This window comes from Balearica regulorum, chromosome 1, assembly GCF_011004875.1.
Source record: "Balearica regulorum gibbericeps isolate bBalReg1 chromosome 1, bBalReg1.pri, whole genome shotgun sequence".
NCBI lineage: Eukaryota > Metazoa > Chordata > Aves > Gruiformes > Gruidae > Balearica > Balearica regulorum.
In genome coordinates, this window is record NC_046184.1 from 120126757 (window position 1) to 120269093 (window position 142337).

The following is a 142337-nucleotide window of genomic DNA, read 5'->3' on the forward strand; positions in this document are numbered from 1 at the left end:
CGCAACACATCCCTTAGCTGTCGGGGCTGACTCTAGCTCCATTAGGGATGTAGTAAACCTAAGGAAAGAGAGGCTTCCTCACCCTGCTCAGCAGAGCGTAAGAAACTGCTTGTTTATGCATCTATCACTATAACAGTCATTTTCTAGTGCTGCTGAAACGAAGGGATTTCCCACAGCGGAATTTGCATTTAGAGATTTACAAGGTAAGGTGTTGTTTCACTTACATATAATTTAGCCATAAAACATCAGTGAAACATAGATACATCAGTCAGAGATCACGTTGTTCCTTATAAAAAGGCTATTTCTGAAGTACTTGAGCATTTGTAAAACACAACAGATGCAATTCTGACCTGCAACTGGCCCTGCAGATTTCCTTATGCTGTTGTCCCTGTGTTTATTCCCAAGATGTGGTGAAAGCATTCTCCTCCTTTCCCAGTCCACTGCTTGGTGTCCGCACCTCTGTTTGTTTTGCCTGAGTGAAGCTCAGACAGCTTGAGCTACAGAAATATTTCATAACAAAGAGACAGCATTGATTTAGTTCATAACCTGTTTTGCTAGTATGCCACAGAAGGGGAAATTCAAATTGTAACTGCCCAGCAATGGTCATTCATGACCAAAGAATGATCTGGCACGGAGAGCAAGAAGGGGTTACCCTGGCTGGAAGCAGGGATGCCAGAGACAGGACTGCTCCCTGCACGGGAGTGAAGTCTCGCTGGGTGGTAAGAAATGCCGCAGCACTGCCTTGTAGCAGTGGTACAATGGGAGCGCTCAGGGGCCACCCGTGGGGAGCAGAGCGGGTGCTGGCGGACAGACCGCGGGGCTGAGGGGTCCGTGCCGACGCTCACACGATGCGTATAGGTGCAAGTGTGTATAAGGAATCAGCCCGTGCCACATCTTTGCATAGTCCTTGTAGAACCACTGCCCAATACGTTGTTCATTAAATCTTTCTGTATTTAAGCACAAACGTGTGTTTAATTCACCTCAAGGGGTATGATAAAAATTTCCCAACCTATTCTGTCAGATTCTCTGCTACCATTTAATTTCCTGTTGAAAGTGCTAATTTATAACAATTTAGGGGTTCATCTCAGTAATTTTTAATGTAACAAGATTAAAGGAACAGAAGCAGAGTAAGCACATGCAAAGCTAGTTCCACCTAAACAGTTCATGAGCAATCATATACGTGACATGCAGTATTTTAGGCTTCAGCCTCCTCCCCAGCCCCCCCATGCCCAAATTGTAACACTAAAGTGCTAAACAGCTGCGAGGAACTGACTTTATTTGCTTTATCTGTAACAGACAATGCTTTGTCAACGCCTTTTATGCTTCTCTCACCGGCGGGATGGCTGGGGGTGCACAAGGAGTTGGGAGGGGACACAGCCGGGACAGCTGACCCCAGCTGACCAAAGGGATATTCCGTACCATGTGGCGTCATGCTCAGCTTATACAGCTGGGGGGAAAAGAAGGAAGCGGGGGGAGGGGAACACGTTCCGAGTGATGGCGTTTGTCTTCCCAAGTCACTGTTACGTGTGACAGAGCCCTGCTTTCCTGGGGATGGCTGAACACCTGCCTGCCCATGGGAAGTGGGGAATGAATTCCTTGTTTTGCTTTGCTTGCGTGTGCAGCTTTTGCTTTACCTATTGAACTGTCTGTATCTCAACCCACGAGTTTTCTCACTTTCACTCTTCTGATTCTCTCCACCATCCCTGGTGTGGACTGAGCGAGCGGCTGCGTGGGGCTCAGCTGCCGGCTGGGGTTAAACCACAACAAGCACACATCTGTGCTGTGATGCAGTCACCCTTGCCGTGGATGCACGGCCAACTCATCTGCAACTACCAGAGCTCTGCTCTTGCAGCAGCAGAATGCAGGCAGCTACGGAGTTTTAAAGGAGCTACTGAGTGGGTTTGTGGGATGAAAGTGCTCACTTTCCTACTAGCTGTGTCCTAACTGAAATTAGGTCCCAATCAACTTTTCGTTTTCATATAAAAATACCATTGCTACTTGCTCCATCCAGCTCCTGCATGGTTGGAGCTCAAGAGACAGCAGAAGAAGAGAGACTTGAAATGAGCGCCCTTCCCTTGCCAATTTATGTTTAACTTCCGAAGTCAAGCAATTTTTAAGCAGTTTAAGGATTTGATTTTTTTTTTTGTTTTACACCAGTTTGGATATTTTTCTTTATTTTTCCTTTCCCCCCCTTTTTTTTTTTTTTTGTAATTTCTATTTGTTGGGGTTATTTCTTTTATTTTGGCAGGATATTTTGTTGTGTGTGTTTTTTTTTTTTTTGGGGGGGGGGAATGTTCTTTTTCCTAGTAGTTGTTTGTAGGATTTATTGCTTTACTGCTGGTTTTGGTTTTGTTCTGGCTTGTTTGTGGGACTTATTTATTTATTTATTTAGGCAGGGATTGCTTTTGTAGGGATTTTTGGCTTGATTTTTTGGCAGTGTTTTTCTTAACAGCTTCGGCCAGACTCTTTTCAGTGGTGCCCAGTGACAGGACAAGGGGCAAAGGGCACAAACTGGAACACAGGAAGTTCCATCTCAATATGAGGAAAAACTTCTTCACTGTGAGGGTGACCGAGCACTGGGACAGGCTGCCCAGAGAGGTTGTGGAGTCTCCTTCTCTGGAGAGATTCAAAACCCTCCTGGACGTGATCCTGTGCAGCCTGCTCTAGGTGATGCTGCTCTAGCAGGGGGGTTGGGCTAGATGATCTCCAGAGGTCCCTTCCAACCCCTACTGTTCTGGGATTCTGGGAACAGCTGTCTGAGGATGTTAACTTACTTGGGTTTTTTTTGAAGGTCCACTCAGCAAGGACAGATGCAAAATCCTGCTCCTGTGACAGAATAAACCCCTGCAGTGCCATGAACTGGCTGGCTGGGCAGGCATCTCTTCTGCAAAGGACCCTGGAGGTCATGGTGGACATTAGGCTAAACATGAGCCAGCGGCGTGTCCTGGCAGCAATGAACGCTGGCAGCACCCTGCGCCATGCAGACAGGAGCAGGCAGGAGATGGAGGGATGTGACCGTCCCCCTCTGCCTGGCACTTGTTAGACCTCATCTGGATATGGCCTCCTTTTGAGGGGTTCCCGTATGGGAAAGACACGGACAGAACGGCGAGTTTGAGGGAGGTCAGGGCAGGAGCAGGCCCCGAGGCTTGCTCAGCGCCGGGAAGGGGAGGCTGTACAGGTGGGCTTGTAGCAGCCCCCAGCACTTACGTCTGAGAGGATGGAGCTGGGCTCTTTGCTGAGATGCACGGTGGGGCACGGTGGGGAGTGAGAGACAGGGGGCATAAACTGCTGGATACGAAGAAGCAAAAAAAATCACTCTAGGTTATTTAATCATTTCAAGGAATTCCACAGTGAGGCTGTGGAATCTCCATCCTTGGGGACTTTCAAGACTCGATGGGATAAAGCCCAAGAGAACACAGACTGAACCACTTTGAGTTAAAAGGGTTGACTAGATGATAGTCTGGTCCTACTGGAATAATTTTATGATTCAGGATTTTGCCTAATGGTTTATGACACATAAAAATCCTGCCAACTAGTGCATTTACATTACATTTTTATATTCCATTTTTAAAGCATAATGCGAATTTGCTTTGACAAATGCTTGGTTTTTCATCTTTTGCATCATGTCCCACTTTTCTGTTCATTAAAATCATTTCAAAACATACTCTACACTTCTGAGATTTGAATGAAATTCTGCTTAATCTATTTTTAAACATGCTTTATTGTGTTATCTTAATCTGTAGAACGGTATTGCCAGCAAAACATGCTGTTACAAATCAATACATAAACATGAAACCTGTTTTCAGCGCATTACTCTAAAACATTTCCCAGTAATGAGGTAAAGATTTTATTTTGCTGATTCAGGAGAAAGGAGAACCCCTATTTCTCCCTTCACCGCAAGATGATACTGCCCAGAGCTCCTCTTTTTCTTTGAAACATAGTCCTGTGATTAAGCAAAACCCCAAAACCCAAAACCACATAAGAAAGGCACCTCCAACAATTAATAAGCTAATCGGTAGTGTGACTTAGAAGCCCATTCCCACACGGGTAGGTCTCCTATACACTTGAGTGCAAGAAGAGGGACGGTGGAGGGGGCCAGGAGAGCTTGCAGCTGGAGTGCCCTGCCACCGCCCACACCGAGCCGCGGTGCATCGCGGGCTCTGCGTCACTCCCTGCCGCGTACCTCCAGCCAGAGCTCAGAAATAAGCCCCTCGGCATCACTGCTAGGCGAAGAAGTAGGAAAAAGGGCCAACTAATGAACGCTGTGACTGCTGCTTGGTCAGAGTAAGGCTGAGTAAGCCAGTTTGAAACCCAGCAGAACTGCCGGGAACTGAGAGCAGCTGATGGAGGCAACAGTGAAAACCAGAGGGAGTGAGAACTAAGGGCTGATCTTGCATCAGACTTGCAACCCCCCTGACTGGAACCAGCAAGTTGATTTTGCTTAACAGCTTAGAGCCTATAAAAACACCAAAAAGTGAGAGCAGGAGAGCAAAAACAGCAGAAGAGGGAGCATCCTGACCCAGTAACATCGAGACAAACCGCTCAAGGACCTCAGAAACGGCTCAAGACCTCAATTGCCCTGAAGCAGCATGTAACACTGATAAATCACACAGTGTGTCACTTCACTTGCTTGTTGCCCATGTTCAGCAACCTCAGCCATGCCCTGCAGCCTCCGACAGCAAAGGCGCAGCCCGGGTGAGCGGTGGCATGGCTTGCCACCCTGGGTGGGCTGCAAAGTCTTGCCGTGAGGTGGAAAAAATACTCCCTCTCCTGTGGAGGGGGCCCTCAGCCACTTGCTTTTTGAAGGGATGGGGAGGCTGAGAGGGTTCCCCGGATGGCAAGGGGCCAGCATCCCCAGCGGGCAGCCCCGGTGGGAGCGGGGCACAGCAGTTGCCTGGTCTCCTCTGGACCCCAGTGGTTTCACCCCACATGCGAGCGAGCTGGCTCAGCGAGCTGGCTTTTTTGGGGGGGGGGGGGGGAAGAAAGGGTGGGGGGGTTGTTGCTCGTGGGCAATCTTTCCAAGTAGCTCTGCCATTTGCCCCTGTCACCCCACTGCGCAGTACAGCCAGGCAGGGAGGGGGTCAGCTGTGCTTGTGAGGAGTTTCATTTCTGCCTCCTGCTAAACAACAGGAGGAAAGTTGGCTGGCATATAAGGAAATGAAAGGGAAAAAAAAAAAAGAAAAAAGTATTGCATTATTGTTTTCAGAGCTATCATGAAGCAAGCTCCACTTCATGTCAAAATTGGTTTCATTTCTCCTGATCCTTGTCATAGTGTGTAGGTGGAGCCTGTAAATAAAAAGGCACCAGAAGTTGAAAAGACTTTACTGCTTCTCCTTGCTGCGGGACACTACACAGGTAGAAGTTTCTCTTTTCCTTCTTCCAAAAATAATCATGCAATTTTTGACTGTTATCTTCATTCCTTGTAATAGTGGCATGTGAGAAAGCTGCATGTATCTAAAGTAAGTGTGGTCAAACAGGGTTGCCAGGAGTAGGATTTGTTTTCTGGGTGAGGAAAAAGACAAGACATTAGTATAGTGTTTAAAGTACGTACTGTGGGGGGGCAGTGTTCAGCAACACAGTCTAGCTGGCAGCATTCATCATAAGCTTTGCTTTGCTTCATTTTGTTTCTGAGAAGACGGCTAGAATTAATAAACGTAAAACCCAGAGACTGTGTAGTTTACCCAAATACGCTGAAGTCACAGGATATGTCAGGCAGAAGTCCGTGCACTCCCTTGGCTGGACACAGAGTGAATAAATACAAGAGCTGAGTGGGTTCAGCACCGCAGCTTTGTGCTTTGAGTTTGACAGCAGATTTTGTCATTACTCCTCGAGATGCAAAGCCAGGCTCATTAGAGGAAAATGAGGCGACCAGCTTCAGGACCATCAGCAGGATGGTGCTTCACGCAGATGGGGTTGTGTAGTGCGGTGCTCCGTGCTGCGCCAGGGGAGGTTGCCGACGCTCAGGCAGGCAAACGTCTAAAGATAAGGTTTTAGGAAACCAGTATTGTCACGATGATGGAGGCAGGGGCAGCTCTGGTGAGGGGGCTGTTATCAGACTTTCAGTATCAGCACATCATCCAGGTGTCACGTTTCTCATGCGGATTCTGGCCAGTTTTAGAAAGGCACTTAAAAATTGCAGGTCTTTTCTTCCTTTCCTCCTCTCTCTCTTTCATCCAATGTTGTCAAGGCTCAGGACACAAAGAAATCGCTATGCCTGCACAGCACAGTGAAGGGTTGCACCGACCAAACCTTTTTTGGTTCCAGGTGGAGAACAGCTGGGCAGCCGCAGAAATCCATACATGCTGATTTACTTATTGTAGGTATCTTTGTTAGCCTATGTATCTACATTATTTTTGCATTTCATCCTATTCATTATAAGGACAGCCAAAGCTTGCTGTATAACCTCTTGCTGAAGGACATAGATCCATGCCTAAGAGGCCATATGCTAAAACCAGTACATAAGTAACTCTGAACACAGGTCAAGGAATATAAATAACAACATAAAAGGGACAGAAAATTGTTCTTGGGCAATATTGATGTTAAATTGAAAATTTATAGGAAGTGTTCATTCCACTAAATTGAAAGGCAGGTAGACAATGCGAGAGGCAATAGAAGGGATTACTGTTAGAAACATTGTTATCAGTAAATTATTTCCTGTAACAATAGAAAATCACAAAAGAATCTGGTGGCCAGTGAATGGGGAATGCAGGTTTGTTGCAGATAAAGCGCTGAGTCCTCATTTAAGGAAGAAAAATCTTATAATTCATTAATAGAAAGAGAAAAAAGTTCATACTGAAATATTAAAGAAAGGGGACATTTGGAGAAAGATGAGGGAACTGTAAAATAGGTATCTATAAATAAATTGAAGTAGTTCAGTCATCTTTTATTGCTGGTCAAAATTGACAAGTTTCCCTATAGTAACTTTTTTTTTTTTTTTTTTTTTTTTTTTGAGGAGAGAGGAATAGCTATTAAAAAAAATTGTACTGCTTTTTTTAAAAGACTGAATAGCAAGTGTGGAATAAATCTTTTTTTTTCTAAACTTCTTTTACACATTGGAAGTATAACTTCAATGCTCAGTATACTGAGCTTCTAAAATAGGTGTAAGACTTGCCTCTGACAGGTGTTTCTACTGCAAGAGAGGCGAGTGGGCTGCATAGCAGACCGTGGCTTGGTGTGTCCTACTCTCACTGCCGGTGGCCCACCCATGGAGGCCCTTGTCATGGTTCAGCCCCAGCCAGCAGCTGAGCACCACATGGCTGCTCGCTCACCCCTTCTCCCCACAGCGGGATGGGGAGCAGAATCAGAAGCAAAAAGGTAAAACTTGAGGGTTGGGAAAAGGACAGCTTATTGAGACAGCAAAGGGAGAGGGAAATAAGAAGAGTACTTAGAATATACAAAGTGGGTGATGCGCAATGCAATTTACTGAGCCGACAACCACACCCTCAGCCAGTGAAGCCTCTGCTCCTCCCCAGCTAGCCCCCTTTTTATGCTGAGCCTGACATTGTGTGGTATGGAATACCACTTTGGCTGGTTTGGGTCACCTATCCTGGCTGTGTCCCCTCCCCGCCTCCTGTGAAAATTAACTCTATCCTAGCTGAAAACCAGGGCATTATCCACCCCTTACTCTATGCCATCTTGTCCTGGTTCTGGCGAGGATAGAGTTAATTTCACAAGGAACCAGGACAGGTGACTCAAGCTGGCTGGGGGGCCATTCCATACCATGTGACGTCATGCTCACCATAAAAGGGGGCTAACTCGGGAGGGGCAGGTTCGGCATGGCTCCGGGACAGGCTGAGCATCCAGTTGGTCAGTTGGTCCTCAGATGGGTAAATTGCTTTCTGTTATCACCCACTGTGAATATCTGTTATCAGCACTGTTGTTGATTGCTTCCTTCTCCCTTGCCATCCCAGTAAACTGTCCTTATCCCAACCCACGAGGCTTTGCTTTTGTTTTTCCCATTCTCCTCTCCATCCTGCCAGGGGAGGGGTGAGCAAGCAACATGTGGCGCTCCGCTGCCGGCTGGGGCTAAACCACATCACATCTACATCATGCCCAGATCCTACACTTTCCAGTTAATCACCACCACTTTTCCTGTCTTTGATAATACACACACACACACAGAGACAGAGATATCATTCCCTTAGTCTATAGGCCATCCCTCTAAAATGTCCATTGAGTTCAGTTAGTCCATGACTTTGGGCTCCATCTGTCACAACAGGCTCTCAGGGCAGGAGAGATGGTGTGTGCTGTTGGATTGTTGCATGCTGCATCCAGAGCTCGTGGCTGGTGTATCTGGTGTGGCCCATGCTCACGGTTTGCAGGTTGAAGATGTCGATTTCAGGGAAGTTGCTGGCCACCAGTGGCTGAAGTCAGTTCTAGTTCCATCATCACTGCACTTTGCTCAGTTTCATCAAAATTCATCCTTCATTAATTTGAGTGATTCTCACTGTAATACCATTGATACAGCATATAGCAATAGTAGTAGCGATGACATGCAATGGCAGGGTTATTTAGCAGTTAACATCACGCAATTTAATTTATTGGCTATTCTCACCCAAAATCAAATCCCCTTGAGGTGCACATCAGACTTCCCCATCCCTCTGTATCATCCACCAAGTACACTGAGGTCCTTGAGCAAAAGCAATCCCATAGTCTACTGTCAGTCTCCACTCTCTTTTAGACTTTTGCACTGGCCACATGGGACTGTTAAAGGGTGAGCAGGTTCTGCTGATCACTCCTTGGCTCTCCAGGTGATGGATCAGCTTATGGGTGGGAATCAGGGAGTCTCAGCTGGTGTGGTATTGTCACTAGTGCACCGTTGTGGTAGCAGTTGGCACCTGCTGTTCTTCGACCCTCAACAACCCCACAACAGAAGGGTCCTCTGAGAGACTGGGCAAAGTAGACAGCCGTTTAATTTCCTCTGACTCCAAGGCAGCTATGTCAAAAGCTCCTTAATACCCTTCTGGGTCCTTGAAATACCCTCTCCTGAGGCAGTCTATGCCAAGGATGCATGGCGCCTCTGGGCCAGTCACAATGGGGTGCTCTTGCCACCCATTCCCAGTTAGACTCATTTTGGCCTCCAGTGCAGTTAGCTGTTGGGACCCCTCTGTCACACCAGAAATAGAGATGGGTTCCACCCCTTCATAGCTTCATGGCATTAGGGTACACTGTGCACCGGTGCCACTACAGCCTTATACTCCTGTGGATCTGACGTGCCAAGCCATCAGAGCCACACAGTCCAACAAACCCGGCTGTCCCTTTCCTCCACCTGTCTGGAGGCAGGGCCCCTCTAGTCCTGCTCATCGTATTCATTACTCACTTCTTGTAAAAATGACTTAGAAGCCCCTTTAAGAGCATCGTAAGTACAATTAGGCCTCCCACTCGGTCTGGGGAACTGCCCGCTGGAAACCGAAGCGGCATTTTTCCTGGAAGAATCCCCTTTTGTGATTGTTTTTCCTTGCAACTCACATACCCATGCCTCCAGGGTCAAAGTAGGTTTTCCATCCCATTACCTCATGTCTGCTCCACAGTCATGCAGGTAAAACCACACAGTGCCTCGTGGTGTGTACCCTCTGTATCTTCTCTCTTGAGCAGAGGAACACTCGCTCCTAAGAGCTGAGATGATATTGGTCCGTACAGGTGGGGAATAGGACATACCCTCTTTGAGTTGCTGGACCTTCCAGGATAGTTTCTCCACAGCCGAGATGAGGGAGAAAGAGGGACTTTCTTTGTATTGCCAGAGTCAGCCAGCCACTTCATCCACTGTTGGTGCCTCTTCGCCTTTCCAGTCCATCACTGTCCATGAGTTGGCGTATGTCCATGAGTTGGCAATGATGGTGCACCCCTTACAAACTTCCGCCACATGGGTCAGGTGCATTGGACTTCATTTGGATCTGTGGGTAACTGCGGGTTGTCCACACAGCCAATTCCCTCAGGTACTGGATACCTCTCTCCATGGTGGTCCACTTGCCTGGATGACATACATCATCTTCACTGAAGAGATACCTTTCCCTCACACCTGACAGAAGTCGCCTCCAGAGGCTGAGGGCTTGTGTCTTTTTTCCAATTGCTTTGTCAATGACCCCTTCCCTAGACAGGGATCCCAGCTGCCTGGCTTCCCTACCCTCTAATTCCAGACTACTGGCCCCATTATCCCAGCATTGGAACAGCCAAGTAATGATGTACTTGTCTGGATGGTGGCTGAAACCTTTTCACATATCTCGCAGCTCACTCAGGGACAGGGATTGGGTGATTAGCTCTGCCTCTTCCTCCTGTTCTCATGATCATCCTGGTTCATTGTCATCTCTTACTAAGTGAACTGATGCTTTTGTGTATTTCTTCTTCTGTATAGGGGCAATTGATAGTAGCAGACTTTGGTTTTTTGGTTCAGCCCCAGTGCCTGCCACAGGGGTTTGAGTAGCCACAGTGCCTGCTGCCAGGGTTGGGGTAGCCCCAGTGCCTGTCGGTCTGTTTTCCCTCTCTTCCCCCTGATGGCGCTGCCTGATATCAAGTAGTGTTTGGTAGATACTGGCCAGGGCCCAGCACAGTGCGGTAAGTGTGCCTCCTTGGAACAGCCACAGCATTTTCCTCTCAAATTTCTATCACTTCATCAGGCTCCTGTAGTTGTTCAGGAGTGAAGCTCCAAACCATTGGAGGTGAGAAGCTCTCTAGATACCTGTCCATATTCTCCCACATGCCATGCCACCCATGACTATCCAGCCGTGGGGCAGATCTCTGGGTGGTATTCTTAAAACAATTTTTTGTAACCCTAAACATGACTTGAAACACACTCAGGAGACATAGTAATAGGAGCATGCTTGCTTGAACATCCCAAGGGTATCCAAAAATTCTCAAAAGCTGTTGTAACCTGCCTGAAGGAAAAAGGGGAGGTGAAAGAGTGGGAGAAAGTATCCCCCCTCTCTTCCCCATAGATTAGCAGTGATTATTAATCAATTCCAAGAGATGTTGTCCAAGGTACAGGCATGACAACAATGCCACATACAAATACCAGCTTAACCTCATAACCAGTGCTGTTATCATATGAGTCGATATTACACCACAGCTCAGCAAAATGAGAATCCTGACCCCTCTCCCAGAGGCAATAAACAGCACCACAGGGAATACTACAGCAAGTAAGTATTTACACAACACAACCATGTGAACAAACAAAACACCATTGTGACCAGCAACTGTTTATCTAATATGACAACTGCGAATATTTAACTAATATACTAAATGTTTATAACAACTGTGCTTTAACATGCTCTGGTCAGATCTGTTGTTATCTCAACCACGTTGGGCACCAAAAAGGACTGTCGTGATTCAGCCCCAGCTGGCCGCTGAGCACCATGCAGCCGCTCACTCACCTCTTCTGCCCCCGGTGGGATAGGGAGCAGAATTGGAAGGAAAAGAGGGTTGGGATAAGGACAGTTTACTGGGGCAGCAAAGGGAGAGGGAAATAACAACAGTACTTTTAGAATATACAAAGTGGGTGATATACACAATGCAATTTACTGAGCTGACAGCCACACCCTCAGCTGATCCTGGAGCCTCTGCTCCTCCAGGGCTAGCACGACATTTTTGTGCTGAGCGTGACATCATATGGTATGGAATACCCCTTTGGCTAATTTGGGTCACCTATCCTGGCTGTGTCCCCTCCCCACTCCTTCTGAAAATTAACTCTATCCTAGCCAAAAACCAGGACACCCTTCCTTGTGCTGACACACAGACTTCTGGCACTGGGTGACCCAAGTTAAGCATTTGCACACTCTCTCCAGCCATGCCCAGCAGCTGCCATACTGACTGAGCTTCTCAAAACACCGTTCAGCAAAATATTTTGTTAAGGGAAACTGGCTTTTTGCAAAAACTGGTGTAACTTTTTTTTTTTTTAATATATTCTTGTTTACTCTGTGGCAACTTCTTTTTTTTTGAAAACACAAAGAAAGCATCAGAGAGGAAGGGAGAAGTGTTTCAAGTCTATCCTCTGGAGAGCAATTTGAGTGATTTGAAAAGAGCTGTGGCACTTGATATCTACTGAAGGTTTGAATCAGTAAATAAAAGTGGTGTTTTATTTTTCTCTTCTATGATCACTGTTGCAAGCTGGAGTCACTCAGTGCCCCATGTTTGATTTCAGAAGCTGTACGAAAGAGTGGTTGGACCAGAAGGTAATCACTATTTAGTGAAGCACTTATGGACAGTCTACATGATAAGCCAAAAAAACAGCAGGCCATGGATAAAAACAGTGCAGCATTGAAGCAACCTTCTGAAAGAAACAAATCTACTGTGAAGAAAGGTATTTTTCCATCACCTTCCTTACAACCATCTTTAGAAGCTTTTGCAGTACCTCTCCCATCAGAAGATGAAGATTTTCTGATGTCAGAGAACATGACTGAGAGACAGCCTAACTATGAGCAGCAGTTGAAGAAGCAGAATTATGAAGAACAGGACAAGGTAAGGCAGATACCAGAAGAGGGCATAGATCCTCCCCCACTCTTACTTTGTGTCCCCAAATGAATTCCCTTGTCTCTTTGAGCAATCTGCACTTGTTAGGTCTAAGCAGAGGAGTACTTTTGGGATCAGGGCCAAGCAATCACTTGTGTAACTAAGAAGATGATAGGTACCTGCAATTAATCTGCAGGCATAAAAAAATGCAGGTGTAAAAAAAAGGATGGCAGCACTCTTGCAGCTAATTTCCTGTGCAACGTGTATCTATTTCATTGGTAACAGCAAATGTTGAACAGAAATCCTAAAATCTGAGATATTTTTTTTACTTGAGGCTCTGCTACCTTCAACAGAAATATGAAGAAAGGTTAATAATAACCTGTGTTGAATGTCTGACATCATTGTTTTTAAGTTTGTGTCATAGTTAATGAGGTTCCTTGAGAATGGTTAGGATTTACTAGCTAGTAAACATTGTAGTGAAGATAGTGGGGAGGGGTTACCAATAAGGCTTTAAAATGCCTGCCATCAGTAATGTGTGCTTTCTCATCTTGAAATAAAAATCTGCTCTGTTTGATTACATCTGATTGATAGACATATTTTCAGAGGTGGCTTTCTTAGACAAAGGTGATGGTGGGAAACTTCAAATTTTCTTTTCAAAAAATCAGGTATGAATGTGCCTGGCCTGTTAAGGTCTATAAAATATTGGTGTTTTCAAAATTGCATTTCTAAATGCAGCAGTCAGACCGGAACGTGGAGAGATGAACTGGGAGAAAAGACCAAGCTGATCTTTACACACTTTAGCTGGGTATATTTAACATCAGGTGGGCCAGTTTTCTAAAGGGCTAGAAATTATTCAGTTTGTTTTCATGAAAATGAAAAACCTGTGATAATATCTGTCACATGTATCAAAACCAAAAAATGACAATAATCAGTCATTTAAAACAAATCACTCATATTCATCCCTTACCCAAGCCTAAAATGAGGCAAAGAAAGAAGAGCCACGATGATCTAAAAGATTTTAGCCACCTGTTAAGGACACTATGGCAGAATGCTTTTGGTGCCTACACACAAACTAGATCTTCAAACTTCAAAACAAAGACTTAATAAGCTATTCTGTACTGAATTCTCTTATTACTGGGACTAGTCTTCACTTGCATGCACATACTTCAGTACATCTGTAGATGAGTGGAAGAAAACGGTAGTTACTAAAAAAAATAAATTAACAAAGCACATCTAGTAATGACGTCTCCTTTTACTCTTTACCTTCTCAGGATAACTTACAAAGTTTAGTATTTTTACTAAGAATGGTCATTGAGTCAACCTCGACTGATTTTGTTGTATTTACAGACACCTGTATACAACATGGAGGTGCAAGAATGCACAGTGATATGAATACAGCTTGATGCCAGTGTATAAGCTTTACTAGAGAACGATGAACTGAAAAAGATGCCTAAAAGTGGTGGGTTTTTGTGGAAACAACTTATTTTAAAAATATGGAAAATTCATTGTAAGTTTAATTCTAGCAGGCAGCAGAACATACCTTGTACAAACAATATGAGGAAAAGATCCGCCCCTGCATTGATCTTGTCGACAGTCTGAGAGCTCTTGGCATAGAAAAAGACCTGGCTTTGCCCGCGATCACAGTGATCGGAGACCAGAGCTCTGGGAAAAGCTCTGTCCTAGAAGCCCTGTCTGGTATTGCTCTTCCTAGGGGCAACGGTAAGAATTCACCTTCTCAAGTTTTCACTTGAATTTCATTTTGATGAGGTGGAAGGCTTTTTCTTTTTTTTTTTTTTTGTATAGGAGTGGATAACTCCATGACTGAGACTATATCTAAATTGTTAGACTCCAGAGACCTTCTCATCTCTGGTTTCCAGTAGAAGAAATGGATGTACAGGTGGGGCACTGCAGGGTAACTCCAACAAGGCACACGTTCTGGGTGGTCAAGAGACCACGAGTAAGAATAGTCCAGTGTATCATACTTGCCCCAAACTGTGGACAGATTGCAAGGTCTGACTGTGTATTTCCGAGCAAAGAGTAGTGCAGCAGAGTTATCTGTTTCACATGGAAGACTAGTTTTTAAATTTGCTTGTTTGTTGTTGGGGGGGTTTTTTATCAAGATTTTCTTACAGATAGATACCTTTTTTTGGCAAAAAATGTGCAAAGATCTTTACAACAAACGTGTGCCTTTGGAAGACTTTGCAGCTCAAGAAGATTCACTTTCCAGCTCTGTGTGTCTGCGTGTGTGTACACACACACATAAGTTCTGCAAGTTCTGTGTGAGCTGACAATACCATCTAGTCTTTCAGGCTGGACCTGAGGAAAAGATTTTCATAGGATGTAAGTGCAGCACTGGACCAAGTCACCCAGAGAGGTGTGAATCTCCATCCTGGGAGGTTTGCAAGACAAGACATGGCTGGACAAAGCCATGACTGACCTCACCTCATGCCGGTGGCAGTCCCACTCTGAGAGGAAAGTCAGATGAGAGCACTTTGGCAATGTCTCTTGAAACATTTGTGTGTCTCTGGGTGAAGTATAAAGTATCCCTGTGTACACTACACAGTCTCTGTATCATGCATAACAAGTGCTAAGAGACTTACCTCTGTCTTTGGAACTGCTGCAGGTATAGTTACACGGTGTCCCTTGGAACTTAAACTGAAAAGAATACCTGCTACCCAGGCATGGAAAGGGAAAATTTGTTACCGCAACACCAGCACAGAGCTCAAGAGTGCCTCTGAGGTGGAGAAAGCAATAAGAGAAGGTGAGTTTGTAACATATTCCCATCCAATTTGGCTTGTTCGGTCTCCTTTGAATCCTTTCTCCCCTTTTCTTAGGCTGCACAGCAGTCCCCAGACTTAACACAGTGAATGTAGCCACAAGTAACACCAAGAGCTTAATTCAGAGCAGAAGAAGGTGGGGTAGCATAATATAGCTCTCTCAAGAGAGTTGTACTACTTATTACTTCAGTGGTGAAGATGGTCCATGATGTCCAATAAAAGCTCAGGCCATGTCCTCATCTGGATGCTGTCTGTCTGGTTTGGGGAGGTTGTCTGTCAAGTTGTAGACTTGGAAAGTCCTAAGTAATTCCTGTCATCAGTTCAAAAGCTCAGAGAATGCTTGAAGTGTCTGTAGCTTGAAATCTTATTATTTTGGAGAAAATTACAAGAAGGTAGCGTGATCTTAAAGGTCTTTTCCAACCTAAACAATTCTATGATTCTATGGAGACCATATAGAGCTTCTGCCAGGTAATGTGACTGCAGCCTCAAGCGTTACCCTTCCCATGTCACAGCTTTACTTTTATGGTATTTCATGCAGTGCAAGAAAACATTTTTCTTACCCAAAAGGTAGTAAGCACTTGCCGTAAATGGGAAAGTTGGACTGTCCTTATTTCCTTGACTAGCACAGCTCTACAACATTGTTATACGTCCTAGTGCTTTTTCATTAGCTTTTCAGTCTATTATTTGGATATTTTCAATATATCCTTCCAAAACTGGCAAGGCAAGTGGTATGAATGGATTAAACTAATTACAGAGCTGAAAATCTCTCATGAGAACAACTATGGGGTTTCCTTACTCCTTTGTGCTGTTCACAGTTCTAACATTACTGTCTTATAAGATCTGAGATTAATTACTTGATATCTCAACCTCATTATCAAAGTGGGAAGAAAATAGAGTAACAGCTATTTATATTTCAAGGCAGCAAATTAATGCCTAAACAGTGTCTTGATGTTGAAGAAGCATTTCTGCAACTGACCTGTATCTTATTCAATCACTTCCATTGTGTTTTATTTACATGTATTCTGTCTGCATATGTGAGAGTTCGTTGATATACGCTCTGTAAAATAGTACTGTTCACATTCCAGAAGGACTCCACGTATCCACATATAGCATAACAATTTCCTTAGATTTTTGCATAAATGGGTTTAGGTGCGTGACTGGATCTGAAAAAAGCCAAGCCTAAAAGAACCTTAGGTGGTAGTAGATACTTTTCAAAGTCACTGTGTTCAGCTTTTCTTGGATGCATTGTTTGAAGCTTGTATTCATTGCCCTGCTCTTTTCTCCTTGTAGCCCAGGATGTCGTGGCTGGTACTAGAGGTGCCATTAGTGATGAACTAATTTCCCTAGAAATTCGGTCACCAGATGTCCCAGATCTGACACTAATTGATCTTCCTGGAATTGCCAGAGTGGCTGTGGGGGATCAGCCAAAAGACATTGGGGAACAGGTAAAACTCAGTCTCATATGCTAGTCTGTGCTCCGGGTCACTTCTGTAAGCTGCCTCATATGCGAGCCTTTGCTGTAGGATGCTGGAGTTGTTACGCTGGGCTTCTGAGCCAGCAATAGACCTATGCTAACAAACAGGCCTATTTTTCAGGCAAGGAATTCCTGATAGGAACAGTGAGGTCCAGGATCCCCTGTCTGCCCTCTCCCTCCATGCAGGAGGGAGATGCCCACACTAGCTGTGAAGGAGCCACCTCATGTGCCTTGACACAGCTTACCCATGGCAGCACGGAATAACCAGGCTGTACGGACCCTGAACACAGTGCTGTCCCTTGGCTAGACTGCAGTCTGGAAGATAAGATATGTCACAAAATGAGTTTTATCTTACCAACTCCATGGATATATTTGGCAAAGATAGATAGATGTGAGTTCTTGTAAGCTCTTCCAGAGCAAGGTAGCAAATTTGCCCACTTATAGGTTCATTGCTCTGTCATCCCTTACTTACAGAGCACATCAGAATCAGACCCATCCTGGTTTTTCTCATCCCTTAAGGGATGCCAGCAGACACCCTTCTGAAGTAAACAGCATATGCTTTAAACTGAAGGGGATCTCTACTCTTAACTCTGGCTGCTTTTAGAAGAAATGCTGGGGAATGCAAATAAAATTATAGTTGGACAAGGCCAGCTGTGAGGGTGATTTGCAGGAGCTGGGTGTATTTTTTCTCCTAAAATACCTTTAAATAGGAACTTAGAATAAGAGTAGCACAAACTGAACTAGACATATCAACGAAAATGAGACAAGATTGGATTGACTGGGCTTTACTCTCTGGGAGAAGAATAATTTCATTTCACAGTTAGATAGTAATCTTTCTATTGTATTCACAGATTCACAGATTGGTAGGGGTTCGAAGGGACCTCTAGAGAGGTCTACTCCAACCCCCCTGCTACAGCAGGATCACTTAGAGCAGGTTGCACAGGATGGTGTCCAGGAGGGTTTTGAATATCTCCAGAGAGGGAGACTCCACAGCCTCTCTGGGCAGCCTGTTCCAGGGTGAGCATCCATTCCAGGTGGTGAGCAATTGTGCTGTGCATCACTTGTTTTGTATATTCTTTTATCATCATCGTCATCGTCATCATCATTGTTATTATTATTTTCTGCCTTATTAAACTGCTGGCTTAAACCACAACAGTCCTTGTTGGATCTGTATGCGTAGCACGGCTAGCTCAGTCAGTAGAGCATGAGACTCTTCATGTCAGGCTCATGGGTTGGAGCCCCATGCTGGGCACCAAAAGAACTCATTTAACTGGCAGGCAGCTAAAACAACCACACAGCTGTTTGCTCACTCCGCACCCCCAACAGTGGGATGGCAGAGAGAACTGAAAAGAAAAAAGTAAAACTCATAGGTTGAGGTAAAGACAGTTTAATAGAGAATAATAATAATTAATTAAAAAAATAAGGGAGAATAATAATAATGATAACATACAAAACAAGTGATGCACAGCACAACTGCTCACCTCCCAGAGCTGATGCTCAGGTAGTACCTGAGCCACCTGCCTCCTGGCCAACTCCCCCAGTTATATACGGAGCATGACCTCATATGGTATGGAATATCCCTTTGGCAGTTTGGGACAGCTGCCCTGGCTGTGTCCCCTCCCAGCTTCTTGGATGCCCCCACCTTCTTGTTGGCGGGGCAGTATGAGAAGCTGAAAAGTCCTTGACTGTTTGGCAACAACTAAAACATCAGTGTGTTATCAACATTATTCTCCTCCTAAATCCAAAACACAGCATTATACCTGCTGCTAGGAAGAAAATTAACTCTATCCCTGCCGCAACCAGGACTCTGGGCATCAGAACTTGTTTTTCTTACATGTGATTACTTATGAAATATCTTTAATATTTCCATAATGACAGATTACATGCATGAGAGGTTACATTTTACATATCTTTCAGGGCAGGCATAACAACAGTCTGGTCTCATTCACGCTAGATGTTTCAATTAATCTTGACATAGAAAAAGAGGTTGCATTCTTCTGCTGACCCATGTCCATCCCATCCTTTAGCATGTAATACTGTCCTCAGTATATGTCACCAGACAGTGGCTCATATTGCTAGAAATGGTTGCATCCTACATACAAACATCTGATTTCACTGAACTTCATTACTGCTGTATTGCATTGCAGATCAAAATGCTACTTAAAAAAAATATTGGCTTCAAAGAGACACTCAATTTGGTAGTGGTGCCATGTAATGTGGATATTGCAACAACAGAAGCACTGAAAATGGCTCAAGAGGTGGACCCCAGTGGAGAAAGGACACTAGGTAAGGCATTTTTTAAGCTACAAGTTGAAGAGAAGTGCAAATCTTCTTTTCCATGAAGGCCTGATGTTCTGTATTCCATGCCAGATCTGGTAATTAGCTACTAGAAGGAAAAAAAAAACCCAACCCCAAAAAACCCCCAAAACCAGCGTAAATAAACTATTTACAAAACTTGAGATGATCCAGTAGATCTAACAATCCCTCAAGTTTGAGTCTTACTGGCATTCATGTTATGAATAATTGGAAATTGAAAATCTCAGAGTCAATGGCAGGAAAGCTTTGCTCCTGCCTTTTAAAAAAAGATTTGCAAGGCAAAAACCGTAGTGGGAGGCCAACTGTAGAGCAGATTTTACAGTGCAAAGCCCAGGAGCTAAGAGCTTTCTAGAAGAGAGAAAAAGAAAACAAAGAGAACTTGCTTTATAAAACACGGTACAGGACGTTCCTGCTGTGGTGGCAGGGTGTCCTACTACACCTCTCCCACCTTTAACTTCTGATCTCAACTAACTTTCTCTCTGGGTAACTTCACAGGGATCCTCACAAAACCCGACCTGGTAGACAGAGGAACAGAAGAGTCTATCATTAACGTAATACGAAACCTGGTCATCCCCCTCAAAAAAGGTTACATGATCGTGAAGTGCCGTGGGCAGGAGGACATCCACAACAAATTGTCTTTGGCCACTGCAATCCAGCAGGAGAGAAAATTCTTCGAGACTCACAAACATTTCAGGTACTTCTCACAGAAAGGACCTAATCAAAAACATATTAAAGTCACTTCAAAACTTCCTTCACTTGCTAAGATTTAAATTAGGGTTACAAACAGGTATTAATTATACTTGCTATTTCTCATTGCCCATGTAGTGTTGCATTCCAGTAAGCAAGAAGAATTTTACATGTCAAATAAACTTTTAAAATGTATTTTGGATGCAAGTTTGGTATATATCTCTCCTTAACCCTGGGAGAAGTGCAGTAAAATTCAGAAGTTCGGGATAGTCCCAAAGAATTCAAGTTAAGCATCTGAGCACTTCAAGTCAAGCACTGAAATATTTCTACTCACTGGAAAACGTGATGAAACTCAGCATAAGAAAGGATAATGCCCATGCTGAGGGCACAGATTTCCCCAAAAGACGACTCAGCAGAAAATCAGTCATAACGTAGAGAATGGCAGGTGAAAAGGGTGTTGAATCAGTGTACTTCACACATGCAGAAATAATACAGCAGCACATTAATCCGCTGTTAGAAATTGCTATTTTCAGATTCTCCTGTTTCCCTTTGCTTAGCCAGTAGCAGTAGCTGTCAAACAACTCTTGCAAAAAGGCCATGGTGCCTGGAGGGACCTGGGCTGCTGTCACATCTCTACGAGCACTCCCCAGACAGCCCTTTCTTTACTCAATTTGTGTAGTGGAACTAGTGACAACAGAGGAAAGCATCAGTGCTGCCTCCTTGCCATGCACACGTGGTCCATCCAAACCCACTTTTTCCTCTTCTTTGCAGTGTTCTTCTGGAAGAAGGAAAGGCTACTATCCCTAATCTGGCAGAGAAGCTCACCAGTGAACTTGTGAAACATATTGTTGTAAGTATCAGAGATGCCGTACTAAGCTGTTTGTATCAGTTACTGTCTAAAAATAAGTTCAGCCCTTCAACTTTGGATTGCAATGCTTTGCAATTGATTGCAACTGGACTGCATCTTTATATGCATAGTTAGTACTTAAGTATCCTTCAATCTGGCAACCTGAGAACAAATTGAACTGAGACTTAGAGGTAAAGAAACCCATGCTCTGTCCTCAGATTTGTCTTTAAGCTGAAGACTGACAATGGGCAAATCATTTCATCTACTTGTGACTCCTAACTCCTGCTTTTTCAATGGCAGATGTGATTTTTTTTTTTTTTTGTGAAGAGTGTTGATTGGCTGGGTGATAAGTTACTGCTATCAGTTTACGAAAACACAATAATTTCTATTTAACTGAAAATGTCTTCAAAATCTCAAGTAAAACCTAATTATTTTATTATATTACTATACTAATAGAGGTATATTGGGGTTTTAATTTTATATACCTGTATCTGTAAGTAATACATCTTATTCCATTAAGGGAAAATGCTAAAATACAGGGAACCTCTAAATTCAGGCCTGAAGGAGGAAAAAAATTTATATATTTATGTAACCTTACATAAAATAAGCAACTAAACAGCTGTGTTCAATCACGTATTTATCAGGAATGGAGGGGTCAGTACACTCCCCACATCACTACTTCCATGGCGCAACCTCTAAGGACATAGTTTTTGACTCACTGCAGGTGAAATGTTGTCCTAGACTGCAGCTACTCTGCCCGCCTGGCAGTGAGGTCCAGCCTGATTTCTCAGGGAGGTCCTAGCCCCCTGCCTTCTCTCAATGAAGGCCATATTTGCACTTCCATGCTATCCCACTATCACACATGGGATGCAAGAAGAGCAAGCTCTTGGACTCATAAGAGCAGCAAAGATCATGTGCATGTATAGGTCACTCTTAGAGGGATTTTGCTTTATTTCCAAAACCAGACATGTTCAACCTACCTAAATGTCCTTCTTTACTGCCTACACCACAGAAAATTTTGCCAACACTAGAGAGCCAAATACGTGAGATGCTTCAAAAAACGTTACAGGATCTACAAAAGTATAGAAGAGGCACACCCAGAACACAGTCTGAGAAGCTGTTTTTCCTCACAGATGTAAGTATCAATATTGGTTTGGTCACAGAACAGAGTTAAGAGGTAAATGTGGGAGAAAAAGAAACTCCTAAAGTTAGCAAACCATTGGCATGGATCACCAGGAAGCTTGTAGTATCTAGTACTGAAGTGTTTTCAGAGTAACATAGACAAACCTCTGGTAGGAATACATCATACCTACCTGCAAAAATTATGGACCACAGGAGCTCATGGGCCTTTCTAGAATTTTTTTGTGATTATGTGACAAGAAAACTGAACAACAACTCGGCTGGTCAAAATCAAGCATCTCAAAGAGGGAAAACAACATTTCTGCCTGCCCAACATTTTTAAGGGTTTCCATTGTTTACAGAATTCATAAGATCAAATACATTCCTGATATCAAAATATGGTTTGCAAGGCCATCTAAGTGTCTCATCTTGGGGAGCTAATCCCTGACAGTAAGCTTTCGGTAGGCCAGCAGAGGTGCTTATGAAGGCTCATCAGCCTTCAAAGACTTCATGCAAGTCTAGTCAATTAGAATTTAGTAAATGGTTCTAAGAGTCCACAGGAAAACAAAACAAAACAAAACAAAACATATGACGTTTGTTCTCTAGCTATGCTGATTTTGCAGGGAAAAAAAAACCAAACAAAAAACCCCCCAGGAGCTAGGAGCATAAAAGATGTAAGGAAGGGACGTTTTCCATTAACCATGTCCCTGCTTTATCATCAAATGACCGCAGATTTACTTAACATATACAAGTTAGTCTGGAGAAATAAAACTTTACTACATTACTTGCTTGTTCTTTAATTCATTACAGTTGATTAAACTCTTTAATGAAGACATCTCTCAGACAACACGTGGGGAGGAACAGCTGTTTGGAAATGAGATCAGACTGTTTACAAAAATCCGCAGAGAGTTTCAAACATGGGGAGTGATTCTCCTAGAGTGTACTACAAAGGGTAAGCACAGAAAATCATCACTTGCAGCTGACCTGAGAGTCCATGCCCTTGCTTTTAAATCAAGACACAGCATCATCAATGCATTGTTTTCACAAAAGTGAAAAACAAGAAGCTAGGAGCTTCATCTGTTGTCGTGTTAAGCAAGTTACGCTTTGGTCCTTGGGGAAAAAGACCGAGCTTATGTTAAATGCTCTCACTATGGAGAGATCAGTGGATGTCTCTCTTCTTCCAGCAAAGCAATAAAATCAAGACTGTGGACCCTGACACAAAATTGTTTGGTGATTTTCTGATCTATTCTTCTAAATAACAGCAACAAAACCAACACCAACACTAAATAATAATAATGATGATGATGATAATAATAATTTGTTATAATTCTAATAGTATTGTTGATGTTATTAATAATAACGTTTTGGAATTTGGGTCTTTTTTGTTCTACTGTAGCTCTGGTTTAAGGTGTGGAGAAAGCAATTCTGAGTCTGAAATAACCACAGGGTTGTAAAGAGTACCCTTTCTGTGCATCACCCACCTTGCTAATTGCTTAACTGAACTCAGTTCTAAACTGAGGCATAGGGTGATATACACAGACTGAACTCTGCTCTACACTCAACATCTTTGCATGCCACATGATTCTGTTTAACTTCAGCTTTCTTATCATGAATGAACGTATTAAAAATAGCAAATACTTTGGATACTTGAAGCCTTGAACTTTCTGTTGAAAAGCTGACAGATATTCTTGTGACCACGTTACCAGTTTGTACTACCTTAACTGTACAGTCATGTTTTCAGACTCTGAACCAGATACTCCATATCTACTTCTGTCTTTTCTTTGCTGTTGTTGTTGTTGTTATCCAGCCATAGACTCATATATCTGAATTTTAGAATTGAATGCATTCATGGCTTGATTTCTACTTTCACATGTGCACTTATCATGATTCGCAAATTTGACCTTGAAACAGGGCAATATCAAAACTTTTCAAACCACTTAGAAACCTGAATATGTAAACCAATTCAAAGGGATATACCTCATTTAAGATGGCAAATTTGTATAATGTCCACAAAGAAATGTTGATTGCGATATCTTAAATAAAAATAGTTAGTCAAAAGTAGATTCCCTGGAATAAGACTGTTTAGCAAGTTTGGGGTTTTGTTTTGTTCTGGGTTTTTTAAAACTAAGAAGTGACTGGTAAAGGCCACTTCTGTGACAGTAGCAATTCCAAGAAAAACCAGCATTTTTGAGCCCCATCATAATTTCCAGATTGCTTTCTGTCAATTAGATGCTTGTCCAGTGTGTGAGATGGCTCATTCACTGAGTCATAACGTGTGTTAGCTGCATTCTGTAGTAAGAGTATTGGTTGAAAGATCGTCTCAGTAGTTGTTCTTCTCAGGAGCATTTCAAAGAGGAGAAATAGACTTCCTTCTTAAATCTGAAATTTATAAACTGATTCAGTAGTAAAGCAATGTTATTTTAATATTACAGTTAAAAAAAATGTACCCAGTGAAGTGTGGAAATATGAAGAGCAGAATCGTGGACGGGAGTTCCCAGGCTTTATCAATTACAGGACCTTTGAAGACATTATAAAAGAGCAAATCATAGCACTGGAAGAGCCGGCCATTGAGATACTGAACAACGTGATCGGTACGTGTCTCAGGCCACATGAGGCTGTCACATAGGAGACACTGGTGTGCCTAACCATTTTTTTTCCAGAATAAGCCAACATTCTCACTGCTGGAACAAGAGCTCCAGCCAAGATACTTCAGAGTGGGAAAGTGAATCTGATTCAACCTGGGAGCTTGCTTCTTCTCTAGGACCTCCAATTTCTACACGTGGTCTCCAGCATTTGTTAATACTTTTCCCATTGGCTGGTGAAAGGGAGTTAGAAAATAACTATAACACAGTAAAGAAATAGTATAGTAGAAGTACCTGGTGCCAGCCAAGCAGCTTGGTATTCCCAAGCCCGGGGAGTGGCATTCACAAACCTGAACTGGGAACCAGGCTTCTTTGCCAATTCTTTGCATGACATCATACGTCCTACACAGTGACTGCTGGGGCTAGGGGAAAGGGTACATAGTTCATCCAGTAAAAAGCACCCAAGGAAAAAAGCATGTCGTGATCCTCTCTCTCCTATGTTTGCGTTAGAAGGTAGCTACAGCGTCTGTGCCAGACTCAGTGCTCTGTACAGTATGTGCTAGCCCCTCTTCCTGGGGAGGCCACTCAGGGGGTGAGATGGGCTTACGTCGCTAAGTGATGGCGTATCTGGTCAGACACAGCTGTAAGCACATAAATTCTTCATCAAAGAAATCTCAGTGATATTCAATGTCTCAGGTGTTAAGTGGTTACAGGAGGTCTTTAATGGCTTACACTTTTGGACCTAGAAATGTAAATTCCTACTTGTTTGTATTGGTTATAAAGGCATAGTGCATCAGTACAGCTGCTCAGCTACTTCTGGATACAGAAAATGAGTTTTCCCAAGTCCTATATTAACAACAGCTTAAAAATCTCACTTGCTTACCTGACTTTATTTTGTCTGTCTGTTCTTCTCTTAGGACTGGTTGAAGAGAAATTTCTGGAACTCACTAAAAGACATTTTGCTAATTTTCACAATCTAAACAGAGCTGTTAAGGTGAGACACTACCTATAACCTGAGATAAGACAATAGCAAGACAAAATGGCATTTGTAAATACAGCTATCCTTCAGTACCTATCCCATTGCATTACCCTTATGCAAGCGTGGAATTTCTCGGAGGCCTACAGTTTTTATAAAATAAGGAAGAGCTTGAAAATGATAGCGTGTTTATAATGGCAGTAATGAAAGTGCATTTTGTCTTTCGGTACAACTTTAACAAGATCTAAAATACACATTCCTCGTTCATTCTGGTCACATTCTTGATGCATTCAACACAGTGCAAAGAAAACCGGTAATGGCTGCTTTGAAGAGCTTATAATTAATTTCAAATTTAAGTTCTGCAATGATTTGTAAGTGTTTGGATAGCCTCAGAGCGCTAAAGAGTGCTTTTCCCTCCCTGAAAGGCAAGCCAGGGTGTTAGCTAGTGCAGGAATCTCATCTTTGATGAAAGGAAGCAGCAGCAGACAAGCCAAAAATCATTCAACTATAAGAAAGTTAGAAGATGACTGTTCACACTTTGGGGGGTTGCATGTTTTGGGGTGGAGTTAAATGATAGGGATATCATTGAAGGTCTCTTCCCAGAAAGAGCTTTGAGGAAGTGATGAGAAGCAATGCTGGACAGCTGGGAAGCAGAGTCCACTCACAGGGTACTACTTAAAAGGAAACTCAAAGGCAAATGTGAGCGACATAGATGGTTTGGTATTTGACTTGCGTGGCCAAACCCTAGTGAGTTTCCAGGCCAACCAGACAGCAAGAAAATAAGTTATTTCAGCCAAACACAGAGGTGTTTAGGGAGGATCTTTAGTCATAACATGGTGAGAAGGATAAAGAGGCAGGAAGTTCTGGTAGACATTGAAGATGAGAAAAAAGATGGGATGCTGTCTTAGGGATGCTAGGAAAGCATTTCAAGGGAATTCGAGGATGACTGAGGGAACTTTGCTGCCCCCACAGACTTTTATGTGGAAGTATCAAAAAGGCCAGAAAGCATCAGATTACTACAATAAAAGCGGCAGACAGAGAGGGGTTAGACAGGGTTGGTTTGCTAACAACAGGTAGGAGGCTGCAGTTTCTGAGAAGGGCAGGAGGGGCAATGGAGTCCACACCAGTGCCTGCTGTCACTGCCTACTGCGAGAAGGAGACGCAAACAGAGGCATGCAAAAACCGAGGACAGGCTGCAGGCTGAACACACGCCTGGCCATTGCTGCTTATTCCCATCAACCCTGAGTCCAAGCACCAGGTTTTGACTGATCCCACTTGTGTTTAAGGAGGGGACAAAACTGCCACATTTTCCTGCCTTTTCACAACAGAGGAACCAGAATCTATAAAGCATTACTCCATGTTCCCAAGAGCCAGTCTGGGATTAGACAGTGCTGCAACAGGGACTGTTGAATACTGTGTCCACTGTGCCATTCCCTAGGGACACTGCTAAGCACCCGCACCTTTGCAAAGGAAGCAAATGTCTGAGAACTTGTTGTTCTTTTCTTTCCTAGACCAGAATTGAAGACATTAGAGAGAAACAAGCAGCAGATGCTGAAAGACACATCCGGACCCAGTTTAAAATGGAGAGAATCGTATACTGCCAGGATGACCTTTACATTAATGATTTAAACTCTGTTAATTTAGAAAAGACTACAAAAGCTGACAAGGGGAAAGAATTGCAGATTGCATCTGTTTTCAGCCAAGAGCTCTCCTCCGTCCGGGAAATGGTTTCTCACACGAAGGCCTATCTGAATGTGAGTTTACAGACTATGATACAGCAGTTCTGCTGCACCCTGAATGGTATAGCATATACCCCTCATGCAGATCTCGCTGTAGTCAATATGAGTCTTTCATGCAATACTACTACTATGCAGGCATTAGTAGCCAGAGGGTATAAGTGTCTTGCCCAGGTACACACACAGCTTCTATACAGATTAGTCAGAGCGTCTGACTAGTGCTGAAAAAGCCAGGACAAAGCTGGTCTGACGGGCTGTGTCAGCACAGCCACTGTGGAGAAGCAGTTGCACGCTGCAAGATCTGGTGATTAGAAAAGCCTGCAGGCTGCTAAAATGACAGCTGCCTCCTAAACCACTTGTTAGCTACCCCCAGCCTGGTATGGCTCCCTGCTGCGGCTGCCCCTCGCTCAGGGAACACACCATTGGCAAGTAAGTCCTCTTCTCACCCTCCTCCAGCTTTCATGGAGAAGAGGGTGACTCCCGCTGCCTGTACAGCCCCACGCCAGTACAGCGCTCTCGTGCTCGATTTCCTATGGGGACAAGTGCCAGGGGGAGGAAAGGACAGTCACTTACCAGCATGGAGGAGGGATAGGATGGGGAAGAGCCCTTGGCCCTGTAATTAGAAGTTTTTGATATTCAGCTGATGGCAAGCCCCCCTCTCCAGCAAAGGAAGCAACAGTCCTAGGATTGCTTTCCCCACAGCAAGTTTGTCTCACGGTTTTCAAACAGCACTAGTTTCCACAAGCTTAACAACGTTACGTACAGCACTTCTGCGTTTGGCACAGCATCTGAGAGCTCAGGTCAGCCCCAAGCCCCTCTGCATACTCCTGCTGGCAGCAGAAAGTGGGGTCAGTGGCTTGCAGTCAGATCCTAAACTAATGTGGCAGGAGGAGCAATAAATAAAGCGTTACGTTACAATGGATTCAGCTATCTATAGAGATCAGAGTGCATATGCTGTATTGCAGATAGCCCCATGGAAGTTAAGTCTCTGAAGACAAACGGGATGTTTTAACAAAGGATCACATTAAAGACAGCAAAGAGAATACGCAGTATCAGGATTTGCTTTTTACCTTTGTTTTGTAAAACTCCCTCAGAAACCAGCAAATTCAATATTAATAATGCAGTAAGGTAGGTAGCAGCTCACCTTGAATTTCAATAGCAAGGTTTTGAAAAATTCCTGCACTTAGATGTTCAGACTGCTCAGGCTGATGGAGAGAAATCAGAGACCAGGAGACAAAGGCAGAAATGCATAAGCTCCTCCCTCCCATCTCATTCTACTGCCTGATATAACACAAATGTCTTAGATGCTAAATTATACATTTTTGTAAACGCCCTAAGTGCCATGTTCAGCAATAAGAAACACCAGGGCATCATATACCCAAGTCTCCACAGGACTTGAATGAGATGGAAGCTCTTAAGCGTCCATGGCCCTTGAAAATGGCATGCATGAATCCGTGCCACCCATGGCAGAACTGTCAGGATTCTGGGTAGAGTTTGGCTCCAGAAAAGCACCCATATTTAAAGCACCTAAGCTCCCTCCCGCCACACTCAGTAGTGCCTACAGAACAAGCAGGCTCAGTAAGTGCTTGAGCTGACTCAGCCGAATTGCTTCCTATTGACTAGATCTCTGCAAACCAGAAAGAAAAACTAAACATCTAGTCTTAGGTATTTTTCACCTTGACCTCTTGTACTTTAACAATTTGCTACCACTGAGCTCCAGAGGTACTAAAGCCACTAATGCCTTAAGACTTCTCTGGAAATGGGCTGCTTAAACCCTATAGGTCCCACAAATCAAATGTGCCTCTAGCTGGTCTCCCCACTGCCATTTTCAAGTCGGGTGCCACAAAAACAAAGGAAGACAGCACCTCTCAACTGCAGCCAGCCTCTCAGGCATAAGTGCTCACCTGGCACCAGGAGTGCTGGAGGCAGCTCCCTCCCAGCATTGGGGAGGTTTCGAACCTCCTGTCACCAAAGAGCACCAGCTAAGCCCCTAAGCCTTGCAGATATCTCCAGGGAAAGGGCCCCAACAAGCTCTTCTAGGTCATTCTGTTTCAGTTTGCACAGATAACTAAGACCAGATAGTTAGGTTAAGGAGAAAATTCTCTCACTGAGATATCAATAGATGTAATGTAGGCACAGCCTAGTGTCACTATTGCTGAAGGCATTCTCCCTTAAGCTTACTCCAAAGCTGTCTTACACTTGAAGTGACAATCACATTGTTAGATTACCATCTAAATACAGGAATTTACCACCTTTGGGAAAAATCAGGGTTTGATTTCCTGTACCGTAACAGATTCGTAGTGTTCAGAGAAGGCAAGTTAGACACCAGAAATTGTTCGTAAGTACCATTCATCAGGTTTGTCCTTGCATAACTCTTACCAATGATAGCTGGCAGAGCTAAGCAGGGAATAGCCTGCCTTGGGCTTAGTTCGCTGGTGGGAAAAAAGCTGACACTCCCATTACTCTTAATTTTTAGACCTTTAGGCACAAAGGAGACTATTGGCAAACATTTTTTAGTTCCTAGAAGCACTCACTTCTTGAACAGTAACTCAATACATTTTAAAAATATTCTGTCACTTCTTACCAGATTACTTATAGCCCCTTCCTTTTTTAGTTCTTTTGGGGAAATAAGTCTTCTGCCTTTTTTTCCTCTTCTTGCAGGGAGCAAGCAAACGCCTCTCCAATCAGATACCTCTGATCATCCTGTCTTATGCTCTTCATGACTTTGGGGATAACTTGCAGACCACAATGTTGCATCTTTTGCAAGAAAAAGACAAGTTAAGCCATCTCCTTCAGGAGGACAGTGAAGCTGCTAAACATAGGAGCTGCCTCACTCAAAGAGTTAATCGTCTCACCAAAGCCTGCCAATACCTGAGAGATTTCACCTCACAGTAGATTTCTTCATTTTTCAGAAGTATTCTTCTACTCGTTTTCTTGCATCATTGAAGAACTTTGTAAAATCCCCAAAAAATGTAATGTCAGCACAGACCTTTAATACTCATTGCTAGCGTTCAGTTCTGCTTTATTTTCCATAACCAGTTGTATACAAATACCTGCCTTATTGTAAAGTGCTCCACTCGGGTAGTAGTGATTCAATAAGCGTTATCCCATTTTTAATCATTTGCTTTATGAAGTCCGCACAATCATTGAAATAATCATTAAAAAGCTAGAGCTCTGAGGGTGGTGTTTTGTGGGTGTGTTGTTGGGTTTTTTTTAAATTAGGATGGAAGCTTTCAGCTGTATAACCCACAAATGGTAGAAATCAAATTATCTGACTGAAGCTTACTGCACAACCCTAGCAATCACCCCCTTCCCTTTGTGTTTTTGCCTTTTTTGTCATCTTTCCTGCCATTGCCTGAAAGATGACTGTGCAAGGTGTCACCGCTGTGAAGTCCCATCCCAGTAGGTAGAGAGGGTGCACACGGAGGGCATGAAACAGTTCCAGGCTAAAGGGAAAAGAAACTTAACTTCATCTGATCAGTACATCCACAGGATGCCATTGGGTCTTTTTCTCCTTTTTCAGTTCTCTGGTTTGTAGAGAAAGCCTAAAAGGCTCTTTCTTTGGGATTCCTGGAGCATCGCCTGCAATTTTGAGGCTGACTGGCCACTCACTAGATGGCAGGATTTGGGTGTCCAAAAGGGATTAAATCACCCAGGATATTAAACATTAGAAGGGAGCCTCAGCATGTGGCTTGCTGCCTTTCTCCTTCCCCTCCCCAGGGCAAGGAGAACCTTTCCAAAAGCTCTTTCATTTCATGGAAGCCAGTGCAAAATATAATACTGCACGCTGTATTCATGACATCTTTCATATGGAGGATTTATTTTAACAGGCAAAGCTGTGCTTTGTGTAGCAAGAGTAATGTCTGCATTCAGCAAAAAAAAAAAAAAAAAAAAAAAAGTGTTTGTATCAGTGTGACACATAGTAATTTCCAAGATGCTTACAAGAGAAGCCTTCCCTTCAGGCTAGAAATGATAGGAGGTGTTTGACCCTCTGACATGAAACTGCAGCAGCAGATATTGGACTTCTGTGGCACAGCGCTCGCCCCAGTATGGCATACAGCTTGCTTAACCCTGTTTAGTGCTACAGCCAGTTTTCCATGTTTCAGTATGCTGTTCTGCTACTATTGACTTACAGCGCTGCAGGTCAGAAGACATAAAAAATACCTGATACCATAACAACTTAATTTATTTAATTTCTATTTTGAAAGTACTTTAAGCTTGTTGACTATTTCATAGTGTCCTCCAAGGCACACTTGATGCTCATGTGCTATTGAAAACACGCTGTCTCACACCTAGAGAAGAGGCGCAGGTACACATTGCTTCAGGCAGCATGAGATGTAATAACAAAATAAGGTGCAACTCCCTCCACCCACTGCCTTTAGACTAAACTTCTTTATTTATTTCAATTTCACAAGTCAGTCTGATTTCATCGGACCCAGCCACTGAAGACATCCAACAGTCCTGAACACCCAGCCTTCTTTCCCTGGGTTTGTTCAAGGACCTGAAATACTGGAATTAACACAATCTCTTGGATCACCCTCCTGTGTTGTTTTTCTTTTGACTTTTTTTTCTTTTAAATTAGATTCTCAAAGCACTTCAGACACTGAATCCAGCAACTGCTTCCAAAAAATCCAAGCAAACAGACATAAACCACTACTAAGGAAAACTATTTGTAAAAAAAAAAAAAAAAAAAAATTTATTTGGTGCAGTGTTTACATGCAAGATACTTGCATTTCAGTACCAAAGGAAAAAACAAGTCTAGTAGAATCATTTAATTCAAAAGATTTATCCTTCTTAACAAAAGTGACTTGGTATGGCTTTTTGATCCTCTGTACTACGATTATAAATTATTCTCAAAATCCTAGTTGAGGTGGCACTCTGATATTAATTACATTTTGCTAAAAACATACATCCAGATACACAAAGGAGAGCTCTAAAAGGAACTAAAAGCCAAATTTAATAAATGAGGTAGTTCATCTGGTTACACAGAAACGCAGATTTGTGTTTCTTTGTATAAAACATCCAGCCTCGGTACATCTGTCTGCAATCAGAGGTCTATCGCTTGCAACACAGCCTTACTGAAAAACTTTGCGCTTCGCCTTTCATAGCAGGGAGGGTTCAAGAGTCAACCTGGATGTGCGCAGCCAGGGACCTCGCCATCAGGACACGTAACTCACCACTTCCTGCTATAGCTCCAGAGCATCCCTCTCCATAGCCGACATCAAGAGTGATGGCAGGTCTTGTCCTTTTTGGGTTCAGAGCAGCTTAAGGCAGAACAGCACTTTTAATTACTGAGATTGTCAGAATGGTCTCACTTCGAACAATCTGACTTGGATGACTACTGTGTCACGATCCTGAGGATTTTTTAACTACCTGAATATACAGTCATTTTTTTCTGTGCCTCTACTGTAGTGCATGAAAACTTCCCTTCACATATACCCAAAAACATTCATTTCTTTTTAAATTGCCAACCAGCAGCTCAGAGATTCAACGTTCACATTACTTAACATTTAATTTAAAACACTACCAAACCAGCTGTCTCAGCATCCTGCTACGAAAATCTTAAATCAAATTTTGATTAAAATTGCCATTATAAGCATGTACCTGATTATCAAGTGAAAGTTACTCAACTAAAGAGAGACATGTCAGCAAGCAGTTGACAGAATGACTTTCTGCCAGGCACCACAACAAGAAGAAAGGTGCTCATTGTGATAATCCTTCACTGATTAAGATCAGTCACTGTAGCCAGCACAGAACCGAGTGTGCAATCCTTCATGTTATTTTTAAAAAGAAAATTCAAAAAGAAAAAAACAAATAATTTGCAAAGTGAATAAATATCCCAGGCACCCATGGCTTCATTTATTCTTGTTCTCAGAAACATTGATCAGCAGTGGCAGACAGTGTTGTCATCTGTACGCCTGTTTAAAAAAAAAAAAAAACAAAACCAAAAACCAGAGGTTCAAGTTCTGCTGACAGGCTGACAGACTATCTTATCAATTACTTGGACACTTCTAGACAGAATGGCTTCATTATCAGAGAAGCCACATTTATTTATTTTTGTAAATAAAATCAAGTTTCAGGATTTGGGACATTTAAAATTATTAAAACACCCCCAAGTGTTTTACCTGCATATTTTTATAAATCCAGTCTGTAAACACGGTCATATTCCCATACACTCCAGGTCTATTGGGACTAGCACAGCCAGTTCCCCAGCTGGTATCTCCAACCAGCCACCACACAGAGCTTTTGTTAGTTACTAGAGGACCTCCACTGTCACCCTGCACAAGAGACAAGCATATTATTAGCAACCTGACCACCAGGAAAGACACAACCCATTTCACTTCAGGAATACAGGTTAGGTTTCAAAAAAGCTAACCACCATTTTAAGGCAGTCACTAAAACAACATGCGATGGCAATTACAGTATTAAATGATGACTGCTTGCAATAGGATTGAAAATTGTTTGCCTAAAGCACTAAATGAGATAGACATCATTAGAATCATAGGATATCCTGAGTTGGAAGGGACCCACAAGGATCATCGAGTCCAACTCCTGGCTCCACACAGGACCGGCCGAATCAGAGCATATGACTGAGAGCGTTATCCAGACACTTCTTGAACTCAGTCAAGCTCGGTGCTGTGACCGCTTCCCTGGGGAGCCTGTTCCAGTACATGACCACCTTCTCCTGATATCCAACCTAAACCTCCCCCGACACAGCTTCATGCCATTCCCTTGGGTTCTACCGCTGGTCACCAGAGGGAGGAGATCAGCACCTGCCCCCTCGCTCCCCCTCGAGAGGAAGCTGTAGGCCATGATGAGGTCTCCCCTCAGTCTCCTCTTCTCTAGGCTGAACAAACCAAGGGACTTCAGCCTCTCCTCATATGTCTTCCCCTCTAGACCCTTCACCATCTTTGTTGCCCTCCTTTGGACACTCTCCAATAGTTTTATGTCCTTTTTGTACTTTTGACTTTCTTGTTCACAAGCATTACGCTAGGGTATCGCCATGATTATGAAGAGCATTTGTTCACTTTCAAGTACCAGATAACAAAACATCCTCCAAGCATTAAAAAGAACTGCCTCACCCTCTTTGGGTATTTAGCGACAACTCAGCACTGACAGCCATTCAGAAGATGAAATAAAAGCTCTGCCTTTTAAAGTGATGCACCACAACAGGAACTAGAAGCCCAACTGAAATATTACTCATTTAATTTTTACAATTTTTTTTGCACATAAGATCTGTTTGTAATTAATAGATGATTTAAAAAAACCCTACTACTAAGATGATAAAAATAATCAGATCATTATAGGTGTTAATTAGGAATAATTACCTGACAGGAATCAAATCCTCCTCCTAGATATCCGGCACAGATCATTGTAGGCAAAATCATGCCATTATAGATATAGATAGAATTACACCTGGACTGTTCTATTAAGGGCACCATAACATAATTCAAGTTATTTGATGTTTTACCTAAAATTGAAACGTACACAAAACCACACATACAAAGACAAAATTAGAACAAGCATCATATGTTGCTAGCACAAATCCCAGCAGCTAGCACTGTTCAAGATGAAATAAACTTATAGAAACATCAGGATGGACACTTAAGATGTACGGTCCATCGCACAGAGACAACTGTGACATTAAAATTCCCTTCCAAGAGGTCAGTGAGTTACCCTGCATTGCTGTCAGTGGACTGTAAAGCAAGAGAACATGGCACCTTCCTGCCTACTCCAGCCCCAAATCAACAGTGTCATCTACAGGGCTATTAAAAGCACACGAAGTCTGCAAGAGGCGAAGAGGACCTCCCCATGATTTCATGGTCCAGCACAAGCAGTCAGCAATTCCCATACTCAGGGTTCAGCTTCCCCGACACCCCCCTCCCCACTCAGTACCTTCTCATACTGAAAAAAACCCTTCCCTCCCTTTCCTTCTCACTTCTTACAAAAATTTTCTTGCATCATCATCTTTTACCTTGAGGGGGTGGAAAGGACAGGCTCCTGCCCATTCCCATGTCCACAGAGGACTGTCTTGGCATGCGGCTACCCTTGGTACAGGACATGGGTATATGGGCACTGAAATGGCCCTGCTAGCTGCAGGACAGAATTGTCTCCTCTGTGAATATTTCTGGCCCCCAGTACTGATTAGAGGCTACTTTGCAGTCTGCTGAATTCAACACATTACAACTTGCTTTGAGACAGAATGCCCTGTTATATATTAGGGGCTGTAAAATGGGTGAAAAAATAGCATATCAACAGATATGGCTCAAACTGCCCAATCAGCCCATGTAACGGTTATTTGAAAATTGAAGAGGATCAGTTTTGCAGAAGACCAAAATATTCAAGAGCCTCTCTTACCTCCTTGGTACTCTGCTCCCCATCCAGATATCCAGCACTGCTGATTAGGCTGGAACATCATTCCTGGATTGGGCAGACAAACTGGCCGTACAGTACCTACAAAACAAACACAGTAACATCTGTAATCCCAGATGCCCAGACATAACACAAAATAAATGCATATGAAATATCTCAGCATGATCACCACTTAAATACATACACACCATGTATTTTCGCTGTATTATACCTTCCTTGCAGATAAGCAATACTGTGCAATACAGGCAGCAGGAGAAAGCTTAGCAGCTGCCCTTTCCCAGATGGCTAGTCTTGACCACAGAGTGAGGAACAAGCACAGTTAACGGTTCTAGCTCTATTCATTAGGCTAACTAGAACAATTAAGACCAGCTCTTCTGATCAGTGAAGGAGGGCAAAGAAGAAAAAAACTTCCAACTGCCCCTCTGCATTAATAATCACAATGCAAGCAGGATTCAATGCCTGTATACAAGTACGAAACACAAAACCAGACAACCTCCCTGCTCTCAGCGGCAGAAAAGCCCCTCCAGATTACTTCTAGTAGCTTTAAGCTGATGCACTGGAATAGAAAGGACCTGTACACATAAAGCACTTCAAGTTTAAATAATGCTTTGTCTGCTAGTTTTTACCGTCTGCTTACAAAACAATCTACATCTACTTTTAAGAAAGGAACTGCTTGTAACACTTAGGTTTGGGTTGGGGTTTTTTTCCAATTGTTATCTGACATAACTTGGTTTAGGGTTTAGTTAGTTGCTCCACCACTACATCCTGAGTCTGCACATACAGGAGTGGCAATACTTAAGCACCATACAGCATTCTGAAGTAAATGTACATTATTGAGATAAGCCCAAACTCCCTTACCATATGCTAGTTTTAAATAAATCCTACTTAGAAAATCAGAGGGTGTACTCTTTATCTCTACCTCTACCCTGTCTCTAAGGTGTCTCTACTCACATTTTGTGTTCTTTCCTTAAGTATCTAGAAGGATTTCTTGATGAAGTTTGGAAGTTTTAAAAAATGTGCTTATTGCCATTGGATTTTTGCCTTAAGAAGGGCAGAATACATACCAGTAAAACTCAGCGGTGTCTCTAACTTCATAAGGGCAACATCATTGTCTTTAGAATCTGCATCATAATCCGGATGGGAAATTATCTGTTGCACTCTGTACCCATTTCGTAAAAGCATCTCATTCTGGTTCAGAATCCCAGCATAAACCCTCCAGCTGTATGGATCAGAAAATCGTCTACAGAAAAAAGAAAGTTTAGAAGGTTTGCTTCTCTCGTAATGAGTCAACAATTATCACCTTCAAAAAACTGTCTTCAGAAATGGTAGTCAAATGCATGTGTGATCAAGAACGCACATGCATTTGATTACCACTTCTGAATAACAAGGTAAACAAATTGCAAGACATCTAACTTTGGGAAAGCTTGACTCTAATTTATAAATTTATCCCAAAAAATCTTTGAAATGGGTTAAGTATCCCCTTAGTCACTCAGCACAGCAAATTATAGTCTGAGACTGTAACACTGAAGTCTATTGATTTCCACAGCTGAGGGATCAAGCAGTTATTTCTGAGGTCTCACATGTCAGTGGTATCATTCACATGTACTAACCAAAGCACGCAAGGGCAGCAGTAGGCAGAATTAGTAAAAAAAATGATCTAGTGAAGGAATTTCACTATCTTGAAAATGCCAGGGTTTTTTTTTTTGTTTGGTTGGTTTTAGTGGGCTTTTTTAAAATGTTAAGCATGTTCGCTAGATGTAATTTAAGTAGTCTCTTGTGCTCCAGCACAGTTTACAAATGCTCAATAGAAAACTTCCCACAAGTGTTAAAACTCTCTCCATGAGAATTGCCAAGGCAGTAGCACTTACAAGTTGTTCCCCTTCCAAAAAAAAGACACACAAAAAAAAAAAAGACTGAAAACCAGTTTTGTACCAGCTACAGTTTGGTTGCCATTCCTAAAGCTTTTGCATACTACAGAGCTCAAATCAGAAAACAAAGGAGAGATAAGATCATCACATAAAAATAAACATTTGCATTCCTTTCTCAAGGTTAAGGACAAAGTTATTTTTCCTTAGCTTAGCCTCAGACTGTGACCGAGCAAACCAACAATTAAAATGTTTTTGCTTAGTGGGTTTTCCCCTCCAACAGAAGCAGCCACCTTCTAAACATATTCTGCCACTAAACACAAGGTACCACGACATCCTCAACTGTCCTTCCTTCATAGGTTAAAAATGGACAAAGTACCAGCTATTTTTCTTGTCGATGCCTACATAAAGTGTTCCTTGGATAGGTATAAATCTACACTTAATACTGACTTGGGCTTTACTGCCCTGTGGCATGAAGTTACGAGGAAATAAATGGTACAGGCATCTTTAAATTTATAATTTCTACAGTTGTGTGATACCTGAAGGTTTGGGATTTATTTTTTGTTTTTTCTCAAAATGTAATTCAAGATCTTCATGATCCCATTGTACTGTCTGGCATAAGTTTGATGCATTGAATTTACCTCTTAAGTTGGGTGCATATCTGTGCCCACCACCACTGTCCAACTTAATTTCCACCTTTAACAAGTAAAGTAAGATTTTCTTCCTGTAGAAAGCAGACAGATGACCTGGCTTCCTCCAGAACAAATTTTCCCTTAATACTTGAAAACCATACTGCTACATAGCCAGAATACTGTACCTAGCACTTCCATTCGAGGTGGTAGGGGGAACAGTATTTAATTCAGTTTTAAAGTAGAAAGTCAAGAGACTTAAGTAAATTTGTGCATTTCAGCCTGAAGCAAGAAAAATCACCATTTGAGAGATGAACGAGTGAGCCAGTCGCTCTGGCGCCCACGTGGGCGAAACTCACCCTTCCACGCAGTGTGCCGCCGTCACTATCCACTGGCGGGTGATGATGGAGCCCCCGCAGACGTGGATGCCCTGCACGTGGAGGCTGACCTGCCATGGCCACTGCCCCGGCACCGCCCCGCTGCCGCCCACGATTCTGCTCATAATGTTCACGCTTTTAGCGGACGTGCCGCACTCTAAGGAGTCAGTTACACACACAGAAGTGTTAGTTAAAGAGCGAGCTGGCCTGGAAGGTGGCTCCTACAGCTCGGGCTTCGTTAGCAGAGGGGCGCGCGGACCATGTCCGACCTCCGTGCTGCGGTCGTTCGATGTGCCACAGCTCAGGCCCCTGCCCTGGACACCGAGATCCCAAGTCTCCCATAGACTGGGCCACCTTCGCATCGCAAACATCAAGATGAGTATTTGGTAGCTGCTGCTGGTTTATCACAAACCATAAACCAGTGGTTCATTACACCTTTGAGTATGGGATTCGAGCACCTCTGGCAAGCCACACAGACACACGCCTTTGCATTGTGCAACAAAACAGACAACTGCCAGGAGTCGCCTCGCGACAGCCATCACCGTCAGGAGCGCACTGCCTACCCGATGGCCGCGTGTTGGAGAGCAGATGCGCCACAGACGTCCCACCACAGCTGCCAGGTGAGGGCTACAGGGCTTCACTGCAGGCAAGTCATTTAAAGTAACTGGCAGCAAAGACAAGAGCAACTGGGGATCCAACATCCTCCTCCTCTCCTCTCCCACCCTGCTCCTTAAACTGCACCGTTTGAAACTTGGGAACCATGGTTAAATCATCCGCCCATCAAAAGATGGCAATTATTTATGCAGATTCAAAAGGATTTCCCACCCAGAGCACTTCAAAGCATGAAGTAGCAGATGTTTGAGAAACACAGTCACCTACCTATGCAGCGCAGAGAAACTACGTTTCCTGATGCACAGGAATCACTGCAATAGAAACAGAGAAAAAAAAAACAAACAGGATTTGAGGCACACAGTAGAGCAAATGGTGGGCAAAGTTCGCCCTCAAGCTGCTGCCCACCCTTCCCAGCTACGTGCCCTGCCTTCACCCTCCTCTTCCTGCTGAGGGTTCCCTCCTTTCTTCACTCTCTCCAGCTGCCCTACCAGCACCTGTCTGGCCTCCACCATTTCTTGCATTCACGAAAATTGTCACGTGGAAGACTGCAGCCACCAGTACAGAAGGTTTGTAAGCCTACTGAGGAGCAAGATGAAGAATAGCATGAGAAAAAAGTGGAGCTGATTTTGAAGTAGTTGTAGAAGAACCTAAACAAGGGAGCCATGGGAACTTTGCAGGTACAGCAGTCTGCCAGTTTAGAAACTAGACAATTCAGAATTGTTTAATGAGAATAAAAAAAAAAAAAAAAAATTACTTTCCACAGTGAAAGATCCATTTTGCATGCTGTGTGTTTGTGTGACTGAAAAAAAGAGTTGTACCAGCTCCTGTGAATGTGTTACAGCTGGTAGCTGTTGTCACCATACAGAAACTCCTGTTGATGGTCAAAGAGCCTTAGAAAAGTACCTTTGACATGGCAACCTTCTAGACAGCATGGAGCCAACGGGATAGGACATCTTCTCTTTTATAAAAGGAGAGGAAGGATGGAAAAGTGACAGCTGTGTTTTTAAACAGAAGGGAGAGCAGTTGCTGCGATGACATTAAAATCAAAATCTCTTTCCCTCTAACAATCCCCATCAAAAGATGTGCTTGCATTATGCTATGGGCAGAAGCTACACATCTCACAACAGATAAAAAGACCCCTGATAAAAGAAAAAGTTTGTATTAAACAAAGATACCTGCTATACAGCTTTTTGTACAAGTCTATATTCCCAGCACTTGTGTTCAGCTTCATGTAGTTTTTAAAGCCAACTTCAGTTGCTACTCCTTGACTGTAGTAATACGTATCTCTGCAAAACAGAAAGTCTATTATGAAACCAGTAGTTTCAGTTTTCAGACAAGCAATAAACTGTGCCAAGCTAGAGCTTCTGACATGAACAACACTAAAGATATGAGTGTTTTTTTTTTTTTTAATTAAATGCCAGTTCTGCCAGGCTTTCTAGATGAGGACCAGCTCTGTGTAGTTGCTGCTGGGCTGTCTTGCTGGAGCTGGAACTACTGGGGTCACTGCTGGCTCAGAGACCATAATTCCGAGCGCCACAATGCAGCGTGGACACATGCAAGTTCTGCCTGCCCAGGCAATAAATTCACTCGGTTACTCCATGCACGGGAGAAGACAGCATTTGCCAACTGCATCAAAGAGAGGCAACATCAAGTACTTCAACCGCAGAATTTAGGCTACTGTGTTCTGCAGGGAGAATGTGGGCAGTGCTCTGGGCCGTGAACGTTAATGGTGATGTCCACACGAGCACCAATTGCTTGCTGTTTCAGGTACGCATTCTTAAAAACGGCAAGAGGGAAATTTTAGCCTTACCGTGTACGTGCAAAGTCTGACGAACGTTAGACTTACACACTGTAGCCCATGTCTTTACATGCAGTCTTCCCATAATCGTCATTCCAGCCATCTTGACAAACAGGATACCAGGATTTGCTGATAGGTGAATAAACTTCCAGCATAAAGTTTGGTCCGAAAAGTCTAACTGCCAGAAAAGGAAGAAGGCAAAAAAAAAAAAAAAAGGAACCAAGGAACCACACGCTATATTACTGCTCATTCTCTACTTAAAGGTATTGTTACTCACAATATTTTCTTGTATGTACAAACTGGTGTTAATTTAATGATGCCTTCTACTCAAATTCTGAGTAGATATCAAGTAGACAGAAATATCACAATGACTTAATTCTTTTGTGTAAGACAATTTAAAAGTATCACCATTTTAAAATGCAAGATAGTGTTCATCTTTTCATTTCAGCTTTTATGCTCAAAATTGTCTTTCACATTCTACCACTGAGGAAAATTGCAACAGCCAATCTTTTCTTATCTTTTATCTACGTAACTGTATGTTCCTTAATACATCATATATTGTGTATAAATAAAATATAAACTATTCTACTATTTTGAATTACTATATCTTAATGTACCAAATTTCTTCAGACAAGTGCTTGTAGAGCAAGAATGTAGTAAGGAGCAATTACTTCTGACATTCCACGCCCCATTACGTATCTATTTGCAGAAGAATTTAATATAAAATGGTTCAAGCAAAAGAACAGATTGAACAAGCTTCTCCAAAAACCTATTATTCAACCAAATGGAGAGGAACAGTTTTAGAGCATATGCCAGTAAATGCTAACACTGCATGAGGAATGTGCAGAATAAAAGTTCCCAAAGAGAGAATAAGAGCACAGCAGGAGTTTTCCAGAGTAGCACTGGCACAACACAGGTGTTAGAAACAAAGATGCCACATTTTTGGAATGGACAAATCGATGATGTTTCCACCTTCCACCATCAGCTCTGCACTAAATCTTCCCTTGGCATCTTCTCAGCTAGAAGCACTGATCAGATCAGGCTTTCTTGCACAAAGGAGTTATGAAATAGTTGAAAATAAGTATTGGGAGAAAAAAGAATGTGAAATATGTGGAAAAAGACAAATCTGATTAAAAGACCACCAGATCTATGTTATCACCTGAAGTTCTACTAAGAAGTCAATGACAACTGTTCATTCCACAAGCAACGTTACATTCAGTTTTGCACAAACCCCATTCAAATTAAAAGGTAATATTTTAATAACTGATTCAAAGTTAGGTCAGCTGAAATCCCTGAGTCAGTCATTTTGTTTCAGCTTTTCTATCAGATTAGAAACAGACCGAATAGCTGGATATAGGCTTCAAAGCACTCAAAACATCCTAAACCATTTTAAAGCTATAACTTAGGCAAGCTTTGGACAAGGCAATTTGCCCAAAACCTCTTGCAGTTGGCTGAAGGTCCCCCGCCTTGACTGCTGGCACTCACCACACCGGGTTTCATCCTCCCCATTGGGGCAGTGGCTTACTCCATCACACCACTGCGAGGGCGATATGCACGCTCCTGAAGATCCACACTCTATTAAGGAGCCGAAACAACGATTCTCTACTGTGGGAAGAAAGCAACACAGCGACATCAGCTTAGCCTCAGGCAACTACTGCCAACTTGCATTTTAAGGAGTATTCCACTTTGATAGAGCAAAGCATCAGAAAGAGCTCTTAAACTCAGAGATGGGAGGAGACCTAGCCTGACACAACAGAAGATGTATTGCTCTTGTCAGATTAAGCCACTGATGCAGCTGATTGGATTTTGTCCGCTGCTTTCCCTGAATAAGCAAGCACCATTAAGTTATTGAAAAGGAGTCAGCTTTACACTGACAAAACATAACACTTATAAACAGAAAAGGAGGAAGAAAGCAATTACTCCAATTACATCCTTTTGCTTTCTCTGCCATTTAAAACAAGACTACATTCACCCTGTATAAATCAAAGTGAGTAAAAAAAACCCTAAGAACACAAAGTGTCATCCTCCTAGTTTTAAATGAACTCCCTTCTCTCTTCCTTTCCTTCCCTGCACAGAACAGAGAGGCTCCCAAAAACACAGCAGATATTGTTTTGTTAATTTCCTTTGAAAAGTGGCTTTCATTCAAAGGAAAATTAAGATAGCACAAGACAAACTTCACCTAAGCTGAACAGAATTGCTCTAGCCTAGCTTCAGAGCTCAATCATCTTGGTTGGGGATGACTTCTAAGGCAAACGTATCTGTGTTATGGCTCACAGTGGTGAGATGGGCTGGGCTTACACAACTTTAATACACTTTCAGAGCAAAAGCGTCACCAAAACAAACAAACATGAATTACTTCTGCAACAATAGAGGTCACATTTTACCAAAATAAAATGCACCTTGACCGTTTACACCCTTGCAATTAAGGTATATAAATTTACTTCAGTCTCCTTCCTTCACCTGAAATTAAGTTAAGTTCAAATTTGGAACAGAGTTCCATTTCAGAGAGGATGCACAGCAGTGACTTCCCTAATGAAATGCACTGCAGAACACGTTGTCCACACACAGTCAGTCGCGTGCCAGCTATCCCCCAATGCAAAAACCCTTGCAAGAGGTCAGACTACTCTTTACTAACAGCTACAGCACTGTACAGTTGTACTGCACCAGTTTTTGCCAGATAGACTGGAGCTTTCCAGAGAAGCCACCTGAATAAGCCGCTCCAGAACAGTCGAAAAGCCGATGACATCACTTAGCATCAAACATATTTACTTGATGAAGGGAAAGTGACAGCAGTTCATTAAAAAGAAAAAAAAGAGAAAAAACCAAAACAACACACAAGCAAAACTAAGCCATTAGGAAGCATCTGTCAGGATAGGTTAACAAAGACTTTCCTGTCCTTAATTCAGCATAAAATGGAAGATAAGAATGTATATTTCTAATTTTAAAAGTTTAATACATCTTTTCTTTCAAAACAAAAAAACCCCAAAACCTTACCAAAATACCAGATGAAGAAAGCAGCAATTGCACAACAAGCGACTAGTAAAATGGATGATATAATGATTATGGTTTTCTTTACACCTGAAATGAAAGCAAGGAGAAAAAAGAGAAATTATGTTCCAAAGAGGGTAATTTCCAGCCACCAGCACTATCTATATTTCTTTAACATTAAAACCAGACATTTTTTGCCAGACAGATTTTTCTCCGTTTCACCACCCTTCCTCCAAATTGGCCAGACTCCTGTACAGTTACACCAACATCCAAGCCAGATACTACTACTTCATCCACAGGGAGGAAGCTCCTTCAATAGAGGTTTTGGAAGGGAAGATCCCTTTTATTTGTTATCTTACTATCTAAAATCGGAAGAAATCCTGACAAAACTTACTTGGTGCACATGTTCTCCCGGATGAACGTGCTACTGGCGTACTTGACTGATAGGTAGCAATCCTTGGGTCATAGCTTGGCACTGACAGAGCATTTGTTGAGAAGTACGGTGGACACGGGTTAGCACCTTCTGGTTGCCTGGTAGAATAGATGTTTTCTGGCTGAAAGCCAGAATTTTCATAGTATGGCGATGGACCCTAAATGATAATGTTGAGGGGAAGGAAACAGGAGAAAAATGAAAAATAAGAGGCAAGACTGCAATTAAGACAAAGTAAGTTTCAGACGCCATTTACATTCAGAAGTAATTACTACGAAGTAATTCTGCCAGTGCAGAAATTCACCATGCATGCATACACATACTAGTGGCTCCAACTGACATGGAGAGATTTACAGTACATGCCCAATACTGCGCACTTTGAATAACAAAAATAACAGAGAGTGAGGCTGGAAGGTGTATGAAGAGATCTGTTTTCTGATCCAAAGTAATTCAATCTAAGAAGGATTCTTGAGCCCAGCCCTCCAGCTGGCCACGCAAACTATTGTGCTGAAACATCTGACAAGGTAGAAAGAAGCAGCAAGGACGGTTTTAGGCGGTACCATCATCGAAAGAAACACTGACAAGTAACAGCCTTTATCTATTCAGTTGTCCCGGTCTAGGATAAATGCTCTTCTGTTCCATTTTGTCTTCTGGCAACACCAGGTATATCCAAGCTATTTCTGAAATTTACTGGCCTACAACAGGTTGTGGAATATTTATCCTGGAAGAGCTTTAAGAACTAGTTAGAAGTCATTCCAATCTATCCCTCCAAAATAAGCTTTAAAAGCATAAAATCTCTCACAGGAATATCTGAGCACTTGAAATGCTAGTTAATTCAAGCCTCTTACACCTGCCTTATGGTACCTTTTTCCCTTTTTTCAGAAAAGAAAATGCAACAAATACTTATATCCACATTTTAAAAGACTTGTTAACCAGTACATCACTCAATAGGCTGTTACTCATAAAGAAATAAAACCCCTTTTAAAAAAAAAAAATCATCAGAGAGGAATATTTTGTCTGTTTTGTTTACTTACTACAGTAGAGGTCATCGTTCCTTTGTCAGCAGTACCAAATCAATTCAAGTGTTTGGAAGTAAAGCATGAACCTATATTAAAAAAAAAAAAAAAAAAGAAAGAAAAAAGAGAACAATCACAACCAGAAGCTTTGTCCGCCTCTTGTCGATTTTTCCTTTGGAAAAACGCCAAATCTGGAAGGAAAAAAAAAAAATACGGAAGTATTTCAAGAGAGGGTACAAATTAAGGTGCAGCATGAAATCAGATCTCAGTAGCCTCTCAATACAACCTTGAGGATTATACAGTGGCAACTATTCATTAACACGAGCGCCACACAAACCGAGAAGATTAAGTTAGTGCTCACTCTCGCTGACAGAATGAGAGTTAAAAGAATATCCTGGCAACAACCCACACGGTGTCAGTACCAAGTTCAGGTCCTCGGGCCTCTCTCAACACTTACTCATGTGTCACTCTGAGGTTTATGAGATAGAAACGAGAACGTGAACAAAGCATCAGGAAATACAAATTCAGCTAACTCATTTGATAATGCCGTGGCTAGGAGCCCCACAAGCCACATCTTTTTCACTCTACTGTGTTGCAAACAGTTGTTTTCTTGGTTGTGTGTTATATCCACCACACCAAAAACAGGGAAAGAAGCATGGCAGGGAAACAACATGCCACACCAATATGAAAAGTTTTCAAATAGCGTAAAGGAGAGGAGCTACATCCAGTGTTTCAAGCATATAGTAGTTTATTTTAAAGTTAAACATTAACATTAAGTAAAACCAAAGATTAGCAAAGGCACAAGAAACATAAAATGTTTGCTGCCGCAATTCTAACATAGGCAGTTGTACACCTCCACAAACAATTATTTTAATAAATAATTTAATCCATTTAGTCCTCTCACAATGTTACTCCACATGAAAAAAAATCTAGGAAGTGCCTCCGTCATGCACTGAGAAATAATTTTCTCCAGCTTCCAGAGCAGTACTCTGCACACAGACACATTGGCACGATCCCTGTTGAAAGCCGTGACTATAAAAAGTAGTTGCATTAAGAAACAGTATAATTCAGCCTGAAGTATAAGGTTTATCTTTTAGAACCTGTACCTAGGTGTCACCTCACCGAAAACTGAACTACAAATGTCTCTGAAGCAGATTTCAACAGCAGCTTGGCACCTTGAGCGTGACAATACTTGGTGACAGTTTAGGAAGGCTGATTTTGGTGTTTGCCTGTTAGCCCTAGCAAAAGAAAAAGTAAATAATAATGCACTGTTGAACTCTTATTTGCGTGGCAGACAGGGGAAAAACAAGTCTTTCTCCTACTTACAATAAGTCCATCAGATTGGTGACTAAGGCTTCAGGACTTCTGCTTTATGTCGCATCCATTCTTACTCAGCTCTTCACAGCAGAGTTGGGAAGCGCCATTCTGCCCAGACTTAGAGGACAAGTAACAACTCACAGGAAAGTATTTTTGTTCCTTGTTCTCTGAAAAGGAGGGGAAAAAAAGGATTAGGAAGTTTAGTGATAGCGGATGGAAGAATACACTAGGTAATTCTGAGGTAAGCCAACAGGTACTACAAGAAAAGAAAAACCCAAATATTTTTTACATTACAATTTGAAAGGCTTTGCAAATTGGTGTATGATAGTCTTCCTCATTCTTTTTGTTTGTGTGTTTGTTTTTAATGAACTGAGGAAAAAAAGATCTCTGTTGCTTAACTGGCTTTCAGCCACCACTCCCAATTTAGTACTTTTTAATCTATTTTCCATCCAGCTTCTGATTAATAATAGTTTTTCCATTACCACACCACAAAACATGGGGAAGTCATAGGTATATACAGATTTCCATGGTATTACCCATACACATTTGCCAGTGTATTAAAAACAGATTAAGCCAAAACCACTGGGCCGCCATTAGTCTGCAAACGTTTAAGGCAAAAATCGATGGGTGGCATCCAGTAATGATATAATCTAGTTTTCTTATCCACGCATCACTGACAGACTTTAAAGTGTTTTACAAATACACCAAGGGTACTGCAACAACTTCAGAGATAAGGAAGCTGGGTCATGGAGAAACAAACTGACCTGTCAAACACTCCCCATCCCAACAACCATAGAGCTAGAAGAGACTGGTCATCTTATCTCAGTCCAATACTTTAGCCTCTAACTGACCTCACACATTAGACAGATTTAAATAGATCCCACATAAGAGTATCATAAACCCACTCTGGTGCAGAAGACTTTGGTGGGAACGCACAACTATCCTTCCCCCTCCCACTGCCAGGCATTCCTCCTGATGTCTGCCAAGCTGTAATGGCACTTTACTGGGTACATCTGAAGAAACAAACCTCAAGAGTCCTTTAAAGTGAGCTGCTGGAATTGAAGTGTACGGTGTTCCCCAAGCAAGGAAACAGGGATGGAGCTCACCCCCTGCATTGGGCTTGAAGGAACAAGAGATAGGGCCCACGGAGCCAGAGCCTTGCAGGTCAGTTTGCTAACACCTTCTGGCTTTGGAAAAAGTATACCCAAGTAATGAAAGGGACCCATCACTCATATGCAGTCAAGCCCTTGAATTTCAAAAATTTCAGTTTACTCCAATGTGGAACAGAACCAGCATTTGGACTTCCAGCAACACAGAAAGTCCAAAATCAAGTGTGCTTTTGTTTCCCAACTCAAAGTAAAGAAATAATGCTACTGTTTCTAATTACAGGCAGTAATAAGAGTATAAAACATATAGCCATCACTGACATAGTATACTGATGAACTCAGTGAAATGTACTGCCTCACAGCTCACAGGTATTACTTGAAATATCTTAGCTTCTTCTCACACATGCCTTAGGAGTGTTATAATTAAAGTTCTGTCATGGATCATTAAAATTAAATACATCATTTTTTCCAATAAAAGTTGTCAGAATCAAAACAAACAAACAACAACTACCATTGAAAATATTACATGCATCCAAAACAAATTTAATCCAACAGCTTTTTTAGTTTTTCTATGGATTTCTGCAAATAAATTCTTTATATTTAAGCAAAAGTTGCAGTAGAGTTGGTCTCTACTTCCTTTGATAACATACTACTTAACTGAATATGGACTTCCTAGACTACTGGACCTCCAAAAGCTTATCCTCCTCCCTACCACAGTGACAGCCACTCTTTCCCTTGGACAGGAAAAGCACCGAGCACAGAGTCATGCTGCCTAGCTCTAAGTGGTCCTCACCACCACATCCTCCTAAGCCCCTCACCTCACTACTGCTGAGTGAAGATACGCCTTCACTTTTACCTCCTTACAGCAGTATCAGGTCATGGCTCCTTGAGATTGCGTGTGCCCTTTGCTAGCCAGGAGCCAGCATCCCCAAAAGACAACAGAAAGAACAAAAGGCAAAGAAACCCTAAAGATTTAACCATGATTTTGTTAATGAAACCAGACTTGCTGGTTTTTACCCTAGATCTCCATGCAAGAAATAATAACAGTACTTCCTTATCACACACCATGATGCAATTATTAAGAGCAGTACCATGTCTTGGAGGCGTGGCGTTCCACAAGTACGACTAGCTGTATTAGTTTCCACAAGCTTTTATTTAGAGATCGCTGTATGTTGTTTCCATGCCTAGACACATAAGTTAATAGGCTGGAATAGTTACCTTCAGATATCCCAATACAACGTTGTGAATTCAACTTGGCCAACGAAGCCAGAGTTATACTGGCGACAATATACTTTCTGCATTTACGTATTATTTCAATACATATTTTGTGTTATTTCCTGAAATAGAAACATCATCAGCTGTTTGCTAAACTCTGTGATAGGTATCAACAATTGAAAAAAAAACAACCACCAAAAACATCAGACTATGTTCTTCACAGTTAGACCTATGTAAAAGGAACCACACACAAACAAGGAAGAAGGGAGAGGATAGACAGGTAAAAGCCAAATACATAAAGTCAAGTTCAGCTTCTAAAAGGAGGAAGCATAAAAGCATCCAGACACCCTACGTGAACACTGACCAACACTAACACAGTGTCACATCCAAAAAATCAGCAGTTCCCTTTATCCAGATAAAGAAATGCAGTACATGCAAATGAACAAAATGGCAAAACTCATTAAGATAGCAAAGGAGTAATTTCAGTGCAAAGCTCAACCGTGTAAAAGAGCAAGCCAACAAATTATGGCTTTTGTTGATGACGCCATAAAGGAAGCATGCTTTCATTTTTTTATTCCCAACCATTTTATGACAACCTAAATGTTTGGGTAGCGTAACCTTAAACACAATATAACCATGATACCAAGGTGGGGAGGAAAAGGAGGGGAAATTAAAAAAGAGAAAAAATGAGCAAAGAGGTTATTCTAGTTTCACTTAGATGACCTTTTAACACACTGGGTTATTTCTTCCTCTGCTACCTGGACAAGAGAAAAGAAACACGGCCAAGATTCCTGTTTACCAAGCAGCACTAAAAAATATCATGACCTACAAATAAAGTGTTAAAAAAAAAGAAAATTCATTTTAAAAGGGAAGAAACTAGATAAGAACTTTCATCTAATTTCATTATCAAGATTTCCTTGATACTTCTTCAGGAAATAGTACCGAATATCTTTATCGCAATGATTTAAAGAAGTGAATGTAATTACTCCACAGAGTAAAATTTACCTTCTGGAAGGGGTCCAAAGACAAATCAACAAGCAAGTGACTGTCTTAAAATCATCAAAATCAGGTTATTCCAATGTTCTGACCTTTCAGCTAACCCCTTTCAACAGGGGTAAGCTCTACTCAGTGTGCCTATGCCGTAACATCACGTACCTTGCAGAAAACTATACGAGACTACGTAAATATTTATATGAAATGTTGCCACAAAGAGAACCTCAAATTCTTAGCTCTCCTAAGAAATAGCTCTGAAGTTGTTCTGGATTAGCTCCTAGAATATCATTAAACTGTAGAACTACTTATCAACAGGTGTCAAAAAACAGTGCCTCTTGTTAAGCACTACCAGCAACTCAAAGTCCACAGCAGCATTCACAAGGCCGGCAAACCAAGATTAATACTACTTCCATGTGCAAAAAAAAAAAGGCATTAAAAAGCTCTGAGTGTAGCAGTCTCATCTTAAACAGTTGTAGGATGCTGTAGTCATACAATGAATAATCATCTATTTGTCTTCTCTGAAAACAAATGTTACCATGAAACTCAGCCCATCACAAGTATGTCACCTGCCTTTCTTAGGAAAGCAGGCTGAAAAGCTGTTGTCTGGCAAAGTGGATGATGAGTGGCAAAAGACCCTACAAAAAAAAAAAGCCATTTTTTACATTCTTTCATACAGAAAGGTCCAATAGCCCAGAAGAACCAGATTTTCTGGTGTGGTAGGAGATGGACTTGTTGGTCAGGCAACAACTGCAGAGGCAGCTATTGCCCACAGCACCCACCACCCCATGCACACAGATCACAGCGTTGCTAGAGGATGCAGCAACAGCCAGCCAGGCATTTGGATGCTTTCCTCCCCTACGCTACATCCTGGTCCTGCCTCTGCCTTTCTCCTTCCATGGCAGGAGCAAATAACCTCACCTCCTGGCAGTAAAGTTCAAGTCTCTGTCAGCAGCACTGGGTATCTCTGGCTGATTCTGGCAAGGAAAAAAGCTCTCAAGAGTACCTGTTCACCATATTCCAGTTGCATATGAATATTGTATGAACATGGTACTAGTAGGTACCCTCTCACAGAAAAATAAAACCTAGAAATTTTAACAAATCAGACTTATTTAGATATTTGTCCAGGTCAGCTGCTTTCGACCTGTGAACTACAGACCCTGAGGAGCTATAAACCATTTCCAAGGGGTCTACGGCAGATAAGAAAGAAAAGCAAGCCTGCTGGCAGGAGGTTTGAATTCACTCTATGGGGAGGCTTGCACTGGCAGAGAGAGGTTTAGGGATCCACACATCAAAGACGTGGGAGAATTACTGATGTAGTAGCATGGACGCAGCTGAGCTACCATCACAGTACTGGAACTGCTCAGCATGGACTGACCCTTGACTGACACAGATTGCACACACAGGAGGAAGAGCCCATATGTCCCGGAGCAGCAACTCCAAAAGTAATACTTTGACCAGCATCTTAGAATACTGTTTCGATTTGTTATTCCATCAAGACCCTAGAACACCATTTCAACTTATTTCCATTTCAAGGCTGGGCTACCATGATATATTTGCTCTAGGGTGACTTTCCTATGTACCAGTGTAATTTTTAAAAGTTTAAGAGTGAAAGGAAACTGGAAAAGGACATACTAAGTACTACTTTGACATCAACTGTTAACTTAGTCCATCTGTCTTTTGGCTTTACTTTTGCATTGATACCTATAGGTAACAGCCACAACTGCAATCATTTCCCAGTTTCACTGATCTACGCCACACACACAACGTCCATCTCTTTGCCCCTGCCAACACTGCCTTAGTGATGAAAATCATCCTTCAGAGGTGAAACTGCTTCCTTTGGCCCTTTCTAAAGAGCTAAAGGCATTAGTATCACTTTACGCAGGGCAAACAGGGATACTTAGGACAAGGGCACGATGTGAGAACAGTCCTTAAATTCAGTGACACCCACCCACTGAGAAACCTAAGGGGAAGTTCGAGGTCCAGCTAAGCTATGATCATCGATAAAGCTACCTGAGGGGATGTGCGAAGTGGGGTTGATTTCAGCATTCAAAGCTTTGGCCTGCAAGTTTCAATGATACAGCTCCTGTGGAGAAGCACTCTATCAACAAAGTTACTCTTCCAAAATTACTTGAGAAGTTGTGACAACTGTAGCCAGAAATTAGTACTTTTGCAAGAAACCAGAACATTAACACACACATTAATACACATCGAAGACGCCCCAGAACTAGACGCTGTTCTACTTTATTCTCCGTGTCAGTGACTACTCGCTCCGTGGTCTTGAAAAAGCTGCCTGATCTCACAGCGTCACATCTCCCTTCATCGCAACAGCAAGAGATGCACAACCTCCACCTCCACCTCCAGCAGTACTAGGTGGGACGGCGTTGGCGTGCGTGGAGCGCTCCACACCTTGCCTCCGGTACCTCGTCGGATCGTGTTATTCACTTCACAACACCCATTCACCTTCTCTGCGCTAGTTCAGCTCCCGTCTTGCTTACCCACCGCTCCGCGGGGACGCGCAACTTTTTCGGGCTACCCTACCAGTAGAGAAACCGGCTGTGGAATGGGGGCATCCGGGTAAAGCCGAAACACCGCTGAGGGGGGCGGATTACGCGTCCCCTCGATTTTATCAGCCGGCGCCTCCTCTTCTCGCTCTCGGAAGACGCCGATGCCCCCAGCCCCAGGCACCGTGCCGACCCCCACCCCAGAGGGGCCCTGCCCCCGCGGAACGGGGATTCTCAGATGCTGCCCGGGTCCCCCCACACCCTCATCCCCAAAGCAAAGCCGAAGTTCCTTAATTAAAGGCCAAAACCCGCAGGCGCAACTCGGAGCGGCCGGGACGGCCCCTCCCGGGACAGCGGCGCCCCCCGGCCCGCTGGAGCCGCCCGGCCCCGGAGGCGGCTGCTCCCGCCTCAGCGAAGAGCCCCTGCGGGGCGAAGGGACCGCGGGGAGCGCCGCGCTTACCTGGGGCTGCCCCCGTCAGAGCGGAGCGGAGCGGAGCTGGGACGGAACGCGGCGGACCGAGCCGGGAGCAGCCGCTGCGGCCGGGGAGGAGTTATCCTGCGGGGGGAGCGGCGGGGAAGGGGCAGGTGCTGCCAGGTGGATGCCTTGCCCGGCCCCTTCCTCCAGCCGCCGCCGGGGAGGAGGGCGCTGCCCACAACCCGTCCCGCTCACCCAGCGGCCCCAGGGAGTCGCCGCGGGTCTGGCCCGGGTGCGGGGAGGGCGCCCAGCAGCCCTCAGGGGGCGGCTGCTGCGCGGCACTGCTGCAGGCCAGGGGTACGGGCAGCCCTTCCTGCCCGGCGGGGGCCGGCAGGTCGCCCCCAACCGGACCGCACCGCACCTCCCCCTTCCCCCAGCGCTCTCCCTCCTCCTCCCACGGACGTTTGCAAAACAAATAAGCCGGAGGGAAGCGGAGGGAGCCCCGGGAAGGGTCCGCAGGCCCCCGGGCCGCGGCAGCTTGAGGGGCGCGGCGGTGGCGGTGCCTCCCGGTGTAAGGCCCCCCCGGGGGCCGGCGTGTCGCGACTTCTCCGGGCGGACCCGTCCCAGGTTTTGTTTTTGCTGCTCTAGCCTAAACGTGCTGTGGTGAGGGGCCCGTGCCTTTTTTTGAACTTAAACATCAGTCTTTAATTATTACTCTTGAGTTTGAGGGTGTTGTATGCAAATAAGAAGCCACAACGCTTCCCTGAACAGGGCAGGTCAGGAGCTGATAAAGATTGCTCATAAAATACCCAGGCCGGGAAAATAACTTCCTTTTTCTTTTGCCTTTTAGAGCCATTTAATAGAAGGGCACTCTGAAAAAATACTGCAATCTCAATTGTCACTTTACTTATAACGCTCTAGTGACTTGTGGTAACTCTCCTGTAAAGCAGATCTACACATAAGTGAAGTTTTTCTCTGCCAAAGCTGAGCTCCACTGCAAAAAAACCCACTTATATCCCAAAACTTCAGAGTACAACTGGAAAGGTGCACAGGTTTTTGAAGAAATTCCACTCACTTTTAATAATAGCTCCAAATTAGCTACATACAATATTGCTGCATGCTGTACTTAACATCTCTGTACCGAGACTACAGATAAGGCAAAGTACACAAGTTTGGCATGGTAGGTGTTTGGGGTTTGGTTATATTTTCAAATGCATATCAAGGAATTACATCAAGAAGCCAAGATCATACCTTCAGTATTTTTCCAGCCCTATGTATTTATTCAAAGAGAACTGGGTATCTTCAGACCCATTAGTACAAAACCATAAGGAGCGTTGGCTGAAACATCTTGAAACTTCAGCTTGGTCTTTTCAGCTGTACCTTTTTGTAGGGCTATTGCTCTCCCAAAAAGAATCAGTGAGATTCAGTAATTTTCTACTGTGGATTCAGTTGCAGGAACTGGACCTCAAATTTCACCGGAAGTAAAATGTAAGATCATCCCAAGTCACAACCAAAATGCACTGCATTGTCACCTTCTGTGGTTCGCTAAAGTGTCCGCCAGTGTGGCATGTGCCTGTCTTTAATATACAGCAACTCTGTCAGTGGCCTTCTGAGCTTAGAGATATTTTAGGTTTGAAGCAGGGTACCTGGTTGTAAGGTTTCCCTGTTAAGTTTCCTTACCAAGACAGAGGGAAATGGCCCTGAAAATCATCGCTTGGCGTCATGGCCACAAGGAGAGGTGACCACATGACCATCAAGGAGATATCCCTCAAGATCTATTCCACTCTACAGGAGAATCTGAACCTTTTTTTATTTTGGAAATTAATTCACATATTTTTTTCTTTGGAAGTCTATGTACTCCTGTACTGATGATGCCTAGTTCCTCTCTCAAGACAGAGCTCAGTTATTAGGATATCTAACAGTTTATATTTCTAAAGGTATTTCCTTTGAGCTTAAAAATATCCCAGATCTTGCTTTGGATTTGTCCAAATGTCTCGTACAATGGCTACAGATGAGGAGAAAGGGAGATGTAAAATATATAGGCTGATTATTCCTCTGTAAGTTGATGTTGTCTATATATAGCAACTTCTAAGGTATTACAGCAATTTAGGTGTTATAAACAGAACTGGGCAAAGGACATGGTAACAGGTAACAAGGGTGCTGTGCTGAAGAGCAGTGTGCTCCTCTGCCAGAGAAGCTTTAAACTCTTACTGAGGATGAGGACCCACGTTGCTCTGTGCCCTACAAAACAATACCAGACGTGCCATGGGGGGACCCAGTGCAGCTCCCTTAAAATGAATGGTGCTCTGCTTAGTTACAGACTTGAAGATCTGCACATAAGCTGGCAGCTGGTTGATTACCCTTGTTAACACCTTTTCTTCTCAGAGAAGGCTGAGCTGGTCAGTGAAATGTGCATTCCTGCTCTCTTTTCTCCAGTTCTTCCCTCCCTTGCTTCAGGCTGGTATCTGGCTCACTAAAGGGTTGGCCTTTCAAATCTCTAATGTGGTAAAAGCTTTTTGTTCTTTTTTTTTAAACTGGGTTAATATTCCCCCAGGTTAACTCAGCTTACTAACGAAGGTCAAAGGAACAGGAGAGCCGGAGCAGCGGAGGTGGGGAGTGGGACGCTGCCTCCTCTTGGCAGCAGAAGCTGTCAGGTCTGTTCAGTTAGTCCAGGACTAGCTCACAGCCCTGTAATCTCTTCCAAAATAGTTGCATATGCATATTACTGTGTTTTAATTATGCAGGCTGGCTTTTGCAGAGCAGGATGCTGAGTATCCATTTTATTAATGGATTATAAGCAACCTTTAAAGGAGAGATCAGGACAGGGTTTGGTTTTTCAGGGTGGCTGCATGCTTTGAGAGGTGCAGGGGAGTCCTCTGCTAGAGAGGGACTTTCTCTTGCTGAGGAGCCCAGAGTTCACAGCCCGGAATTCCAGATGTCTGAAAGCTTTGACACAACCCAGGCTAACACTGCTCAACTCCGCACTTAACTCCAATCACCTTTCTCTAACTGAAATATTAATAGTTTAAATGTTCTGTGAACCACTTCCTCCTCCATATTTATGTATGTGCAGGGCAGGAGGAGGATGTTTGAATGTTTTCTTTTGTTTTTCCAGGCATACAAACTAATGTTTCTATAGACTGGTGCTAAGCATCTGAACTTTACCATGTAAAATAAACTGATCTTTTTTAAGCATCTGGCATCACCTACCATTGTATATCCTACCACACAATACTTTTAGCTTCCTATGACACCTCCTTTACTCTGTTCTTTAAGGTAGCTCTGCCCACCCATGAATCATAACTCGCTTTGCTTCCGTGGCACTTTGTCGTACTCTGTTAATACCCAACATGTCATTTGCTCCATTGTCTTTCGTACTTCTGAATTTTTGCCTGTGTTTCTAGTGTCTAATCAAAACCTCAGGGGAGTGGGAGATAAGGTGTCTCTAAAGCCAAACTGCAGAGTACTTACTCAAAGCATGTCAGGATGGGCTTGTGCTTGCCGCTTTGGGACTACAGCACAAGACTTCCTTTTACCACACCGACAGAACTAGAATTAGAGGTGTCTCCAGGGAAATTCAGTGCTAAAGCCCACATTGAAAAAAAAAAAAAAAAAACCACCAAAACAACCAACCAACAAACCAACCAACCAAACAAAAAACAACAACAACAAAACCCCATTCAGATGAGGAAGTGGCTTGCCCAACTCCACACCTCCTTTGTTTTCGCAACCCAGCTTTAAGCACCAGGTATCTCATTATGCCCCACTGCGGTGGAGTCCTCTATGCCTTTGTTTTTATCAGTGCCATGAGAGAGAGCTCTGAGACTGACCCTTTACGATGGACGCTACATTTACGCACTCACCCATAAAACTACATCAAACCTGGGAACTTAATTAGTAATGTAATAACTACGCTTAAACTAAATGTATGTTGACTTTGGAAGTACATTTGCATCTGCTGCTGTTATCAAGAATACACATATAAATTTACCTGCTTCAGGTATATTTGTAAATCAAAAGGGCAGACATCTCCAAAAAATCATCTTTTTTTCCTAACCATTGAATGTCTGCGAAACAGGAGGTAGTCCTTTGTCAGGCTATTAACTAAATATGCTGAAAAAACGCAACTCCCTAAAACAATTACCCTGTTATCTGGGAACTAGGAGAGGGTCTCATGGGCCTGCAGATTAGAAAGGTGTGTGGCTGTGAACATTCTCACTTATTTTGCAGCCTTTCAGAAACTTTTCTAGGAGTTTCAAGCCTTACACAGATGCAAAACCAAAAAATTGCCCTGGCTCTTCTTGGTTCTGAGTTGTTTGGGTTTTTTTCCTTTTTCCTCCCAGTTTAGCTTTCTAGTACAAAGGCTCACAGTTATGACATTCTTTATTCTCTCCCAGAGGGAAGAAACTGTCCAGAATAATAAGTGACTTTAACTTTCTTTTAGGTGTTATTTCAACTAACAGAAATATTGTTTCAATGGGTTTCTTGCCTGTTATTGTAAAACAAGAGAGAATAAAAATTGGATTTCTCTGGGTGTACCATGTAAATACAGCTGCATTTTCCTCCATCAGAATAGAATTTGACCTACAAATTTGACCTGGTTTCCACATTAAAATAATGCTACTCTTGTGCCACAGAAATTGAATGACAACTTTAATTTATTGTATAATTTTTTCCTGATACTTGGGACTTTTTTTTTTTCTCACTGCTCTGGTTGTCAGCTTTTTCTTGCACTTGTAACACAAAGCAGCCATAAATCCAAACTACTCAGCTAGTTAAACCAGGTTTATAGTTACTCTTGTGCCAGCAAACAGGCCTGAAGCAATGACAATGCATCAGTAACTATGGGTTTCGATGCAGACTGATCTCACTGTTCTTATAAAAAGAAATTACACAAATACATTTTGAATTGATTTTATTTGATATGCCTTTGCAAAAGGGAGATTACTCAATTCTTAGGCAATTGGCTTTAAACAATTAGTGGCAGAATGTGTTTCAGTAGAAATTAGAATCAAATATATTTAGTTTTGCTGATACATACAGAAAAATACTGATTGGGAAAATAAAAAGAAACAAGCCACAATAAATCTTAAATTAACATTTTTTTTAACAATTACAAACCAAAAGTGATGTTTTAGATCCAAATGTAATCTTGAACAAAATTAACATTTGTTTAGTGGAGCCAGATCTTCTCAACAGATCATTTAATTATAATTTGTTTTTAAAACATTGGATGTTACCCATGACATATCAACAAATAACTTATTTTTTGTAGATCCAGGAGTACCACTGGTTTTCATTTCTTTGGTAATAATTCTATGCAGCAGAAGTAAAAAAAAAAAAAAAAAAAAAAAAGAACAAGACCTTTTGAACAGCTGAATTTTCTGAATTCCTGCATGAGATAACCAGAGATAAATTGCATCTGAAAAGAACTGCCTTTTGTTTGTCTGAATATTGAAGAGTTAAGTTTTTTTTCTCTTTCAATCCTAGTTCAGCTCCAGATTTGCTGTATAACTTCGGCGAACTTGTTTCCATCTGCCTCCATTTCCTGCTCTGTAAAAGAGAATTAATGGATTGCATTGTCAGCAGGACTATAGCTATTTTCACATTTAACCAAATATTTGTAAAAGTGCTGGGACACTTGTTGATTAACCTGTTATAAAAGGGTAACAATAAATTGTCCTCTTCATATTTACCTGCAGCTAGGCAAGCTTTTATGGTCTGTTCCTACAGCAGGTACAAGTATTTGATTTTTATCAACAATTGGGTATTGTTTTAATGCCGTGATAAACTGTGCAGATGAAGTCAGAAAACTAAATCACTGATTGGTCACAAACAAAATACTGATCCAGTTCATTGGATCAAGCATGCTACAAGCAAGTGAAAATGCAGTTCAGTTTCACCTTTTTATATTCTTCAGCAAGCCAGCAATTAATTCAGAAAAAAAATATATTTAATTTTAATTAATTTTCAATTATGAGAAAGTGCTGATTACATATGCAAATGCAAGATTTCAGTTTCTGCTATTGTACTTCTTAACAAATACTCCTGATGAGGGGGCTTCTGCAGTTCCTTGACATGTAGGAAGTTGTGCTTTCCGTGGAAGCAGCTAGATGTTTTGTCCAGAACTTTTCACAGGATAACTTTATCATTGTAAGGCAAGATTTTACAGTTTTACTCCAATATGTTCAGTTATTTTTCTTGACTTTTGATTATTTATTTTTTTTATTTTAACTGAAGTGGCTCAATGAAGCCCTATTTGCAATATGAATATATTTTGGAGTGGAGAAAAAATGGTGATTTCTGAAATTATTTTTGAATCACAGTTGCCACTATTCCACATCTCAGTATAAAAATTATTAACCTGTGGTAGAACATCACATGCTCGGCACTCTTAGTGCTTGCTACATTTTCCTCTTTAATGACTAAAATATGTTTACATTTCTTTGTCTTACTTCATGGTTCTTAATTTAGGTTGGATTCTCTTCATTAGTTTATGTTGGTTCAGTGGCTACATTAGTTCCTTAAGAAAGAACCGTGTTTGCTTGCCTGCTGCCTATGCAAAGAAGTCTTGTGTTTGAAGGCGCAAATAAAGCAAAGCCAGAATACTTCTTATCTTTAGAGAAGGCAGCATGAGAAAACAGGTCCTTCCTGGTGAATAATGAGAAGTGCGGCATTACTATTTTCTTCTAAGAGGTGAAAGATTGCTGCTTTAATTCTACCTTTATTCAATTGCCAACACTTTGTCATTAAGCAAGAGAATTTTTGAACAGGAAGTTCTTATGCTGGTTTAATTGCTTGTTTACCAAACTTTTTCTTACTAGTTCTGTACTACCTTTAGGATCAAATCCCAACCACACTGAAACATGTCAAAGTTTCCTATGAAGCTAAACAAAGTCAGCTTATTTGTTTTCTCTGAGACTGATTTGACATAGGTCATCAAACTCCTGCACAATCACCCAGTGAGTAATTTTCAGAAGGTAATTTGAACCCATCCTGAGGAAGGAGTACAAGCTGGTTAATACAAGTTTTTGCTGGTGATGGACGTCTTTTCCTAAAGACTTCTGTGGTAACAACAGTGACAGTCCTCATAAAATAAATACCTGCTAGGGCTGGCATCTTCACTGCTGTTTTGCTTAAAACTGTCCAAAGTTTTAACTGTACAATGCAAAACACTTGGACAACATTGCACTACACTGTAGAAAATGTCCTTGGGAAATTAGTGTTTCCATAAATATCCAAAGCTGGCAAAGTCTATGCTTTGGGTCTTAGCTCTGTACCACTATTAATAATTATGACATTGGCCAAGTGGGGCTTATAGAGTTGCTTTGCAGAGATTATCTTACTGGCTGTCTGCACAGGTTTTGAAGAAAAAAAAACCAGAATAGATAGCATAGATGGAAGTCAGGTAACAGAAGATCAACTGAGAGTTAATTTTATTACCATGTTGTGTCTGTACTCAGGTTTTTTTCCCACCTCCAGCATCAGTAGAGCCACTGATGAGTGGCTCTACTGATGAGTAGAACTGAAATGATAACATATAAAAAAAACCCACAGTAGGTAGACCATACTATTTTTGGAGAGCTATAGAAGCTGCAGGAACTGGTAACTACTTAAGGTACTTGGAAATATAACTTGCCTGCCCTGATTGTGGTTTTGTTTGTTTTGGGTTTTTTGTTTGGTTTGTTGGGGTTTTTTTAAGTAAGTATCTTTACAATAATTTACTGATCAAAATTAGGGTTGCTTTAGACTTGTCTGCATGCAGCTATAGTTGTTTGAAAGTTCAGTTCCTTCCCACCAATCCATATCTTCATTTTCCTGTAATATTTTTGTATTGAAAATTTTAAAAGTAAGCAGTTGGTTTGCTTTATAGTAACTCCTTATATAGCTTTACTAAACAAGATTTCAGGCTGCATATTCTTATTATCCACAGAGAAGTTAAGGAGAAAAAAGGCACAAAAAATTAGGTTACTTAGTCCATTTCCCATGAAAAAAGTATTGTCTGGGACAACCTTCCATGTTCCCAGGCTTTTTTCTACTATTTTGCTTATGTGCCTGTTACATTAGACTGAACTTCCCTTTCTTCCAATCTTTTTCTATCATTCAAACAAATATTTTCCACCTTTCTATATTTGTAGGCAGATTCCACTTTTCACATGATTCTGTTCAATTAGTCCTACTGTGTCCTACCCCCTCTCTAACAGAATTCATGTGTTGCTCCAGCCTTCAAAAAGCTTGTGTTGCATAGCCGTCCGTGCAGAGATGTAGGTGCTGCAGTACCCAAGAATGCATGGAATATTGCAAGAACATTTCCTTGAGGAGTAAAAAGATTGTCTGTGAGACAAGATGCCTCTATATCTGGACTGGATTAATATTGCCACTGGTTTTGCTTTTAAGTTGCTACCTAATCCCATAGATAACAAGTATCTGAACCTACTGGGTTGTAATGGTTTGGGGGGAGTTGTATTTCCATCTCCTGTTCTATTTTTTAAAGTCTATTTCTATAAGACCATCCTCTCTTATTCAGATTTTGTGGGAGGCACATTGTAAATATCTAATGATTAGGGCTTTTTTGTAATTTTCATTTATTTTGCCCCTTTATTAACGGCTCTGTTTTTGTTTAATTTCTACCTGCGTCTATGTACATGTTGAAACTGTTAGTATGACCTACACAATAAGTGAAAAATTACCTTATTTTCTCTCCTTCTGTTGTTGCATCTTCAAGATGAAACAATCCTCTGCCCTGTTTCCAGTGAACTTGGTTCTGCTGAACCACTCCAGCCTGATAAAGAGGATTTTCATACCTTTGGACGCAGCGGGGAATGCTGCAAGGTGCTTATTGTATGAAAACAAGGAGTTAACCTTTTCTTAAACTGGGTGTGCTGAAGCGGGAGAGAGAGAGTTATAACTTCAGGTTGCTGCTCAGGAGCGAGAGAGTTCTTCAGAAGTGATGCAAGAGCTCCGTGCTTTTGTGTCCTGACATTTCCTGAGCTCTCCAGGCTTGTTCCCAGGGTGACTGCCTTATCGAGAGAGTGTGAGCGCAGAAGCTGGGAGGGTCAACTGGTGAACGCATGAAGGTTCAGACCTTGGAAACTCATCCAGAGGGTGGTGGGTTGGATAGCCTGATAATCTCTCAGCAGGAACAGCCAAGGTGGACACCTTACCACAGTGCATGTCATGGATGTTGGCAACACTTGGCTGGGCTAGATAACATATAGAGGGGGTTGGTTTTGTTTGGGTTTTTTTTCCCTATGGTTTATAAATACAAAAGAGTCCTCTTAAAATTATAAAGTTATTCTGCTCTTGTTCATGTGTCTTGATACCAGTCAGATTTGTTAGAAAATCCTAGTCAATGCACAGTCTTTCAACATTGGACTGCACTTAAAACAAGAACTGTGGGATTCCACTCAGAAAATATGATTTTCCTGGTATCCTTGCAGAGATTAGAGTTGAGACTCAGAGAGGAACTGTAAGTGTTGGGAACTGTAAGTGTTGGGAACTGTTGGATGACCTTAAGGCAAAGAATCCACAAAACAATCAGACCTTTAGCAGCCCATTGTATGCCTCAGAATCTCAGAATGGCAGGTATGGAGCTTGTGATTCAGGAGAGTGCCCGCACTTCAGCAAGACAGCTTGTTTGAGGCTTAACTGAGAAGACTTGGAATTTTTGTCTTAAATATGCTAAAGGTGACAAAGTAGCCCAGATGCCCGTTAGTCATTTAATTCAGCACAAACATTCAGAGTCAGTCACTTATAAAAACACTTCAAGGAGACCACAAGGTCTTCTGCATCTTGTGCACCCAGAATAGCTCGATCGTGTGTATTTTGAATGTGACCCATCTGCACTAATCCAAAAATTGTAGCACTGCGATGGGGCTACAAAAGCTACAAAAATGCAGTGAGAGCAGGAAACAGTATAAAGACACATCTCCTGTCCGGTGAGAGAGGGACAGCCCGTCCACATAGTCTCAAGGGCAATAGGGCTCTTTGCTCAGGCTCTTACCTCGATGGGATGCCCAGGCTATTTGTCAGGCTCTGAGTGGGGCAAGAACAGCAGATTTTGACTGTGATGAGGTTTCACATGTTTACGTGTAAACAGGGAAGCCTAGTCCCAGTGTTTCTGCATGGGGGTACTGTACTGTCATCCTCAAAGGGCTCCCAGAAGGACCAGCAATAATCCTTTAACAGCTTCTTCAGATGCTCCCTTCTGAAAGAAGAAAATGGGCTAGCAAAAATTATTTCAGCTGGCTGAGTTTACCCTGCTTGTCTTGTGAAGGAGGGGCAATGCCAAGTCCCTGGAGGACATAGGCACACAAATCAGCCTTTACAGCCAGCAAGGACTTGTGGTGCAAGCCCAATAATTAGGATTGTGTATCTGCCTGTTTGCGTAAGCAGGCTATCCTGATAAACCCTGGTGCAGGTTGTCCAGAGGTAAGTGGAAGATGTGACCCATACCCAGCAGGCTGAGGGTGGGGGGCTTAGTCTGCGCCTCCTGGGGCACAGTAGGCCCCGTATGGACTATGCTGCTGTGAAATGTGGTACATGCTAAAATAGGGGTAGGTTAATTGTCCGAGTACTTATTAATAGTGTAGTGTCTCTTGCTCTCAGATGTGGTATGCAAACACACAGTGATCCAGAAAGATCTGATAATTCAGAGGAAAGCAACCTTGCAAAGCTCTGCAAAGATCAGATGTATACCCCCAAACCTGTCTCTCCCTCCCAGGAGCAACGGTTCTCTGTTTTCAGCCAGAAATTTTCATATCCTGTTGCCTGGAGGCAGTCTCTCCCAGAGCAGAAGGTGAGCAGTGCTGTGAAACACCCTGAAACCGAGTGTCCATTTTTGTAGATGCTGTTGTGCTCATAGCTGTATACCCAAAGCTAAAACCACAAAGTGAAAAGCAGGTAGCCTGTCACCTCTGTGATGGGGTAACACTCATAACACTGGCATCTTTTTCAGAGTGCTCTTGAAACTGAGAGATGTCTTGATTGCTCTCGCATCACCTGAATAAAAGGAAAGCGAACATAAAAAGAGAAGACTAAAGAGAAATACTGTGCACATTTCTCAGAGGTGCCTGAAATATTGAGTCTTCCCTAATAGCAGGACCTGTAGACACATTTTGCCACAGATTGGTTTCAAACCTACAAAAAGGTAATCTCTTTGGTGGGACTTTCAGGAAGAGGTTGCTGTGATGCACCAAGAACAAGCATCTCGGCCAGCTTCACAGCAAACTGGTTACACAGCATGAAACAGATTGTGTGGCTGTGCTCTGCCAGGCCCCCAGAGCAGTGGAGACACTGTGCAAATTACTAGTCTGTAGGGCCAAACAAGAAAGTTGAGGTACCTTGCTTTCTCTCTGATGCTTTTTTGGTTCTCTCTCTTTTTTTCTTTCTGGTCAAGTGTCCACAGAACATTGAATCTTTTTTAGGTTACTCCCTCCAGACTGCCCAAGTCAGGAGCTACCTTATAAATGTGGGTATCTGCTGAAGCACCTGGAAGGAACACTGTTCCAGTGAGTGCTTGAAATGCACCTTTGGTTATGTGGAAGACTATGGAAAAAACAAATAGACAAGCTATCCAGGAGTACAAATCCATGCCAAATCAAGAAGGAGCTGGTTCTTCCTGTTGCAGACAGAGCACTCACTGTACTCATGTGAAACCTTTGCCAATATTTTCATTGCTGCACCCAGAAAACCTCTGAGCTAAGATGAGATGTAGACTGAGAAGCCCCTGAGGCTTTTTGAGAAATATTTCCAGAAATGAAGAGCTATGTTCAGTCTGAGGACAAGTACGGAGCTGGCATCCCCATTCATCCTTGGGCTTACTTCTCCATCTTCTTCAGGAATGTCAATACCATGTGCCAGTTCGACATTTTCTCGGGCTTAAGTAAGTTAAGAAGTCTTAAGAAGTTACTAAAATGCCTGGGAAAGGTCAGGTACATTATGATCCCTGTCTTAATGAAGAGATCTTCTGAAATTCTTCTCCTCACAGGTGCTATTCGGTGTGTAGAGGTCCACAGCTAAGTCTGAGATTAGTGTACCTCACCCTGACACCTTGTTCTGAGTATTCTTCCACTTATTTAAGCGATGTGGTCACCTATGGCACTGTGAGTCCTACCTGTAGCACCTGATGGGTGTCTGCATTCACTGCAAAACAAGGGCTTCAGCCTGCTCAAGTGTGCTACTACCCAATGTCCAAGTTCTCCTGAAGATCAAGTGTAACCTGGCGTTTGTCAAAGCAATTGGCTTGTTTCAAAGCTCAGTTCCTCAGGATAAAGAGGCAGATATATTCCTCTTTTTCCCCATGGGCATTTACAGATGGTCCATCTCACATTGTGCTGCCTTCCATGGCTGCAGTGTCAGACTCCATGAAGGATACCACTGCCAAACCAAGGCTTTCAGGATCCTGAAGGAAAAAATCTGTGCCTCTCCAGTAAAGAATAATCCTGATATGTGGCAAAAATGAGTGTTTTGGAAGGGAAAATATGTTATTCTCCCAGGACGTGGGTGGAGAAGACCATCCAGAATGGACCTCACATCCATGATGAGGGCTGAATATAGCAACAAAGTGTGTGGGAGTCAGACTTATACACAGATGTTTAAACATACAGAACTGTAAGTAAAGGTGTCATGACCAGGTTGGGAAGTTTCTAAGGCAGTAACCCTTTCTGCTGTTGCTGACCTGAGCAGATCAAGGTCCCTCAAGACACAATGGCTCAGATCTCAGCTAGTGGTAGGCTGTTTGCACCTGTGACAAGCACCAGCAACTCACTCCCCCAGATCCCATCCTGCAGTGGAGCAGCAGCAGCTTTCTATAAGGGGTCTGAGTGGGGTTAGAGCAGATCCCTGCACTTCAGAGCTTGGAGGCTGTTCATCTGTTCCTGCAGTCGCCTTGAACTGCTCCATTAGGACCTGCTCAGGGGACTGACTTTGTCCTGGGCTGTTGGATAAAAAGCATTTTTTTTGGTGGGGGGGGAAGAGCCATGCTGACTCAGTTACACTGCCTGCATCAAATGTGTCTTCTGTTTGGCTTTGTCCAAGATCATCTGAACTCAAAGCAACATACAAGGGTAAAATTAGGGAATAGGGCTCCTGCAGGATGGTTTGAGAGATGGAAGATAAAGAGTTCACTACAAAAAATCTTCCCCATTCTCCAGAGACTGACTGATGGACAGATATCCTCTCAGGGAGGCAGCCTGGCTCTATCAGCCTCAAAGGGGCAGAGAGCTGGAACAGGCTTTTCACACTAGGAGTGCACCGACTTCACAAAAAACGGGATGTAGAAATAACCCTTATCCGACAAGCATTTAATGGAGTATTGCCTAAACCAGTCTGCCACAAGATGACTTGAAAGACTTGTTTCAGTAAAGCTGTGTGGGAAACAAGCAGAAAGACAGCTACTTTGTGTCACACAGTAGATTTTTTTTTTTTTTTTTCATGTGGGTTAGCGAGTCTAAAGCTAGCATGTGCTCTTCTGTGCTTCAGGAACTAGTGCATGTCTTTCCTATTCTGCCAAACATAAGTCAAGGTTGCAAGACACACTTTTGTATAGTTTTTCCTCAGATACCTTTGTCCAAGGTGTGAGATGCTAGGACAACATGTACCACTGGTGCCTGAACACATTTTTGTTCTTTAGGGTTTTTAGTGCCACACATCCCTTAGGAGGAACTAGAAGAACTTGGATCTAATGCAGCATTTCAAACACCACAGGAGACCAAATCCTGTTGATGCCCCACCACCGACTGCCTCTGTTATTCAAGTTGAAATAATATATGTATAAATATTTATCCCTAAAATATACTGCACTGCAAGCAGTACTCCCTTATTCCTAACTGAAATTACAGGAGACATGCCCAGGCTCTCCTGTGGAAGCCCATGGCAGAGGAGCAGATTGCATCGTTGGCTGTTCATTTTTCAAAGACTGAGGCAGAAGAGAGAAAGGTTTCACCAACTTGCAGGCCTCCAGGCTTGACCAGTAGGTATCAGTGGGGCCACGGGCTGTCCTGTGACCAGCACTGCAGCTAACCTGAACATCAAGCCCCATGGTCAGCAGTTCTTCCAAGCCACTGAGAAACACTGGCCTGACGAGCTATATATAGCTTGTGGGTTGAGATTTTCCCTGGATAACAAGAGGGTTAAAAAGTGGGTTACAAAGGGATTTTTAAAGAAAAAGCAGAAATTTCTACATGCTTTGGGATCTTCAGGGCCATACAAGCAGGTGAACTAAAAAGGGGGTTACATATGAATTGAGAAGTTACGGCCTTGGGAAAAGTACTGATATATTGTAATAGTCAGTGGGTGCAAGCTAACAGCTCTTCGTTCACCCAAGGATCTGACTTTGTTTGCTGTTTGTCCTGGTTTCAGCAGGGATAGAGTTAATTTTCTTACTAGCAGCGGGTATAGTGCTGTATTTTGGATTTAGGAGGAGAAAAATGTTGATAACACCCTAATATTTTAGTTGTCGCCAAGCAATCAAGGACTTTTCAGCCTCTCATACTGCCCTCCCAACGAGAAGGCGGGGGGCGCCGAAGAAGTTGTGAGGGGACACAGCCAGGGCAGCTGACCTAAACTGGCCAAAGGGGTATTCCATACCATATGACGTCATGCTCCGTACATAACTGGGAGGTGGGATACTAGCTGAGTATCATCTTCGGCTGGTGAGCAATTGTGCTGTCCATCACTTGTTTTGTATATTATTATCATTATTTTCTTTCCTATTAAACTGTCTTTATCTCAACCCACAAGTTTTAACTTTTTTTTTTCTTTTCGATTCTCTCCCCCATGCCACTGGGAGACGGCGGAGTGAGTGAACAGCTGTGTGTTTGTTTTAGCTGCCTGCCGGGTTAAATCACGATGCTGTTGGAGACTGCCTTCCTGCTCTCCCCTTCTCTTCTTTCTCTGCCCATCCTGGTTGGTTTCTTAAAAAAAAAATGCTTCCCTATTCATGCCTTCAGTTTGTTAGCTGCTGCTTTGTTTCCTCCCTTTTCCTTGACAAAATCTAACATGAGAAATGAGGCTTTGACAGCTTGCTATTTTATTCTTATTTTCCCCCTCCTATAAGAGTGAGAGCTAGTTTGTCTTCAAATGAGTTGAGGCTCTTGCTGAGGTAGATGCTGGCAAGGTACTTAAATAGAAACATCATGGTTCACCGAAATGTTAATGTCTATGAATAAAAAAAAAATGAAACCCCCTGCAATTAAAAAATCCTTAAATCAATTCTGAAAATTTGTTTCTGTGAAAGCTACAATAAAACCAGGATTTCACCCCTAATACATAAAGTGACACAGCTCTGTGTGGTTTGCATATCATAAAAGGTGCTGCAGCTGGCATAGCTCTATCTGTTCTGTTCAGCTCTGTGAATGTAAACTACAATTCACTTCATTTTTTCCCCTTCAGGTTGTTCTTCCCACCCTGCAAGGTGATTGTAGAGGACCTGCTTTTTAACCTCACTTGTGTGAGACGGAGCTTGCTTGACAGAGTATCATCGTTACATGGAGCCAAGCAGCAAGTAAGTGTACAGGTGTCACCTTTGGCAGCTCTCTCTTCCTGTTGGACTGAGCAGTCCGGGCGCTGTTTTGGTCATATTAACAGAGGTTGAGATGTGCTGGCAGGAGTTGCCTAGATGTGGACACGAGCCACTTGCTGACCTGAAGATCTGCCCACTTTGACATGTGCCTCACTGTGTGATCCACATCCTTCTTTTGCTTTTCCAGCAAAACCAACATAGATGACCTGTCCAGTTTCCCTGCCTTTTGCCCCAGCTCTTTCTCTTTCTGCGATGTTTTCCTGATCTTAAATTTGCAAGACCATCACATTGCTACATTCAGGCCCTTCTAAAAATACTTCAATAATAAAACCCCCCAGTTAACACATGAGAAAGGGAAAACCTTCTCTCTGAGTATGTTGACAATAAGAGAGAAAGAAGGTTTCTGCATTTTCATTTTGTTGTGAACTTCTGCCAAGTCCACTTTTATCACTATATAAAAACATTTTAATATTAAATCTTAGAGATTATTCATACAATTAGCTTTATAACTACAATGAGCACTCAGCTTCTCATAGACTGTGCTGAAATGAAAAAAATTAATACATTGAAAATAAATAGAAATAGCCAGCTCCTTCAAAATCCAGTTTCTTTCTTCATTGTACCCCAAGTAAGGTATCTCATTTTTAAAGGAATACAATGTACCTTCATCCTTATCAACAAAGGCTGACCTTACATAGCTCAGTGTGGACAAGTGCGCATAGCTTATAACTGGCTGTTTCCTCTTGCAGTTAATCTGGTGGAACATCTTGCTTAAAAGCACAAATTTAAGATTGCAAAGGCACATTATTGCCCTTGATTGCAACACAGGTGAAGTACAGTTAATACCTGCAACGTGGCTCCAGCTATCGGTTTTAAGAACTGAAATTTCTAAGAGCAAACAGAGGCTCTGAGCCGAGGGCCCCTTGCTGGGGGTGCTGCCCCTGAGGCGCACTCCACTTGGACAACCCTTGTTGCAGTGAGAGCTGCTCCTGTGGTGGATGTGGAATGCAGAGGGCAATAAAATGAGCCTGGAGAGACCTCTGCTTTCTAACCTCAGGCATTTTTTTCACAGTGTAGATAAGGTCCCAGACATTCCTCTGACTGGAGCTGGGAGACCTTCCAGGCATGGTGGGATCATAGAGGCATTGCTCTGCTCCAGGTTACATTAAGCTTTGGATAGGTGGTGTACAGAAGACAGGTGGCCATTGGTTTTCATATCATGAACATACACGAAAATCCACAGGTCCTCAAACCAAAATCACTGTTGAAGACATGATGAATGACTGTTAAAAGGCTTGATTCAAGTGTTCAAGGCCAGGTTGGATGGGGCTTTGGGCAACCTGGTCTAGTGGAGGGTGTCCCTGCCCATGGCAGAGGGGTTGGAACTAGATGGTCTTTAAGGTCCCTTCCAGCCCAAACCATTCTATGATTCTTCATTGATTCAAAGTGGAGTTGGGCGTTTAAGGGGTTAGATTAATGATCTGGGGGAGAGGCAGCCTAATTAAAGCTGAAACAAAAAATTCAGGCTATTTGCAAGATTTAAGTATTCTTCAGAAAAGTTTTTTGACTCAACTTCTACAGGGAAGAACATAATTTGCAAAATTAAGAACTTCAGTTTCATTTATCTTTTCCTACCTCCCCTTTGTTTTCTGGCCAAAATCCTTAAGATTGATTCAGGTCTCAGAAACAGGACTTTCAGAAAGTCAAATCGTCCCCCTTTAATCCAAAACCCAATCAGGTAATTGGGAAATGCAATCTTTTTAATAGAATTTAGATCATTCCTAAATACTGAAATAAACACCATGGGATTTTCTCCATTTTTTCTCCCTAAAATTTATTCCTTGGTTGATTGACTTATCAGTACCAAGATTTACCCAAGGTGAAAAAGTTTTTTAAAAATTACTCAAAGGGAGTAGAAACTGAAAAGCTATTTAAAAAAAAAAAAAAAAAAAAAAAAAAAAGTTAAGTGAAGTCAATTGGTTTTGGTGAATATGAAAAAAAATATGTAGAGAGGACAAAAGACTTGGATGTTCGACTCCAAGATAGATAGATAGATAGATACATAAATAAACACATAGACAGATCCATGTTTCTGAATAAAAAATTGTGGGAGTTTAATGCAAAAATTATTGCTATTCTAGTTGTTTCTACCTAGTGAAAGAGCTTTCCTGCATAAAGGTGAAAAAATTATACATAATTGTACTGTATCCTTTGTACCATATACCTTGTTAAAACTGGTATTCTGCTAAAGAAAATTGAAAGGATGAAAGTATGTGGCTTTGCCTCCACCTAACTCCTGATAGTAAATAGAAATTAATGGTCAAAATGACAGCAAGAGGTGTGAATTTTCTTCCTCATTATTCAGTTTTACTTTCATTGTTATATACGCTATTTATTGCTATTTGAAAATGTAACTGTATGCATAGAGAACAGTGCATATTACCATTCCTATTGTTGCAGGTCCTTTGTTTGACAATAAGTCCTCAAATTATCAAGCAATAGTTTTTTTAAGATTAGTACATTTACATTCCCAATGCATGTGCATGCTATTGCATGAGTAAACTGAATTAATCACAAGCGGCAGGATAATAACAATTGTAGGCAATACTGGAAGGAGAGTTCACTTTAATTTATGGGTGTGTGAGAGAACAAGTGAAATGAGATTTTGGGAGGAGGAGGTCTAACTTGGACTTCCTGCTTCCCCCAAAACCTGCGTTTAGTAACTTGATCAGAAACTAGGACTATAAGGCTGAAATTGCAAACCTTTATATACATGTATAACGAGGCTGAGTAATCCTGCTGAATTCCCTGGTCCTTTCTGCACCAGGCATTGTTCTCCTGCTTATGCGATGACAGGACGAGCTCCCTGGACCAGGTTCCTCCCTTTCAAAGGCACCAAAGGATAAAGGCTGCTGAGTATCAGTGGAGATGGAGATGGCTTGGATCACCTAAAAACCAGATTCTGAGTAGCCACGCAGTGGGGTTTTTTTCCCCAGGAAACTTAGCCAAATCTGTTAATCACCTCATTAACTCCAAATAAGGGAGAATAAATGGTATAAATACCATGTAGTATTCTTTCTGGTTTAATAGGCAGAATGAGGAAAAATTAATTTGTTAGCCTGATGCATTATAGACTTGAAAATACACACCTCTGTGCCTTGTCCCTAGAGCCTTTACTATATAGTAAGATGCAGCTGGTAAATACTTATCAGATTGGATGGCATCACAAGCTTCTGAAGATATATATTTATTAATACTGATGTATTCAGTTAAATGTTGTAAGTTCATATTGTTGGAAAATAGATGAAATGAACCCCCAGTGTAACCCATTAAAGGCAATGCAATTACACAAGGATTTAGTTGGAGCATAACATGCATATATTTTTCCAGGGCCTTGCAATTACACTAGTTCAACATGGATTCAAGGGAATTCGTGGATGTTACTTTAAGGAAATTTCAGTGAATTTTAAATTTGGAGGTGGTGTCAGCACAAATCAGAGGAGAGGTGATATTAGGAGACTTAGAGAAAATGAAGACATGAGCTAAAAATAATAGAATGAAATTAAGATGGGAGGTAATCAGAAATGCAATGGAAAAAAAAAATCAGAAAACCACTTCTAAAGGAACTTAGGATGAAAAGGGTCTCTTGACTGTATGAATTTGCAGTGGAATGCCTGTGTAAAATAGTCTAAAGCTCCAAATATTACCATAGCGATCCAAATTCAAGGAGGCAGAAACAAAAAGGGAGTACACAGAAGGAGAAAGCAGGGACGGCTACCTGGGAGGTGTATAGAGGCTTTGCCTGAGCATGTAGCGATGGCATTAGGAAAACCGAAGCTCAGCTGGAGGTGAATTTAGCAAAGGATGTGAAGGACAACAAGAGAGGGTTTTGTAAGTACATTTGCAGCAAAATGAAGGCTAAGAAAAATGTAGGCCTGCTGTTCAGTGGGGCTGGGGACCTCGTGCCTAAGTATAAAAAAGGCTGAGGTGCGCAATGCCTTTTTTGCCTTGTTTATCACTGGTCAGGTTTTCCCTCTGGCCTCTGAGGTGTCTGAGATTCCTAGGAGAGTCTGTAGGAGTGAAACCATACTCAGAGGGAGACAAAGTTAGCGAGTGCTTGGAATAATTAGCCATAGGCAAGTCCCTGGGGAGGTGACAGAGCAAATGCTCTTACAAGCCATTTCCAAACACAAGTTGATTGGGAACAGCCAACATGGATTTACTAAGGGCAAATCATGCCCTTCCAGCCCGAACGCTTTCTATGATGATAGGACTGGCTCTTTGAATGAAGGGAGAGAAGTGGACGTTGTATTCCTAGACTCCAGCGACTTTGTTTTCTTCAATATCTTTATTGCCAAACTAGTGAGATATGGACTGGATAAGTGGATGATAAGGTGGGTGGAAAATTGGCTACACCGCTGGGCTCAGAGGGTTGTTTGTAATCCGTCAGTAGTACAAAGTCCAACCAGCAACCAGTTACTAGCAGAGTGCCTCAGGGATCAATGCTAGGACCAGTAGTGTGTTATGCCTTTATAAATGACCTAGGCAATGGGACAGAGGGCGCTGCAAATTTCCACTGTGGGAGCAGTCGATACACTGGAGGGCAGTGCTGCTATTCAGAGGGACCTTGGCCAGGGTGTAGCTACCAAGTCCGGGGAGGTGATCCTTCCCCTCTACTCAGCACTGGTGAGTGCCGTGTCCAGTTTGGGGCCCCCAGTACAAGAAAAACATGGACTTACAGGAGCAAGTCCAGCACAGGGCCACCGAAATGGTCAGGGAGCTGGAACATAGGACGTACAAGAAGAGGCGGAGACAGCTGGGACTGTTCATCCTGGAGAAGAGACAGCTTGAGGGGAATTTATCACTGTCTGGACCTAGCTAATGGGAGGTTGCAGAGAGGATGGAGCCAGGCTCTTCTCAGAAGCGCAGGGTGGCAGGACAAGAGGCATGGGCACTGGTTGAAACATGGGAAACTCTGATCATATACTAAGAAAAAAAAATGTCACCATGAGGCTGGTCAGAACTGGAGCCCAGAGAGGTTGTGGAATCCCCATCCCTGGAGATGATGAAAGCTCAATTGCATAAGCCCTTAGCAGCCTGATCCTCCTAAGAGCAGCAGGTAGTACTCAATGACCTCCCTTCCAACCTCAATTATTCTGTGATCCTAATGATTCTTCCTATATTCTGGGATGTCCAAATATTGTCTCACTTTTGTTATTAACATAACCAAGTAAGCACAAATTTGAAACAATTCTGAGACAAAACAATACCAAAGGCCTGGACAGGAGTTATTTGCATAGCTTGGTGCAAGGACATATCTGTGGTGTGTAATAAGAGGAGGAAAACTTAACCTGAGTTTCAGGGAGAATATTAGGTCTATTTCTCCATGTTTCCTTTATTTATTATCTTTTTATGATCCAAGCAGATCTTGTTTTAGCATATGGTCTCTCCAGAGCTTTTCTTTCTGCTCAGTTTTCTGTCCAAATTAATTTAATGAAGAAGGCAATGCACTTAACAGCCTAGTTTTGGCACAAAGTTAAACAAAAGCCTAATTACAGTAGAATACATGCAATATAGTCATTTTGTTTGAAGTCTGATGTTAGAGCGTGTAATTTCATAATCAGTCATAAGGAAGGGAATATGTTTTTCACATCTGCCTGGTTGCCTGAAGAATTACCCTAAGATGATAAAGGATATTAACAGTTAAACATAAAGCTGAGTTGAAGGTGCCCTTCGGTGCCTCATAATATGAATAAGTCAAAACTTTTAATAGTAACATTTCTGTTGGGCTGTTTTGCTACCAGAGTGCTATTATTTTGTAATCTTATAATTAACAGTTACACAACTCTGTTCCTTTCTGGCATGTAGCCAGTAGACTGTGCCTATCACATGCTGGGTTTTGGGACTCTGAGGAGTTCAAGTTACACAGAACAAATTTAACATACAACAAACAATATGAACAAAGGGCTCGTGGAAATAGCTTTCAGGAGGAGATAATGTATTTAAATGGACTGTACAAATATAAGTGGAAAACATAGGGTTGTATATTTGGAGACATCTCTAGAAGCCGACGTGTGTGCTGTGGTACTCCTTCATAGGGGTGTAAGGTAGGGCCTGAGCTTTCTCTGCTCCTTACCACTTGTCTTCATTTTAATGGGAAACCAGGAAGGAGGGCAGGTACTACAGGAAGGAGGGCAGGTACAACTGGAGTCTTCTGGACTCTGCAGGAGTCTAAAAGAAAGAAACACCAAGCATGAGAGTAAAGAAGTCCCTAAGGGAGGTCACTGATACGGAGATGGACACCCTTCAAACCTGTGGAGTAATCACCATCCTGGCATAGGGAAGAGCCGCATTCAAGTTACGGCCACAAATCAGATGGGAGGTGGACTGAAGTCTTCTTCCCTGTCCATGTCCCACCTAGTGTTTCCCAACCTGTGGCCCATCTGACTGACTGGGGGTACCTGCTTGCTGGATCTGCTCATCTGCAAGAGTGTGGTCTGGCCCAGGGAGCATGTCCGGGGGTGTGCGAGACCGGCAGGAGATATCCCCTGCGCATCTTTGCAGTTTGGCATGACTGAGGGCTCCAGGTCACACACCTAAGAGGTACAGAGGGATAAATGGCAGATGATGGGGGCCTGGAGGGGCTTCAGCGGTATTAAAAATTTGAATTTGAGTACTTTGGCTTTACAAGACTTGACCTCATTTTTTCTTGTCTTCCTTCTCTCAGCTATTAAATGGGAGCAGACAGTACTTTCCTATGCAATTTTGTGAGGATAAGTGCAATAAATACAGCATCCAGAAACCAGCATGGAGAAGGTAGATCATCTTTTATACTAATAAAAAATGCCTAGGTCTTCTAGCAAGAAAGGGAGAGAGAGAGAGAGAGTGAAGAATTTTGGCTTCGCTTGGCCTAACAACATGTGTGTAACACAAACCTATGCTGTGGTGTTTGCATGGCACCAACATGGCCAATATGCCAACAAGCAGTTATTGATCAACAGGATGGATATCAGCACCTCTCATCCAGAAATGCTGTACAGGCAGTGCTCTCTCTCAAGAGGATGGGATATACATCAAGTGTTGCTTTCCCCCATATTTAAATCTAAAGCAGTGTGTGGGAGAATGGGTAAAAAAGTTTAGAGATATCTTGTTATAATTTATCACATGCATTTTTACTGTTGGCATCAGCCTTTTTAGATCTGCTCCATTTTTCTCCCTTTTCTTCTGCATTGCTCAATTTTCCAGTCACAACTGGGAGAACAAGTAGCATGGTTAATAACCTCTGAAGCGTAAGAATGAGTAAAACATGTTATCTTAAACTGCTGCTTAGCTATAAAAATAGCTGCAAATATTAACTATAAATATATAACATATAAATATTATTTTTAAAAAAACAGCTATAAAATTTAAAAAATGCCATTCTTTTTCTCAGTTCTGCTCAGCTGTGTGTGGAACCATATCCATGCACTTCAGAGACATAACCGTGTTGGGGCCCATGTTTTCCCTCTTTCTGTGACTCTGAAGAGCTCCCATAGCCAAGGGAGGGTGCCTGAATTCTCCCCTTAGCTAATGGTTAATGGAATTAAATTCTAGCTGAGGTGATAAATCCTGCTTCCTGCTTCAACTTACACAGCCTTCTCCCCCTTCCCAGTAACACTAATCAGAGAAGATGGTTAACTGGGGATTTACATTCTCCACTCTCTCCCCTACCTTCAAGCTGCACCCCTTTGCATCTGCATTGGAGATTGCTCCAGATTTGAACAGAAGGAGGGGTCTTCAGCGAGAAGAATGGGGATGGTACGTGTGTAAATAAAACCAGGCCACCTCCTGGTGTTTCTGTTGCTGGTTTTGTGCTTTTTCTGGCTCACTGCCAGCTTAGTTTGGCTGGCATTCCGAATAGGGAATAGGATTGGATTTTAGGAAAGAGAATCCCACCCTTCAACTCACCAAATCTGAGATCTTCTGCGTGACAAATCAGTATAATTTCCTTCTGTGACTCAGGAACAGGCTTTGTGGAGAGAAGGTAGACAGACATAGACAGGCAGACAGATAGAATGACAGGGGCAGGACACAATTCCAGATACAGATGCCTAAATTTACGTTCCAGTATAGATGACTTCATGTGAGCTAAGCTTCTACATTAGGATAAGATGAATTGCCCTCCCAATTTTGTATAGTGGAGACCTAGTCAATAACATGGATTTAAGACACCTGCATTTGGGGCTGATTCCCTCCTTCTGGCATTCTGTCCTAACTTGAGTAAGGCTTTTGACATCAGTTTTGAATGCTACAGTTCTCTTAGTTTCTTCTTTTTTTAAGGGTAATATCCTGCTTTAGGGTAACAGACGGAGATACAGCATTGCTGTTTTGCGACAATTTCATTGCCTGTTTGCATTATTCATAACCATTTCTTAGATTACATTTCTGTAGGTAACTGAAATATTTTAATCTTGAGAAATCTACTGCAGCAGAGCGGTAGTGAAAACTGGCTTGGACAGCCACGCCCCAAGAGCAGTTTTCAGTGGTTCAGTGTCAAAGTGGTGACAAATTCTGTAGAAAAAACTTGTAAGGCTACAGTTGGTCCAAAGCTAAGCATCAGTCAGCAAAGTCATGCTTTGTTGGAAAAAAAAAAAAAGCACAGTCTGAAAGTATAAATGAGAAGATTGCCTGCAAATGGGTGGAGGAATCCTTCCTCCCTGCTTTAGCATTGGCGAGCCTGAAGTTTTGGGTTCAGCATCTCAGGAACTGATCTAGCACATTTAAAGGAAGCCCAGAGGAGAGCAATGGGAAAGATCAGTAGCAAAACCTCCCTCCCAGGACTCCCAAGGAAATACCGTAGTATTGTTCAGCTTAAAGCAGATTAAGTCGAGCCAGAGTGTAAATTCAACAAGTGCATAGAAGCTGGAGGGCATGTTCTCCATGTCAATGGATTTACAGAATATAGCAGAAGTTTTATGACATTCAGGGAAATTGCATTACAGTAGGATAGGAGTAGACAGTCCAATCTGAGTTCGCACACTTCAGCTATTGGAAGCTAATTGACCTCACCAGGCAAACATCTGTCAAGAGTGATCTAAGTACAGCTGATCCTGACGTGAGACAAGAATTTAGATTTTCTGGTACAAAAGGTACCAAAGACAGTTTTCACCAAATTTATGTGGGGTAACTTCTGGGGAGATTACCAATTCTAGCAACCACTTCTGAACTGTATCGACATACGTTATTTCACCATCACTTTAGGATTTTGCATCCAAACTAGGTTCATTTTTATTTCTTTGATGTAGATACCCTGGAGACAATCTGCAGACCAAGCAGTATTCAATCAATAATTGCTCTTGTGAAAGCACACAAACTGCATAAACGTTTATAAACCCCAAACGATGTGACTGTGCAGATGAATGGCAGCAGACCAATGGCGAGGGCTGCACTCCTGTGAGATATGGAGCTGTGCTCCCTAGCAATGCAGAGGCGCTGGGCAGCCTTTGGAGCCACCGCCAGTGCAAACAGGCCACTACCTGACAAACCATTGAGAAATTATCTCAGTACTGTATTTCACAGAGGAGACAGTGTTAATCAATTGCCTATTTGTAATTTACAGATACCACTTTCTGCCTTTGGGTAAACTATTACATAAAAATTCCTCTGATTAACAACTACGTTGTTATTTCATTTCATATTTGTGTTAGTATTAATCATATACATTTTATAGGTTAAGGTATTTGAATTCCATGGGAATAGCATTTGGTAGCTGCTATTGTGTAAGAAAAAGCATGCTGAGATGAAGTGTGACATTAAAATAAACTGATCGAACGACTGCTAAAAACTCAAGCACCAATTGCTTCCCTGGCTTGGGACTGACTTTTGAAGCACAGGGCTAGGCATAAAGGCAAGAGGGAGAAAGGGGAAGAGTAAGGGCTTTATCTAAGAGGCCCAGCTATTTATTAAATCAGCTAATCATCACATGCCAGCCCAATTAATAATTATTGGTGCAAGGAACACCATGGACTAAGCCACACTGATGCTCAGCGCTCCCAAGAGGTGACAGAAAGCCGTGCTCTGCCCTCCCCGTGTGTTTGACAGCAACAGAGAGCAGATCACCTCCTCTTCTGCAACACTGCTCCCTGCTCTGCCACTGAGATGTTCTATGAGCCTAGGCATGTCTCTTTACCATTTTGTAAAGCAAAGTTAATAAGATTTTGCTGTCCTACAGTTAATTACACTGTAGGAGGTTGTAAAGTGCACTGTGGGCACATCTGGAGGTAGAAGGGCAAAATATCTTCAATGTCATCCCTAAGTTTCAACACCCATCTCTATATAGAATCACCTAAATCATCTGCTTCCCTGAAAACCTGTGAAAAGACATTTGGCAGTGATTTCGCTCAGTTACTGAAATGACCATCATGCCCTCTGTACTCGTGCGTGTGAAGATTATGATTAGGGACCCTTCTTGAACTTCTGGTAAAGCCTCAACCTATAGCCTCAGCCTATACACTCCAGGTCATCCATGCAATCCTTCTTCAGCCATGGCCCCTCCTAATCCAACATCTAGTCCATTGCATGAAATACTAGCTGAGTTTGAGCATTCTCCTTATTTTGTATTCCAATTACCCATTGTTATGGGGGGCAGTTCTTGGTATTTTTTACTTCCTTATCTGTAGAATAAGCCACTTGAGAACTAGACTGGCAGAATTAAAGATCCTCAGCCTGAATTAACCTGGGAAAGAATAATGTTCCCCATGCAATTAGCCACAACATTTATATGACTACCATTGGGAATTCCATGGCCACTTCTCAGCGTACTGCACTGAAAATGAAGTCTAAGAGATAAATGCGGTTTTTAAAAACAAAATGCCCTGAAAACACACATGACTACTTCTACCTTGGCAAAGACTGCTTTCAGTTAGATTTGATGAGGGGACTTTCCATTGACCTATTCCCTCTCCTCCCCAGGTTGGCATCTGCCTCTGTACTGAGGCAGGAATTGTCATCTTTGTCTCTTGCTTATGCAAAGAAAGAAATTACCATTCTATGGTAGGTCAAATGATTTGAGGCAACCAGTTTGGGAGAAGTAAGGGAAAAGGGCTAGAGAGCAAGATAAAAGAGTGATGTACGCACAAAGTAACTCTAATGTGCCGTAGAGGCCAAAGCAATTCAATTTCAAATTTCAGGATTAGAAAGAAGTGCAGAAATCTTTGGCTGCAGCAACATGTTGCCTTTGACAGAGAAGTTCTGCTTGAGAACCTTTTCCTGTCCTTGGCTGCTCACTCCCCGGCCACAACATTTGCTGCCTCCCCTGCAGAATTGTCAGTCTGGCCCTCAGAAATCATTTGGCATAAATCTCTCACTTTTTTTCTTTTTTTTTTTTTTTTTTAGCTTATTTCTTTTCAGCCTAGATCATTTCAAAATGCAAACCCAAGACGCAAGTAGTTCTACTGGGAGGATGAGCAGCGAAGTGTGGCACTGGGAACCCACATGTTTTGTAACACTGCCCTCGTCTGACTAAACTCTAATTATCTGATGTCTTAAACGGTGGAGTACCCTTCACCTCAGAATTAAATATCTTGTGCCCCATGTATTTCAGTTTCACAGGTACTGCAGAGAAAGTAGAAGAGGATGGGAATTGGAGACTGAGGGGCTTGAAACAACAGAGATGGTAGAGAGAGGTAGAGGGGCCAGTAGCAAGTTTCATCTCCAAGGTCAGGAGAAATGTTCAAGGGGAGCAAAGTTGTGTGTAAGGTGGTTGTGTGAATTGAAAGGGAGATGCTTTAAAGGAGACAGGAACTGGAAAAGGATGTGTAGATATAACAGGGTGGCTGCGAAGCAATGCAGAGAAGAAGGAAGGATAGAACAAGCGTGAAACAGCTCCATCTCGAGTAGGTCTGGAACAGCTGAATTAAGCCATTGCCCACAGCAGGGCTGTAATTTCTCAAATGAGGGGGCTGTTCGACCTATGAGTACTGAAAGGTTACAGACCAAACACTTTATCAAGCATAACTGACCCCAGTCTTTAGCTAGACAAAAAAAACCCCAAACTACTGTAAATGACATTTTATGGACCATGTTAGTTGCAGTCTGCTATTCTGGGATCATCACCTCTTGCTGTCTCTCTAACTTTGAACAATATTTTAGCTCATCTGGAAGCAATCATAGCCCTCCTACTTTAAAAGATGTGCTTGGAAGCAGCAGGGCAGGTTGTGGTGCCACATCACACCAGCCACCTGCCACAGAAAGTTCCCAGCTGCTGCTGCTCTCTTTTTGTGCCAGCTAAGCCTCATTAATTTCTGTATCAAGAGAGATCATGCACTGGAGTGTCATGCGTGGAGGGGACACACATTATAGCTCTACATGCTAATTTTGACAACCCTGAAAGGTGCCTTGACTTGTCCCCCTACTGCAAAAGGGCCATTTAGGTCACTGCAGAAAACCAAAATTGCTATGCAGCAACAACCTCCTATCTGAGCTTATGACTTGCCCTAAAACACAGCTGAAAATTCTTCTGCGGAGCCTGACCTTTATAGCTCAATCATGTGAGAAAGTTCCCTGTGGTTGTGATTTTTAAAGGCTTCCCGGGTGCTTTGCATCTCCTTTTCAATGCTTGCAGAATCTGTGCAAGGTGGGGGAGTGAGCAGGTTTTAGGGAAGTTTCTCTTTTGCTGTTTTTGATTGTGCGTATAGCTGTTTTATAAAAGACAATGTGCTTTTTGGGCTAAGAGATATGGTTACTACAACTTTCCTCCATCAGGAGAGGTCTCATCTCTGAGGACTAGCCCATGACATAGCAGATGAGAATGAAAGCAGCTTATGATTATTCTCTTTCTTGCTTGCTTGGTCTTGTTTTTTTGTCTTTTCACTATGAACCTGCCTGTGAGTGCCCTGCTATGAAAACAAAAGGGTGGGTGAAAGGGTTGAGTGTTACTTTAGTAAAGGGAAATTTCTTGTTTTCAATTATCGGGCCTGTTGGTAGCTGCAGGAAGGGGGATGCTGCAGCCAAAGGAAAGCAGGTGCGCTTAGGGCACTCTGCCTCCCTGCTCTGGCATGAAGCATTAGTTAATATGATGTAAGAGACTAAGTGCAAAAGTTGGTGAGCACACTAGCAGGGGTAAATCAAAGGGAAGTACGACACAAGAGCGCTTTGTGCAGATACACTTGAGGCTCAAACTCTGAGCAGCTATTTTGGCATTACTTGATTTGTAAAGGTGCGGCTCTGGCAGGGAGCCACTCCAGGGTACGGCTGTCTGTCCCCTTGGTGGCTGTATGAGAATTCTCCGTTGCCTAGGAATAACTTTGGCTCGTTAGCGTAGGGCAGAAGGGGGGAGCCTTCCCGCTACCCCGTAGCGGCTAGCTAACGCCATCCGACTATGTCGATTTTTAAGAGGGGTGCGTTCCGGGGAGCCGGCGCCGAGCGATCGGCCCGAGGCTCAGCCTGCTGGGCCGCGGCCCTCGGCTCACCCCGGCGGGCGGCGCGGCCGGCAGAGGGCGCCGCCGGCCCGGCCATGGGTCAGAGGCGGGCGGGGAGGGAGCAGGGCGGGGGGCCGGGTCTGCCGCCGGCCCGTTGAAGCTCTGGAGGGACGGGGCAGCTGTCTCTTACGGTTGCTGTTTGTGTTTCTGGCTTCGTGAATAAGTGGCCTTGTTGCCTTGAAATTGCCCTGGCTCTCCGTGGCCCCTCACGACGAGCCCGGCCCTGTGTGGGCGAGGGTGGGGTGACAAGCAGGAAAGCGGAGGAGCCGCTCCACTCCCTGAGGGCCTCCGGGCGGGCAGGGAGCGGCGAGCTCTGCCCTCCCCTTCGGGCGCTGTCCTGCCTGGCCTCCCTCCGTTCGTGGGCCCTTCTCCCGAAGGCGGGAGACTCCCGCAGCTTTTTGCCGCAGCCAGCTCTGCGCAGCCCAGGGGTGCAGTGGAAGCCGGAGGGCACCCCTACGGCAAAAGCATCGTGGCCTGCCATTATTCTATATGGAGGAAATTCCTACCTCCTTTGGGCGCTTTTGGTTTTACCCCCCCCTTTTTTTTTTTTTTCCTTTCTCTTGCCTCGAGTGGTACACATGAGTTCTTAGTCCGGATCCTGAACTTCAAGAAAAGCACCTTTGCCCTTTCGTGGGCTTCAGGGCCACTAACGTGCTTTCCAGAGCCCGTCCTGTGGAGAGTGCACGGGAGATGTTGTAAAATGCACTGGCCTCTGGTGCTGCCGGGTCGAGGTAGCCCTGTCTGGGCCGCCAGAGCAAACAGTGGTCCGGGCTCTGGATGCAAAATATTTTTCTTTCACTTTTTCATTTTAAATTGCATAGATTGGAAAAGATTTTTTTAAAAGTTGCAACAGGGATCATGGAAATGCGGATGTCACATGCTTTCCATGTGTCATTAAGTGTCTGGTGTTCACATATTGGTATGTGACTGCTTAACAGGGAAATGGAATATTGAAAGCACCCCATCCCCAATAAATGCAACACCGAGGCTGTAATTGTACCTTATTCAGGAAGCTCTTGCATGAGAATTCCCTTGACTGAGTCTCATTTTGACAGCCTGATTCTAACCTGACCAGCTTTGCGTTTGCTCCTTTGGATATTATACATTGAAATCATGGATGGCACTGCTATGGAGCTGAAGGGATTCAGGTCTTAAAGGTAGTCTGCAAATGTGCTACTTCAGTGGATCTTATTAAATAAATACATAAATAAATAAAATTCCAAACTCCTTAGTGGTTACTCTGTTATGTCTAGACCAGTGTGTGAACTTACTTTCTCCACCTGGTCCTGTTTGTCCACTTTCTCGCCTGGGATAGTGTTGCCCAAATTTGAGGCTGTGAACTTCGGGTCCTCTGTGGAAGGGTATGTCTTTGTGCTGCTTGTTTAGATGGTGCCTTGTATAATGGTGTCCTCTCCTCAAGGTTCGTAGTGCTCTGGTAGGATCGCAATAAATAAACTCTTTCAAAGAGAGTCCATTAGGCAAGGTAATCCAAGTGATGCATTTGTGTGAGAGCTTGTATGGCTGTAACAGAGCAAAGACGCGTGCAAGGAACTGGCAATATTTAAGCATTTTGCTAGTGAAGACGCTAGCTGTCCTGTAGAAACAGGAAAGCTATTATGGACCTGAATCTGCCTGTCTTCCTCTGGTGCTAGCGCTCCACAAAGGATGCATTTTGTATCTTTAATGCTATTCAGCTTAGCAGAAGGTACAGCTTGGGACCAGTAAGAGAACATAATTAAAGAAAGCTCATCTTCCATCCCTCGTATAAAGGTCACTTATTCATATTTCAGTTATTTAAGTCAGCCTCCAGCGTTCATAAAGTGTCTGATGTTCTCTTAGTGCTGTGTAAACAATAGCAAAAACAAAGCAGAATTAATTTTCAATTAATCTGAGATATTCATAACAGGGATTAGAACAATAAACTAGTTTTATAATCGTCCTTCCTCCTTGCGTATGAGATTATTTGACCTCTTTAATCAGATTTTATTTGTCAAATTAACTGTAAAATTCAGTATTAGTAATCCCAGACAGTCAAAATTGACTCAAGCTTCATCCCTTCCTATTCTATTCCCTCCAGGTGGGGAAAAAATTATTTTCTTAAAAAAAAAAGAAAAGTTTGGAATACGAACAGTCTTGATCTCATTTTAAGAAAGCTTGGTTTTCTGTGTCTCATTCTACATTTTTAACCTTTAGAATACAATTTTTTCTTTTTCAAGCTTTTTCTTAGCATTTCTGTGGTCTGGAATTTATTAATTTTTTTTAAATGAAACCTGAGATTCCTGCATAATCACTTGCCTTTGGGAGCTCAGATTTTAATTAAAAGAACAACAACGTGGGACAGTTGTGATAAAATCATAAGAACTGGCAATGCATTTAAATTTTGAAGCCAGGTAGGGAAGCATTGCGAAGGAGAAGAAAACAGCCTGTTGGGAGACTTTCCTGATGATGAAACCCCGTGGGATTGCGGATGGCCGCCTGTGGTGCCCAGAGGATACAGAGGGGAGATTATAGGTCACCTATACCCACTGCAAGCACAGGAAAATGCAAATCTTCAACTATTGAGACTGCCTTGTATTCATGGTCTTTTCTAGGCTAATCTTCCCTGTGCCCCAGCTCCTTATCTGTTGATAATATTTCCTTATCGTGATATGTGTTTGAAGTACGAGCACTTTTGGGGTAAGGGTAGTGCCGGCACAGAGTCTGCCCTATGCCAAGCAGATGCTTAGGGAGAATCCACAAGACTCAGGGCAAAAGTTGAGACCATGACCATCTGTTTATCAGGCTGTATTGTTTAAATGATGATTCATTACTTGCTCAAGACAAGGAACTGGGCAAGGCTTGCTCCCTTTCCCTGAAGGACCCTCATGCCTAACACCAAGAGTGGTGGAAAAGTCCTAGTCCTCAAAGAGGGAGATAGTAAAAGTTCTTCTGTCAGAGGTGTTTTAGATAGCACCGAACAAAGTCTTAGAGATTTATTGACTACGCTAAATCCAAAAAGGAGATAACCCAGCAGATCTCTGGTTTTGCATTGTGGTATGATTATAAGTGAGCTTTACCGTCACACAGCTGACTGTGTTCCTGGTGCTGGGAAGAAAACTGGTGATACCTTACTGCTGTGACTCTTGCTTCAGCACAAAAGCACACATCTCATGAACAGGCATGTCTAGTCAGAGAAACAGTGTCATGCTTAGTGTTCACGGTATTCAACAGTGTTGAGAGGTATTAATTCATGCTGTGATGAGCTTGTCTTACCTCTGGTTTTTTGTATCAAGGTTCTGAATTTCATAGCTTATTATTCTGAATTGATGGCTGGAGAGTGTCATTTTCCTAGCATGAACTGCGCCCTCAGTTAACATAACACAAAGATCTCAGTAAGAAATAAAGAATTGAGGTAACGACGGAGCCTGTATCCTGCTTTTATCAGTACCTGATAGTGGAAATTCATTCAGTAAGACAGCACCAAACACAGCGTGGGCAGAAGGGAAATCTTCTCATTCAGAAAGGCTGACCTAGCACCCAGGTGAATGGGGAATGTGTCATCCTTCAACTCTCCAAAGGAGCAGTGTCTTATCTTGAGCTTTCCTTGTAGTCAGGGACGTGACCCTGCTTTTTAGCCATGGGGCTTCAGCGTGCAAGCTATCATGGTGGCTCATCCCATCGCCTCGTTCTCTTCCTTGTACTGCCGTGTTCAGTATGTATGTATGCTTTTGTACCCTCCCTATACTCAGTGTTTGAAGCCGATTTGATTTCTCACAATAAAAACCTAACAGTACTCTCTTATACCAGTGAATTATCCTGCACGTTTATGTGAATTCACCCAGAGAGAGACTAAACAGTGGTCCAGTTACCAATTTCCCATGGGTTTTAATACTAGGAAGAGATTTGAAATTATCCTGGCCTTTCCATTGTGAATTCTTTTATTAGACTATATTAGAGCTGCTTCTCTGTTCATCTTCACCACCCCCACCAGGTGCTGTTTCAGGCTGGTGCTTGCTGCTTTGGGGAGCTCTTGGCTTTGTGTAACTATGGGAGAGAGAGGTAGAGAAATGGCCCTCCCCAGTCAATCCGCTCTTAAACTGAAGTATGTTTCAGAAGTATGTTTAACTTGGATTGGGAGGGGTGGGAAGAGGTTCTTCTGTCTCTGTTTACCTCTGTTTTACTTTGAAGCCATCAAACATCTTCATTGCCTGGCTTCGTATGCTTCTCAAACATGGGCGCCAGCAGAGGAAATATGATGAAACAGGTATTTAAGGCAATTAAGGGGCAGGCTGGAGCACAGGCTGAGTTATCAATCATTGCATGATATACCTGGAGAGGTGAAAGAACAGTGTGGGTACTCAGCATGTATCTGTCAGGTATTGAAGAGGGGCTCTCTGGGGATATATATATATATATATATATTTAACTAAATCTGCAATGAAGTAGATAAACTAACAAGTCTAACTGCTCATGTCTTAGGGTTTCAGATAGTGCTCTGAATCAATACTCTGGAAGAGCTGAGAAGAGGAAATAGCTTTTCCAGAGCTCAGATCTAATAACAGCTCAGTTCCAGGACTAAAGCAGAAGATGGACTGAGAATCCCAAAGTGACACACAGTATTTATCTTTGGCTTTTTAAAAAAAAAACTTCTCACACAGATGCAGTAACCCAAAACAAAAATGCTCAGCTTAGAGAAACCTAAAGGATAGAAGTGCTTTAGCCCACAAAAAAACCCCAACAACAACAGAAAAACCCAAAACCAAACCAAAACAAAAAAACCCCAACAAACAAACAAAAAAAATCTGTCAAGGATGATATTAACAAGATGAAGATATTTTAGGATGTATTGCTGCTCCAAAAAAAAAAAAAAAAAGAAATGGTGAACTGATTTTTACAGTGTCCTCTGTAAAAACTCTGCCAACTGCATCAATAACCTATATGCGCTCCATCTCTTATTGAGTTAACAATAAGAGACTTAGGCAAGTATTTGTTTTACTGTTGACAGGATAATACTCTAGTCATTACAAATGGTTAAAAATTAAAAGTTCTGCCTGCCCCCAGTTTAAATTATTGGTTGCTGCCCTGCAGTTTGGAGCTCTTGATGGTAGTTTGAGGCCATGGAGCCGTTCTAACCAGTAATGCTGATGAGCTTGCTAAAGCTGATTGACTGTACTGATGGGTTTAGGTCCATAAAATACTTCCAAAATATGGCAGCGATCTGTTGTCCTCAAGCTCTGAGAAACACCAATCTAAGCAAAGAATGTGGAAAGGGAAAGAAACTGAAGCAGTGTGTGTGGCATGACCAAGCTTACAAAAGATTTGGGAAAATAGACTGGGATTTTTTTCTGTAGCATCAGTAACTGAATTTAAATTAAAAAAAAAAAAAGTGAGTGTGTTTGGGTTTTTTTAAAAGAAAAGATTTAGTGATAATAATGGATTTTTTTAATAAATCGTTGGTAGTTTTTGTGGTGTTGGTGTTTAAGCAAAACCCCACTAGGTGTCCTCAGTCAGTATTGGACCTGAGAAGTTGCAATTTCTCACAGGAGTGTTGTAGTCTGAGGTGTGGGAAACGAAGCCGGAGCAGCCTGTTGCGGTTTGGAAGGTTGTGGGCTTCCTCCTCCTCCACGTGCCCGCAAAACAGCCCTGAAAGTTGGTTCTGGCCCTGAGAGCATACCTGTGTCAGTAGCAAAGCACTCATCAGTGTTTCCATGCTACTATGAGATGCCTTTAAATGTAAATGAGTGTGGTGTTCTGAATACGTCTTGACATACACTGTAGATGTGTTGTCTACTTGCAAGCACATGGATCATTCTGTCCATCTTAAATGCCAAGTGAAGGAATAGCTTTGAGGAATCTCATGTTCATTTGGAGCATAAATAGGTCTGTTATAATCAATGAACTTCAATGATCAAGGAACCTCAGTATTTATCAGCATTAGTTTGAAAATATCTAAGCACATGTGCGTACAACCAGACTTGACCTGAACTTGCAAACCTCTTGAGTAAGTGAAGGTCATCTGGAAATCAGACAATGTTTTTCTGAGTCTTTTGGTATGTTTTTTTGCCGCAGGGTTAGGAAAACCCCAAGCACTGCTTTCCTGCTACTGTCTCACATCTCCCCTTTTGCTTTGCTGGAGGTGGTGGGAAGTGTGGAAAATGCTCCAAGTGCATCTCTGCTTCGCTGAACCTATTTCATCCTGTTCATTGCCTTTTGGCTTGTGTTGATAGCAGAAGTTCAAAATCTCTGTAGAAAGCAAAGATGTTTGAAGTCTTTCAGGAGAAAATTAGCATGGTGACAAGGACTGTGGTTCAGAGTGTCTGAACTCCAAATTTAGCCTTACTAAATAAAACCCCCTAAAAAATCCCACTGGTTATTTTCTGTGTAGTTCCAGCAGCCTTGCGCTAGTGTTTCTAATGAGTTGTGTAAACAATCTTTAAAAGTAATCAAAACCTGGGCTGAATCTCTGTGAGGGGCGCAGTGACCTTATGACAGAGCTTGGAATTACACATCTGTGCTCAGTGTAGTTTCTGGTCTATTATACATCAGTGCCATGTTGGATTGTAGGTTTTCAAGGAGCGGGGCAGGGGGAGGAAGAAGGCAACACTATTGGAAGGCAATCAAAGCACAAAACCAAGCACCTTTAGGTATTTATCCCAGTGCTGTATATGGTTTTAATATTGAATGCTGCTTCTGAAATATTATAGAAAATAATCTTATTTGAATGTTTCGGTAATCTTTTTAATAAGTCTGAACACTAGCTCTCCATGGGACCTCACATGTTGCTCTTTCAAAATATTGAAACCATTCTATACTTCTAGAAGAAAATTGTTTTTAATGAACAGAGACTGCGGCTCAAAATATACATTAGCAAAAAAACCAGATTATTAAGCGAGTTAAACACTCATGAGACTTGCAAATTGACTGCTTTGGAGGAGAAAGTTCCCTGTATAGCCAGAGGGCAAATAAAGCAAGGGTAGAAGAAATACAGGCCCTGACAAAGTGCTGTAACATTGGCCTCAGGTCGTCCCGTTTCCTGCTTGGTTGAACGCTCGGCCTCTCTTCCCCAAGGCTGAAGCTGTTGCTCTTTCTCCTTGTTTAGAGTCCTTCAGGGCACATCTGTTGCCCTGTAACCTCCTCTGGGTAATTTTTTCCCCTCTTCCTAATGTTGATGTTCTTAATACAACTCTGGAATAACCAACAGCTCTGGCGCCTTCGTGCTTATCTTGCTTTGAAATGTGAGGTTGGATCTCCCTTTGAGTAGTCACATGAATTCACGGAAGGAAACCAGTCATTTCATGGGGGCATCAAAGAGGGGAACTTGACCGTTTCAGCAAGGCAGACCTCCTGTCCTAAAAGGCAGGAGTTGAGGTGACTCACCGTAGGTTTTGAGTGGCATGTTTCCTGATCCAACACTTCTTCCAGTGCATTTCTCATCTCATTCTGATCTTAGTCATAAAGTTTTATGAGCTCTTTTCTTCCTGGCCTTTTTACCCTAGCTCAATGCTGTTAAGCAGCCCTTTGTTCCTTTTAGTCATCCACCCACAGCTTTCCCAGTTTTATTAGTGCCAAAATGAATGTTCTTACTTCTCTAGGCCATTCAGTACATATTGATTCACCAAACTTCTAATCAGCCTTTTCTTATTCCCAGTGTGGGACTGGGAATTAGCTGAAATTTAAATAGAATCCTGCAGATTAGGATGTCTGCAGAAGCAGGTCCCCTTTTGTATGGCACAGAAGATAAGCTTTATGTTTCTAAATGCTCCAACTATCTTTCCGGCATGATTAGCACTCCAGGGAGTGTTCCTGTTATCCAGAAAGGCTGTAATTGTGCCCTTGGGGTATTGTGGGGTGGGAGGGGAACGACCTGTGTTAGGGAAAGATAAATCATTTATCACATTTCTGGATGTTTTGAAAGTCGCTGGCAAACATCAGGTTAGAGCAGAAATCTCAGCAGAGATTCCTGCTGGGAGGCAGGCAGCCCCACGGTGGCTCACAGCTGATTGCGCTGGCAGAGGAGGTTGGCACATCACCTACCTCCACATGCTCTGTCCAAGGCATTCAGTCTTTGGGAAGACAAGGCAGCTTTTTGGGAAGACAAGGTGTGCTGTGTGTCTGCTGGCGCTTCGGAGGGTGGATCTCAGCCCAAAGACTCCTCTCTGGCCTTGTGGGCAGTGGATTTCTTTGTAGCAACTTTATAGGAATAACTAGCTCAAAGGCCAGGTCTTTTTGTCTCTCTGTGTAGAAGAATCTCTGCTATCAAGAAGAAGCTTGCGTGGACGGATCAAGGATATAATTTTTCTCTGGCCTTTAATTAGTGGGATATTTTAATGGTTTCTTCACAAGCTAGCCCTTTAGGTTGCTACTATTTCTGACTTGTCTGACTCTGCTGTCTCCTCTTTCCCTCTCTCCCTCCCTCCATGCCCTGGGCCTTTCATTTCCATTTTTGTGTCTTCTCTTCCCCTCTTGTGTTTTCCTCCCTGCAGAGTTTCATACCTCTTTATGATCTTTACACTTACCCCAATCTGTGCTTCACCCACAGAAAAGATCAACTGTTGAAGAACTAATGTTGACATTGAACTGTCATCGCTGTTACTCTGCCGTGCCGAGGTTGCTGTGAGACGGCCAAGAGAGGTCTAGTTGCTGAGTCATTGTTTGGAGACCTCTGCAAGCTTGGGCGTGTGTGACTATCTCTGGTTGGTTCTTTTTTTGGCAGGCCTCCCCTGTGACAAACGAGGGCTAAAGTCTTGTCCATTAAAAAACAATGAAAAACAAAGTAACCCTCTAACACACAGTGAACATCTGGATTTCTACCCAGAGCAAACTAGGCTTACAAACCCGCATGGTCTGCTGCCTTTCTGCAGAGGCATGTCCGCAGTTTTGTGGAGATTGTCTTCCGCTGTTGTGAAGAGCAGGCTGGATCTACAGTCAGGAGTAGCACTGAGACTGATATTTAGATGGCCAGCCAAGTCTTAATATCCATAGAAAGGTTCTATGTTTCCATGATGTTTGGGATTGCTTGCATACTGGGTGGATTCTAGAGAAAAAAAAAAAAGTCCAGTCGCGGGTTTAATTATGCAAAGTGGGGAGCATGAGCAAGAAGCTGATTTATGTTTGTTTAGAGGCTATTTCTAATATAGCATTAAACTAACTTATTTAATCAAGTGGTGCACTTGAGTCAACTCCCACCAGAGTCAGCAGCAAGATTAGATTCCACAAAGATGAACATGGTGCTTAAATAATACTAGAAGTTGTGTGTGACCATTGGGCTTCTCATACAAAGAAAGAGCAGAGAGTAGACCAGGTGTGTATTAAGCAAGCAGAGGAAGAGGTGACTGCTCACAGGCCAAACCCAGGTTGTCCTCCTTTGCCCTCCCCCTGCACACCCCGATAGTCAGGGTGTCCTCTGCCTCTCTCCCTGCCATGGGGTGGGTGGAAGGAGGAGGAAGGAAGGAGAGCAGGAGCTTCCACTTTTGGTTGTTACAAGTTACTGAGCCTTGCCATGAACTCCTTGGAGCAGGGCAGGCAATGCAAAGGGCAGAGCAGGGGCAGGAGTCATCCTGCCGGTGGTGGCAGGGATGACGCCGAGGCAAAAGCTGGGGCATGACCCTGGGCTGCACAGCAAGATCTGGGAGGAGATGCCAGTCTTGAGCCTGCTGGAGCAGGTGACAGCCCACCAGTCTGTGTTCAGAAAAAGTCTATGACAAGCCCGTTTGTGAGGAGAAGAAGAGGCAGACTTGGGAAGACAGCAGAGGAAAAGTAAAGAAGTGAAGGTCAATTAAAAACTTGTTTGTTAATCAATTTGTGAGTTAATGGGACAATAGAAATGATCTTCACAAGCACTAACAATTAGAATTTTTAATTTGAAAGAATTTTCTTCTTGAGGCTTTCTTACTTTGGTTTCAGAGTATGATTTGGAATACCTTCATTAAAGAAATAATTTTCCACATACCAGGTTTCTTGGTGGGGGGAACAGGATGATTATTTCAAAAACACTTTTTGTTGGTTTTGGTTTTTTTTGGGGGGGGTGGGGAGCGGGGATAGGCAGGGGAAATGGGAGAAGTCATGCTTGTGTGTATCAGGTCTGTCAGGAAGAAACTTCAGTACCTTGCATGAAACACATACATTTTTAAAATGGTATCTTTCAACATAGAAATCTAATCCATAGACAGAGCTTACTTTTTCTTCTTAAATGAAGTAATCCTCTCTAAGGCTGTTGTGCCAGCTGTGTGCCGGAGCTGAGAGTTCAGGTATTTGTAGACAAGTCCTTAATGGGGTGCTGAAAGAAATGACCTCTTGTTTCTCACGACTAAGGATGGCTTCATAATGAATGTCTGCCCCAATGCCATAAGGTAGAACCTGATACAGATCGATTTGCATTGTAATGATACATTACTGGTACAAGCAGAAGTATTTCACCCAGTTACAGTGCAGACCTCTCCCACAATATCTTCTTGTGCAAGTGCATTGAAACCTCTGTTGACATTGAGTGTGTCCAGCTGTGTCATTATGTTTCCAAACAAGCCACTCCTTCTCCCCATTGTTTCCTAAACCTCTCTCCGGAGAAATTATTTACTTCAGTGCTAAACCACAATGAGAAAAAAAATAAAAAAGTAAGCCCGATAAATCTGTAGTAGGGCACTTTTCAACTAGTAAAGGAAGGAAATACTTTTGTGGGATGTGGTTCTAGGAGATCATTTTGTTAGGTTCTACTACATTTTTTTTCTTCTTCATGCTGAAATTTCTTCAGGAGAGGGAGCCTGCTCACACTAAGCAGATCCATCGACTGACAAGTGTCTCGGCTTAATTTCAAGAATGAATTGCTCTCAAAAGACTTTTATTGCCACATCTGTTTTTCTGCCCTAAACATTAATGCTTTTGGATGGTAACTTGTCTGTTGACATTGTCTTCCTGCTTCCCAGACTAAGTACTCATCCACACTTAAAATACTTGGGATTTTTCAGGGGAGGGGAGGGTCATACTTTTTTATCATAGTGTTTGATTATTGGCGGTACTGGATTGTATAAAAGCATGAAACAAAGGGAGCATTTCATATAAGCACAAGTTTATTGTCAGCACAGGAATGTCTTGAACAAATATACAGGGGTCAGTGCTTAGGGAAGGTGACTCTTCTGTATCTCTACAGATATGAACAGATAAGTAGGTATTTACAGGTGAATGAAACTTGGAATTTCTGTCTAGTGAGAGGATTATATGTTTTTATGCTGAATATATATGTTTTAAAAAAATTTGATCCGGAAGTGCTTCAGATTAGAGCCTGTCAGTTGGTGCTACTGGACTTTCAGGTGTCCAGTCAGAACTGAAATTAGGGCATGTCATGTCCTTTATTCTTTTAGGATCAAGCTGCTGTGTTGAAAAACATCTGCATTGAGGATGTATGGCTTAGATGGGTAGAAAATATATCACAAAAATCTAACTGTTCAGCTCAGCAAAAAACAATAAGGGCATGTTATACCTGAATTTCTGTACTGTGTGACTGATCTTAGAAAGGTGCCCAGAAAAACTTGAAACTGAGAAAAAAAAAATTAAATTCTGAGTAATTTTTCATCCAAAAATATTTTGATCAGGAAACTCAAGCTTGAGTGTCTTTTATTACATATGAAAATGGCAGAGACTTTTTGTGGAACCGTGCACGTACACTTGTTGCCTCCTATATGTAGTCTGTAAAGCAGTCAAACAATGACAAAATCCAAGTGAGTAATGGGGTTTTTATTCCTAAGAGTTTATGTATGCAGGGTTGTATATCCTGTTGCAATGTGGCTGAGTTACCCTGTGTGGTAAATTCAGAAATTCAGTGTATACTTCCTTGTCAGTTAAGGAAAGTTATATACATCCACATACTTATTCAGTAAAGTGCCAAATTACAGAGCAAGTTCTGAGACCAATGGTGATACCAAAAAACACATCTGATGAGAGTGGAGGGGTGTTAGTCACCCCACACTCGAGCTGGACAGGAAATTTGGCCACTGTTCAAAGTTAGCAGGACTCTTAAGTTCAACTCATTTGGTCAGTTTTGTAGTATGAGTCCTCCACACTTTGGAAAGGAACTCCTCAGGTATTATACACCAGTCCACTTTTGGGTGCTTACATCTCCATTTATTTCATTATTTGAACACACTGATCATTGTGCCAGTTAAACAGTAAAATGAGGTTAAAAAATGCATTCAGAGCAGAAATGCCCATGGTGGTTTAAGGGCAAATGGGCTTTCGGCAGCAAAAGTTGGCCTCTGGTGGCAGAGAGATCGTGTACATGTGCTTTGGCTGTTTTGGTGCCAAGTGATTACCAGTAACAGGGTCTGAGCTCGTCTGTGACCTCAGCCCTGGTGAGGTCAAGGTGCCAGCACATGGTCTCTTTTATTGCCTTGATGGTGGCTGGCCGTGCAGTGCAAAGGCCCGGGTTACAAACAGCTTAACAGGTAGCAGTATCCTAAATTGCTGCTATTAAACTTGGCATTGCGTGCTTGACCCATGCCCTGAAAAGCTTTTCTGGAACTGCTCTCCTTTAAGCCGGTAATGAGACCTTTGCAATTTCTGAGCTCGTTTTAGTAAACTGATCTTATCTGAAGATTAAAATAGATTTTAAAGGTGTCAAATGCTTGCAGTATATCTCCTATAACAACACGCTTGTCACAACAGGTGGAGGTTTCAGACTGAACAGCACATTGGGCTCAGCCGCTCTTCATGCTCCTGTCAGCTTCAATGAGGTTGTGGGAGGGATGCAAACCCTCCCGTTGTACAGAGCGATGTGACATTTTGGGCTGTTTGGAGTACACATTGCACTCTGATCTCTGGTTTGATCTGTTGTTATCACTATGTTTCATAAGGACAATATTTAGTTTGACACACATGGTGTTTTTCCTTTCTGTATCTTACTATTAAAACCCTAACTGAAAGCACGTTGCTGCATAATTACACACACACATCTGCCTTTGGGTTTAGAAATAAAATTGTGGGTGTCTGCAAGGGGAATCTCTTTCTGTCTGTTTGAAGAAATAAGACCCATCTTGTAAAACGTGCACTGTTCTCCTTTCAGCCTCAACTGGAATGGATTCTGCAATACCTTTTGGTGACAGAGGTCTGTGGGGATGACGGGGTTTTATTTTTCATCTCCAGAAATGGTGTTTCAGTAATGCTGAAACACTTTGCAGCACTTAGATGGTGTTATATAATAACTTAAGTGTGTGCTCAGAGGAGTCAGAGAACTTTGACCAGGAAATCAGGCTGAGGAGAACAGTCATCCTGGGTCAGGTCTGCGTCAGTGGTGGGGAGGAGGTCGGGCAGCCTCCGAATCTTGGAGCAGAGCCGGATCAGAGACACTGCTGCTTTAGGATTTCTTCCCAAACATAGTGGTGATGGTGGTGGTGGAGAAGCATTAAACCACAAACAGGACGAGGCGTCTGTCAGTCTGTGGGCAGCGCTGGGGAGGGTTGTCCTGAGAGCTGCTTCGTGAATGTGCTCTAGGTGGTAAATGCTCATGGTCAGAGCTGAAATTGGGGTGAGCAGACAGCATTTGAGTGCTTTCCTTGCCCCACAAACCCCAGGTGTTCCCACAGCCTTTGGCAAAGACAGCACAGGGTCACATCTTTGCACTCAGCTGGTGTAGTCACAGTGCCTTACGGGACAGGAGATGGTGGATAAAGTCCAGCCATGCACAACAGTACCTGTGCCTGGTGGAAAAGCTCCTGTCCACACTGTAGTCCAAAGCAGAGTCAGGCTTTGCCTGCCACCATCCCTGGAGTATGCCCAAAGCCTACAGTGAGTTTGCACTCGGGTGCCTCAGTTGCAGCATGAAGCTAGGTCCCCCCAGGTGTTTTCTAGGTGCATCATAGATGCTATTAAATACAGGTGGGGGTAGAAGAAAATAGGCTTGTCTAGTGCTGTTTTGTAAAAATACAACCAGGACAAGTGCAAACTAATTAGAAATCTAGACAACTCCCATATAAAACGCAATGGTGTGTCATGTGTGTGCCAACACACAAAGTCATTACTCAGTTGTTGTTCAGGCAAAATTCCCACTGAGTAAGGTCAGAGTAATCACCTCAGGATCTGGCCCTCCTGTGTTCCCCTCCAGTTGCCATAGTGTTTTCCGTGTGATGAGCACAAGGTACTTTCTGATCTCGGCTGGGTGCATGCCTTGTGCTCGCAGCTTTGCTGAGTCAAGGCAAGGCTTGGCACAGCACCTGGACATTACCTGTCCTCTCCGAGAGGAGACAAAACCTCGTGGGCTTCTGCACGTTGTCCTCCTGCAAGCCCCTTCATCCCCACACTGTGTTACTGAAATTGCCACAGCGATTGGGCAACGCTGCGTGGAGGTTGCTCCCTATCGGAGTGATCATGGTCAATTCGTCCTCTTTATCCCTTCATTTCATCTTTCCTGCCTTTCCATACTAGTGGGCAGGCTAACTGGAGGCAACTGGGGCCATGGCCTTCACCCGCTCTTCCCCAACAGGAGGAAGTGATGGTGGCTGAGCATGGGCCCACCCAGCATCGGGGCGCTTGTTGCCAGCCCTGCGGTAGCCACGTGCTGCCTCAGCCCCCGGCCTTGCATCGCAACTTCCTGGAGGCAGGTGCATCTCTTGCTCCCTTTGTATAAGTTTGGGGCTTGTATGCACCTGGGGCCCTTCCTGTGCTCCCTCAAGATCAGTAATGGTAGAGCTGTGGTATTTTTGGATGCTTTTCTTCATGTGGAACGATGAAGCTTATTTACTGCCCCCACCTCCAGCTTGAGACCTCTCATCTGCCTCTGATCTGCAGGGATGTATCAGACCCTTCCTGCACCTCTCCCCACATCAGTGTTGCTCCTCAAAGGCCAACTCCAGGGCCTGTCCTGAACCTTGCTGGCCTCTCTGGAGGTCCACGAGGTTGGTGGGGCTCCCGAGTTGTGGCCCATCTTTCAGGATCTGGACCAAAGTTTTCAATAAGCAGATGGGAGGAGAAGGTGGGTGCTCTTTTTCTTTTTTTTTTTTTTTTTTTCAGGGCTAGGACTCTGGTATCACTGCAGTAGCCTGGGTAGTCCTTTAAGTCAGTGCTGTGAACACTGCTAGGCATGAACTGTGTCACGCTGTGTTCCCATCCCTCCATTTCAGGGATTTTCAGTTCCCTGCATCCCTCTCCCTCCATTCTGCCATCTCCCTACAGGGATAGATTGCACCCCTAACTTACATACCAGGGACTCTCGTTATCTTGCCATTGCTCCTCATTCACTGCATGGAGCAAGGAGCTGCAAGCATCTCGTCCCTCCTGTACTGTGTGTTTCCCTCCTGGTTCTTTCACGCCTGCCCCACACCAGCTCCCCTCTGCTCTCCTTTCCTCCCCGGGCTCCACCCAGCTTTATCTTCTAGACAGACGGAGAGATATGACACACTGTGTTCAGACCTTACTTCACTTGGCTGATGATCTCTCTCCAATTAACTTAAATGCAAGCTAGCACAGCAGGGAGAAGAAGTTCTAGGAGGCCTTGAGAGAAAATGTCATGTTCTGGCAGTAGCAAAGGAAAAAGAAAAAAGATTTGGTTTGCAGCAAAGGGAGGCTGCAAGATAGACTTCTGGGCCAGGTAGCAGGAAATTAATGGAAAAAACCATAAAGTGTGCAAATTTTGTCCTTGGTTCTTCTATTGCTTGTGTGTAATAGGCACCTGACCAAGGATGTCGAGAGATGAGCTCTGGGAGATGTAGCTGTGGCTGTGTGTCCCTTCCTGTGCTCTGCCTCGCCGCTGCAGGCTGGTGTCTGTGCAGCAGGGTGGCACTGAGGGCAGGAGGGCCTACAGCCCAGCTGCTGCTCTTTGTTGTCCAGCCTGGTTCCCAAAATCAGTAACAACAGTGGGATTGCACTAAGATGCTGTGAACCCAAGGGGGTGCAAGGTGGGCACAAGTCATTTTCTGGCCCCTCTTCTGAAAAGAGATACCCTTTGGAAAAGTGTGTGTTGGGAGGGTGGGAATGGTAATGTCCTGTCTGTGAGAGCTGTCCCGGCCACGGACAGGACAGTTCCCACTTTGACTTTGGTTTCTAGACTTCATATTGGTTTTCTCTTTACGCGCCCCTGGCTTGATGGAGATGTACCTTTTGACATTGCATAACAGCAACGCTTTGGAAGGAAATGTCTCCATTTATGCTTATGTGGGTATTATGTATGGCTGCTGGGAAGAAAAAGGCCTGTCCTTTAGAAGAGCCTTATTAAGGGAAACCAGTTATTAACAGGTATATATGGAAAGGGTGGGGTTCCTCATTACTCCACTCATTTCAGCATCTCCTATCTGCCTCAGGAGTGCATCATGGTGATATCAGCCTTTATTAATATAAAACACAGTATTACGCACCCAAGATTACACCACAGGGAGCATTCAGTGGGTCTCTGACACTGCAGTCTATCTGATTAAAGTGGCAGTGGAGTGATCAATGACAGCAAATTAAGCTATCGGTGTCAAGGAGCTTTTGGTGTTATGGTGTAAACTTTAAATGATGTTCAAGGATTAAAACCTGGGAGACTGTGATCTAATTAGCTGAAGTTTATCCTGTGTGTGGTTGGGACTTAATGACTTGGAGACGCAGAGATGAAAACGCCCAATGGCCAATTTTCTGTGTGGGAAAGTGAAAAATTAATTGGGTTTGGTATGTGCTACATGACTTTTCTGTGTGCTTTTTCAATGAGTTCTGTCCAGTCTAGGGAATATGCCACTGTAGAAAGATGTATTAAATTTAACTCTTTTCCAAGCAAGCATGGGTTACAGAGTTTTCCCCCTCTCCTTGAGGAAAAGTATCTTTATCTGGTTCCTGCCTTTATTACAGGAGTTACCAAGAAACTTAATCAGGGGAAGCATGTTTTTAGTGGTGGAGCTGCTGAGAAATTAGTACTTGTGTTCTGAAGTCCAATGTTAACATTTAAATCCTGTGTAAGAATAAAAAGCCCATATTTCTTGCAAAACAAGACTCAGTTATTCCTAATGAAAATTATCCAGAAACCTTTCATTTTGATAGTGTGGACATCTTATACTCTACTGTTATACAGGTAAACATATTTTAATAGAGAGAACATAGTTTAAATAAAAATCACCTTATCAAAACAACTTTCTCATTCAATTTTGTTAATCTGAAAAATTGTTTCGTCTCTTCCTTTCTTGAAAACACTTATATCAAAGCATTTCTGCAAAGCTTTTTCATTCTGTTTAAACTTACTTTTTTTTTTCTTCTTCTTCTTTTAATAGAAAACTTCCCTGAGCTATTTTGATCAGTTTTATTTAGCACATGAGTGTCCAGTGTTTCAGATCCTGAGAGGCACAGGATGGCTTCGGATGAATTTTAAGGGACTCAGCACTCCTCAGCATGAGTCCCATAATATTTACTGAGTGATGAGACAAACAGGTGTAATTATATTGGTCTTTATCATTTTTCTCATAGGTGACTTGCTGATAAGTTGTCCTTGGTAAGAACTGCTCATGCACATTTGATGACAAATCACTGCGTGTGTGTGCGCACACGTGCATACAGAGACATCGGAGCTGCCCGCTGGTGCTGCTCCCACCCAGCCTCAAAGCAAGGGGGGACTTGGAGCTCTTGCTGTCAGTATTAAGGGGGTTTTTTGAGCTGCTGTTGGTATGGTGGATTTCTGATGCAATTCAGTCGTGGGTCAGGACTTCCCCCACCAATCCTTCTCACTCCCCCCGTTACTTGGGTCTGTGACGTGAGGTCCCTCAAAGCTGACCCTTGCTTCAGAGACCTTGGCACCCAAGCTGGCCCTGTTCTGCAAAACTTTGAAATAAACCACCTTCTCCAGGCGCTGTTATGTTATGTCCTCATGATAGCTGCTTTTTTTCCTTCCTTTCCTTTTTCTTCCTCTAAACCCAGGCTGTGTACATGTGGAGGATCCCAGTCGTTCTGCTCTGTCAGTGGGCTCACAGCATGCTCTTTGCCTGGCTGCAGTTGGTGGGAAGAAGGTTTTTATCACCTGCCAGTCGGTGGATGCAGCAGAGCCTTCCACTGAACATCTGTAGGAAACAGAGGATAATATGGAGGGTTGTGTTCAACCAACACTTGAACAGAGAAGAGAAGTCGAGCTGTCTTTTCAAGCAAAAGATGAGCTGGAAAAAAAAAGTATATCTGAATGACAGTGAGAAAGTGATCTAAGGGGTGAAAATAATTGGGTGCAGCTTAAAGAATGAAAAATGCCCCAGATCTAAATTCTTTCCTAGATGTCAATATTTAACTGTAAAATTTTATGAAGGACCTATCTTGGGATAGATGCTTGTATTCCTTTGACCTGCTTACGTGACAAGCTTATTACTCGGTGTCTAAATAGAACTTCTAATGATAAGTAAATGATGCTGTTCCCAAGTGAACTGTACAGGAAATGTGCAGGTTATTAGCTAACTTATTTTTCAGCTTAGGAGACACTAGAGTGAAAGCCAAGCATGAACTTGCTGCTGTAAGTGTCGAGCATTGGAAATGTTCATCATTGCTCACAGGCTGTTAAGTCAGCTTCCTGTTCCCCAGTACTCTTCTGGTTTCACTTTCCGCTTTGAAGGGATATATTTTCCAGTCTTCTCGCCTCTCTTATTTCTCTTTCCATCAGCACTGCACCTCCTATTGTGCTTCCTTATACCTTTAAAACACTGCTCGCATCTTGCATGGCCAGGAAATTTACCATTCTTCTCTGCGTCATTGATGGGGAGGAAGAGCAAAAGTATTGAGGAAGATGCGAGGAGCTGGGGCTTACATTTTTTTGCAGTGGGTTTGGGGTGGCTGTTTTATGGGCAAAACTTTTGATTTGCTCAGAATTTGTATTTATGTCCATATGCATTTCACAAAAATGAAATCCTTGTTCCTGTTTTATTTTTAATTGGCAGTTTTAATATATCCTACTTGGTGTATTGGCAAAGAGAAACATTTTCTCTTTAATGTTTCCTCCTGCTTTTTGACTCTTCTCCTTTCACCCTGTTCATTTCCAACATCTGATCAGTCAAATGGTTTACTGAAGGTTTTTCAAGACAAAAATATGATTTGTCATATGTATCAAAACATGTTATACAAATGAAGAAAAATAAGGAATGTCAAGGGGGGTTTAAGTCCTTAAATCTATCTATATTCTTAATTTTCACAACAAAAGTTTCATGAATTATTTTGGAGATATTTCATATAATGGAAACTTTTTCAAGTTTCCCTTCTTGATTATTTTTCCCCCCTTAACCAGAAATTCACGTTCTTTAAGAGCTGTTTGCCCAGTGCCATTTTTATACTCCTACCATTATCTCCCATACATAAATTTTACTTTAAGTATTTAATTGATGCTGGTGACTGTGCCATGTTTAAAAACAATTACATTAATTCCTATATTTCTCATATAATGCGGTGTGTGTCTGCTGCAGTCTACAAAGGCTTAATAACATGGCTAAATACTGTATGTGGGTGCAGTGAAGATTAAGCTGGGCTGAGTATGGAAAGCACAGAAACTAAAGTGGAGGGGAAAGTCTTTTGTTCAACTAGAATGGGGTGTGAAACCTTTTCCTTACCTGGGGCCACAGAGGGCTCGCGGGTGCCGTATCAGTGGCTCTTGCAGCAGCACACCCCGGTCTGTATTTCCCTATCATCTCCTGGGCCCCCGTACAGTGCCCGCAGACCTGTCATATGGACACCTCTGTGGCGGTGGGCTGCATTGCCCCTTCTTGCCAGCTCCCTGAAGCCCAGCACTTCCCACCCCACAGCAGCAGGTTTCTTCAGCTTGCTGAGCCCATAGCCATCGGGGCGAGCCGTAGCCCCTGCACGGCACTGAGCTGTCCCAAACCAGGCATCAACCTGTGTGGAGCCGGGAAGTGGGAGTCCCAGAGCATCCTTTGGGACAAAGAGGTGGAAATGAAGACTGGAGAAGCATCAAAAGAAGGGATGGGGAATACGAGATGGGACTTCACGGGGCACCAGGCTATGCCTGGGGCCGTTGTCAGCCTCGCGGGGTGAAGGTTTCCCATGTCTGTGCTAGAGACTCATCTTTCAAAATCAATCTATCAAGGAAAAAATTCAGCTTTAGCCCTGTGTGATGGGAGCTGTGCATGCATGGGTGTATTCCTTGGTGGAAAAACAGCAGTTGTGGTAGAGGGAAAAGCTCACCAGTTTGTGGAGAATAATGGCAGGAGAGGAGGGAGGTCCACACTGGTGTGTGTACAGGCAACGTGCTGCAAAACGGTAGTTGTGTGATTCTGCCAGAGGGGATGTGACCCAGAGAAGGTGATATAAAATATGAAGGCATACATTAACTCAGAGGAGGCCATGTTCCCTGGCAGGACAGCAGCTGGCCAAGCTGTAGTAAGGAGAACTTGTTGCCTTTAGCCTCACTCTGGGGAGGCAGATTGGGTAAAACCAGATTTATTAACCCAGGATTTAATTTCTAATTTCTCCTGGAGGAGAAACTTCAGAGCTAGCGTTGTTCTTTTTTTACCCTCCGTCTTGGCACCCTAGAAAGGAAAAGTAACCAGTTGAGGTTTAAAGTCCTGATGCAATGGCAATACCGGGTAAAATAACAAGTTGCAAACCCTGCCTGGGAGCATGGAAGATTGCTGGTGTTGTGCTGAGGGACACAAGCTGCCGCCGGTGCCCGAGCCGTGGCTTCCCAGGGAGCAGTCGCACCCTTTTAGCCTGTGGTGTGGGCATTACCTTTGGTGTTACTGGCTTAGCAGCAAGAAGTGCTGAGCCAGTTGCTGTCTATTTAGGTAGGTTTCCCAGCCCGTCTCCCAAGGAAATTGGAGTTGCATAAGGGAACAAGTGGGAAGTCTTGCTGGGGTGTGGGGAAAGTGGAAGTTGTAATGGGAGAAGCGTATGCAAGGGAAGATCTTGTGGGAGAGGAAAGGGTGAAAGACAGGTTTCTCTCTGCCAGCTGGGGAGCAGACCACCCACCTGGTAATTTTTTTTTTTTAGCTTTTGATCTGCTCATGGTTCAGCCTGTAAATTCCTGTTCCCTGTTCCTATCTCCGTCCTCTCCCATCCAGTGGGTCCCTGTGCCATCGCTAACAGCTGCTGGAAATGTCAGACCTGGCCTTCAAAACTAGATGCCTTCCACTGGATTTGATTTGTTCTGGAGACTTGTGTACGACTGTGTCCTGTACACACACCTCAACTGGGTGTTGGGTGGCTCTGAAGAAACTGTCTCACTCAGTTCCTTGCAAGAACTCATGTGGTCGTGCACATAGACCTTCCAGTTATAAAAGGGAAAACCAAGGTAATATGATAGGAGGATCTGTAACAGACCCCTATGGTATGGGAAGGGATGGATGTGATTTTGTTTTCTTTTTGGTTTTTTTTTTTAAAGGCAGCTATCATGCCTGTCTGATGGATAGGACCATGTAGTAAACAGATATCTTGCTTTCCCAAAGGTCTGTTGGAGAAGCAGTCAAGCAGCCAGGTACCTCCAACATGGCAGAAACAACTCATCTCAGAAATGGGACCCAGCTAATAATGGACTTGCTATTTCAGTATCTGTCCTGGTTGATAAAAACTGATTTAATAATCCAAAGATGGGAGTTATCTGAGTGATCATAAAATAAGGCAAGTCACTATGATAAGAATCGTGGATTTCGGGAAAGGTATGGAGCTGGTCAGTTGTTATCTGGAACAGAAGTCTAAAGGGTAAATGGTGACTGGCAATAAGATACTGTATCCAAAACATGCTGGTAGACTTTCCTGATGTAGCAGCCAGGTGGAAAGCTTTGTCTGAAATGCCCTGCAGTCCCTGCAGAGGAGCTTGGTACGGACAGGCACACTCCCGCTTCAGGATGCGGCACACACTCAAGTGTGGGGAATAGCTCCTTGGCAGCAGTGGAGCAGAAGGACCCGGTTGTGAACAGAGTACAAAGGATGTCCAGTTGCGATGCAAATGTGGCCTTCAGCAAGAATGGCCAGAGTCTAAACAGGCTTGTGCTCCTCTGTGGCTTCTCTGGGTTTGTTTGTGTGTGGGGATTCCAGTAGGCTGTATATCTCGAGTGTTTCACATCCACAGGAATGTGAAAAGCATTAAAATCAAGATGAGGATGATTGATACAGTGCTGTTTGTTTGCTAACCTGGTTACAAAAAGTATTCTGCTTTGTAGTGCACTCTGAATTATAAATGAAAGTAGCCCGATGTCTGAGTCTGTTCTGAAACGTATGTAGTGTAGCCAAATGTTCACAGCGCCCCTGAAGAGTGCTGACATGTTGGACTCTGTGCAGTCTGGGGATGCGAGGGAGTACTCACTTTTGCTATAACAATATTAATAATAATGAAAAATAAGATATTTGAAAGAAATGTTATGTAATTGGCAGAGTCCTCCGATTCAGCTGTGTTTTTTTTGTTTTGTAGCCCCTTTACACCCTAAGTACGTTCTGTTAGCTAATGCTAGTGGTTCCTTTTACTGTTACAAAGCTAGATCATGATGAGAAAAATGCGCCGTGTCCAGCTTTTCCTGTTCAGGGAGTAATTTTTTCCATGACGTCTAATCTTTTTCTTTTGCTGAACTGTCAGTAAAGCCAGACCACTTTGGCTTGGCATTGCGCCCACATCCACCTACGTATTTTTCTTACCAGCAAACAAACTAATTAAATGCCTTTATCTTATGAGGCATTCCTTTCTCTCAGGTAGTTACTGATTAAAAAAATAAATAAAACTTCTCACTATTTTGAGAAAACAAGAGATGAGTCAGTGTGTTCACAGCCTGGTTTATTATTAAATAAGAAGCCAGGATCAAAAAATGAGCTGGGTGGAAAAAAATGTTAGTGCCATTGTATTACATTTGCGGCCAGTGAAAAGAGTCTGCTCTCACTCCAGTGAGCATTTCCAATATATATTAAAATTCATGAGCATTACATTTGCACATGAAGGTGGACAAGGGTCCATAAACGAGGCAGAGGTACCTCTCATGTCAAGGATTACTGCAATAAAATGTTAATTTATAAACTATAGTTCATATTGCTTCATGTTAGGCAGTGCTTCAATAGCCTTTCCGATAATGCTAACCTGAAGCAGAAAGGCAATTATTCGGAGACTCAAAAGAGGTTCCCCAAATATCTAACAGATAACAATAATCTTACTAATTGAAGCTTTGACTTCATTTTAGCTTAAAAAAATAAATTATAGACTTATAAAGTGAATTATTTGGAAATGGAAAAATTCAGAGAGATCATCTAGGCCAGCATCTGCTATTGGGGGAGCAGGAGGGAATAACAGTATATGTACTCTGGAAGTTTATAGCTCCCAAGCAATTTCCCTGATGATTTGTCTATGTTCCCTGTATATGATATATCTTGTCTAGTGGGTGTCGGGACACATCTGGGCTGCAGAACAGCATGGGGTAAAAAGGCAGGAGGAGCAAGGGGCAAAAAGCCCATCTGGGTGGTGCCATGGGAGTGTGGGGGACTTATGTTTAAGTGGTTCTACCTGCTAGGGCTGGGGAGCAAAGGTGCTGCTAGGTAGCCTGGTGAAGGCAGGTGGCCTTGCTAATGTTAACCTGAACTAAGCCCCATGGACCTCCTGGGCCTGAGCAAAAAGGTGGTTCATTCGGTAACGCTGCCTGAGTGCTGACCACAGCACCTTGATCAACCCAAGGCACCAGCCAGGCACTGAGTGCTGAACGTATCAGTAAGCTCCTGCCAGGGCAGCATCCACGTAATGCTCTAAGCTTAAGAGAAAACAACAATAAAGTAGTCTTCTGTCCCTGTTGTCTCTTTCCCTAACATTAAGCCCAGTTCTAGGCTTGCCCATGTTTGCCTGGAGAACAATCTGTGCCTTGAGACAAACCAGGAGATGCTTGCTGCTATTACCAGCAGCCCTCATTCCACTTTGGGAGGTGTTGCAAAATGTGTAAATCAGCTTAGCTCTTCATCCCTTGGTTTTCTTAATCAGGACTTCAACTCTAGCCTTTGAAGCAGGCTTTACTCACAACAGACCTATTAAGTTATTTGCTTCTGCTATTGTATATCCAGGAGATCCACACATGCCCCACAGTTACATAGAAGCCATCCAGACTGACATCAGTATTTATGCAAATCTGCAGGATTTATCATTTGGCGAGAGTTTGGGCCAAAGTGCCAACCCTATATTTAAAAACTACCATGCCACAGAGTAGCATCCCAGCAAATTCTCCCTGCCCCAGAAAAAAGCAGGAGCTATTGGCTTCCAGTGGCACCATCTCTAATCCTAGCCTCCAAGCGTTGAATGATTCAGAAGCAGACTGAGATCTTCCATGCATTGTTTTGATCCCTAATCCTGCCCAATCCTCCTCCTTTGATATGTAATAGAGGGCTGCTGGCAGCTGTGGTGAGTGGCTGCTGTTCGCCAAAGCGTGGTTAGGAGACACCAGATGCTGGATGGAGCTGCTGAGGTATGTTAGCATCGGGCAGGGTAGAGTCAGCGTGGCCTGAAAAAGGAGATTTGCTGCTGGAGCTTGGGAGGGCCCCACGGGTGGAGCTGACAGTGAGTTTGGCCAGATAGTACTCACTGAAATGGTGAGAAGGGCTAAATAACCCTGACAGCATGACACCAGCTCCCATCCTGCCTTCCCACTTGGCCAATTACAGCAGGAAAACAGGCTCTTCCAACCCAAGCATTAAGTGTGTGCCCATAGACACCTATGTAGGAGTCCCTGCCTCATCCCAGAATAGTTCAAGAGTCATTTGCTCCTTCTAGCCCTCCTCCTGCTTATCTGAGCTTTGCAAATCACTTGGGCTCCTTAGACCCTGCAGCTCCTAATCCTGACCCTCCGCAGTACCTCCAGGAACTCACCCTTACGAAAAACAATTAAGCCCTTGAGGATGCTGCACAGACTCTCATCCTGGGCTGTCGAATTTACCTCATGGTAAAACAGGAAACTCAGCTCCTGTTGAACGAAGGGCTTGGGGCCCTGCCCTAAGCTTTCTGGGGCGTTTGCACTGCCTTTGGGCTCTGATTAGCACTGGTGCCACGTGGGTGGGGGTTTGTGACTACTGTGTCTGAGGGACCACATGCAAAGGGAAGGTGCTAAAGAGCTGCATGGGTCAGTATGAGCATGTGCCTGCAAGGCTAAACAAGCAGAAGTGAGGGTGGCATCCTGAGGGAAAACATTGATCTTTTTGATTTGTTTGGGTGTGTTTTAAAAAAAACACGGCAGAAGGCATGATGGTTAGGGTTTGGCTTAGCATGGGCTGAAGTTCTCTTGGGCTTTGTGTTCTGTTCTGCTGCATCCTGCTACAAATTTAAAACTAGGATGGCTACCATGTGGGTGAAAGAGTCCTTACTAGTTTTGTACCAACTCAGGGTCTGTAAGCAAGGGTGTCAAGCCTATCATTAGGGCTAAATTTGGCTCACAAAGAGCTATAATTTCTGTTTGTTTCTTGTAGTCCTGTAAAACCTAAGAGTTACCATCACCTGGGGCAAAGGGGTCATAATTAATTTAGGTTCAGCTCAACATCACTGGACTAGAGCGTTAAGAACAGAAGCTGAAGAGTTTGATATAATATAAGCATCTGCAGAGCCTGTCTGGCTAAGATAAGGGTTGCATCATGTGAAGACAAATTGGCTTTGATTTGCTCAGAAGTGGGATGAGATTTTTCTGTAAGGCTAAAATGAGCCGATGCCTCCTGGTGTGAATCCAGTGTTGATTATTCTGGGCCAGATTCAACTCATTGAACAGGCATTATGGTTTGCAACTAGTGTATAGAAAACAACAGCGTAAAAGCGGACGGAGTCGTGGCCTAGGCTTAAGACAATGAGTAAGATGGGTGTTAGGTCTCAGGAAAAGCAGAAGTTTTCCTCATTATGACAAGAAGTAAGTGGCAAGCTTGGCTGATCACAGAATGTGAGGCTGGTGTAGGGAGTACTGAATGGAACATCTTTGTTTAGGACAAATGGAAATGGTTGGGTGTTACTGGGAAGGACGAGAGTTCCTTGTCTCTACTACTACCATGGGCTTGCATTCATCTTCTAGGCAGCGTTGCTCAGGTTATTTTTTTTGATCCTCTGGTTCTTAACCCTGACTCCGGCCTTAGCAGAGCTTGGCCCAATGCAAAGCCCATGCTGATAATCCCTGCTGGCACCCTGCCTCGTCCTCCATCTTCAGACTGCGTTTGATTCAGTTCTGAGCTTCCTCAGACCCACCTATACCAAATGACCACCTGACCTACCCCTCCAGCTGTGAGCTTCCCCACACCCGGACATCCTCAGCCAATTTCGGAATTACCTACAGCCCTTCAGAAACTTGCCTCCATGCCCACGTACCCCAGGTCATCTTCCGTCAGGGCTGTCCTAAGGCCCTACCCTAACACAGGAGACCACTTCAGTGAAGCCCTGCTAGCTCAAGGGTTGATGACCCAATTATCCCTACAGACAGCAGCACTTACTGTACGTCTTTAGTCCTTGCTTTTAACACAGTGGTAGACTCAGGTCTTTGGGTCCTTCTGTCCTTGTCCATAAGCGTAACCCTAACCCTAGTGTTAGCCCATTAGCCAGGTCAATTCAACCCAAACTATTAGACAATTAGCTTTGACAGCAATCTCTCACAAATAGCACTCACTCTAGGAAGACCCATCAGATGAGATACTTGGCTCTGCTACTACCGCAGTCCTCTTGTTTCCTCAAGAGACTCTACAACACAATCCTGAGCCCCATTCTCCAGCTGCTAGACCAAAACCCTCTCATAACTGCAGTGATACCTTGAGGCATGTCACAGGAGCATCTTATCATTGGCCTTTCCTGGAGCTGTTTTAACACCAAAATGTAGGCAGCCTTGGTGGGATTTGGTTCTCCTTACTTTGGCCAGCCCAGTTCCCTGGGGTTCATCTGCACAGTCTGCTCTTCCTCTCTGGTCAGTGCAGGGCACTTGGCTCACCCAGAGACGCAGCTCGGCATCTGAGGAAGGTGGGATGTATAAATACACTGGGTTTTCCTCTTTTTCTCTCCACTGCTGAGGGAGCTTTTGCACGCTTGTGGCCTATTGGAGGCCTAAAGTTGGGTGTGCTGCATTCCACCTGGCTATGAAAATTTGTATTTAATGAATAACCTAAACAACTGTGATTGAGTGTTGCTGTCCCCTGTTTTATTAGTCTCTGACTTGGTCATGTATTTCCAGCATTTGCAAATGTGTTCTTTAGGTTCTTTGTTGGTGCTCCCAATAATTAATTAGCACACACATTACCCGCTGTGGTCTGCATACAGCCCCCTGCACTGTGATCTGGGATGTGCAGGAGGGGAGCCCGGATGGCAGTACCTGCCTGGTCCCGCTGCAGGAGGGCTGTAAGCACAGCTCCTCGGTGATGCGCAGGCAGTTGGTGCCGTGGATTTCAGCTCTGAGGAGGTGGGATGCTGTGCTTAGGCAGCTGGCTGAGCCCTTCCTTGGGACACCTGCTGCTTCTGAAACAACCTCTGAGACCGTGTGTCTGTGTTCATCCAGCAGGTGTTGCGCAGGAAGGGATGGAAGAGGAAGCCATGGAGAGATGCAGCAGTTGGAGGAAAACAAAACAAACCCTCAAACTTTTTTCTTTTTTTTTTCTTTTTTTTTTTTTTTTTAGGAGCTGTCAGAAAAACACCTGGTGGAGAGCTGATTTCAGCTGCAGTGCTGTTACCTGATACCAGCTTGATATCATGGTGCCATCTTGGGTGGGGTCTTTGCAGAGAACAACTTTGTTACAAGAACATGAAAGCTATAATAGCTGGCTCAAACAATGCAAGTAAAGGGAAATAAAAGAGGAGGATAAGAAAGTAATTGTCATAATTAGGCAGGAGGATAAAACTGAATAGGCTGTGTTGGGGGGAGCGGAGGCAGCAAAGTGCTGCTGGGCTACCTGCTGCAGGTGTTGAGCTGTAATGGCAGACATTAAAAAAAAAATTGAGTTGTGTAATTAATTAATATCCTATGAATAATGCAAATACGTGCCCTCACAGGTAGTTGAATAACTGATTTTTGTTACAGAGATGCTGCATAATTCCACACTGCTTTTCTTTCTCAGCTGTCTGTTTGATTTTCTTCCTCCTCCTCCTCCTCCACATTTCTGTTTCAGGAGTTGTTGGCTTTCTCTTCATTGAATCAATAGGTTCCCCATTTCACTGCTGCTAGAGAGAGAGATCCTTAATAACTTTGCCTAGCCAATGCAAGAGGAAGTGAAGGAAGGATCTCTGGGGACCTTCATCAAAGGTGGCAGAGAAGAAGAGGAGAAAGTCCCTGCAGAGAAAAGGAAGGGAAGGAAAAATCCTGCTGTGACTGGGCCAGGTTACAGGTAGGCTCAGTTACAGTCTTGGCATTTGTACTCCCACAAAATGCTGGAACAGCTTCTCCAGAGGAGCAGACACCCACCGCCTCCAACCTCCGGAGCACGTAGTACAGTCAGCAGGATACATAGCAGAGATAAAACCTGCACTGGGGGGCTGAAACACATGGCCTGTCTGTTGTGTACTTTTCCCACCCCTCCTGTGACTCAGTGAGGCTTCACCCTTCAACTCTGAATGCATTCAATCACTGACAACACAAAGGGCAGGACCCACAGAGGAGCAGGAGGTGAGGACAGCAAGGCTTAAGCACCCTTCCAGCGGCAGCTGCCACACCTAAGGAAAAGACAGGCAGGCAGGGCTGCTGGTGTGTGCGGTGGCCAGAGGTACACCTATGCACCCAGGAGGTACAGCCGGGTCACCCTGCAGCGACAGCACCCCTGGCACCTGCTGCTTTCAGGGACAAGCAAATGTAAGCATCTAGGAGCTGTCTTTAAGGTCTGCTGGGTTAAGTTTGCAGTCAAGAATGAGGTCAAAGTTAGAGGGGACAGATACTTTTGCAGCTTAATGGCCTTTTTAAGGCAAGGGGACAGCATCTAATGTAACCTAGGCACGAAGTAGGCACTAACTTGGAGCAGCCATTCCCTGGAGAGCCTCATAGCTTCTTATTTGCATAGCAGTTAGAAAAGTATCTCATCTGGATGTGAGCATTTCCGGTGAGGAACAAGGATAGCTTCCTGGCCCACGTTCTTTTAATGGCTTGAATGAAGGATGGGATGTCAAATAGGACTATATTTAATCTGTAGTTAAAGGATTATTTCTTGACTCCTCAACAATTGCATATTCAGTGGAAGCCTGGTGATCTTAAGTATGTCACAATATAATATTAATAACCTCATTCCTTATTAACCATGTCACAACTCAGATCTGCAGCCAAACTGTGCTGGCAACACACGTTTGTACTGACATCTTAACTTCACTGCTGTCGGCCAAAAGCCTTTTGGGCAAAATAGGAGGATTGGGTTGGTTGTGCAGGAAGGTCATTAAGGAGTTAAAGGCACTGGGGAGGGGAGTGCAAACCCAAAAACTGAGGCTGGCTCTGGGCTTCTGGCAGGCTTCTCCAGCAGCAGCAATAACTTTCCTCCTTGGGCTCACCCACCTCCCATCCTCTTGTGGGGAGCAGCAGAGCTGCCCCCCAAAGCCCCAACATCTCTCAAGAGCTGGTCTGCACATCTCCCCAAAACGAGCCTTTCCAGAAATTAAACTTTCCAGGGAGCAGAGGTGCAGGGGCTCACTCCCACTGTGGGCAGCCCTGCCGGGGGGCTCGGTGGCAGCACCCTGCTGCAGCCTTGCCCAGGAGCGCATTTTCTCCCCGGCTGGGTCCACTCCTGTCACTCGCTATTGGCAGAGGAGCTTTGATATGTGATCAAGAAAGATAATTAAAGCCGCTCGGGAGACCTTCGAGGAAGCCATAATCCTCTGGCACGTTGATGGGGTGCAGCTGCCAGTCGCTGTGTGGCTGGCTACAAGTGGCTTGGGCTTGGCATGGAGCCCCTGGCACACAGCAGGCATCGGGAGGCAGCAAGGGGGCATTTCTAGCTGAGATAAATAAATCTAGCTTTGTTGGGGGCCGTGGTCCACTTGGCTGGAAATTTTTTCTCCTTGCATCTTGATCTCCAGTGAATTTTGTTAATCTGGAACATGTTTAGGGGCTAGAGCAAGCCTGGGAAAACAAACCTGGGAAAAGAGCTTGGGAAAACAGCAGAAGGGCAGGAGGAGGCTTGATGCGTTGCTGCTTGTAAAAGCAGTCTAGCATTGCGACTGACCACTGACTCTGTGTGTCCGTGCGAACGTCTGCAATGTATGTAAGAAATACTTGGTAAATACTTTCTATGTGGGTCAAAGACTGCCCTTTAGCATAAGCTTGAGGCTGTCGCTGCATCAGCAGAGACAGTTATTAAAAAGCATGTTGAAGGGGGCAGCTGGGGGACCGGGGGAGGAGTAAACCACTGCAAAGATAGAAGGTCAAAAGTAAGTTAGTCCCACCTGCTCCAGTTTTTGGTGATGGTGGGGCTCTGTGCAGCAGCAGCAGCCACACATCCCATTTGGGACACAAGTCCTTGCTGCTGGGTTTGGGTTTGGGTTGTTAGGACGGGATGGGGTTGGAGCTGTTGTCAATAAGTAGCATTGCAGAGGAAACTCTAAGTTTGTGTCCTGTACCTCATGTGGCTGCTAGAGAGAAGGTAAGGATGACTCGCTCTGCCACAAGAAGAGGCAGAAGCAGAATCCAAAGGCAGTGTCTTTGGACGGATCAAATAAATGCTTTCAAGGGTTTTCAGATATATATACGTGCACACACATATGTATGCATGTGTATATATATAAAAATATAAAAACCACATATATGTAAATATTTTTTTAAATGGTAACTGTTAAGAACAGTGTGGGATTCTGGAAATATTTAAATATTTATTATAGGTAATGTGAACACTGTGTAAGTGACTAGGATGTGGAAGGCATTTTCCCAATGAGCATTTTATTTCCTAACTGCTCAGAGTAGGATTATGTTTTCATTCTTCCTTAGTTTTTTTAACATGGGAAACTCTGAAGCAAAACACTGAATTTGAGGAATGCTGGTCTGATCCAGCTTGCGTCTACGGGGTTGGGAATACCTGAACGGGAACAACCATACCAGTGTTTGTAGCTGCGCAAGCAGATGTTTCTTCCTCTTTCTTTTGCAACTGGGATTTGATTTCTCTCTGACAGCGGCAGTATCTCATGGGAGTGGAGTACAGGGTTGTGGCAGTGCTGTGATGTGTCTGACTCGAACCTTTGGCAGCCTTGAGGGATACACCCTGAGGCAGCTTTTAGCCATCTGGATGCTCTGATAGACCACAGGGAGCTGAGATGGAGTAGCTTAAGGGGAGAGCTGCAAACTACTGTGGTACCCAGTGGTTGGTGGGATTCGGTTAGCAAAGCATTGCACAAGCAGCCGTACATTAGTGCCGTCTCCTCTCTGATTTTTGTAGTCCATTTCTGGAAGCAGAGATTTACAGCCCTGTCTGTACGTGGCTTGTGCTGGGGTGAGTTTGGTGGATGTAGTGATCTGAGAGCTCCCTGCCTTGAAAAGTGGCTAATTTTCACCATGAAAATAAGAAATGAATATTGCATTTGTGAATGTGTGCGTGCAGACGCATGCCCATGTGTATGCGCAGGCAGAGGGCAGGCACGTGTGTGCCTGTAAGCCCTCGTGTGCAGATAGGCAAGCGCGTGTGCCTGTGTAGGTAGGTACACATGCACAGGCACCCGACCATCCCTGTGATCACAGTGAGGAAACAGCAGCATTAAAAAGCTGAAATAGCTTGAGATCCCATCCTTATTGCCTCTGGTCTTCTACCTCGCCCAGCCTCACCCTGTCCCACGTCCCTTGTTAATTGCTCACAAACAGCAGCAAAGACGCAGCGGCAGCCAGGGCTGCTGCACGCTTACCACGGGGCTGATCGGTGGGTCGGGTCCTTGTCTGGGAAGCCACCTTGTTGTGACGCTCACGGCAACCTGTGACACCAACTGCTTCGGAGCAGTCGAGCAAAGGGCAGAGGGAGAGGAGCCAAGGGAAAGTCCTGTCTGCAAGCTTGTGGAAGGGACAAACTGATGGCATGCACAAGGGCTCCTTGCGTCACACCTCGGAGCACAGTTCTGGGAATTTTACACAGAAACAACTCGCCTTTAAGCCCTGTAGGGCTTTTTCTAGGCACCTTAAAGCATGTACGGGTCTGTCAGCTGGAGGGAGGCAGCAGAGTCCCATAGCGTGTCCCCCCAGCCTGGCCCCTCCGCACGGCAGGAGGGAGCGGAGGAGGTGGCATCTGAAGGAGCGGTCCCAGACGCCTGCAGGCATAAAGCACAATGCCAGCCAAGTCCCTTAGGTCAGCGTGCCTCTGGTTTTAATGGGAGTCAGATGCATAAAATCCCTTGGAGATGGGTTGCCGTTGTTAAGGGAGTGACAGCCTCCACCGGAGCAGCTTTTCCTAGCCCTGCTCCAGCCTGGAGAGACTTTTGTCAGGGACACAGCCCTGCCACCCTGAAACAGTGCAGAGCAAAACAGTCTCTCTCTAAGGGTGAACTTGGCTAGCTGTGCAGCCACTCGGGACCCGCACTCCCTGCCCAACCCCAAGCCAGACCCGCTTCACCCCTGCTTTTTGGCTGCCAGCATGCACCCCGGTGCGGGCAAAATGGGATGCCTCCCCTTCAGGCACACATCTCCACTGGCAGGGAGAAGCCAGTGTGTTCCTCTGTGTTTGCTGGCCTTTTAGTTTATTTTTTCTTTTAATTCCTCCAGGAAGGAGTCAACTAATTGACAGTCGAGGGAAACTCAGAGGGAGGAAGGAGAGGATTAGGGAGGCCTCAGCTTCCCCGTTGGCACAGGCTGGTTATGAGCCGTGATGACTACCCAGCCATTTTGCTTCGCTGGGTGTGCTGCCAACACAGCTAATTACCACTGCCTTCACTGTTGGGCTTTACCCTGGCTTAAGGCTGGAGCAGCTGTTTTGGTTACTAATGGGGAGAAACAAATGGAGAAAGTCCAGCGGCGCCTGCAACGCTGCCTCCCTGCCAAAAAGCCAGCTAGAAAACCTCAGCCAGCCTCGTCTGGGCAGGAGCCTCCCGTGATGGCAAGGCAGGCGGCGGTGAGCCGGAGCCACCTGTAGCGCGGTGCGTGCCGGCACACGCTGCACGAGCTGCCAGGCTTTGCTCACCACCCAGGGCAAAGGGCTGCCGCAGAGGTGCCTAGTCCTGGCAGGCCTGCAAGGAGGAAGGAGCCGAAAGCGTGTTTGGGGCTGCATCCTTGGCACTGCCGTGGCCCTGGGAAGGGGAAGCCAGGGGCAGTTCTGCACCTTTGTCTTTCCCCAAAGCTGGCAGAACCAAGGACGGGAAGTGAGCCCCTTGGTTTCCAACTCTATAAAGCTTTTTGCTTTGGAAATATCCCAGAGCTGGTACCTTTTCAGCAGAGAAAACATTGCCCCGGTGAAAGGCAGGGCGATGCACGCTGCAGGTTGTAGCTGTAGCAAGGGAGCCCTGTTTGGATCTGTGCTGCGTTGTTGCACTAAAGCAAATTTCTTCCCTGGGAATCGGTGCACTGAGTAATGTGTCAGGACCCACCAGATGAAGGGAGCACAGGGGTGGTTCTGAGACCAGTTTGACTCAGAGAGCAGTGGAGCAGTGGAGCAGTACTGCCTGTCCTTAATAAACCACCATCCAAATCCGGATTTAGGTCAAGTGGAAACAGAAAGCCCTGGCTGGTCATCAGTGGTCAGTGGCCCTTTGCTGCTCAGCTCCCCCAGGTCACAGTTACCTCTATAGCAGCACCTGTGTGGTGCAGCTTCCTCCTCCTCTTCCTCCCTACAGCTCCCCTCAGGGGAGCCTCAGTTGGGGCGTGGGCTTGGGCATCCTTGTTTGGGAAAACAAGGAGCTTCAACACGGGGAGAAAGCCTGGTGCCTGCCATCCGTCCTTGAAGGGGCTGCACCAGTTGGAGGTGAAAGAGAGCGAGCCAGGGCTGTACCGGGCAGAGGGATATGCTGCCATGCTCAGGAATTGGACTGAGTGGGAAGGTATTGGGGAATAAAAGCTTTTCTGCTTTAGGAAGCTGGTGGTTGGGTTAATTTCAAGGCAACGAGCATCATCTCCTAGCTGGGATGGACTATTCTGCTGATTAGATTTTAAAGTATATTCTTTTTTGAAAGGAAGACACACGTTGGAGATTTTCGCGAGCCCCTGAAGACAGACTTTAGGTTAAGCTGAAGTCAGCCTTTATATTCACAGCATACAAAATTCTGGACTTTGATTTTACAAATGTCTAAGCCCCATTGTGCATATGCTTTTGGATAGAGCTACTGTAACCAATGTTCCCCATGTCCATTATACTTGTGGCCTGCTTAACCTCCTACGATGCCCCTAGCCAAGCATCTTTGCAAAGAACGAGATGATGCTGGCGCAAAGCCAGCCTCACTGGGGGTTTTAAAACGCATGGCAGACATCAGTAATGGCAGCACAGGACAGGGCATGTTTTTGCCTGTTAGTGGACTAAGAAAAGCAATCCTATTTAAGTAGATAAAAAGGAAATATGTTCAACCTGGTCCCTGTTGAGGCAGGGTCAGGGCATGAACTTTGGTGAAAACTGGCTCTGCCAGGATTTATTTCCTCTGATCTGATTAGGTGATGGATATTGGGGTTGGGGGACTCGTCAGGCAAATTTGTCTCTCGTGTGTTGTGAGTCTGCAGCCCGTGGGCCCTTATCCGTGCTGCAGTCAAGGGTTACTCTCTGCCTTTGGGGCAAAGCCTGCCCCAGGGAGCAGTGCCTGCAAATGAGCCATTCCCTGCTCTCCCAGGGAAGCGTGCAGAGCATCTTTCCCCTTGTCACTGCCACAGCCCTAGTATCTGTCTTTGCTTCTGCATGTTTCTTCTCAAGCCTCTCAAAGCCAGGTTTTTCTGTGCAGATCGTGAGTTGCTCTTGATTAGCTGTTAAATGGTCTTTGCTCTACATAATTGCAGAGAAAAGCCTGAAAGCCTCTCCCAAGGCATTTCAAAAATACAAGGCAAATAAGGTGGTGGCAGCGGTGATTTTAAACCCCATTTTTGCTCAAGTGCGCGTGGTTCCTTACAAGCTCAGGACTTTCCTGGTGCAGCAGCGAGTGCTTACCAGCCCGAGCCGGGTGTCGTGCCTGCCTCCCTGCCGGCACAGCCTCCCCGCGCCGCTCCCAGCCGCAACACGCTGCCCCCGGCCCCGCGTCTCGCTGCCGGCAGCCCGTGACGCTCACTCAGCCGGTGAGCGACCGCAGCAGCTCGACGTGTTGGGATCTGCCCTTCTGCCGCCTCCCCTGTTGAAAGGGCTTCCTGTGCTGTTACGCTCTGTTTAATCAGCACTCACGTTGAGTTGTGAATCTCTCCCTGGCTCCGGGTCCGTGATAGGAGCGTCCATCTTTGGTGCTTTTGCCAAGGCCCATGGGTTAAAGTGTGTCCCAAAAGCAGAGAGAGGGGAAGGAGCAGAGCAGTGCTGTGTGCGAGCCATCCATCCACAATACCGAACTGATGTTGCAAAAGCAGTCAAAGGCTTCGTGCAGAGGCCTGGGCGCACGTACGGGCGGTTTTGGCCAAAGAACAGGACAGGCTAAGTGCTGCAGACATCTTACCTCAAACGCCTGGCCCCAGGACTGGCACATAGAGAAGCCCAGCACTCTTTCTTCCTTGCTTGTGTGAGTCTCCTTCAAAGGCACGGGTCAAACACCAAGCACTTGAACAAAGTCCACCCTGTCTGAGAGGGGGAGGGAAGGGGAAAGGCAGCAGGGGGTAACCCAGCAGGGATGGCAGGATCTGATCAGCCGCTGGGTCCGGGGGCAGCTGGGGAGGTAACACAGGTTGGCACCCGAAGGCTTTCCCTGAGTTTTCAAGGAGGCCTGTCAGCAGGTCCACACCTTACACCACCAGCCCCCGGTTAAAGGAGGGTAGAGGAGAGCAGCTATCCCCCTCCAGACCTCTCTGCTAAAGGAGACCTTGCAGAACAGCTCCCCCATGCCTTGTTTTTCTTGCAACCCTGTTGTGCAGAGCCAAGGTGGTGCAAGAGGGGAGGCAGGCATGAAAGGGCTCAGGTTTGCCTCCGGGCCTCTTTGCAATCACCCAGCAATTCTCTCCTCTCGCCGCCAGCCACCCCCGAGCGTGTTCGAACCACAGGCTTGTCGAGTCCTCCCGAGGCCTGTAGAAACACGGTGCTGCAGCGCCTGGTGCTAAGCAGCAGGTAGATAAAGCTCCTGGGTGCTGGGAACAAACTCTTGTGAGGATAGGTAATGCATTGGGGCTGTGCTATCTGCCCCCTCCCCCGGAGGAAGAGGCTGGGATGGAGGAATGAGGAACGCGGATGATGTGAGGCATGTTCCTGGCTGCTGGGGGTCCTGCACGGGGAGCCAGCACCAGTGGGTGCTGGCAGAAACCTAGACTACCCTACTGCAGGCATGCAGGCAGAGGCCAGGTTGAAAAATCATGCCTAGAGAGGGAAAGGTGAAGCTTACAGCCACTAACGCCATTTCACTCTATCTTTTTTCCTATGTTTGTTACTCCTTGGGCTGAAACAGGCGAGCACGGTGTATGCAGACACCCTGAAAGCAACCTCCACCTGATTTTGGAGGTGAGCAAGCAGAGCTTATTTTCTATCTTGCAGCCCTTCCTGCTCCCAGGGACCTGGAGCGAGGCTCAGCTCCGCAGAGCCCTCTGTGCTTTCACATCACCTCTCAAACCCGCTTCCCGAGCATGCAGGTTTTGGTGCACATTTTAGGGGTTTGCATGAGGACTGGAGCCAGAGGGGTGAGTGGGCAGAGCCCACAGGATGGGAGCTGGTTCACACCATTGCCTTGGCTTGCTCCAGGGCATAAGCTGAAGTCAACGGAGGTAAACTGGTGGAAAGTGGTGTGGGGAACAGGTTTCCTCCCAGACTTGGGGCAGCTGAGTTCAACCTGCCAACTCAACTAGGGAAAAGAACTCCAGTGATACCAGGCGTGCATTTATGGTAGGGATGGTAGGGTCTGGGGGGGTTCTTTTTTCTTTTGGTAGAGGTTTGTGGGATTGTTTTTGTACGTAAGTAACGACTAAACTTGATATTGCTGTTGGGTTGTTCTGTATGTTTGGGGGGGGGGGTTGTTTGTTGGTTTTTTTTTAAAGAAAGTGGCTAAGATTTGAAAGAAGCAAAGAAACACCTGTAAACTTGCAGGCAGCAGCCCAGCTGGGATTTCAGCAAGTCAGAGACCAGCGCACAGCCAAACAGGAAAGCCACCCACAGGAGACCTTCACAAAACAGTAATTCATAACTACTGCCTTAGTGCTAAGTTAGGACTCCCATTTACCCCTCCTGCCCCTGTTTCACAGGGACAAATACCCACTCCAAGACAGGCAGCATGTCATGCAATCCCTTAGTTGTTTGGGTTTTTTGGTGGTTGTTTTTTTTTTTTTCCCCCCAGTGCTAGCTGTGTTGCCTTCTATGCAATGCATAGCTAGTGCCTGTTATTGTGAAAGACTCATGGAAAATAAAGACTCATGAGTGTGGCCTCATGTTTAATTAGAAGCTAATGTGCTATTATTATTAGGCACTGAAGGAATTTACTGGCAAAGCAGTGCTTGAGCTGTTTTTAAAGCATTTTATAAGTGTACTTTCCCCTTACCTAGCTGGTATGCACGACCTTTATTAGGAGGCACAAGGCTGCTGTTACCTGTCTTACAGCTCTTTTGCAGTTCAGGCAAATACTGCTGGAATTACAGTATCTCAAATCTCACTGTTCGGAGGACTTTGAAATAGAAGGGTACGGTGTGTGCTAGGCTAGGCCAAGTGTTTAATCACAGTGGCACAGGACTTGAGAGACTAAGTGGTCTGTGGTTGAATTTGCTATGAAGAGAGACTGATTAAGCACAACTTAACATGACAACCTTATTGGTCTCAAAAGAAGTTGAAGGAAGCAGTAAGAAAATTAGTTTTGTTTGTTTAATGAGAAGATTCACTGTCAGCACCTTTAGGAAGCTTGCTAGGTCTGCCACGCTCCACTAAGAGGTATATTGCTTTGTAACCTCCATATGTTGGCATGAGCATGGCTTCACCATCTGTTTTTTTAATACAGTTCGTTAGGCAGTCAGTGAACTGTCCTGAAATTCAAGAAATTGAACCAGGGGAGCTGCACACAGGTAGACAGAGGTACCTCCTTGGAGCCAGGAACAGTATCAAACAGCAGCAGGCTCCCTGCCCCCTCTGCAAGTACCCATCCCCCTCTGGTTATTACCCTCAGCCGTTACCCTCGCCACTGGCAGGTTTTTAGTGAAGTATTGACTTTCATGGGGCTAGATTCACACAGGAACTCTTTGACTCCTAAAATCAGCTTCTGAGGTAGCACTGGCATTCATATCACTGCTGTTCATATCACTCCCATCAGGTATGTGCAAAAAATGTCTCGAGCAGGAGCAGCTTTCCTGTCAGGGGAGGTGGAGCAAAGCATGACACTGCTGCTTGCTCTGTGGCGTGCGTGGTGGGAGCACACCACGAAGGAGAGGTGAGGTCCCTGTCTGGGCAGCAGCCCACGGGTCAACAGGGAAGATGCAAAAGAATTTGACTTGGCTTCAAGGTGGGGAAGAAAACTAAACTCCCTGAACAGCTACAGCATAAGAGGGAAGCATCAACATGTTACACACATAAAGGCTAGGTTATGTGGGGTTTTACTCTGTAAATTTATTCTGTAAATAATAACTCCAATTCATTCAAAGCTCCTTACCTTCCACATAAAAGCTAAGGGGAACATAAAACTGAAGACAGTCTTACATATGTCAACAGTTTGGGCTTCAACATCATTAAACACATTACAGTTGTGTGCTGCTGCTGGTTAAGGGGTTTTCACTTGTTTTAACAACTACAAAATACAGGCAGATATGGAACACAATCTTTTATTAATAACAGATCACATTTGAACTTTGAAAAGAGTGAAATTAAAAGGTGTATTAAAACATACCCACTCTAAGCAATCTATTTTCTTCAGTAGAAAAAAGCGTACAACAGCTAGAAATACTATATACACAGTATATCAGTCTAGTAGTCATCAGCCCCTCCAAACATTGTTTCACAAATTGGTATAATGGTGTTAGAATATACCATCCAGTTACAGTCCAGTATGAATTTTAGCTTTTGACTTTTTCATTTAAGACAAACCACTAAGCACCTAGTTCAGCTTACTGATCTTAGAATACATACAAACACTGTATACGAAGATACTAGTGTTAAGCTTTTACTTCTGCTTATGTATTTTCTGGGATCCTGCCTTGTTAATAAGTCTGCCTCATCGATTGTGAGTACGTGGAAATCTGTAATCAATGTCTCCATTAAACAGAGTACCTTCTGACACTGAAACATGATTAACTATATCTTAAATAGCCCCTTCCTCATCTCTTGCATTAATTTCAAGCAGATTTGTGTTGTTTATTTTATGCTGGAGGCTTTCAGCCTAAAATACAGATCACTGCAATAAACCAGGAATCTGTGCTTTTTTTTATTATTATTTTGAGGAAAATAAAAAAAGCAGAATGTTAGTTCTTAAATTAGTTTGGCACATTAAAAAAAAAAAAAAGCAGGGGGGAGAAACCCACAAATGGCATCCTCTCACAACATCCTCGGGAGGGGAATGTCAATATACAGACAGGGCAGCCACACGCAGAATGACTGACACAGACCACAGCACAGCAGACTCCAGCTGTTAGCCTTACATTTGGCCTTAGTCTGCGTGCACTCTCACTCGCACACTCAAACACAAGTAGCTTCTGCTGGTTGCACCTCAGTCCATCAGCTGACGCCGCTGATGAGCGGGTCACTGCACAATTGGAGAAGGCCCTCGTGAGTCAAGCTCCAGCAGCCTTCTTGCACCAGGTAGAAAGGTAGTGAGTTCTGTACCTTTTGCTTAAGTCTCACTTAACAACACAGTAACCGAGCTATTGCTGCTCTGCTGAGCAAGCTGTACCAGGGTCTGACACGTGGGTCTCTGCACGTCAGCATGCGCCCCATGGTTCAGAAGAACCTCAACTGTTTTTGTGTGCCCTCCTCGTGCAGCCAGATGAAGAGCTGTCAACCCTTCACTGTCAGAAATGTTGATATTTTCTGAACTGACAAGTTCTTCTACTACTTCAGAGTGCCCGTTTTCTGCAGCAAGATGTAATGCTGTCCTATTTAAAGGGCCTCTGGCTAGAACACTGGCCCTTTCATCTATCAGCAACTTTGTTGTTGCTAAATGGCCGCTGCGGGATGCCAAGTGCAGAGCCGTGAATCCTTCTGCTGTTGCTGCCTCAATGTCTGCACCATGTTTAAGGAGCAGCCTTGATGTGCTTGTGTGGCCTGTTTCGGCAGCTATGTGGAGAGCAGTCTGCAAGAGTGCATTCTGTATGTTGACATCAGACTCCAGGTCTATGAGAAGGCGAGCGACACGGTAGTGTCCCCGTTGAGCGGCCAAGTGTAGCGAGGTCCTTCCATCCACGGTCTGCACATTGACGTTTGCACCCTGCTGTTTGGCCAGAAGTTTTACGATGGGGAGATGACCTTGCCAGGCAGCATAGTGCAGAGGCACCCAGTCATCCTTTCCTTTGATGTTCACATTAACGCCTCTTCTCAGCAGGATCCGCACAATATTCTCTTGGCCATACTGACAGGCTATGTGGATGGGGGCTCTGCCTTCAAAATCTACCTCATTTAAGGATGCATTCTTATCAAGCAGCATTTTGGTGCTGAAATCATCCCCGTTTTGGGCAGCAAAGTGAAGAGCAGTCCACTGATCCTCATCTTTGGCATTAACGTTGATTTTCCTAGCCATAATCAGCTCCACAATGCTTTTAACTTTCTTCTCAATGGCTATGTGAAGAGGAGTGGATCCTTTCTTGTTGGTGAGGTTGGGGTTAGCATTGTACAGGAGGAGCCATTTGACACATTCTTCTTGACCAGATTCAACAGCCAAGTGCAAAAGACTGGAGTTCCCATCTAAAACAATATCAACATCTTGAGGCTGGAGGATCTTCATCAGCTTGCTGGTATCTCCGGATAAAATGGCCTCTGTGAGCTTCCTCTTCTGTATGTCTGTAGTACCAATGTCTAGATGGAAAAAGACACCATCACAATTTTGACACCTGTTAAACCTCACTTGCCCATGACTACCATATCTGGTGGCTTCAGCAATGACTTGACTGGGAAGAAATCCCTCCTCACCCCCCTGCAGTAGTTTCAGAACAATTTCAGGTCAGATTTGGAGCTCCAATTGCTCTTATTGTGTTTCTTGTGAAATGAAGAACAAAGGATGCTGTGGTTGATCTCTCTGCACTAATCATTGTTCACTTAACTGGAAAATAGATGCCCGTTTTTTTGCAGCCCTGGACTGAAAATGGAGGGGGATGTGCACAACGGGGGGGTCTTTATTACACTGTTCGTGAGAGTTGCTGAGAAAATGGCTTGAGTCTTAAATAAATAATTAAAAAAAAGGGTGCTCAGACTTGGGCTTAGGGTAACTGAAAAAGCCACAAACTCAGCTAACCTGACTGGGCATTGGCTTTAGTCCCGCTTTGAGCAGGACGCTGGAGTAGGTCCTTTACATGACTGATTCTGTGATTGCTACAATGGGAATTCAGGTCACTTCTTTTCAAAAGTAAATGAGATTTATTATTTCTCATTAGATCATGTTTGGGAACCACCTCGTTTATTCTATTTTTTTTTTAAATAACTACCTCCAGTAAACAAATTTGTAGTGCTGACAGCAAGAGAAAGCGAGGCTGACAGTGATTTCCATAATGCTATTCTTTATATGTCTACTCTCCAACCCACTGACTCCCATACCCCAGGTCCAAACAACTACACACAAAAAAAACCCCCAAACCCCAAACCAATAACAAAGAAAAACCTGACCATTACCTGAACTCTCCCTTTCAAAGGAAAGGGAAAGGGAGCCTCTGGATGAAAAAGCTGAATCTACAGATGAAACTCCTGAAAGCCGCTTGTCACTGGAGGCAAGTTTGGACTCAGAAGAGCTGCGGCTGAGATCCTCAGGGCCTTCCATAGTCTGTGAAATCCCCGAATCCAGCTGGGACAACAACTCTGAGAGACTGTAATCCTTAACTGATGGTAGAGCAGGCTCCTGTTTCGGCTGGGGTAATGCAGACATCCCCTTCAAGAGAAGCACACAAGCATTTTAGAAAGGTCAGTAAAGAAAACCAAGCATGAGGCCTCACAGGAAGAAGTAGCATTATGTTGGTTTGCAGGTAGTCTTTAAGCACTGTTCTTATTATATGAAACCTATGAATAAGGTCACTGAAAATTTTCGGATGCAGGGGAGCACCTTTCATCAGTATTCACACAGCCACTCAAGCCGCACAGCTCTTCTGTCTACAGCGTTTTTTAAGATCAGTCACACCCACATAGTTCTAGCCTTTATTTCCTAACTGTCCTGCTCTCCCTCAACAGTCTAAGATCACTTGCACACAGTCCTGCGCCGAGGTTTTCCTGAGTTGGTGCATGCATCTGCTGTCACTTTTGCATTCCAGTCCTTCACCAAGACCCACTTCTACCAGGCAGGAAGGTGCTCAAAAGCAGCAAAGAGAAGGTCGCTTGGGAAGTTACAGGTCACAGAGGAACCTGTTCCTTGCAAAACCTAGTGCGCTTGGACAAGAGGTGGAAAGAGAAAATACCTCAGACTGCCGTTCTGGGGAACTCTTGGTGTCCAGGTCCTGAGTTGTCATTTCTTTCGTTTCATCATCTGGTTTTTCACAAAGGGCTTCTGTTTCTGAAGTGATTTCTTTGAAGAAAGCAAGAGAGGGTTTTTTGGTTTTTAATAGGACACTTTTCTGAGATGCCCTGCTGACTTTCTTTATCATTGGAGTTTAATCATTAGCTTTGAGATGCTGTGGGAGAAAGACTCCAATTTTTACTATTCCATTAGCACCTCATCAGTAGGTACACGTGTGTAGCTAAGCAAAGAGAGCGTAGGGCTGACTGGACAATTCATTTTCACATTCAGACCAGACTGATGTTACGTGGTGGCTACACGGCAGGACTGTGAAATGGGAACCAGTCTACTGCTGGCAGACTTAAACATACATTTTTAAAAAGATGGGATTCCTCTTCTCTTCAGTCTCCATACCTCATTTGGGCAGGAAGAGAGGAAAGAGGCAAATCTCTCCCATTAACACTAAATGAAGCTACCTGGAGATAGCACTTGCTACATCCTTCTACACATCTGAATTCATAACAGGTGCTTTGGGCAAGTTCAAGCCTTTCGCCAGAGTTGCCTTTTATTGACAGAAAAATGACGGTGCAAATTGTCTTGTTATAAGAAAACAATTTCTCAGCATACAACAGTAAATTTCAAGAGCCAGGTCCTTTGATATGGTGAAAACCCCACCAACTCCAGCTTGGCACATGCCCTGATACACACAATCAGAAATGAACATAATTTCTGGCTAAATAGATCAACCAATTCAGTACAGGTCTTATTTCCAATGTGTTTACGTAACGCTGTCATGGTCAGACTTGTCCCCAGATAATCCCTTCCTCCACAAATGAATAAGTGGCCTGTATCATTGTCTCTACCATACAATATGCTCTATTTATTCTGTCACAGAGGTTCACAGCATTTACCCCAAGGATTAACAAGAGTCCTGAGCAATAATGTGACTCATAGAAGAATAAATGGGCAGCCAAGTTACGAGGAAATCTTACCTTGAAATGTTGGCCGTTCACCAGGATCATCTTGCCAACATTTTTGCATCAGTTTGATCAAGTTATTACATGAATGAGGTCTGGATTTGGAAACAGCAGGTAGCTCTGGGCGGTGGCCTTTAACTACTTTTACCATAATATGTAAAATGTTGTTTTCCTCTGTAAAGCAAAAGCGCACAAATTAAGATCTCCCAGCAAAAGGAATGATTTCTCTTTTGTCTACGAGCTTTAACAGTGTTATTAGGCTGAATCTTGGTTTTCATGCATTTTTTCTAGATTTAGAGTGCTTTCTTTTATCGACAGGGATATTCTCCCACAATACATTTGTCAATGCAGCAACATCTACTTCCCATGTATCCATTAAAAACAATGGTCAGTGACTGTGCTCTTCTTCCACCCATAAAAGACACAGAACCAAAGGAAAAAACCAAAACTCAAACAGTCCTTTGCTACCTCTCTTTGGATTTCCATATCTGCTCTAAGAAAACTGAACCACAGCTTTTACTTAGACCAGGTACCTGAACTTTTCGTAAAGGTGAAGGAAGAACACAGATCGAGCAGCGCAATAATGTGGCTCTTGACTCTGAATTCAACCACTGGGCAAAATGGGATCTCTCACTTGGAGAAAAAATAATAGTAGACTGGAACCTGTTCAAACATGTTTGCTATACATAGGCGAGTCATACATACAGGAAAAGTCATAAAGCATAAATAGCTGTCTGTTGATCGGTACATTTACTGTGGGGTGGAACAAGGCTTATTCTCACAGACAGCTGCTTTTTTTTTTTTTTAAGAACAAATCTGTACCCACAATCTACAAATAAACTACAGGCCCTCTCTACAGAGAAGCTGTTTCTGAAAACAGCACAGTTGTCTGCCAGTTGGCTTTGCTCTGCGTTCTTCCTCGTTGGCCGCAAACATGTCAGAAGTCTGCGCAGGCCACATCTAATCTGAGTCTGTACATCAGACTCCAGCAGAAGCAGAAAGGTGCAGGCTAGGGCTCCCTGTGGCAGTACGGGTTCTGCTTCCACAATGTAGGACAACGGAAGACTTTACATTTGTGATCAGAGTTTGAGAGCTTAAAAGTGTCTGCCACACAAGACTGTAGGAGTTTGGAAGACATGCGTGTAATCTGGGGCTGGTGGGGCAGGCAGCGTGAAAGGAAAAAAAATTCCAACGCAACCCACAGTGCATCAAACTTACCTGCAAAAGGTTTCTTCTGTGTGAGAACTCCCCAAACCACAATGGAAAAGCTACAAATAAATAAAAAAATAATAATTCTAGAAAAGCTTTTGAAAAATAAGCAAGTCAAAAACCTGATAGAAGTCTAATTTATTTTCTTAAGCTCTCTTTCCTTGTCCTTCGCTTTTGCATCTAATTCAGCTGATGAACACACACACACAGAGCAAGATGCAGCCAAGAACCATGATTTGAAAGTCTAGTTTTTGCAGGGAGGAACCTGAGGCAGTGAACATAAGGACTTGCTGGAGGCTGCTGAGTTCTTGGTAACATTTACCAACTACTCCACACCAACACTGACAAAATCAGAGAGCAGCAAAGCATTACTGTGGATTTTATTTAATACTTCTACCCTGCAAGACAACTTTAAAAAAATACATTCCATTTAGAATATGACATATCTTTTAATCTACAGCTATGATTTCCTTTTCCTAATAACCTTACCATGAAAGAAGAACCTAGTGATGAAATCCACTGAAGATAGCTAGGAATTTTGTCACAGACTTGAAAAGTAGGTCAGGTTGTACCTTTTGATGGGGAAATTAAAGGTGGGCAGAGTGCCTCCCATGCCAGTTGCTAATAAATAAGTATTACTTAGAGTGATAGCACTCAAGACTCAGGATCAGCTGCAAGTTTCTTAAAAGGCCTATAAAGGCTTTGCAAAAAGCAAAGCAAACATGACCCTTTGCAGGATGAGGCTCAAACTAGATTTAGGGGTTTCGTGCTTAATTAGGTTTTATAACCAGTAAAAGAGGGCTCATTTTACAGTATTACTTAAAGTGCTTTTAAGTGTTTTCATAGTTAACTGACCTGTACACATCATGTTTGGTGTCAAAACACCTGTTTTTCTCTTTGATGCGCTCTGGGGGAAGGTATGCAATTGTGCCACACAAGCCGTCCATGCTGATGTCATGAGAATGGGACAAGCCATTGCACTTTGCAAGTCCAAAGTCAGAAATCTGCAAAAAACGGAGGAGGAGGAGGGGAAGAGAAGTGCGTGCTACCATTAGATTTTGGAGGCGTTAACTTTCTGTAAGGAATGATAGATGTAACAGGATGACCCAACAAAATACAGAAATACTGAGCTAAGAAAACATCTCTGAAAGCATGACGCTATGGTAGGCTTTTCTTTATGGTTAAGCAAAAAAAAAAAGTAAGCAGTTTTTTTGCAAGCAGCAGCATGTTAGCCCATTACATGGCAAACACAACAGTCAGACAATTTATTGTAATTTAAAACTAGTCAAATTTAGCTAGTGCAAACTACACTTTAATGTAATTATTGGTCCTGCCACCCCCTTTCCCTACATAACCTCACATTGTATGTTATGTTTAAGTGTTCTGAACACGTGTTTTCAGTCCATGAGCAGTAAGTGCAAGAGAATTGCTCTTTCAGGTATCGGTGTTACACTGACCATGCCAACAAGGACCGAGCCCAACACCAGAGGCACAAAGTGTCAAAAAAACCCCCAAACCCTAAAAAAAAACCCAAACCAAACAAAACCAAAAAACAACCCCAGAAACCCAAGCATACATCAAAAACCCACACAGGGAATTCTTTTTGGCAACTAGAAGACATGGCAAGTAGGTGCAGTGACGCAGTGAACACAGCTGAAATGAACAAAACAAGTGACAGCAAGTTCATAAAAAGGAAAACACACCTCCACTTTAATTTGAAGTGTCAGACAAATATGCATTCATTTGCTCTCAAAGGCATGCCAATCATCAAGCAAACAGATAGGCAAGGAATTTCCTTTGTCTTACTTATTTCCAACTGGTCAAAAATGTCTATTATGCCAAGTGGAAATTTCAAGAAAAGTCAAGCCTTTTTGGACCACTCAGCTGACTGATTTTTGTCTACATGTTAGATAAGATTTCCTCCTCACTCACCACCACCACCACCCCGCAAACAGACTTATACGTTCTTTTTATCTAATAAATACTCAGGTTTTTCAATGACTCATTCCCCCAGCACCCTTTTGATCTTCACAGCTTCTCCTTTGAGAAAGTTCTCCCTCAAAACAACAAGCATAATTAAAAAAGCTGCTTTTTTTTTTTTTAAATATGCTCCAACTTTACACTTTCAGAAGTTTCTCTCTAAAGATACCACAAAGCTAGTCACAACATGCATCCGTTACTGGAAAGGGAGAAAACCGCTGCCAGCTTCAGCCTCCTGGACTACACAGCCATCACTCTTCAAATGCTAGGAATCTCCCTTTGCCATAAAACGTTCAAAGCCACCCACACAGCTTCAGGAGGAACTTCTCCCAGGGACAAGGAGCTCAATAGATGCATTCTCAGCAGCTGTACCCTAGCACACAGGTATATCCAACCTGTTGTCCATCTGTATCTTAAATCTGTAGGGTAATGTGGGAATCACAGAATGGTTTGAGTTGGAAGGACGGTAAAGGTCATGTAGTTCCAACCCCCCCTGCCATGGGCAGGGACACCCTCCACTACACCAGGTTGCCCAAAGCCCCATCCAGCCTGGCCTTGAACACTTCTAGGGGGTTCAAGAATGTTTGAGTTCATTCGGAATTAAAAAAAAAAAAGGGGGGAAAAAAAAAGCAAAAAAAAGCAAAGTCATGTGGAGGAATAGTTTCTCGTGCTCGTGGGGCTGCACTCAGAGGGGGATTGCTAACCTCCTCAGCAAGCCAAGCACTGGAGTCCAGGAAAACAACAAGTAGTCAAGAAACCTGGGTTCACAAGCCAGCTAACCCTGGAAAGAGCTGAATCGACCGCCCCAGGAAGTGCTGCAGGAGTTTGGGGCGCTTAGTGTTCCACAGGAGAACAAAAGCACAACCCCAACACCGCACAAGCCTGTGGTGTCAGGTTAATAAACGAACCGACTGTTGCAAGTCTGAACAGATCCAACTTGGCTGGGCGCTGCTATCCTTTGATTAACGTGAGGCAGAGGCTTGTATACACCTCAAGAAATCCATATGGCATGCAGGCATAATTAAAGTAATACACCTTCCTCTTTGTCTAAACAATACCGGGTTTCCTACCATGTAAGTTAAGAAAAAAAGATGAAATACAGAGAGCACAGTGACACTCCTTTGTGGAGCCATCAGCTATGTTGCGTGAATCCAAGACTAGAGGCTAAGAGAGGAGGCTAAGCACGCTAGATAGAAAAGGTCCCAGTCGGAGCCTACAAACCAAGAAGCAGCTAAGGTACGTGATGCAGCCATGCTTCCCCCAGGCGAGCATGAACTTTACCTTGTGAACCTGTCCCTACCTACCATGGAGGACTAGGCTTTATAGCAATCAATAGGAAATTCTTCCATAGAGCAGAGCTTCAATCATATCAAATTCTGCAGAAAGCTCTGGAAATTGAAGAATTGTTATCTTCCAGGCTGCGACAAAAGAGTAAGATTCTGCAGACAGCTTTTGTGGCTTTTATTAGTTCCTTTAGGGTAAATTTTCCATGCTGCATAGGGTACTTAGTCATGCAGTTTCTTTTAACATCAGTGGGAACTGTGCAGTGGGTGGAAGACACAGCCATTTACCTTAACCTATTTTGCCTTTAAATTGCTTGCCAGGTACCTAGCGCTGCAACACGAGGCACCCTTGCTGGTGAAGGTAGTGAAAACGGAGCACCCTTCCCCGCTTCTTCCTCCGCATTCCCGCTAGCTCTTGCAGCCCACCCCAGGATCTGCCCTGCCCCACGATCCGACAGAACCCGTAATCTCACTCCTCACATCAGTTATTTCAGGTGGGTCCCATCATGCTTCAAAAGCATACCTAATATCAGCAGAGTTAAGAGGAGACATGGAGGCGACAGACTGCTTCATGCAAAACACGCGGTGAAGAGGTAGGAAGAAGAGGAAAAAAATCATTGGTCAGAGCCCACGCAGACAGTGGGATTGTTCATGTTCAGGCAGCTCGCTCCGTCTCTGCTCTTTAAAGGTCTGCGTGAGAACAAACACGTGAGCGGTGACTGGGGAAGGGAGCTGTACGTGTTTTCCTGCCCGCTTCCCAGCTACGTTTGTTTTACTGAGAGATTCCAAGAGCTGAAGATAATTTTTTTCTTATTGTTTGTTTTAAATTAAGTATGCTATGCACACAGGCCTTTCTCTGCTTGTGTCATTTGTGGATGTTTCCATCCTAGTTTATAAAAAAAAACCAACCCAAACAAACCACTCACTTGCAAAGTTTTAGATGCTTGACTTAAGGGGTTTTTTGAGAGTTTTTGATGTTGGTTTGTTTGGGGGGGGTATCGTTTGGTTTTGGGTTGTTTTTTGTTTGTTTTTTTTTTTAAATAGTAGATATGCTCACATAACTGCAATGGTTACTAAAGTCAGCTGGTCCCAAACACTGCAGGGATCTAGCTCCCAGGAGCAAAATTAGTGCTTGGAAAGTGCTGTCAATGATGACTCCCAACAGGCCAGCCTGAAGTGCACACTGAGCTTCTGATGCTGCATGTCATTTTGCTGCAAATAAGACTCAAAAACCCACTGCAATGGACTCGGGGACAGAGTTCACCAAAAGGCTTTCTTGATCAAATAGGTAACAAAGCCATCAGATTAATTTTTAATCACTGCTGGCATATCCAGTATTTGTCTCTGTCCAAAGTCTCTGCACTTGGGGTATTGAGAATGCCACATTTGTCTACAGGGTTTTTGGGTGTTTGGGGTGTTTTTTCTGGGGGTAGGGGGGAAAGGCTGGTTGTTTTAGTTTTCCACTTTAAGAAATGCCAGAAGTTTTTAAGAGGCTTACATAGGTCACAGATTTGGACTACTAAAAATTAGGAATAGAAATTCATTCCAAGCGTAGACACAATCAGCATCTGCACTTCAATCATATGTCTTCGCTTCAGTGTTTATGAACACACTTCAGTTAGCTACTAAAAGAAGTCTTTCTGAAACAGATCGTATTTCCATCCTTTTCCAACCTGCCCTGAAACTTTAACTCCTCAAAACCTGTTTCAGGTGTGAGGTTTGTAATGCCCTCTGCAGGAGCGGCAGAAACCAAAGCTACGGTCAAACATCCAATTTAATGCATCATAAATCCACATTACCATAACAGGGATGGTCTTGTTCCCTCCCCTGTGCCACCACAATTAGATCAATTAGAGAATTGATCAAGGTGAAAACCAGCTTTGGTGGTTGGGATTAAAGAGTCAAGAAACAAGGGCCCTACATGGAAATCTTGATCAGGAGAGGTGGGAAACAGGGAGAAGGGACACACAAAACAACAAAGCCTCTTCTCATTTCTAATAACAGGAGAGCATTTGCAGCTCATATTTAAAAAAAAAAAAAAAAAAAAAAGTGGCTGTGTTAACTACATCGGCTAGGCTAATAAAAAAGAGACAACCGCTCTTTACCAGCCTGGCCTCTGGGTATTACTTTGACCTACAGTTAAAGACCTACATTAAGAAAGAAGCTTTCTGATAAACAAATTTGCCGTCTGACTAGGTTTCTTCTAAGTCCACACTCAGAAATTTTGCAGCCTCTTCTTCAGTTGAAGCAAATAAAGGTGCAGACCACAGATACAACCATCAGCACAGCACAACACAGCAGCAAACTTCACTCTGGTTTAAATTGGAGCACTGGGGGGGGGGGGAATAAAAGCAACTACAGTGAGTTTAAAGCAGCGCACAGCTGAGACCAACTCATCGTGCTTCAAGTTCTTTAAAAACAAATTCTGAGTGATGAAAAATAGCTGATGGGATTTGCCTCTCTGTGTGTACCCACACATATATACACATGTACGTGTGAGTGTGTATATATACACATCTATGTGACAAGATGAGAAGATGCAAAAACCAGACTGGATAGGAAGAGAAACAAGAAATTCCATAAAATGCTTTTGCCCAAAAGTATTAAGTTGCAGGATGACTTCATTTCAAATACCTGAACAGAAAGTAACGCTCTTAACCATGAGATACTGAAGATAAGAAACCTGGGACACAGCAACAGAGAAAGCACTCGGGCATGGTAGCTGGCAACAACTTAGGGTACGAGATTATTGCATGTGCATGGGAGTGTATTCTCCTACCGAGGGCCCTGCAGAGAGATCACATCGGATCAGGGAAGGAGAAAACTAAGATCCTGCGAGGGCAGCGCTGGAATGTGGCATTGCTTCCCCAGCGCCAGCTCCCCGCAAGAGATTGCCACATCACAGGGAGCTCAGGGGAGACATCCAGAATGTGTATGGAGGGCAGGAGAGCTGAAGAACAAGCTCCTAAGACATGGTCCAGTTAAGCAAAAATTAGGTGTTAGACAGCCTGTAAATACAAAGGCTGAATGTATGGAAGATTGGAGAAAAGGGCAGGGGACGTCTTGTTGGTACAAATATTAGTAACAGGTTGACATTAAGGGGGGAAAGAAAAAAAAAAAAAAAGGCAGACCAATCCCTGCTAGCAAAGCCTGCCTGAGCATGGAATAATCTTTCGAAGGAAACCACACCGCTGAAGGCAACCAAGACGGAGCAGGACATGGCAGGGAAGGGAGCTCCCAGCTGAGGCTCCTGTCAGCACTGAGCTCCACCACCACTCGCAGAGGAGGGGGCGTGCACGTGTCCACCCATCCTCCGAGAAACAGCAAAGCCTTACCTTGCGTTGTACCTATTATATACCTATATTTAAAACCACCAAGGAATCCCCCAACATGCCTTTGAAAAAGTTAATATCTGTCTATCTATATCCCTGCTCAGTGCTCAGGCTAGTCCCATCCTCTTAATTATCCTCCCGAGAACAAAATTCAGCACACGCTTATGTAACACACAGGAGACAGCTTTATGATATGGAAGCACCCACTTGATGATCAGTTCTGTACAGCAGCACTGCGTTAGTCATCATCCTCACTTGGGGTTTTTACAGTAAGTGTTGTGCTCGTAAAAGAAGAAGGGCGTGTTTCCATTTAACCAGCAATACGGCACAGAAGCATTTCTAGCGTGCTCCACTGGAAGACTGTCTGTTTCCTGGCTCAAGGGCAAACAGTTTATAAAAGTCCTCCCTACCTCCAAACTCTTCTTTTGCAGTCTGCAACTTCTCTTCATTCACCTTAGGATTCTATTAGGGACAGGTCACCTACTAAATTAATGCCAACATTTAAAAAGTAAAAACACTTCAATCATCAGATCCATTAGCCTTCCAGCAAGAAAATGTACATTAAATCAAGCTGCAGGGTCTGAAAATTAATTATAAGTTTCAGATCACACAAAAAGAAGGTTTGGGGCCACATTTTTAAAGTGAAGGCGCCTTACAGAATACACACATCTCGTATTTTGCATATAGGTTCATATGTCTGCTTTGCTGCTTGGAGGGGTTTCCAAGACGCCTGCAGATGTAAAAGACTGCTGGCTGGAAAAAGATTTGGATTGGACCATTTGTTTCTAAACTTAGTGGAAAGGGTCTGAAAACCTTAATGAGCAAGTAGCAACAGCTTAGGTATGCCGACAATGACCTCATCAGAAACAATTTTTTTCTGTATGTTTCGCACTTTGCCCCCTTGTATTACATCAACACCCAATATAGGCTATGCAGTAGGCAGAATATCAGGCAGCATTTCAACCTCCTGAAACAGTGAGAAAAACACAGCCTTCATATCTTGCCTCGTGGATGAGTCAAGAACGAGGAATTTAAGAAGTTATGCAAGCAAGCATAAACTTTAGGTAAATAAATACTTCGTGAAGGCCTCTTGGCACTAACACGTGAGAATATACTTTCAACAGTTCAGATACTGATGTTCTGGTCATAATACCATGGACGACCTGTAGATGCCTCCTATCTCAGAAAGAAAAACCTTCTAAGAAGTAAACTGAGAGGCCTAGTAAAAAAGCTGAGACAGTCACAGGTGTGATTGTGTTAGAGGCATACGCCTCTTATGGCTCCAACCCTCTCGTGACATCAGAAGAGATGTTTCATTTCATAAAAACATCATTTTTTAGATTAGTACAGGCCAAAGCCATTTGGCCAGTTTGAGGGGGACAGGAAAATGGAGAGCAGATGGATGATGCCACTGATTAAAATCTATGACTACTTGCACTGAGTTATATCGGCTAGCCAGCATGATTAATCCTGCAGTTCTAAGGTGAAGAGTTTGGCCATTGATTTGAAAACGGTCAGGAAAAATACGTATTTCACCCTCTTTCTTCTCCAGAACAAAGGATCAGAGAGCAAGCACAACCTCCTTAGTCCAGCTGTCAAAACAGAACCTCCAACAGAGAAGGCCAACAAGTTTTGCTAGCTTACTCTGGAAATGGATAATGAAAAGAATTTCATGCTGACACAGCCACAAAAATTTCCTGAAGTGATCTCTGGTATGCCTAAGCAGTCAGGACAGAGATACTTCTTCACTGTATGCTCTGAGCAAATGAAAGAAGAAAATGAGTTGCCTCCAGGAAGGCTTCTCTGGACTCCAGCTGTAAATGAGATTTGGGTATTCAGTGGAGCATACAAATCCAGAAGGACCTAGGCAGAACAAGGTTACCACTGGGAGCTGTGAGAGTGGCATAGACAATTTAGAGGTTCACACTGCTTTTCTCTCCGTGTTCTTATCTGCCTCGTGACCTTACTGCAAAAAAATTTATAGCAGGACCCATGACGTCTCAAAACCAGAGTTAACCACACTAGCACCCGCCTAAAATTTCAGGAAGGTTCTCACAAGCTCCCTAAACTCTACCTCTATTTATGTACCAAAATGGTGCATAAATCAGGTAGACAAGTTTGAGGATTGGAGTGGCTGAGGTGCTGAGCATTTTTTTAATTCAAAAGGAATGCTGTGGGTTTCTCTCAGGCCTTTGAGTTTGGCAGGAGCCATGCAGAAATATCCCAAAGTGGGTCCCTGGCACACAGTGCCCGGTGCGTACCTTGACATGGTAGTGGGCATCAAGCAGGATGTTTGCAGGCTTGAGGTCCAGGTGGAGCAGTGGAGGGGACATGCAGTGCAGGAAGTTCATCCCCACAGCTGTCTCGTGGATGATGCGGAAGCGCAATTCCCAGGGCAGAGGTTCTGAAGCCAGGAGCTTTTCCAGAGACCCCGTTTCCATGTATTCCATGACCAAGCCAACAGGCTCTTTACAGATGCCATAAACGGGAAGGATGTAGCGAAACTTTGCCATTTCCATCTTCCTGGCTTCTTCCAATAACTCCATGCGCTCCCTGAGTAGAAGAGAGCAGATGGTGAAGGATGGGGTAGCTGTTTCTCCTCCCCCCAGACAGGCACAAATCATTTCTTATGAGACCGAGCACCACATTTCACGATCATCACTTGGCTGAACCACGCTACATCTCATCAGTCTGTACTCCAGGCATATTTCCACATTTACTAACTTTGCTTTATGCTTCTAATGGTAGGCAGCTTACAGCTGCTGAACCACAGGCGAGTTGTACACTTCAACAGTGCAAACATCCCCAGCGTAAAGCCCGTCTCCTCGCTTTGATGTTTATGCTGTGCTGTTCAGAACAAGGACGACACATGCAGCGCCCAGATTTACCGCCGCTGTAACTCCTTGGGCTAAAGTCATTAACTTTTTGTGAGTCATAAGACCGCGTTAATCAGGAGCGAGCACGGACAGCATTGCTTCAGCTGCTCTGCCAGCGCAGGCTGTCAGCGCACAGACCCAGGCCTCAGGAGGGGAATCCACAGGACCCACCATTTAGGGGAGCGAGCTGCCTGCTATAGCTGGGGGGACACAGCAAGAGCCTCCTTGTCCTCAAAACCCAGATCTGGCAACTCCGATGCTATGCTCACTCGGCTCCAGCGGATGCCGAAAACTGCCAGCGCACCATTTTTGGTGATGTAACAGGCCCAGCGCCGGCACACATAATGAGCACCCCTGGGTTGTTTACAGGTCACTTTAGCCTGACCCTGCAGAGCACTAAGCGTTACTCAGTCCGAGCTGCAGCCTCCCAGGTCAAGACCCTTAATTGCCATGCCCTCCTTCTGTACCTCACACACAGCCAACCTGCTGGGAGTCGAGTTTGAAAGAGGAAACAAGGGTCCTCTCCTCAGGCTGACTGCACCCCCAAAGAGGAGCCACGCCTGACAGGTGAAAAAACCTTCAGTCCACCAAAATCTGCATTATTAGTGATGATGGGCAGCACCCAGAGCAGCTCTGGGCCACAAGTATTGATGCTTCACTGTTGCTGCCACTCACAGGTTCACAAAAAGGGACACAGGTCAGACAGATAACATTTCCTGAACAGACCCTCTCTTATTACACGATAGCTCTTGTAACGTACCCAAGGCACGTACACTATTTGATGGAGAACAGTACCTGAAGTAATGGGGCAAAGTTTTAACACCAACCCCTGGTAAACAGAGAGTCCTACTTCAAAAGAAAAAAGACATTGCTTTGGCACTGGGAGACATCAGGGTTTACATATAAAGTGAGCACATTCACAGCAGCCACAACTGATGGAAGATGTTTGTACCATCTGCAAGGCAGAAAGCTCTCTGTCATCCGGCCCCCTCCACCAGTCCCCAACAGCTCTGGAAAACACCCCAGGAGTGATCCTGACCCAGTCACAGTTTGTGCCCCATGCCATGAACAAATGATGCCAGTTCCCACCCCTATTGGCTCAAACTTTTTTTTTTTTTTTTTTATTTTAAAGTCCAACACCAGCTAGAAGCAGTCTCAGTTTCTGAAGAGAGAAACACCCAGTCCAGCCTTAGTGCAGTTAAGTCTCCCCCCCGATGCCCCAGTGACCCAGGGGACGGTACACACCACCCACACTGGAACACGGCCTGCAAGGGACCCTCAGTGCTCCCACATGGGAACAATCTCAGGAGCCGTCATTTAGCCCTTAGGCTCCATGTTCGGACATTCCCGTGACTCCGTCCCCTTGCCCTCTGCTTCGCCTGCTGTGGGCAGCGCAGAGTTGACGTTCCCCAGACGAGGCTGGGAACGCGGTCTGCTGCCTGTTCCCCACCCGCCATAGCAGCCTGCAATAACCCGACGCAGTTAACATTTCACGCTAGGGGCGAGTCTAGCCTAGCAAGAAGCAGCAGACCTATTTCAGAGACAAGATGAGGTTGACAAATGGTTTAAGAGGGACGTACACACTGGGAGGGGAAAAAAAAAAAAAAAAAGATAAGGGAAATCTTTTCTATTAACCATGTTGGCTCCTGCTGCTCCCTACAGCAACTTTCTTGTGAAATAATTGCCTTTGTAGACAAGCACCTAGTTTGCTCTTTGGCACGCTGGAAGGGAGCGCCTATGAATAACACAACCAACTCCTTGCCCCCAAGCCACATGCATAGCCAGCATAATTCACCAGGCTTCGGCGGGCTGAGCACTGGAGTCAGGGATGTAAAATACCTGTCTGAGCCCTCCAAGGCAAGGCAAGAACCCAGCAACAGCCAAAGCCTAACAAGAACCACTAGACTCCCGGGGAAGGAGTTCCCGGGCTAACAACAGCCTCAGAGAGCATCACCGAAATCACAGGCATCAGCTGCTTGAAATGGGGCATTTTCCCCAATGAAAAGAGAATTTCCAGTTTCCGAAAAATGAAAAAAGCTCCCTTTCTGCTTGGACCAGGCCTAGTTAGTGGAGTGAATTAACTGACTAATTAACAGGCAAGTGCCCTTTATCTAATTTGCCTGTTTAAATACCCCCCCACACCACCACACACACACACACACATATGCACGCACACCCCCCCATACAACAATCGCCACCTTTAGTACTTTCCCATAGCCAGAGAATTCAGAACTGAATCAGCCAGTGATCTGGTATAGCCAGGGAGAACAAGTCAGTTTTCAAACACAGGCCCCTCTCACCTTCAGAAAACCAAAAAGGAAAAAAGACAAAAGAACTAAAGAGAGCCAAAATACAATTCAGTCATTAGCCAAGTGCTGGAGTGCACTTGCATTAATCCTGTTAACACAAACAGCTCATTAAAGCAAGATGTCCCCCATCAGGCAAAGATGAAAGGTCTTTCCCTTTCCTTTTCCCTTAGCCAAGGCCCTGTTGGCACTCAGCACAATCTTGGGTGTTCTCAATGCGCCCATCAACTCAATATGCAACTGCTAATGCTGCCACAAAGGACGGTATCCTTCAAGTTCACATTTAACAGATCAAAGTATGGGATGGAGAGGGGGGAGGGTGTTGTGCTGCTCAGTTACTGGTAGTGTTTAGAAATTACTCTTCACTATCACCCAGAAACACTTCCCTCCAAAGTGGAGGAAAAGAAAAGCTCCTTATGAGGTTTCTCAGTCAAGAGGCATGGGACTAGGCTCTGTTATAATAGAGTTTCTTATTTAACACCTACACGATTAAAGAGTCAGAAGTCTCTTCTCTAAGCACTTTGGCTCCATTCTCCTCCCCCTCCAGTACTATATCCTAACATTATGGTAATAAAAATTAAAAAAAGAAAAAGCTTGCACACAGGACAGCTGAGCTCATATAAATCATGGGGTGCGTACACTTTCCCTTACAACGGTATTAGAAGGTGGGGAAACACACATCAGGAGATCTAGCACTGGGTTCAGTGCCAAACAGCATCTCTGTCAGAGAAGTCGTCAGTGACAGATCATCCATTTTTAAAGCAATAAGAAATAATACATAAATGGGGAACCTCTGACATCCCCAAACCCACTGTCTGCTTCCGCTCAAAGTGAGACCCCGAACGGACGGGGCTGCATTCTTTGGATTCTCCTGGAGAGACAAGGGACGTACTCCTGCCCACTGCCTCACTCCCCGGGGACCAGGGCCCAACCCCTGTACCACCAACCCTGACACAAGAACAGCAAGAATTACGGCTACACCTGCATTTGCATATGTATCCAATCTTTATGCCCTAAAGATAACACTGTGTTATAAAAATACAACTTTAAACTCACAAGGCGGATGGTCCTTGCAGTTTTATATTCCCTCACCACTGCCATCACATTTCCCTAACGGAGTCTGAGACAAGGCGGTTAAAGTTGCTCCAGAGAAGCTCAAAAAGACCTGAAAACCTGTAACGGGGCCATTTGTGTGAGCCACCTGCAAACACAGAGCAGCCAGGCTTCTCCCAGCCCAGGGGAGATGGAGATCCAGCCCTGCACAGCCACGCTGCTCCCCACTGGGGAATAACAAACAGCTGGCAGTGAAGATGGGGTCCACAAAACTGCAACAGCCCTGAATGTTTTCAGGGACTCTTTTCATTTGCATCATGGCAGATATTTAAGAGCACACAGTGACCTCTGCTCTGCAGGGTACGTTTAATGATCTTCACACTGCTGATCCTCAGAGAAGAATGGGAATAAGAAGAAAAGAAAAACCCCTGCATGGTCAGGGCAGAATATGTGGTGGGGAGGGAGAAGAAGGAAAATCCCTTCTTTCAGGTTAACACAGATCTCAGCTCTGCTAACAGATCTCTGCTGTATAGCCCTGGTACAAGAGGATTAAAAGGTTCAACCGGACAGCTAGGTTAACCCCTACACTTTAAGGGGCACAAGGCGAGTATTAAGTTCTACCTACACATCTAGAGATCGCCAGAACAGACATTCATTCACGTTTGTTACCTAAATAAATGCAGTATCTGCTAACAGCAAGGCATTTCTAAAACCTCCTAAATTTTTAAGTCCTACTCCATTCCTTGATCCAGGTCCTGCAGAAGGAGGCATGTGTAGGGCTTTGCTCTTTTTTTTTTTTTTTTTTTTTTTCTTATCAAGAAGGCAGACCTTTCCACCTCCGCACCTTCTAGTCACCCCCACCAGCTCACACTTCCAGTGAAGAACCCTCTCTGGGAACCATTACACCATTCATACTTGTTATAGTCTGCGCATTTATGTTCAGCTATAAGAAACCCACAAAGTCTTCCAGGTTGTTCTCGGAGCTCCCCACCCTTTTTCTCCAGACCATACTTCCATTCTAGCCAACCGGGATGAAGAGAAGAGGCTACTTTGTGTGCTCTCCACTGCAAGTCCTGGGGGAGAGGATCCTCCACCTTTCTGGGTCACGCACTCTTTTCTTCAGGCTTACGTTGAACCTCCCCAACTTGAGAGCATCTCGAGTCACATGCGGGAAATGTGATCTCGGGAGACAGAAAGTGGGAGCAAATAAGGTGTTAGGAACGGAATTTGGCTCAATCGCCTGAGAGGGCTTGGGCTTAAAGGTAAAACCCACTTCTGGCTGTACATTTGGTTTTTCTTCTGCTTGAGGCCACTTGGCTCTGCGCTGTGATAATTGCCAAGGGAATTACTCCAAATCTCTGACTGTCTGCAGAAACACAGCAAGAGAGACTACAGAGTATTACCGCCACCGAGCCATTACAATCAGGGTTTTAATGTGGTACCAGATAAATAAATAAGAAAAAACCTCTGTGTTTTTCAGTTAATATTTCCAATACCACTGGTAACTCTTCCAACTCTGCTGCTTCACAGTGTTCCAAGAAATGGCTAGTCAAGTTAATCTCCTGGATTAGCAATCTAATTATACAGGCTTGTTTCAACCTGTGAACTAAAGAGGTGGTGGTTTATGTTGTCTGTGCCCCCCATCCCACGCCGCCATCTGAATGGCACAGCTTCCTTAGAAAAGTTGTGGGTGAAAAGTTTCTTAGGCGGGGGGGGGGGGGGGGGGGGGGGCAGGCAGCATTGCCAGCTACTGAAAGGGCTTTGGTAGAAAAGAACCTAAGAACCAAAGGAGAAGCATATACAAATTCAGCTTAGCTTTATTTTGCAGAAGCAGCCGTTTCAATTTTTAGTTAGTGTTCCCCTTAAGCACCTGAAGCACAAATTCTGCAGTAAAACAAGTAAATTAGTGTTTCAAGGATCAGTTTGTTGAAATTAAGCAGGAGCTGTAGGAGCCCCATACCCTCAAAGTTCCCAAATTCTCAAGGCATTTCTCCTTACTGCATTGCACGTTCGTATGGTCTCTCCAGTATCTGCACGCCTCATAGCCACCTGAGGGACAGGTGGCTCTCTGTTGCACATTGAGTATATCAATACAGAAATTCGGTAGCAACTCTCAAAATTAATCGTTCATGTTAAAATAGGTGACAGCATCCTTTGTCTCAGACTGAAAATTAACTTTTGAGTCAATTTCTAGATGTATTCTGCAAATGAAAAGTATAATGTGTTCTAGCTTATTTTTATGAGATGTTTTAATTTTAACTGCAAAATTGGTCAGCTACAGTACTATTTTGATTAGGCCTGAATAAGCATCAAGTCTGAAACCTACTTCGAAGTTTTAATGGTAGGAGGGCTTGTGGGTTAACCCAGTGAAACACCCTCTGCAACTTCGAGGTCTTTTCTGTTGTTATTCACAGACAGCACAGTTACCCTATGCATATATTAAACTCTTCCTCTCCCCTTTTAAAAAAGGGACATTTTATCTCATTTATTATACTATATAAGCCATGCCTACAGCAAAGTCAGCAATTCAGATAATGGGCAAGATGCCCCACTGCCCTTGTAATCTTGTAGAAGACAGGCTTACAGACATTTTCAATCTTGGGCCAACTTATGTCTGTCCCTCCTCCCACAGGAACCACAACAAGGGAAACCTTTTGTGACCAAATCAACCCACACCTCAAAAAATGAACTGCAGAATCAGCTTGTGAGTTGGCAGAGATCAAGATGGAGCTGGAAAAGCTCCATGAATGCAACTTGGCTGTATTCATCTCCCTCTGCAGATGCTGACCTGCTGGGGAATCACTGCTGTCCCTCAAAACAGAAGGATGATTGTAAGGATGCATCTGCCAGCCTTCCTTTCCTAGGAAAGGAGAGCTGCACTCGATGGGCCCCCATGGCACACAGACCGCGTGAGCACAGCGTAGCTGACTGTCCTCCACCACAGGCAAGTGAGCTGGAGGGGGTTCTCACCATGCGTTATCTTTACCTGCAATACAATACGGCTCCACACTGGACTACCCAGTGAGGACTCAACCCGGGCACATGCAGGGAGAAGCGCTGGCCCTGAACTGAAGCTGGAGAACGTATTTCCCAGCACGTCTCCTTTCAGCACCCGCTCCCGCAAGACAGCACGCCCGCAGCTGCAGCACCCATGCCCCAACACACCCCCCTACATCAAGCCTGCTGCTTGCCCTGCCAGCATTACCGCGTGGGAGTCACAACTAATGCATCTGCAAATGCAAGCTAACGGGCTGGCTTTTTGCAAGGTAGGGATACGACTGGAGCGAGACACGGCAGGCCTGA

General features: G+C 43.9%; 3 protein-coding genes across 4 annotated transcripts in view; 1 reads left to right on the forward strand and 2 right to left on the reverse strand.

Annotated features, from left to right (window-relative positions):
• The first annotated feature begins 5284 nt into the window (after positions 1-5284).
• Positions 5285-30131, forward strand: LOC104643189 (interferon-induced GTP-binding protein Mx). Of its 2 annotated transcripts, none has more exons than XM_075772387.1 (14): positions 5285-5355; positions 12134-12450; positions 13965-14160; positions 15065-15202; positions 16509-16663; positions 18840-18978; positions 19504-19702; positions 20467-20545; positions 21555-21677; positions 22472-22613; positions 24094-24252; positions 25161-25237; positions 26731-26973; positions 29617-30131. In XM_075772387.1, exons 2-14 carry the CDS (start codon positions 12190-12192, stop codon positions 29848-29850), a joined length of 2145 nt encoding a protein of 714 aa, XP_075628502.1. In that variant the 5' UTR covers positions 5285-5355; positions 12134-12189; the 3' UTR covers positions 29851-30131. The 2 variants fall into 2 exon arrangements, with proteins under 2 accessions (XP_075628502.1, XP_075628512.1); XM_075772397.1 differs by having other exon boundaries at positions 13968-14160.
• TMPRSS2 (transmembrane serine protease 2) lies at positions 22418-53294 on the reverse strand. Its single transcript, XM_075772413.1, has 15 exons — positions 52636-53294; positions 46370-46527; positions 45062-45132; positions 43992-44187; positions 43604-43687; positions 42095-42214; positions 40658-40787; positions 39987-40097; positions 39079-39122; positions 38182-38356; positions 36393-36568; positions 35314-35409; positions 34284-34426; positions 33081-33233; positions 22418-32873 (listed from the first exon to the last, which is right to left on the reverse strand). Exons 3-15 carry the CDS (start codon positions 45074-45076, stop codon positions 32862-32864), a joined length of 1455 nt encoding a protein of 484 aa, XP_075628528.1. The 5' UTR covers positions 45077-45132; positions 46370-46527; positions 52636-53294; the 3' UTR covers positions 22418-32861.
• A 66907-nt stretch (positions 53295-120201) lies between these two features.
• Positions 120202-142337, reverse strand: part of RIPK4 (receptor interacting serine/threonine kinase 4) — a 23274-nt gene continuing 1138 nt past the window's right edge. Inside the window, exons 2-8 of the mRNA XM_075772525.1 lie at positions 135061-135352; positions 127060-127208; positions 126214-126263; positions 125011-125169; positions 123981-124087; positions 123208-123460; positions 120202-122397 (exon numbers count right to left, since the gene is read on the reverse strand). Coding sequence (XP_075628640.1) covers positions 121220-122397; positions 123208-123460; positions 123981-124087; positions 125011-125169; positions 126214-126263; positions 127060-127208; positions 135061-135352 — 2188 coding nt within the window. The 3' untranslated portion in view covers positions 120202-121219. The remainder of the gene's footprint in view (positions 122398-123207; positions 123461-123980; positions 124088-125010; positions 125170-126213; positions 126264-127059; positions 127209-135060; positions 135353-142337) is intronic.

What these genes read in the sequence shown, in the direction of transcription:
- LOC104643189 (XM_075772387.1), top strand. Translation starts at nt 12,190, where the DNA reads ATGGACAGTCTACATGATAAGCCAAAAAAACAGCAGGCCATGGATAAA. An exon ending in GGAGAAAGCAATAAGAGAAG is followed by an intron (nt 15,203 to 16,508) that starts GTGAGTTTGTAA and finishes TTCTCCTTGTAG; the next exon opens with CCCAGGATGTCGTGGCTGGT. An exon ending in AGCTGTTTTTCCTCACAGAT is followed by an intron (nt 21,678 to 22,471) that starts GTAAGTATCAAT and finishes AATTCATTACAG; the next exon opens with TTGATTAAACTCTTTAATGA.
- TMPRSS2 (XM_075772413.1), bottom strand. An exon ending in GGAGGATGAAACCCGGTGTG is followed by an intron (nt 40,788 to 42,094) that starts GTGAGTGCCAGC and finishes CTTTTCTGGCAG; the next exon opens with TTAGACTTTTCGGACCAAAC. An exon ending in AAAGACATGGGCTACAGTGT is followed by an intron (nt 40,098 to 40,657) that starts GTAAGTCTAACG and finishes TCTGTTTTGCAG; the next exon opens with AGATACGTATTACTACAGTC.